Source organism: Spinacia oleracea, chromosome 3, assembly GCF_020520425.1.
Source record: "Spinacia oleracea cultivar Varoflay chromosome 3, BTI_SOV_V1, whole genome shotgun sequence".
Classification (NCBI taxonomy): domain Eukaryota; kingdom Viridiplantae; phylum Streptophyta; class Magnoliopsida; order Caryophyllales; family Amaranthaceae; genus Spinacia; species Spinacia oleracea.
Window position 1 is genome coordinate 13,981,724 of NC_079489.1, and position 108,538 is coordinate 14,090,261.

General features: G+C 35.8%; 6 protein-coding genes, 1 long non-coding RNA gene and 1 other non-coding gene across 8 annotated transcripts; 7 read left to right on the forward strand and 1 right to left on the reverse strand.

Annotated features, from left to right (window-relative positions):
- Positions 1-44,075: 44,075 nt before the first annotated feature.
- Positions 44,076-47,932, forward strand: LOC110801474 (1-aminocyclopropane-1-carboxylate oxidase homolog 1-like). Its single transcript, XM_056841197.1, has 3 exons — positions 44,076-44,652; positions 45,473-45,794; positions 47,491-47,932. The coding sequence occupies exons 1-3, from the start codon at positions 44,123-44,125 to the stop codon at positions 47,740-47,742; spliced, it is 1,104 nt and encodes a 367-aa protein (XP_056697175.1). The 5' UTR covers positions 44,076-44,122; the 3' UTR covers positions 47,743-47,932.
- Positions 47,933-49,742: 1,810 nt separating this feature from the next.
- LOC110801479 (GDSL esterase/lipase At4g16230-like) lies at positions 49,743-57,026 on the forward strand. The gene is made up of 5 exons (XM_022006847.2): positions 49,743-50,122; positions 53,596-53,729; positions 53,910-54,155; positions 55,511-55,775; positions 56,597-57,026. The coding sequence occupies exons 1-5, from the start codon at positions 49,864-49,866 to the stop codon at positions 56,839-56,841; spliced, it is 1,149 nt and encodes a 382-aa protein (XP_021862539.2). The 5' UTR covers positions 49,743-49,863; the 3' UTR covers positions 56,842-57,026.
- A 2,461-nt stretch (positions 57,027-59,487) lies between these two features.
- Positions 59,488-62,758, forward strand: LOC110801488 (1-aminocyclopropane-1-carboxylate oxidase homolog 1). The gene is made up of 3 exons (XM_022006855.2): positions 59,488-60,091; positions 60,596-60,917; positions 62,253-62,758. Exons 1-3 carry the CDS (start codon positions 59,562-59,564, stop codon positions 62,502-62,504), a joined length of 1,104 nt encoding a protein of 367 aa, XP_021862547.1. The 5' UTR covers positions 59,488-59,561; the 3' UTR covers positions 62,505-62,758.
- A 2,617-nt stretch (positions 62,759-65,375) lies between these two features.
- On the forward strand, positions 65,376-66,317 carry LOC110799277 (uncharacterized). Its single transcript, XR_002536359.2, has 2 exons — positions 65,376-65,739; positions 66,086-66,317. It is a non-coding gene; the product is annotated as an uncharacterized lncRNA (long non-coding RNA).
- Positions 66,318-68,639: 2,322 nt separating this feature from the next.
- On the forward strand, positions 68,640-68,712 carry TRNAK-CUU (transfer RNA lysine (anticodon CUU)). The gene has a single exon. It is a non-coding gene; the product is annotated as a tRNA-Lys (tRNA).
- Positions 68,713-78,758: 10,046 nt separating this feature from the next.
- Positions 78,759-81,498, forward strand: LOC110801468 (putative ubiquitin-conjugating enzyme E2 39). Its single transcript, XM_022006834.2, has 2 exons — positions 78,759-79,318; positions 80,643-81,498. The coding sequence occupies exons 1-2, from the start codon at positions 78,866-78,868 to the stop codon at positions 81,228-81,230; spliced, it is 1,041 nt and encodes a 346-aa protein (XP_021862526.1). The 5' UTR covers positions 78,759-78,865; the 3' UTR covers positions 81,231-81,498.
- A 1,470-nt stretch (positions 81,499-82,968) lies between these two features.
- LOC110801478 (probable ubiquitin-conjugating enzyme E2 24) lies at positions 82,969-85,883 on the forward strand. The gene is made up of 2 exons (XM_022006846.2): positions 82,969-83,578; positions 85,052-85,883. Exons 1-2 carry the CDS (start codon positions 83,090-83,092, stop codon positions 85,625-85,627), a joined length of 1,065 nt encoding a protein of 354 aa, XP_021862538.2. The 5' UTR covers positions 82,969-83,089; the 3' UTR covers positions 85,628-85,883.
- A 687-nt stretch (positions 85,884-86,570) lies between these two features.
- Positions 86,571-93,305, reverse strand: LOC130469492 (uncharacterized). Its single transcript, XM_056838833.1, has 10 exons — positions 93,073-93,305; positions 89,210-89,445; positions 89,041-89,093; positions 88,610-88,922; positions 88,375-88,517; positions 87,964-88,239; positions 87,804-87,880; positions 87,308-87,640; positions 87,070-87,207; positions 86,571-86,973 (listed from the first exon to the last, which is right to left on the reverse strand). The coding sequence occupies exons 1-10, from the start codon at positions 93,303-93,305 to the stop codon at positions 86,571-86,573; spliced, it is 2,205 nt and encodes a 734-aa protein (XP_056694811.1).
- Positions 93,306-108,538: the final 15,233 nt, after the last annotated feature.

The following is a 108,538-nucleotide window of genomic DNA, read 5'->3' on the forward strand; positions in this document are numbered from 1 at the left end:
TATAATTTCTTGGATTATTTTGATGTAATATTCTTTTTCAAAATAAGATAATTAGTTTACTTGCCGAGCTTTTTAAACTATACTCACGATTGTTTATCTAAGGAATGTCAGGAACAGGTCACTATAAGTCCACAGTGCTCGTGGTAAGAAAAGCATATGAATAAGTCAGCTGAGAAGCTATGAAGAAAACAAGTCCAAAGCTTATGGAAAGATTAAATCAAGAACCAAGACGTGTGAAGTCTAGCAAGTCTTATAAGTCTCGAAAGGTATAAGATCAGTGTAGTTCAAATATAACTTAGTATGGGAACAGAGTATTTCGTAGAGTCCAAGTCATATCTTAAAACAAAAGTAATTTGGTTTTGTTTTACAAAGGATAAACGTCGAAGTTTGAAACTGAATTTACTATCCTACTTGAGGTTATACTCTTAAGAATTTAAGTTGCTCTGCAACTCTCAAATCCGTAAAGATTGATTTTATCAAAACGCGTTTTAAAGAGTTATTTGTGAAAATCTATCTTTTGAAAAAAGTCATAATTAGTGTCGAATTAGAATCTAGGGTAAACACTTAGATTCTTATAAATAGACCTCAAGTTCTTCAAGAAAGTTTTTATCAGACTTATTAACATTAAACCGGAAGCTTTCAGGTATCACCCTTAAAGTCTTAATTTTTAAAGAGTCTGTTCCTGTTCCCATATAGAGAAGTATTTGTTACACGGTTTTATATCTTGTGTTAAGCATTAGTACATTTAATATCTATTCGTTTCAATTAAAGTGTTGAGTTATTGTATGATAAGCCTGAGTCAGGCTTACTTGAGCAAGAGTGAAGATCTCACAAGATATCTGTGAGGTGAAGCAGTTGAGGGACTGTTTCCATAAGGGAAGGAACAACGAGGGGTTGTTCCTAGTCATTTGTAATCAGATGCGATTAACAGATTGTGGCCCGACTAGATTAGGTTTGTAAAAACTGAGTTGTTTTGCCTAATTAGTGAAAGTGTTTAAGTCCCCAAAGGGGCCGTGGTTTTTTCCTCTCTATTGGGCCTAGAGAGTTTTCCACGCTAAATCTTGCTTGCATATTTTACTGTTTCTGTTCCTAGTAGTTTAATTTTTATAAAACCGTAAAATATCAATTCACCCTCCCCCCCCCCCCTCTTGAGGAACTCTGTGAAACTAACAATTGGTATCAGAGCCAGAACCCTTTAACTGCAGGTAACTCTGGCGGGAAAAACGATTCTGAAGCTATGAACACTACAGAGAAACTGGAAGAGGGATACTCAACACAACGACCTCCAATGTTTAGTGGCAAGTACTACTCTTATTGGAGAAACAGGATTGAGATTTTCATCAAGGCTGAAAACTATCAAGTGTGGAAAATTATTGAAGTGGGAGACTTGCAAGTCACTAAGCTATATACCTCTGGGGAAACTGTTCCCAAGCCGATTGCTGAATTTGACAAAGCCGACTATGAAAAGCATGAACTTAATGCCATGGCTGTCAAAATTCTACAATGTGGACTAGGTCCAAATGAGCACAATAGAGTAATGGACTGCAAGAATGCGAAACAGATTTGGGATCTGCTCCAAGTCACTCATGAAGGAACAAACGAAGTAGAGATCAAAGATCGATCTCTTAATGCACCAGTATGAGTTGTTCACCATGAAATCCTCTGAAACAATTCAAGACATGATTACTCGCTTCATAAACATCATCAATGAATTGAACTCTCTTGGGAAAATCATAACTCCCAAAGAACAAGTTAGAAAGGTTCTAAGGAGTCTTCCACAGGATCCTTGGATGGCCAAGGTCACTGCAATTCAAGAAACTAAAGACTTCACCGAGTTTAACCTGGAACAACTGGCTGGATCTCTCTTAACCCATGAGTTACAATTGAATGCAAGACCCTCAGAGAATACAAAAAATAGAGCCCTTGCTCTAAAAACTGAAAATGATGAAAACTCTGAAGAAGACGAGGAGACAGCCCTATTTGCTAGAAGATTCAGAAGAATGTTTAGAAACTACAAAGAAGGAGATCATAGAAGCAAACCAAATCGAAAATTCTCCAAAACTGACACTGGATGCCATAAGTGTGGAAACGTGGAACATCGCATTAGGGAATGTCCCCTCTGGGAACAAGAACGAGGAAAGGGAAAGGAAACAGCCAAAGACAGATTCAAAGACAACAAGAACTCCTTCTCTAAAACTGAGGTAAGGAAAGCCATGATTGCTGCATGGGGAGACTCTTCTTCAGATGAGGACCAGGAACAACCTAACGAAGAAACTGCTCACCTATGCCTTGTAGCTGAACACGAAGAAGATGGATCATGACTCAAAATCTGAAAAATTCCAGGCAAGTCTTGTTCAAATTAAAAGTAGACTTGAATCTCTGTCTAAATTAGAACTGTTTGACCTGCTTTCCTGTCTCACTAGTGACTATGAGGAACTCCTAAAAGAAAAATTAGATTTTGATAAGAAACACCAAACCACTGTCAAGGAACTCACTGAGGAGTTAGAATGGACTAAAAATACAAACATAGATATCGACAATCGTTTCTTTAGTCTCTTTGATCAGAACCTTCACATAAAAGACATCTGTGAAGCCTTGCGTAATGAGAACTCCTGGCTAAAACAAGAAATGATTGACCTAGAAATAGCCAAGACTAAAACCCTTTATAAAAATGAACTAGAAAGAACTCAACTTGAACTAGTCAAGATTCACCAAGAAAAGACCAACCTAGAAGGAGAATTGGCTAGAAAGACTAGACACGGAATAGAAGGAACACCTAAATGGATAGAAGAAGCTAGGACCAAACGCACAGAAGGATTAGGTTTCAATTACAAGAAACATCACCCTAGAAAGACCAGAGTAGATCTCTACAGTGACATAGTATGCACCTTCTGTGGTCTAATTGGTCATTATAGAATCTCCTGTCCTAAAAACCAAAGAGGCTTGGAAAAGAACATTGATCTCACCAAGACTAAATGGGTAAAGAAGAGCGATTTGATTCCAAGCAAGGAACCCAAGCTATGCTGGGTTCCTAAAAACTCTAACTAAATTTATCATGCAGGTCGAAGTGAGGGGGAACAACACATGGTACCTAGACAGTGGTTGTTCCAAGCACATGACAGGAGATAAGAACAGATTTCTCTCACTCATGACTTATGAAGGTGGAACTGTGACTTTTGGCGATAATAAGAAAGGTAACATCATCGGTATTGGCAAGGTCGGTAAGTCAAAGTCTCACTCCATTGATAATGTATTTTTAGTTGAAGGTCTAGGACTGAAGGAAATAATGCCCTTGGTCCAAGTATGCATTCTATGTTAAGTCTAATAAATGCGGTTCAGTATTAATTAACAAGTTAATAATTCAGTGAGATCAAGTGAGCTGAATGCCTAGCTAGAGGCCGCTTCAGTTCAAGTGGAATTAATGATATTAATCCACAGCTTACTCTTGACTGAACCCGTAGGGTCACACAAATAGTACGTAAACGGATCAAGTATTTAATGGCATTAAATACTCCATCTATGAATATTCGGAACCGACGGATCTTGGTTTCAGTGGGAGCTAAGATCGTCACAGGCAAGAAATGAATACTCCGGAAACGATGATATTGCCGGAAACGGAAATATGGATCGTATCGGAAATATGAATATTATCCAAGTCGTAGATGTTACCGGAAACGGAAACATGGTACGTATCGGAAAATATTATTGGAAATGGAAATATTACCAGAATCGGAAATATTGCCGGAAACGGAAATATTGTCAGAATCGGAAATATTGCCGGAATCGGAAAATAATTCCGGAAACGGAAATATTAAATATTTGTTCGAAACGGAAATTAATTCCGGAATCGGAAATGTTAAATATTGTTCGTATCGGAAATAGATTCCGGAAATGGAAATTTAATCGGAAGCGTATCGTACGAATTAGCATCGGACGAGGCCTGCCGGACGAAGGCCCAGCACGAAGCCAGGCCGTCGCCCAGCAAGCACGCACAAGCCCAGCGCGCGCCAAGGCCACAGATGCGTGGGCCTTGCTGCGTGGGCTGCAGCTCGCACGCATGGGCAGTCCTTGTGGCTGCCGTGTGTGTGTGAGTTTGTGCTCATGCGTGATTCCTGAATCAGCAAGAGTCAGTGTATGATTAAATGTCTATTCCTAATTGGATAAATTAATTAAATAGAATTCATGTAGGATTCTAATTCCAATTAATTCGCATCCTACTAGGATTACGATTCCTTTTCCATAACTCTATAAATAAAGGCCTAGGGGTCATAATTTATATACAAGTTTCAAAGTATTCAAAAGTGAGTTTTTTTTGAGAGAAAATTAAAACACATCTTGCTCATAAAAGTGCCGAATTTTCTAGTACCTTAAGGGCGATTCTAGTTGGTCAATCTTAAGGCGGATCCGGACGTGCTGTGGACTATCTACGGAGGGACGACACTTGGAGTCCTAAAAGACTTGTTCTTGTTCGGTTCGGGCGCAGCTAGGGAGGGCACGCAACAAAGAGTATGCATCTAATTATGCTATATGATTATGTGTAAATAATATGTTTCCTGGGTTAATGGTTGTTTCCGCATGATCTATGTAAATGTCATATGTATCATAACCTAACAGTGGTATCACGAGCCCCTTATTATTTTCATAATCTAAATTGCATGAACATGGTTAAATATTACAAATTTGCAAGAATAAAAAGGGGTGATTAATTTTCGTAATTGTTAATTAATTGCAAATTGCGTTTATTTAATTATATGTACGCAGTTTTTCGGCAGTTTCTTCATTACTCATCCGAATTGAGTGATTTTTGTGTCAATTCCGCATGTAAAAGGCATTCTAAAATTTTGACAAAAATAGTATTTTTCTGCCGAACCCAGAATTCTCAAATTCGAAGCCAAACTATGACTTTTCGAAGGTTTTAGTTTTTCGGATGCAAAATTTCGTAAATTTAAGATGTTAAATTAAATATTTGCGATTCCTGTTGATAAATCTTGAATTTTTGATTGACCTACTGCATATGTTTAACAAGTTTGAATGCCTAGTCTTGTTAATTATGCAATCTAATTTGTAATTATGATTAATTTGTTGAAAATTAGAATAATTTAGAATTAATTTGATTTTCATAATTAATTGTAATTTAATTAGAAACCTATGATTAAAAACCACCATAAAAATTGTAAATTTATGATAAATTTTAAATTTTTATGACCTAGACTTGAATCCATAACAATCGGAAATCAATTGGATAATAAATTTTCGATTTTTTCGCCCTAAAATTATGAAATTAATAATATTTATTAATTTGTCATTAATTTTAAATATAAATTTTAAATTTTTATGCGATTCGTTCAAATAACTTGCACGCACGAAGCAATGGACGCTTCGTGTTACCCTTAAGGGGTGTTGTATAATGCGGGCATGCGACGACGAGCAAGGGAGCTCGTCGCCCGTGCGGCACGAATGCAATGAGCAAGGGCGTAGTGCACGAGCGCAAGGCAGCAGCCCTGCCTTGTGTCGTGTGCCACGAGCAATGAACGTATGGGCATGGGCGAGGGGCGAGCCAAGGCAGTCGCGTGTGGGCAGCAAGCGAGCTGCGCCACAACGCGCGCTGCCTCGCACAAGTGCGCGCAGCCTCGCGCGCAGCGAGCGCAAGCTCGCGTGCCACGAGCGCTGCGCACAGCATCACTCGCGCGCACAGCGCGCGACGTCGCCCGCCCAGCGAGCGATGTCGCGCACCAGCGAGCGATGGCTCGCGCGCGCGCAGCGAGCGATCTCGCGCGCCAGCGAGCGATGGCTCGCGCGCACCAGCGAGCGATCTCGCGCGCCAGCGAGCGATCTCGCGCGCCAGCGAGCGAGCCAGCGCGCCCAGCGAGCGATCTCGCGCGCGCACTGCGAGCGATAGCTCGCGTGCGATGGGGCGCTGTGCGGAGGCTTGCGTTGGGACAGCAGCAGCTATGCTACGAGCGCATGGGCTGCGCGCACATGGCCAGCAATGGCTGTGTGCATACGGCCCATGGGCGTGCAACGCGTAGGGTGTTTGCGTTTCGATTAGATCGTTTTGAATGTTTAATTTGAAAATTTCAGTTCACGTAATTTTAATTAATTTTAAAATTAATAATTTGAATTAATTTCTTGGATTTTAATTTTGAATATTATAATTATAATAAATGGAATTTATTCTAATTATTTTACTAAAATTAAAATCATGAATTAATTTAAATGCGACTGAAATTAAATTAAATTTTTGGATTCAATTATAAATTTATATGAGCTTTAAATTTTAATTAAATTTGTATGTTTCCGGTTAGACTAGAAATACAATTTTATGTTTAAAATTAGTAAAGCATATGAATTTATTGGTTTGAGTGGGAGCGCTTTTTAGTCATAAACTCTTGATTAGGTCTACAAATCCTTAAGGTTAAAACAACTCGATTAGAATTAATAAGGACTGAATAATTGGTAGATTATTGGTGACCTTGATTAATTGCTGCAAATGTTTACGTGATGCATAATGTGTTTTACTAACCAGCTATGTGGGCCATTCATGATAATGAATGGGTGAATGGTATATATTGTATATGTACTGTTTTGCAGGTTATGAAGTGACTAGTATGGCCCAAATAGGATAGAAAATATGGTCTGCGTACCATTAATTTGAATGTAATTGGTCTAAAGCACCAAAGTTATTTTTCAATTCAAATATGGTCTGCGTACCATCAAATAGTTGTAATTAGTTATAGCTTATCCTATTTGAAGAAAATGGTGCCTCCCACGGAGATTTTCAAGACGGACTTTGAAGTCAAAGCTTCAAGATGAAGTCGGGCCATACTAGATCACAAATATCTTATGCATGTTTTAAGTTATTTATTGCTTTAAATATGTCTTAAAATGCATGAGATCAAAAGCTTGATTATGTTGCATGATTAAGGATTTTAGTTCACTTAAAATCTAACCAACATAGTAAGAGCCTTAAGTTCCAAACTTAAAAAATTGAGTTAAAAGGTGCCATGCCAAAATATACACTTGCTTGGATATCCTTTACATCAATCTAGTAATAGTTTTCGCTCAGCGAGGTGTTACTTATTGGTCCTAAAGGGGCAAGGTACACAAATAATTGTGAGTACATGTTAGTTTTGGTGAAACTCAACGATATAAGTAAGGAGTCCTTTTATGTCGTGGCAAATTCGATAGGTTTACCTAATAAGTTCTTAGACGTACCTATCAACCAAGAATAGTTTCTAGACTATTAGCAAAAGGCTTTTGCTTACCTAAGATGTTCTAGGATTAAGTCAACAAACTGTGCTTAGTTCTTCAATGATTTTAGGATCTTGGAATCATTTTATTCACACCTGCCGGAACACATAACTTGAATAAAATGCTTAATAAACATTGAATTATGCATGTATGCTAGAATTTAAGTTTATTAAGAGAAACTGTGAATGGTTATTTATTTGTTTATTCTTTTCAATTGTAGTTTTAATATGGCAAACAACAATCAAAACATCATCATGGGTTCTGAGCTTATGGTCAAGCTGAACCTGACAAATTTTCTTGAATGGGAAGCTAAGCTAGTTGAAATAGTCAAACTCAATGGACTTGAGTATGTACTATCACATCCCATGCCAAGCTACTATGCCAGAGACATGACCCCTGAGAGATTTTACGCCTGGGATGCGGATCTCAAAAAGGTTATGAGTCTCATGCTGAACAATATCCCTGATGATTGGGCTAGAAGGTTTGTAGCCTATGAACCTTTTACGCTCATCAAGAATCTGAGGGATATCTGTCGTGGAAGTACGGAGGACAGGGACCTGAACGTCCATGAGTTGATTGAATCAATGTCTGGGCTAAAGGTTAGTTCTCCCAACAGGTGTTATAGGATGGAGGTCCAAGAAACACATGTTCAGCTCCTTCGCACTAAACAGAGGGTAGGCGTCCCACTGAGGTTCCATGTGGATCTTATGTGTTCATATTTTGATCGCCTAAGTCTACTAGGAACACCAATAAGCGAAAGGATGGCAGTCTCTGTCTTGCTCAATTCACTACACAGTGGGTTTGGTCGCTTCAAGCAACAATACCTAAGTGAACCAAGAGAAGAAACAGTTGCAGAATTTATTCACCTTGTCAGAAAGGCTGAAATAGTACTGGACTGTGAAGCCAAAGATTTACTCAAGGCTAGAAAGAGACCATTCAAGAAAGGTGGAAAGTCCAAGGGCAATGCTAAATCAAAGCAGGACAAGTCCACATCAAGCTGTCTTTATTGTGATGGAATAGGCCATTACAAAAGAGAATGTCCAAAGCTAAAGGAAGATCAGAAGAACGGAACAGTCGTTCCATCTTCAGGTATTTTCGTTATAGACTGTATACTTGCTAATTCAACTTCTTGGGTATTAGATACAGGTTGTGGCTCACACTTATGTTCCAATCCACAGGGACTAAGAAGAAGTAGAAAGTTAAGCAAGGGTGAAGTCGACCTACGAGTGGGAAATGGAGCACGGATTGCTGCATTAGCTGTAGGAACTTACTATTTGTCGTTGCCCTCCGGGCTAGTTTTGGAACTGGAAGAATGTTTCCATGTTCCAAGTCTTACTAAAAACATCATTTCGGTTTCTTGCTTAGATGCTAAGGGATTTTCCTTTATAATAAAAGACAATAGTTGTTCGTTTTATTTTAAAGAGATGTTTTATGGATCTGCTAGATTAGTCAATGGACTTTATTTATTAGATCACGACAAACAAGTATATAACATAAATACCAAAAGGGCCAAAAAGGATGATTCAGATCTCACCTATCTGTGGCATTGTCGATTAGGCCATATAAACTTGAAACGCTTAGAAAGACTTCAAAGAGAAGGAATTCTAGAACCATTTGACTTAGAGGATTATGGTAAATGCGAATCATGTTTACTTGGCAAAATGACAAAGCAACCTTTCTCTAAAGTTGGAGAAAGAGCAAATGAACTATTGGGTTTAATCCATACAGATGTATGTGGACCAATGAGTACAAATGCTAGAGGTGGTTTCAGCTACTTTATCACTTTCACTGATGACTTCAGTAGGTATGGTTATGTCTACCTAATGAAGCATAAGTCTGAATCCTTTGACAAATTCAAGGAATTTCAGAGTGAAGTAGAGAATCAATTAGGCAAGAAGATCAAGGCACTGCGGTCTGATAGAGGCGGTGAATATCTGAGCTATGAATTTGATGACCATCTGAAAGAATGTGGAATTCTATCAGAATTGACTCCTCCTGGAACACCACAATGGAACGGTGTGTCAGAACGGAGGAACAGAACCTTGCTAGACATGGTCAGGTCAATGATGGGTCAGGCCGAACTTCCATTAGAATTTTGGGGACATGCACTAAATACAGCTGCACTCACTATAAACAGAGCTCCGTCTAAAGCTGTCGAAAAGACTCCATACGAATTATGGTTTGGAAAACCTCCAAATGTGTCTTTTCTTAAGATTTGGGGATGTGAAGTATACGTCAAACGATTAATTTCAGACAAACTTCATCCAAAATCTGACAAATGTATCCTTGTGGGCTATCCAAAGGAAACAAAGGGGTATTACTTCTACAATACATCTGAGAACAAAGTGTTTGTTGCTCGAGATGGTGTCTTTTTGGAGAAAGATCACATTTCCAAAATGACAAGTGGGAGAAAAGTAGACCTCGAAGAAATTCGAGTCGAACAACAAACTCTAGAGAATGCTCAAGATGACATTCAGGATGAAACTCAGAGATCTTTAGAAGAATCTGGTGAGAATCATGGTCAATCTAGAAATGTTACCCCGCGTAGATCGCAAAGATATAGATCTCAACCGGAAAGGTACTTAGGTATTTTGACGAACGAGAGCTATGACGTTCTATTACTTGAAAGTGATGAACCTGCGACTTACAAGCAAGCTATGACGAGCCCTAGCTCCAAGCAATGGCAAGAAGCCATGCAATCTGAATTAGACTCCATGTCTGAAAACCAAGTATGGGATTTGGTCGATTTGCCAGATGGCTACCAAGCCATTGGAAGCAAATGGGTTTTCAAACTGAAAAAGGACAAGGATGGGAAACTTGAAGTTTTCAAAGCTAGATTGGTTGCAAAAGGTTACAGGCAAGTCCACGGTGTGGATTACGATGAAACCTTTTCACCAGTTGCAATGCTAAAGTCTATTCGAATAATGTTAGCAATCGCTGCATATTACGATTACGAAATATGGCAGATGGATGTCAAAACTGCTTTCTTAAACGGCGTTTTAACAGAAACTGTGTTTATGACACAGCCTGAAGGTTTTGAGGATCCAAAGAATGCTAAAAAGGTATGCAAGCTAAAGAAATCAATCTACGGATTGAAGCAGGCATCCAGGAGCTGGAATATACGTTTTGATGAAGCGGTCAGTGACTTTGGTTTCATCAAGAACGCAGACGAATCTTGTGTATACAAGAAGGTCAGTGGGAGCAAAATTGCTTTCCTAGTATTATATGTCGACGACATATTGCTTATCGGAAATGACATTCCTATGTTGAACTCTGTCAAGATTTGGCTTGGGAAATGTTTTTCGATGAAGGATCTAGGAGAAGCACAGTACATATTGGGCATCAAGATTTACAGAGATAGATCTAAAAGGATGATTGGACTTAGTCAAAGCACTTATATCAATAAGGTGCTTGATAGGTTCAAGATGGCGGACTCCAAGCGAGGCTACCTACCCATGTCTCATGGAATGACTCTAAGCAAGACTCAGTGCCCAAAAACACTTGATGAGCGTAGACGAATGAATGGGATTCCATATGCATCATTGATTGGTTCAATAATGTATGCTATGATATGTACACGCCCGGATGTTGCGTACGCACTCAGTGCTACGAGCAGATACCAGTCAGACCCAGGAGAGGCGCATTGGACTGCTGCCAAGAACATTCTGAAGTACCTGAAAAGGCACAAAGATGACTTCCTGGTCTATGGTGGAGATGATGAATTAATTGTTAAAGGCTATACGGACGCAAGTTTCCAAACCGACAAAGATGATTTCAGATCACAGTCTGGGTTTGTCTTCTGCCTCAACGGAGGAGCAGTAAGCTGGAAAAGTGCTAAGCAAAGCACCATTGCGGATTCTACAACTGAAGCGGAGTACATTGCTGCACATGAAGCAGCAAAGGAAGCTATATGGCTAAGGAAGTTCATAGGAGAACTTGGTGTAGTCCCCTCCATTAAAGGACCAATAGCCCTGTATTGTGATAATAACGGAGCTATTGCACAGGCAAAAGAGCCTAGACACCACCAGAGAGTCAAGCATGTACTTCGTAGATTTCACCTTCTACGAGAGTTCGTTGAAAGAAAAGAAGTCGAGATAAGCAAAATTGGAACTGATGACAACATATCAGATCCATTAACTAAACCTCTGCCGCAAGCGAAGCACAACTCGCACACTGCAGCTATGGGAATCAAGCATATTGGAGAATGGCTTTGATGTCTCTGTTTAATGTTTTAAAGTTTTAGAGTTTAAATCTTTGTAAAACATTATTGGTTAATCATTCACAATAAATGAAAGAAATTCATTTTTCCATTTAATTTGTGGTTTATTAAATGATGAGTCCCTTCAACTTGACGATATATTCAAGATAGACTGTCAGGACCAGTCCTGTGACTAAGAAATGTCTATCAAGTGAACTTGAATGTCAAAGGTTGAAAATGGTCCCTAATTGGAGTTTTCTATAAAATTGGACGCATAGAAAACGTTAGACGATTAGAGTGCAAGATGACTAGTAGTTCTGTTTCTTGAACTATGTGGACATGGCAATGTCATAATCATTTGCATAGATACTTACTTTGGGAAGACTAGTATCGGACAAGACCTATGAAACTTTACTGTAAGAGATGAAAATCTGTCATAAGTAAATTTCATTAAATTATTAGACACTAAATCCTCAATACCTGAGTGATTTGAGATTACTTGTTTGAGAACTGGTTGCTTTGACGTTGACCAACCGTCGCACCGTAAAAGGAGGCTATAAAGGCAACGCTCAGGTAATCACCTATCAAACGAAGTCTAATCTCAAGATCGCAAGATTGGGATTGTCCTCCCATAAATCGGGATGAGATGCTTAAAAGTTGTACAAGGCCACTCGGAGAGCTAGAAACTGTGAAATGCATGGCCGTGCTCGGATGAATCATAGGCTATGATTATCTGTTTATTTGATCAGTTGAACTCTGAAACCGAGGAACACCTCTGGACATAATAAGGATGACAACTCTTACCTTATGTTCAAGAGCAAGCATCGAGCGACAAAGGAATTAGGAAATGCACACTTGTCCCTAAGGACAAGTGGGAGACTGAAGGAAATAATGCCCTTGGTCCAAGTATGCATTCTATGTTAAGTCTAATAAATGCGGTTCAGTATTAATTAACAAGTTAATAATTCAGTGAGATCAAGTGAGCTGAATGCCTAGCTAGAGGCCGCTTCAGTTCAAGTGGAATTAATGATATTAATCCACAGCTTACTCTTGACTGAACCCGTAGGGTCACACAAATAGTACGTAAACGGATCAAGTATTTAATGGCATTAAATACTCCATCTATGAATATTCGGAACCGACGGATCTTGGTTTCAGTGGGAGCTAAGATCGTCACAGGCAAGAAATGAATACTCCGGAAACGATGATATTGCCGGAAACGGAAATATGGATCGTATCGGAAATATGAATATTATCCAAGTCGTAGATGTTACCGGAAACGGAAACATGGTACGTATCGGAAAATATTATTGGAAATGGAAATATTACCAGAATCGGAAATATTGCCGGAAACGGAAATATTGTCAGAATCGGAAATATTGCCGGAATCGGAAAATAATTCCGGAAACGGAAATATTAAATATTTGTTCGAAACGGAAATTAATTCCGGAATCGGAAATATTAAATATTGTTCGTATCGGAAATAGATTCCGGAAATGGAAATTTAATCGGAAGCGTATCGTACGAATTAGCATCGGACGAGGCCTGCCGGACGAAGGCCCAGCACGAAGCCAGGCCGTCGCCCAGCAAGCACGCACAAGCCCAGCGCGCGCCAAGGCCACAGATGCGTGGGCCTTGCTGCGTGGGCTGCAGCTCGCACGCATGGGCAGTCCTTGTGGCTGCCGTGTGTGTGTGAGTTTGTGCTCATGCGTGATTCCTGAATCAGCAAGAGTCAGTGTATGATTAAATGTCTATTCCTAATTGGATAAATTAATTAAATAGAATTCATGTAGGATTCTAATTCCAATTAATTCGCATCCTACTAGGATTACGATTCCTTTTCCATAACTCTATAAATAAAGGCCTAGGGGTCATAATTTATATACAAGTTTCAAAGTATTCAAAAGTGAGTTTTTTTTGAGAGAAAATTAAAACACATCTTGCTCATAAAAGTGCCGAATTTTCTAGTACCTTAAGGGCGATTCTAGTTGGTCAATCTTAAGGCGGATCCGGACGTGCTGTGGACTATCTACGGAGGGACGACACTTGGAGTCCTAAAAGACTTGTTCTTGTTCGGTTCGGGCGCAGCTAGGGAGGGCACGCAACAAAGAGTATGCATCTAATTATGCTATATGATTATGTGTAAATAATATGTTTCCTGGGTTAATGGTTGTTTCCGCATGATCTATGTAAATGTCATATGTATCATAACCTAACAAGGACATAGTCTATTAATTATTTCTCAATTCTGTGACAAAGGAAATTATGCAAAATTCTTCTCGAGTAAATGTCTGATTATCAACAGTAACATTGAAACAATGATTTTAGAGGAACAGAGGAAAGGGAACACATATGTGGTCAATCATAACTATGTTCCTCACTCCAATCTGACCTGTCTCGGCGTTATTGAAGATGATCCATTATTATGGCACAAAAGATTTGGTCATGCTAGTCTTTCTCTAATAAACAAGTTAAATTCAAAAAATCTAGTCACAGGTCTTCCAAATACAAAGTTTGCAAAATTACCAGTCTGTGATGCCTGCATCAAAGGTAAACAAGTGAGAACATCCTTTAAATCAAAGGGAGTAATCAGTACAACAAGACCACTGGAACTGATCCATATGGATTTATGTGGACCAATGAAAACTCAGAGCAGGAGTGGAAAGAAGTACGTACTTGTAATAGTGGATGACTTCTCAAGATACACATGGGTAATTTTCCTAGCTAGCAAGGAAGAAACATTTGAAGAATCCTTAGCATTCGCCTCTAGGGTTCAACGTCAAGGCAATCACAAACTGGTCCACATCAGGTCAGACCATGGTACAAAATTTCAAAACAAGAAGTTCGATGATCTATGTAAAAATTCAGGAATAAATCACAACTTCTCAGCTCCAAGAACACCTCAACAGAATGGGGTAGTAGAAAGGAAGAACCGAACTCTTGAAGACATGACAAGGACAATGCTGATTGCTAGTGGACTCCCCAAAAGTTTATGGGCCGAAGCTCTGAATACTGCATGCTACATACTTAATCGAGTACTAATCAGAGCTATCAAGAACAAAACTCCATATGAACTGTACAAGGGAAGAAAACCCTCAATAACACATCTCAGAACCTTTGGTTGCAAATATTTCGTCCACAACAATGGGAAGGATCAACTGGGAAAATTTGATGCACGAAGTGATGAAGCCATATTCTTAGGATATGCCTCAAACAGCAAAGCATATTGAGTATTCAACAAAAGGACCATGTGCATGGAAGAAAGCATTCATATTATATTTGATGAAACTGACTCCCAAAACTTTGTTACATGCATAACCACTGATGGAAACTTCGAACTAGGACTTACAAGAGAAATAGAAGATGAAGAGATAAAGAAAAATTCCCAGACAGAAGAACAAGTTCAAAATGAAGAAACACCTGAAGATGGCACAACTGAAGAGGAACCAATACAGACCGAAGATCATACAGAGACAAACGAACAAGTGGAACAACCTGAGGAAGAAACAACTACACCATTCCAACCCAGACCTTGGAAGCATCAAAGTTCACATCCACTTGACCAAATAATTAGTGATCTTGGACGAGGAACAACAACAAGATCCCAACTCAAAAAAATTTGTGCTTTCTATGCTTACTTATCCATGATTGAACCTAAAAACTATAAAGAGGCACTAACTGACTCTGATTGGATCATTGCCATGCAGGAGGAGCTGAATGAATTCGAAAGAAATAAAGTATGGCACCTTGAGCCTACACCATTGAACAATCGAGTAATAGGTCTCAAGTGGGTCTTCCGAAGAAAACAAGACGAACATGCAACGATCACCAGGAACAAAGATAGATTGGTTGTCAAGGGGTACAATCAACAAGAAGGAATAGATCTTGAAGAGACTTTTGCTCCAGTTGCCAGGATGGAAGCAATACGCATACTTATAGCATTTGCATCATACATGGGGTTCAAACTCTATCAAATGGATGTAAAATATGCCTTCCTAAACGGAATTCTTAAGGAAGAGGTTTATGTGGAACAACCACCGGGATTTGAAGATCCAGAATATCCCTCACATGTTTATAAGTTGGACAAAGCACTATATGGACTAAAACAAGCCCCAAGAGCCTGGTATGAACGTCTCTCTCATTTTCTACTAGACAATAAATTCAATCGAGGTAAGGTTGACAGGACCCTGTTCCTTAAATCAAGAAATACATACATACTAATTGTTCAAATCTATGTTGATGATATCATATTTGGTGCTACTAATGAAGATCTTTGCAAGGAATTTTCCGACTTAATGCAGCATGAATTTCAAATGAGCATGATGGGAGAACTAAACTTCTTCCTAGGTCTCCAAATTAAGCAAACGAAACAAGGCATCATGATCCACCAACAGAAATACATCAAGGCTCTTATCAAGAAATATGGAATGGAGTCTGCCAAAAGCAATCATACCCCAATGGGTACAACCACGAGACTAGATGAGGATCAAGAAGGTAATAGTGTAGACCAAACACGGTACAGAGGTATGATTGGCTCTTTACTCTATCTCACAGCTAGCAGACCAGAAATTGCCTTTAGTGTAGGGGTCTGTGCCCGTTTTCAATCTAACTCTAAAGAATCTCATCTTACAGCAGTCAAAAGAATTCTAAGATACCTAAAAGGAATAGATGATTTATGATTATGGTACCCTAACTATGATCACTTTGACCTCAAAGGATATACAGATGCTGACTATGCAGGTGATTTAGTAAACAGAAAAAGCATATCGGGGATGGTTCAGTTCCTAGGAGCATGTGTCGTTTCATGGGCATCAAAGAAACAAAACACTGTGGCACTATCCACAACAGAAGCTGAATAAGTAGTTGCTGTTAGGTTATGATACATATGATATTACATAAATCATGCGGAAACAACCATTAACCCAGGAATACATATTATTTACACATAATCATATAGCATAATTTAGATGCATACTCTTTGTTGCGTGCCCTCCCTAGCTGCGCCCGAACCGAACAAGAACAAGTCTTTAGGACTCCAAGTGTCGTCCCTCCGTAGATAGTCCACAGCACGTCCGGATCCGCCTTAAGATTGACCAACTAGAATCGCCCTTAAGGTACTAGAAAATTTCGGCACTTTTATGAGCAAGATGTGTGTTTTAATTTTCTCTCAAAAAAAAACTCACTTTTTGAATACTTTGAAACTCATTATAAATTGTGAGCCCTAGCCTCATATTTATAGGGGTATGGAAAGGGAATCGAAATCCTATTCAGATACAAATTAATTAAACCTAGAATCCTACAAGAACTCTAATTTAATTAATTTATCAAATAGAATTAGGAATTTAATCATTAACCGAACTCTGCATGTTTTAGGAAACGTGCACGAACACAAACACTCGCACACACACGCACGGCTGCCACGATGGGCCCCATGCGTGCGCGCGAGCAGCAGCCCACGCAGCGCCCGCGCGCGCTGCGCGCTGCGCGTGCTGTGCGCGCTGTGCGCGCTGCGCAACCTGCTGGGCCTGGCCTTGCGCTGGGCCTGGCGTGGCTGTTTGTGCGGCGCGCTTGGCTTGCTGGGCGATGGCCTGGCTTCGTGCTGGGCCTCGTCCGGCAGGCCTCGTCCGATGCTTATTCGTACGATGCGCTTCCGATTAAATTTTCCGATTCCGGAATTCATTTCCGATACGAACAATATTTAATATTTCCGATTCCGGAATTAATTTCCGTTTCGAACAAATATTTAATATTTCCGTTTCCGGAATTATTTTCCGATTCCGGTAATATTTCCGATTCTGACAATATTTCCGTTTCCGGCAATATTTCCGATTCTGGCAATATTTCCATTTCCGATAATATTTTCCGATACGTACCATGTTTCCGTTTCCGGCAACATCTACGACTTGGATAATATTTATATTTCCGATACGATCCATATTTCCGTTTCCGGCAATATCATCGTTTCCGGAGTATTCATTTCTTGCCTGTGACGATCTTAGCTCCCACTGAAACCAAGATCCGTCGGTTCCGAATATTCATAGATGGAGTATTTAATGCCATTAAATACTTGATCCGTTTACGTACTATTTGTGTGACCCTACGGGTTCAGTCAAGAGTAAGCTGTGGATTAATATCATTAATTCCACTTGAACTGAAGCGGCCTCTAGCTAGGCATTCAGCTCACTTGATCTCACTGAATTATTAACTTGTTAATTAATACTGAACCGCATTTATTAGACTTAACATAGAATGCATACTTGGACCAAGGGAATTATTTCCTTCAGTCTCCCACTTGTCCTTAGGGACAAGTGTGCATTTCCTAATTCCTTTGTCGCTCGATGCTTGCTCTTGAACATAAGGTAAGAGTTGTCATCCTTATTATGTCCAGAGGTGATCCTCGGTTTCAGAGTTCAACTGATCAAATAAACAGATAATCATAGCCTATGATTCATCCGAGCACGGCCATGCATTTCACAGTTTCTAGCTCTCCGAGTGGCCTTGTACAACTTTTAAGCATCTCATCCCGATTTATGGGAGGACAATCCCAATCTTGCGATCTTGAGATTAGACTTCGTTTGATAGGTGATTACCTGAGCGTTGCCTTTATAGCCTCCTTTTACGGTGCGACGGTTGGTCAACGTCAAAGCAACCAGTTCTCAAACAAGTAATCTCAAATCACTCAGGTATTGAGGATTTAGTGTCTAATAATTTAATGAAATTTACTCATGACAGATTTTCATCTCTTACAGTAAAGTTTCATAGGTCTTGTCCGATACTAGTCTTCCCAAAGTAAGTATCTATGCAAATGATTATGACATTGCCATGTCCACATAGTTCAAGAAACAGAACTACTAGTCATCTTGCATTCTAGTCGTCTAACGTTTTCTATGCGTCCAATTTTATAGAAAACTCCGACTAGGGACCATTTTCAACTTTTGACATTCAAGTTCACTTGATAGACATTTCTTAGTCACAGGACTGGTCCTGACAGTCTATCTTGAATATATTGTCAAATTGAAGGGACTCATCATTTAATACTAAACCAAGATTAAATGGAATATGAAAACACATTTCATATATGATAAATGTTCAACCCCAATGTTTTACAACCATGGGCCTCTAACCCATCTTTAAAAACATTTCATGGAATTCAAAGCTATGTTTGATTTCCAGTGCTACAACGTGAGTGTTGCTTCTCACTTGTTGCATAGGTTTAGTTATCATGCTTTGCCAATCTTAATATCCTTTTCATCGAATGTTCTTCGAGATATGATGATAAGATCTTTTGAGTTTGTTTATTATGTGATCTAGTCTTTCTTACTTCGATAGTGGTTCTACGCATTTTGCAATGAAGAAACATCAAGTTAGCAGACATGTGATCCACCCAAGTTCAATGAAGAACTCATTAATATAAACAACTCTGTTTTATTGCTTCTTAGGCAATAAGTACTTTTACTTCAACTGTTTAGGTTGCTAGTGATGCTTTGTTTGGATTTGCTTATCCAAGCAGTTCACAGATATGTGGAAGACTTTCCAGCTATATCTTAGAACATATTTAATTTCCCACGCAACAACTCATGGTCTTCAATCCATGTTGCCATTTCAAAACACGATGCTCTTTAGCTCGTCCTTGTCAATGGTTAACTCCAAAGGGTCTTGCTTGATCCTTTGCCAGTGTTTATGCGTGTAGCATCAATATTTAGCATATCTTTATTTCCTTGAATCAAGAAGTAATCCTATGTACCTTTTCAGGTACCATAAGTTTTTCTTGATCTCAATCTAATTGGTCTTCACTTAGATCAATAGAGATTGGTATATGTTCGTCATGCCTAAAGTCATACGATACGTTTTTGGCGATCCTCATATTATATCATACATGATAAATTCTTTTGTAGAATAATTCCCAATTGAATTCTATTCATGTAACTTTAGCTCATTCAATTTCAGTAGATACTGAATCCAGCTAAATTCTTTGACATATAATATAGGTGAAGAATCTCATTAGATTCTTTGATGTTAACTTAGTAAATGCTTATACATAGTTCAAACATCCTTTACTTAGATTTATTCACATGGGTCGAATATCTCCAATGGAGACTTTCGTGTTTGATTTAGTAAATGCCATTACTTAATCCAAAATAATATCATAAGATCTTTGTAAATAGATCTTAATACCCAGTATGTACTAAGTTTCGCCATGGTCCATTATTGATGAATAATTTCAAATCTAAGTCATTAGCATTTGAATGTTATTTCACAATAGAGAGATATGTGTGTGATACACATAGGACCAATTAAGTTTTAAGTACTCCCACTAAACTTCTTATATATCTATAAGAATCATGTATATTTTATGAAACTAAAATACTTATTAGTTTCACTAAAATACAGTTCCAATTCCCAATTGCTTGCTTAAATCTGTACTTAGATTTTATAAGCTAGCTTTCCTTTTCAAGCATTTATTTGGATCCACAAACTCTATGACATACCATGTACATATTGTATTCCATCATTTGATTGAGGAATACGTTTTGTCATCCAATTGCCATATGTACCAATATGCAATCATTGCTTGAATTATAGACTTAAGCATTACGATTTTGCATGAGGTTTCAACACAATCCATGCCATGAATTTGCTTGTAACCTTTAGCAACTAATCTAGCTTTGTGTGTGAACACAATTCCATGTTTGATGGTTTTTATCCTTAAAACAAACTTGCAACCAATAGGTGTGAAACTATTCTTGCAAATCAACAAAATTTCAATTTTGTCATCAAAACATTGAGTATGTTTTATGGCCTCTAACCATTTAAAACATTTGAGTCTATATATGGCCTCTAACCATTTTAGGGAATCTGGGTTTCGTCATAGCTTTCTTACAAGTCACAAACTCATTAATCTACATGATAATAGTTTGACTGCAAGTTGTAGGTTTCTTCACTATTTAATAGAAGAATCTCATAGTTTCATTGACCTGATCTCTATGTTTCTTCACTATCTAATAGAAGAATCTCATAGTTTCAGTGACTTGAATTCTATGCCTACTTGGGTATAGAACATCAAACAATAGAATATCAATAGCCACTTGAAAGTCCTTTGAATATTCTGTTCTCCTTGAAGCACTTGTAAAGTCTTCTAAGAGATATCTATTCTTTAAAGCCACTTCTAAAGTCCTTAAAGAATAAGTTCGGATTTTCTGAAGCACTTCGAAAAGCCTCCGGAATGTCCGTTTATGTTTGTTGTTCGCCTCGAAAACTTTCGAGGTCTATTTTCTCCCACTTGTCATTTTGGAAACGAATCTCCAAAAGGACATTATTTCGAGCAAACAAACATTATGTTCTCAAAAATTCGTGGTAGAAATAATACCCTTGTGTCTCATTTGAATAAATCACAATGAAACATATATCTATACTTGGGCCTTAGTTTGTCGAATGACAAACACTAAGCTCCCACTGAGTTTTGCAACTCTCTAGATATATTTTATGAAAAGTTATTCTAAAATTACTTTTCAATAGCTTTGACGAATTTGGTTTAGTTTGGTGGTAGTTGAGCATTTGGTTTTAGAAATTATAGGAAAAGTCTTTATGATTCATCATTAATCGAATCAAGTATTAATTGACTTCGATTATCCCAACTAAGATATGCCATATCTTATGGACCTAGATTGTGAACTTACAACACACAATCATTGATGATCATATTTGGTCTCAAGTAATCATCAACATGATCTAACCTAGATCTTTATGATTTCTTGCCAAGTGGATTTTATACTTCTGAATCTTTGAACTTGCCAAACAGATTCAACTTATATCACATTTGAGTAAACAAACCTATATTCACTCAAATCCATGTGAAATAATAAAGTCATAAAATCTTTCTTTAGCTTTGAACTCTATTGTCTAGGCGTTCTAACAATAGTTCATATCTTTTGTTACTTTCAACAAGTAAGACTAGTCGTCTTAAATTGATCTAGAAATCAATGAACTTTCAAAAGTCCATCAAAATAGAGCTTTTGAATGTTAACTTGCTGATATGGTCTAAGCAACAATGCCAAAGATTAGTGGAACTCAAATCAAGGGGTTGATTTGAACCTAGTAAAGTTCTTTAAAGAGTTGTTTGTTTTAATCAAGCATATTGACTCAATCTGTAAATGACCATTTCATTCAAATGAACAAACAATCAAGCATTGTTTTTGTTCTTCTGAATGTGAGTCTTTCTGTGTTTGAAGCAGAAATTTAGGTATGCTGATTATGGAACAAAATAGCCATTAAGTTCCAGCCTTTGAAAGGACTTAAAACAAACTAGATGACCCTACAACTAATGTAGCATTGCCATGCTTCATTTCCCACTTGTAGGTCATTAGTGTATCCTAGCTTCCATTGTTTGAGTTATTATCGAAGTAAGAACCTCAAGCGGTATATGATACCAAGGAAGTTTGATTGCTAGGTTACTTCTCTTTAAACATAAACTTATAGGTAGAAACGGAATCGTAAATTCCTTTTATGTGTTCCTTTGTTTTCCTATTTCTTGTACCCTTTCTTATAGTCTTAAGAATTGAATTCTTTAGTGTTGACTTTTATAATTTGTTAGACATGTCCAATGTCACCAACAAGGTTCTTTACCATTTTAATTTATGTTGAATATTTTGTTTCAACTAGATGATCTTACCAGAAGCTTCTAAAGTTCTCTAAGCATCGATCTATTCGAATGTCTAGGGACTAGACTCATTCGAGAATTAAATGGACAAAGATATTAGGTTGTTAACCATTGGTAAAGCTGAGCGTATTAAACTCAATGCTTTATGATCTCAAAACTACATTGCATTTTGAATTCACAATCACCAATCGGTTTGCCATTCGATTTTGATTCTCGAAAACAACCATAAAAGTCGATATAAGAAACGTACATTTTAAATTGCTCATTTTCTCTCATTTCCGTGAATCGTTCTTGGATTCACTACCAATCGAGGAAATTTACTGTTACCTTTCTAAAAGGATTTATTGCAGTGCAAGATATTTAATTATAAACAATAATTAAAACATACATTGAAGCATGCAAAGTCTAAACATTTATCATGAATAATAACTTGAAATTAAAGCAACCATGCAATTCAAACAAGTTATTAGCATTTTATTCGATTTTATTGTTCCGCCAGGTGTGAATAAAATTATTCCAAGACCCTAAAATCATTGAAGAACTAAGCACAGTTTGTCGACTTAATCCTAAAACATCTTAGGTAAGCAAAAGCCTTTTGCTAATAGTCTAGAAACTACTCTTGGTTGATAGGTACGTCTAAGAACTTGTTAGGTAAACCTATCGATTTTGCCACGACATAAAAGGACTCTTTACTTATATCGTTGAGTTTCACCAAAACTAACATGTACTCACAATTATTTGTGTACCTTGCCCCTTTAGGACCAATAAGTAACACCTCGCTGAGCGAAAACTATTACTAGATTGATGTAAAGGATATCCAAGCAAGTGTATATTTTGGCATGGCACCTTTTAACTCAATTTTTAAGTTTGGAACTTAAGGCTCTTACTATGTTGGTTAGATTTTAAGTGAACTAAAATCCTTAATCATGCAACATAATCAAGCTTTTGATCTCATGCATTTTAAGACATATTTAAAAGCAATAAATAACTTAAAACATGCATAAGATATTTGTGATCTAGTATGGCCCGACTTCATCTTGAAGCTTTAACTTCAAAGTCCGTCTTGAAAATCTCCGTGGGAGGCACCATTTTCTTCAAATAGGATAAGCTATAACTAATTACAACTATTTGATGGTACGCAGACCATATTTGAATTTAAAAATAACTTTGGTACTTTAGACCAATTACATTCAAATTAATGGTACGCAGACCATATTTTCTATCCTATTTGGGCCATACTAGTCACTTCATAACCTGCAAAACAGTACATATACAATATATACCATTCACCCATTCATTGTCATGAATGGCCCACTTAGCTGGTTAGTAAAACACATTATGCATCACGTAAATATTTGCAGCAATTAATCAAGGGCACCAATAATCTACCAATTATTCAGTCCTTATTAATTCTAATCAAGTTGTTTTAACCTTAAGGATTTGTAGACCTAATCAAGAGTTTATGACTAAAAAGCGCTCCCACTTAAACCAATAAATTCATATGCTTTACTAATTTTAAACATAAAAATGTATTTCTAGTCTAACCGGAAACATACAAATTTAATTAAAATTTAAAGCTCATATAAATTTAAAATTGAATCCAAAAAGTTTAATTTAATTTCAGTCGTATTTAAATTAATTCATGATTTTAATTTTAGTAAAATAATTAGAATAAATAACATTTATTATAATTACAATATTCAAAATTAAAATCCAAGAAAATAATTTAAATTATTAATTTTAAAATTAATTAAAATTACGTGAACTGAAATTTTCAAATTAAACATTCAAAACGATCTAATCGTAACGCAAACACCCTACGCATTGCACGCCCATGGGCCGCACGCACACAGCCATCGCTGGCCATGTGCGCGCAGCCCATGCGCTCGTCGCATAGCTGCTGCATCTCCATCGCAAGCCATCGCACGCTGTGGTGCTTGCTGCGCGCGCGCCAGCGCTCGTCGCACGCGAGCCATCGCTCGCAGTGCGCGCGAGCCATCGCTCGCTGGGCGCGCGACATCGCTCGCTGTGCGCGCGACATCGCTCGTTGTGCGCGCGACATCGCTCGCTGGGCGCGCGACATCGCTCGCTATGCGCGCGAGCCATCGCTCGCTGGGCGCGCGACATCGCTCGCTGTGCGCGCGAGCCATCGCTCGCTGTGCGCGCGAGCAACACTGGGCGCAGCGCTCGTGGCACGCGAGCTTGCGCTCGCTGCGCGCTCGCTGCGCGCTCTTGTGCGAGGCAGCGCGCGTTGTGGCGCAGCTCGCTTGCTGCCCACACGCGACTGCCTTGGCTCGCTCTTCGCCCATGCCCATTCGTTCATTGCTCGTGGCACACGACACAAGGCAGGGTTGCTTCCTTGTGCTCGTGCACTACGCCCTTGCTCATTGCATTCGTGCCGCACGGGCGACGAGCTCCCTTGCTCGTCGTCGCATGCCCGCATTATACAACACCCCTTAAGGGTAACACGAAGCGTCCATTGCTTCGTGCGTGCAAGTTTTATGAACGAATCGCATAAAAAATTTAAAATTTATATTTAAAATTTATATTTAAAATTAATGACAAATTAATAAATAATATTAATTTCATAATTTTAGGGCGAAAAATCGAAAATTTATTATCCAATTGATTTTCGATTGTTATGGATTCAAGTCTAGGTCATAAAAATTTAAAATTTATCATAAATTTACAATTTTTATGGTGGTTTTTAATCATAGGTTTCTAATTAAATTACAATTAATTATGAAAATCAAATTAATTCTAAATTATTCTAATTTTCAACAAATTAATCATAATTACAAATTAGATTGCATAATTAACAAGACTAGGCATTCAAACTTGTTAAACATATGCAGTAGGTCAAAAAAATTCAAGATTTATCAACAAGAATCGCAAATATTTAATTTAACATCTTAAATTTACGAAATTTTGCATTCGAAAAACTAAAACCTTCGAAAAATTTTAGAATGCCTTTTACATGCGGAATTGACACAAAAATCACTCAATTCGGATGAGTAACGAAGAAACTGCCGAAAAACTGCGTACGTATAATTAAATAAACGCAATTTGCAATTAATTAACAATTATGAAAATTAATCACCCCTTTTAATTCTTGCAAATTTGTAATATTTAACCATGTTCATGCAATTTAGATTATGAAAATAATAAGGGGCTCGTGATACCACTGTTAGGTTATGATACATATGATATTACATAAATCATGCGGAAACAACCATTAACCCAGGAATACATATTATTTACACATAATCATATAGCATAATTTAGATGCATACTCTTTGTTGCGTGCCCTCCCTAGCTGCGCCCGAACCGAACAAGAACAAGTCTTTAGGACTCCAAGTGTCGTCCCTCCGTAGATAGTCCACAGCACGTCCGGATCCGCCTTAAGATTGACCAACTAGAATCGCCCTTAAGGTACTAGAAAATTTCGGCACTTTTATGAGCAAGATGTGTGTTTTAATTTTCTCTCAAAAAAAAACTCACTTTTTGAATACTTTGAAACTCATTATAAATTGTGAGCCCTAGCCTCATATTTATAGGGGTATGGAAAGGGAATCGAAATCCTATTCAGATACAAATTAATTAAACCTAGAATCCTACAAGAACTCTAATTTAATTAATTTATCAAATAGAATTAGGAATTTAATCATTAACCGAACTCTGCATGTTTTAGGAAACGTGCACGAACACAAACACTCGCACACACACGCACGGCTGCCACGATGGGCCCCATGCGTGCGCGCGAGCAGCAGCCCACGCAGCGCCCGCGCGCGCTGCGCGCTGCGCGTGCTGTGCGCGCTGTGCGCGCTGCGCAACCTGCTGGGCCTGGCCTTGCGCTGGGCCTGGCGTGGCTGTTTGTGCGGCGCGCTTGGCTTGCTGGGCGATGGCCTGGCTTCGTGCTGGGCCTCGTCCGGCAGGCCTCGTCCGATGCTTATTCGTACGATGCGCTTCGATTAAATTTTCCGATTCCGGAATTCATTTCCGATACGAACAATATTTAATATTTCCGATTCCGGAATTAATTTCCGTTTCGAACAAATATTTAATATTTCCGTTTCCGGAATTATTTTCCGATTCCGGTAATATTTCCGATTCTGACAATATTTCCGTTTCCGGCAATATTTCCGATTCTGGCAATATTTCCATTTCCGATAATATTTTCCGATACGTACCATGTTTCCGTTTCCGGCAACATCTACGACTTGGATAATATTTATATTTCCGATACGATCCATATTTCCGTTTCCGGCAATATCATCGTTTCCGGAGTATTCATTTCTTGCCTGTGACGATCTTAGCTCCCACTGAAACCAAGATCCGTCGGTTCCTAATATTCATAGATGGAGTATTTAATGCCATTAAATACTTGATCCGTTTACGTACTATTTGTGTGACCCTACGGGTTCAGTCAAGAGTAAGCTGTGGATTAATATCATTAATTCCACTTGAACTGAAGCGGCCTCTAGCTAGGCATTCAGCTCACTTGATCTCACTGAATTATTAACTTGTTAATTAATACTGAACCGCATTTATTAGACTTAACATAGAATGCATACTTGGACCAAGGGCATTATTTCCTTCAGTTGCCGCTTCCTGCTGTTCCCAAATGTTATGGATCAAAAAACAACTTAGAGACTTTGGTATGAAATTAAAATGTGTTCCTATACTATGTGACAACACTAGTGCTATCTGCATATCAAAGGATCCAGCTCATCACTCAAGAGTCAAACACATTCACATTCGTCATCATTTTCTAAAAGATTATGTGGAAAAGGAACTAGTCAAGCTCGAATTCTGTCCCACAGAAGATCAAGTTGCTGACATCTTAACCAAATCACTAAACAGGGACAGACACGACAAGCTAAGGTTAGAACTTGGTATGATACGAATAAAATGATACTTGTTTCCCTTACCTATTTTCTAACCTTACAGGAATATTCAAAATAAATAAATATGTTATTCTTTTTGTAATATTTTTCTTCTTAATTGTTTGTGAATGGACTAACGATCATACTCAGATTGCAAAAATCAGTTGTGCATTACCACAGTCACGTCTGCACATTTCTAAGGTAATGGCACTTGTTTACTAAGCTTGCATTAATTCTAAGTCTAAGTGGGAATGCTAAAAATGAATGGAAAGCATTTAATTTGATTCATCGAATCTTACAAAACCCGGTGCATGCATTACTATTCATATTTATTCACTCAGACACGCTTCCCACACTCCGATTTCCAAAACACAACTCTTCCCATTCCAATCATTCCGCCTATAAAATCGCGGAACATCCCCTCTATCTCCTCAAATCCCCTAATTTTAAATTTCAAAATCCATCTTATCTCTCCTGTTAAAACGCAACTGCCACCCCTATATAATCATGACACTCTTTAAACTACAATTCCCAAACCCTACAAACCCCTCTTCTCCCTCTGAACCTATAATCACCGTCGTACCTCTTCAAACAATTCATCCAGAAACCATGCCTCTCTAGCAACAAACACCAAAACCACCAGCTGCAAAATCCACCGCCAAGCTCGCCACGAAGCGAAAACTGGTTCTGAAGAAGGAGGTAGTTGCATCAACTCAAGGGAAACCTCACCTTCCAACGGAGAAAAAGGTAAAACTCGAATCCGCAAAATTTCATTATTTTCCCCCTGATCGCATGCTCCCTGGGTTGAGTATTGATTTTGGTTGGTGTCGAGAGGTCGGGTTTGTCGAGTTAATGGAGTCTATAGAATCTCAGGGTTGGACTTACCTTTTTGAAGTCTTTTCTAAAGCGTGCATGTATCCTGAGGCAATGGGGGAATTTTGCTCTAATTTCATCAATAAAAAGGGGGTTTGTCAATCTGAAGTCAATGGAAAGCAATTTAGTTTCGATGCTGAGAAATTAGGTTCCTGGTTCAAAGTCCCGGAGTTAGGAGAGGAGGTCTATCACACGGGGAAGGGTCAAATCGAGCTGGGTGGTGCAACAATGAAGGACGTGTACTCCTATTTTGGTGGTCAAGGGAAGCACCCAAAATCTCTCAACTAGTATGTTTTAACTCCCTTTCAGAAGGTGCTTTTCAATGTGGTCCGTCGGGGTCTTGTTCCGCGTCACGACAAGAGGGCCCTAGCTAGCAGGTTGGATCTCATCTATATTTTCCTCTTAGAATCCCAACGCCAAATAAATTTTCCTGTTGTTTTCATCTCCCACCTCACTCACTGTATCTCCCAAAATAATATGATTGGGTATGGTTCTCTTCTTACTTACATCATGAGGAAGGTCGGAGTTGACCTTACTCAATACACCGCAGAACCTCTTACCCCTGCCCATATCCTTAACAAAGCGTGCTTAAATGGAATCAGTCTGAGTGTGGTTGATGGGGTGGTCTGTGTTGGTAAGCTGCTGGTTGGAGAAACCACCCCACAGGAGGAAGAAGTTGGGGAGGAGATGGAGTATATAAAAGAGGGTATAGATGAGGAAGAGGAGATTTCAGATGAGGAGGAGGCGGTGCCATTTCCATGTGAAGAGAAAGAAGGTCAGACAGAGGGTGTTCCTGTTGACCAGTTCCCAAAGGATATAATCCCTGCCAAACCCACCTCATCTCTCAAGATAATTCCCACCTCACCAGTTTCTCATCAGCCCATTCGTCGAAGCAACCGTCTAGCCAGTTCTTCAAAGGGTGCACCTCTCGTCTATAGGGTAGAAGACTCTGACTCTGACAGGGAAGGTGAAACTCAATCAGCTGCTCCCTCACAGGACGGTTCAGTTCAACTCCTGATGACCAAAGTGGATCAACTGCAGCTGGACAATGTTGTTCTATTATCCGATGTTACATCTTTGTAGGAGTTGATACACAAGATGCAGCAAGATCAGGCTGAGTTCTTCAACGATATGACGGAGCGCCTTGCTGACATGGTCATAGAGGAGGTGGCCAATGATGAGGAAGCTGCACCTGGATCCCCCCCAGCCTGACCCTGCCAAATTATCTGATTACCCCACCCCATATATTTTGCTATCTCTTGAACAATTTAATCTTTTCTTGCTCTTTGAACAATTTATTTTTGGATGTTTTGGATGCGCCAGGTTTATGACTAATGCTCATTAGTGCGCTTTTCCTACGTTCTGATAGTTGCCCCACACTGCCTTATAGAATTATTGCTTGTTTTGTATTCTATGTTGCTTTTCCCTTGTTTTGCTTGCAGGGGTGCGGTCAAACTCGTTGATCGACTTGAGCTGCAAAATGATTCTCCGATTGATGGGGTAACATAATTCACATTTGTATCTCTTCTTCTGTTTTGGGAAAATCGTTTTTCACATGCACCCTTTTTTATAATTCCAAAGGGGAAGATATTGGGTGCAACTTGTTTTCATAATGTTTGTATCTATGCGTGGGTTCGAAACCTCAGTAATTGACATTTCTGTTCTTGGTTGAGGTTTGGAGTATGAATGTCTGTTGCTCCATGTTTCATTCCTTAGTCAATTATTCATATTTTATTCTTGTCAAGTTGTAAGGTTGTCATCATCAAAAAGGGGGAAATTGTTGATTCCTGGGTTTTGATGGTGACAAGCTTAAACTATACTCACGATTGTTTATCTAAGGAATGTCAGGAACAGGTCACCATAAGTCCACAGTGCTCGTGGTAAGAAAAGCATATGAAGAAGTTGAAGGAAATAATGCCCTTGGTCCAAGTATGCATTCTATGTTAAGTCTAATAAATGCGGTTCAGTATTAATTAACAAGTTAATAATTCAGTGAGATCAAGTGAGCTGAATGCCTAGCTAGAGGCCGCTTCAGTTCAAGTGGAATTAATAATATTAATCCACAGCTTACTCTTGACTGAACCCGTAGGGTCACACAAATAGTACGTAAACGGATCAAGTATTTAATGGCATTAGATACTCCATCTATGGATATTCGGAATCGACGGATCTTGGTTTCAGTGGGAGCTGAGATCGTCACAGGCAAGAAATGAATACTCCGGAAACGATGATATTGCCGGAAACGGAAATATGGATCGTATCGGAAATATAAATATTATCCAAGTCGTAGATGTTGCCGGAAACGGAAACATGGTACGTATCGGAAAATATTATCGGAAATGGAAATATTACCAGAATCGGAAATATTGCCGGAAACGGAAATATTGTCAGAATCGGAAATATTATCGGAATCGGAAAATAATTCCGGAAACGGAAATATTAAATATTTGTTCGAAACGGAAATTGATTCGGGAATCGGAAATATTAAATATTGTTCGTATCGGAAATGAATCCCGGAACCGGGAATTTAATCGGAAGCGTATCGTACGAATTAGCATCGGACGAGGCCTGCCGGACGAAGGCCCAGCACGAAGTCGGGCCATCGCCCAGCAAGCCAAGCGCGCCACACGAACAGCCAAGGCCACGCCAGGCCCAGCGCAAGGCCAGGCCCAGCAGGCCGAGGCAGCGCGCACAGCGCGCGCAGCGCGCGCAGGAGCTACGTGGGCTGCTGCTCGCACGCACGCGCATGGGCGGCCCATCGTGGCTGCCGTGTGTGTGTGCGTGAGTGTTTGTGTTCATGCACGATTCCTAAAACATGCAGAGTTCGGTTGATGATTAAATTCCTAATTCTATTAGATAAATTAATTAATTAGAGTTCTTGTAGGATTCTAGGTTTAATTAATTTGTATCTGAATAGGATTCCAATTCCCTTTCCATACCCCTATAAATATGTGGCCTGGGTTCACAATTTATAACGAGTTTAAAAGTATTCAAAGTGAGTTTTTGAGAGAAAAATTCAATCACACATCTTGCTCAAAAGTGCCGAAAATTCTAGTACCTTAAGGGCGATTCTAGTTGGTCAATCTTAAGGCGAATCCGGACGTGCTGTGGACTATCTACGGAGGGACGACACTTGGAGTCCTAAAGACTTGTTCTTGTTCGGTTCGGGCGCAGCTAGGGAAGGCACGCAACAAAGAGTATGCATCTAAATTATGCTATATGATTATGTGTAAATAATATGTATTCCTGGGTTAATGGTTGTTTCCGCATGATTTATGTAATATCATATGTATCATAACATAACAGTGGTATCACGAGCCCCTTATTATTTTCATAATCTAAATTGCATGAACATGGTTAAATATTACAAATTTGCAAGAATTAAAAGGGGTGATTAATTTTCGTAATTGTTAATTAATTGCAAATTGCGTTTATTTAATTATACGTACGCAGTTTTTCGGCAGTTTCTTCGTTACTCATCCAAATCGAGTGATTTTTGTGTCAATTCCGCATGTAAAAGGCATTCTAAAATTTTGACAAAAATAGTTTTTTTCTGCCGAACCCAGAATTCTCAAATTCGAATCCTAACTATGACTTTTCGAAGGTTTTAGTTTTTCGAATGCAAAATTTCGTAAATTTAAGATGTTAAATTAAATATTTGCGATTCTTGTTGATAAATCTTGAATTTTTGATTGACCTAGTGTATATGTTTAACAAGTTTGAATGCCTAGCCTTGTTAATTATGCAATCTAATTTGTAATTATGATTAATTTGTTGAAAATTAGAATAATTTAGAATTAATTTGATTTTCATAATTAATTATAATTTAATTAGAAACCTATGATTAAAAACCACCATAAAAATTGTAAATTTATGATAAATTTTAAATTTTTATGACCTAGACTTGAATCCATAACAATCGGAAATCAATTGAATAATAAATTTTCGATTTTTCGCCTTAAAATTATGAAATTAATATTATTTATTAATTTGTCATTAATTTTAAATATAAATTTTAAATTTTTTATGCGATTCGTTCATATAACTTGCACGCACAAAGCAATGGACGCTTCGTGTTACCCTTAAGGGGTGTTGTATAGTTCGGGCATGCGACGACGAGCAAGGGAGCTCGTCGCCCGTGCGGCACGAATGCAATGAGCAAGGGCGTAGTGCACGAGCACAAGGCAGCAGCCCTGCCTTGTGTCGTGGGCCACGAGCTATGAACAAATGGGCATGGGCGAAAGGCAAGCCAAGGCAGTCGCATGTGGGCAGCAAGCGAGCTGCGCCACAAGGCGCACTGCCTCGCGCAAGAGCGCGCAGCCTCGCGCGCAGCGAGCGCAAGCTCGCGTGCCACGAGCGCTGCGCCCAGCGTTGCTCGCGTGCACAGCGAGCGATGTCGCGCGCCCAGCGAGCGATGTCGCGCGCCCAGCGAGCGATGTCGCGCGCCCAGCGAGCGATGGCTCGCGCGCACAGCGAGCGCTGGCGAGCGCGCACTGCGAGCGATGGCTCGCGTGCGACGAGCGCTGGCGCGCGCACAGCAATCACCACAGCGTGCGATGGCTTGCGATGGGAGATGCAGCAGCTATGCGACGAGCGCATGGGCTGCGCGCACATGGCCAGCGATGGCTGTGTGCGTGCGGCCCATGGGAGTGCAATGCGTAGGGTGTTTGCGTTACGATTAGATCGTTTTGAATGTTTAATTTGAAATTTTCAGTTCACGTAATTTTAATTAATTTTAAAATTAATAATTTAAATTATTTTCTTGGATTTTAATTTTGAATATTGTAATTATAATAAATGTTATTTATTCTAATTATTTTACTAAAATTAAAATCATGAATTAATTTAAATAACGACCGAAATTAAATTAAACTTTTTGGATTCAATTATAAATTTATATGAGCTTTAAATTTTAATTAAAATTGTATGTTTCCGGTTAGACTAGAAATACATTTTTATGTTTAAAATTAGTAAAGAATATGAATTTATTGGTTTAAGTGGGAGCGCTTTTTAGTCATAAACTCTTGATTAGGTCTACAAATCCTTAAGGTTAAAACAACTTGATTAGAATTAATAAGGACTGAATAATTGGTAGATTATTGGTGCCCTTGATTAATTGCTGCAAATGTTTACGTGATGCATAATGTGTTTTACTAACCAGCTATGTGGGCCATTCATGATAATGAATGGGTGAATGGTATATATTGTATATGTACTGTTTTGCAGGTTATGAAGTGACTAGTATGGCCCAAATAGGATAGAAAATATGGTCTGCGTACCATTAATTTGAATGTAATTGGTCTAAAGTACCAAAGTTATTTTTCAATTCAAATATGGTCTGCGTACCATCAAATAGTTGTAATTAGTTTTAATTATAGCTTATCCTATTTGAAGAAAATGGTGCCTCCCACGGAGATTTTCAAGACGGACTTTGAAGTCAAAGCTTCAAGATGAAGTCGGGCCATACTAGATCACATTTATCTTATGCATGCTTTAAGTTATTTATTGCTTTAAATATGTCTTAATTATGCATAAGATTGTGGCTTGATTATGTTGCATGATTAAGGATTTTAGTTCACTTAAAATCTAACCAACATAGTAAGAGCCTTAAGTTCCAAACTTAAAAATTGAGTTAAAAGGTGCCATGCCAAAATATATACACTTGCTTGGATATCCTTTACATCAATCTAGTAATAGTTTTCGCTCAGCGAGGTGTTACTTATTGGTCCTAAAGGGGCAAGGTACACAAATAATTGTGAGTACATGTTAGTTTTGGTGAAACTCAACGATATAAGTAAGGAGTCCTTTTATGTCGTGGCAAAATCGATAGGTTTACCTAATAAGTTCTTAGACGTACCTATCAACCAAGAGTAGTTTCTAGACTATTAGCAAAAGGCTTTTGCTTACCTAAGATGTTTTAGGATTAAGTCGACAAACTGTGCTTAGTTCTTCAATGATTTTAGGATCTTGGAATCATTTTATTCACACCTGCCGGAACAATAAAATCGAATAAAATGCTAATAACTTGTTTGAATTGCATGGTTGCTTTAATTTCAAGTTATTATTCATGATAAATGTTTAGACTTTGCATGCTTCAATGTATGTTTTAATTATTGTTTATAATTAAATATCTTGCACTGCAATAAATCCTTTTAGAAAGGTAACAGTAAATTTCCTCGATTGGTAGTGAATCCAAGAACGATTCACGGAAAAGAGAGAAAGTGAGCAATTTAAAATGTACGTTTCTTATATCGACTTTTATGGTTGTTTTCGAATATCAAAATCGAATGGCAAACCAATTGGTGCTTGTGAATTCAAAATACAATGTAGTTTTGAGATCATAAAGCATTGAGTTTAAACGCTCAACCTTACCAATGGTTAACAACCTAATATCTTTGTCCATTTAATTCTCGAATGAGTCTAATCCCTAGACATTCGAATAGATCGATGCTTAGAGAACTTTAGAAGCTTCTAGTAAGATCATCTAGTTGAAACAAAATATTCAACATAAATTAAAATGGTAAAGAATCTTGTTGGTGACATTGGACATGTCTAACAAAGTATAAAAGTCAACACTAAAGAATTCAATTCTTAAGACTATAAGAAAGGGTACAAGAAATAGGAAAACGAGGAACAAATGAAAGGAATTTACGATTCCGTTTCTACCTATAAGTTTATGTTTAAAGAGAAGTGACCTAGCAATCAAACTTCCTTGGTATCATATACCGCTTGAGGTTCTTACTTCGGTAATAACTCAAACAATGGAAGCTAGGCTACACCAATGACCTACAAGTGGGAAATGAAGCATGGCAATGCTACATTAGTTGTAGGGTCATCTAGTTTGTTTTAAGTCCTTTCAAAGGCTGGAACTTAATGGCTATTTTGTTCCATAATCGACATACCTAAATTTCTGTTTTCAAACACAGAAAGACTCACATTCAAGAAAAACAAAAACAATGTTTGTTTGTTTATTTGAATGAAATGGTCAATTACGGGATGAGTCAATATGCTTGATTAAAACAAACAACTCTTTATAGAACTTTACTAGGTTCAAATCAACCCCTTGATTTGAGTTCCACTAAATCTTTGGCATTGTTGCTTAGACCATGTCAACAAGTTAACCTTCAAAAGATCTATTTTGATGGACTTTTGAAAGTTCATTGATTTCTAGATCAATTTAAGACGACTAGTCTTACTTGTTGAAAGTAACAAAAGATATGAACTATTGTTAGAACGCCTAGACAATAGAGTTCAAAGCTAAAGAAAGATTTTATGACTTTATTATTTCACATGGATTTGAGTGAATATAGGTTTATTAACTCAAATATGATATAAGTTGAATCTGTTTGGCTAGTTCAAAGATTCAGAAGTATAAAATCCACTTGGCAAGAAATCATAAAGATCTAGGTTAGATCATGATTGATGATTACTTGAGACCAAATATGATCATCAATGATTGTGTGTTGTAATTTCACAATCTAGGTCCATAAGATATGGCATATCGTAGTTGGAATAATCGAAGTCAATTAGTACTTGATTCGATCAATGATGAATCATAAAGACTTTTCCTATAATTTCTAAAACAAAATGCTCAACTACCACCAAACTAAACCAAATTCGTCAAAGCTATTGAAAAGTAATTTCAGGATATCTTTTCAATTATATATATCTAAAGAGTTGCTAAACTCAGTGGGAGCTTAGTGTTTGTTATTCAACAAACTAAGGCCCAAGTCTAGATATATGTTTCATTGTGATTTATTCAAAATGAGACACAAGGGTATTGTTTCTACCACGAATTTTTGAGAACATAATGTTTGTTTGCTCGAAATAATGTCCTTTTTGGAGATTCGTTTCCAAAATGACAAGTGGGAGAAAATAGACCTCGAAAGTCTTCAAGGCGAACAACAAACATAAACGGACATTCCGGAGGCTTTTCGAAGTGCTTCAGAAAAACCGAACTTATTCTTTAAGGACTTTAGAAGTGGCTTTAAAGAATAGACATCTCTTAGAAGACTTTACAAGTGCTTCAAGGAGAATAGAATATTCAAAGGACTCTCAAAGTGGCTATTGACATTCTATTGTTTGATGTTCTATACCCAAGTAGGCATAGAGTTCAAGTAACTGAAACTATGAGATTCTTCTATTAAATAGTGAAGAAACATGGAGTTCAGGTCACTGAAACTATTCAATTCTTCTATTAGATAGTGAAGAAACCTACAACTTGCAGTCAAACTATTATCATGTAGATTAATGAGTTTGTGACTTGTAAGAAAGCTATGACGAAACCCAGATTCCCTAAAATGGTTAGAGGCCATATATAGACTCAAATGTTTTAAATGGTTAGAGGCCATAAAACATACTCAATGTTTTGATGACAAAATTGAAATTTGTTGATTTGCAAGAATAGTTTCACACCTATTGGTTGCAAGTTTGTTTTAAGGATAAAAACCATCAAACATGAAATTGTGTTCACAACACAAAGCTAGATTAGTTGCTAAAGGTTACAAGCAAATTCATGGCATGGATTGTGTTGAAACCTCATGCAAAATCGTAATGCTTAAGTCTATAATTCAAGCAATGATTGCATATTGGTACATATGGCAATTGGATGACAAAACATCTTCCTCAGTCAAATGTTGGAAGAAACTATGTACATGCTATGTCATAGGATTTGTAGATCCAAATAAATGCTTGAAAAGAAAAGCTAGTTTATAAAATCTAAGTACAGATTTAAGCAAGCAATTGGGAATTGGAACTGTATTTTAGTGAAGCTAATAAGCATTTTAGTTTCATAAAATGTACATGATTCTTATAGATATATAAGAAGTTTAGTGGGAGTACGTAAAACTTAATTGGTCCTATGTGTATCACACACATATCTCTCTATTGTAAAATAACATTCAAATGCTAATGACTTAGATTTGAGATTATTCATCAATGATGGACCATGGCGAAACTTAGTACATACTGGGTATTAAGATCTATTTACAAAGATCTTATGATATTGTTTTGGATTAAGTAATGGCATTTACTAAATCAAACACGAAAGTCTCCATTGGAGATATTCGACCCATGTGAATAAATCTAAGTAAAGGATGTTTGAACTATGTATAAGCATTTACTAAGTTAAACATCAAAGAGTTTAAATGAGATTCTTAACCTATATTATATGTCAAAGAATTTAGCTGAATTTAGTATCTACTGAAACTAGATAAGCTAAAGTTACATGAATAGAATTCAATTGGGAATTATTCTGCAAAAGAATTTATCATGTATGATATAATATGAGGATCGCCAAAAACGTATCGTATGACTTTAGCCATGACGAACATATACCAATCTCTATTGATCTAAGTAAAGATCAACTAGATTGAGATCAAGAATACTTATGGTACTTGAAAAGGTACATAGGAATAGTTCTTGATTCAAGGAAATAAAGATATGCTAAATATTGATGCTACACGCATAAACACTGGCAAAGGATCAAGCAAGACCCTTTGGAGTTAACCATTGATAGGGACGAGCTATAGAGCATCGTGTTTTGAAAATGGCAACATGGGTTGGAGACCATGAGTTGTTGCGTGGGAAATTAAAATAATAATTTCTATGTTCTAAGATATAGTTGGAGAATCTTCCACATATCTATTAACTGCCTGGATAGGTAAATCCAAACAAAGCATCACTAGCAACCTATACAGTTGAAGTAAAAGTAATTATTGCCTAAGAAGCAATAAAACAGGGTTGTTTAAAGTTCTTCACTGAACTTGGGTAGATCACCTATCTGCTGGCTTGATGGTTCTTCATTGAAAAATGCGTAGAACCACTCTTGAAGCAAGAAAAACGTCTGCTAACTTGATGGTTCTTCATTGCAAAATGAGTCAAACCACCATCGAAGTAAAAAAGACTAGATCACATAATAAACAAACTCGAAAAGATCTTATCATCATATCTCGAAGAACATTCGATGAAAAGGATATTAAGATTGGCAAAGCATGATAACTAAACCTATGCAACAAGTGAGATGCAACACTCACGTTGTAGCACTGGAAATCAAGCATAGCTTTGAATTCCATGAATTGTTTTAGAAGATGGGTTTGAGGCCCATGGTTATAAAACATTGGGGTTGAACATTTATCATATATGAAATGTATTTTCATATTCCATTTAATCTTGGTTTAGTATTAAATGATGAGTCCCTTCAATTTGACGATATATTCAAGATACACTGTCAGGACCAGTCCTGTGACTAAGAAATGTCTATCAAGTGAACTTGAATGTCAAAGGTTGAAAATGGTCCCTAGTCGGAGTTTTCTATAAAATTGGACGCATAGAAAACGTTAGACGATTAGAATGCAAGATGACTAGTAGTTCTGTTTCTTGAACTATGTGGACATGGCAATGTCATAATCATTTGCATAGATACTTACTTTGGGAAGACTAGTATCGGACAAGACCTATGAAACTTTACTGTAAGAGATGAAAGTCTGTCATAAGTAAATTTCATTAAATTATTAGACACTAAATCCTCAATACCTGAGTGATTTGAGATTACTTGTTTGAGAACTGGTTGCTTTGACGTTGACCAACCGTCGCACCGTAAAAAGAGGCTATAAAGGCAACGCTCAGGTAATCACCTATCAAACGAAGTCTAATCTCAAGATCGCAAGATTGGGATTGTCCTCCCATAAATCGGGATGAGATGCTTAAAAGTTGTACAAGGCCACTCGGGGAGCTAGAAACTGTGAAATGCATGGCCGTGCTCGGATGAATCATAGGCTATGATTATCTGTTTATTTGATCAGTTGAACTCTGAAACCGAGGAACACCTCTGGACATAATAAGGATGACAACTCTTACCTTATGTTCAAGAGCAAGCATCGAGCGACAAAGGAATTAGGAAATGCACACTTGTCCCTAAGGACAAGTGGGAGACTGAAGGAAATAATGCCCTTGGTCCAAGTATGCATTCTATGTTAAGTCTAATAAATGCGGTTCAGTATTAATTAACAAGTTAATAATTCAGTGAGATCAAGTGAGCTGAATGCCTAGCTAGAGGCCGCTTCAGTTCAAGTGGAATTAATAATATTAATCCACAGCTTACTCTTGACTGAACCCGTAGGGTCACACAAATAGTACGTAAACGGATCAAGTATTTAATGGCATTAGATACTCCATCTATGGATATTCGGAATCGACGGATCTTGGTTTCAGTGGGAGCTGAGATCGTCACAGGCAAGAAATGAATACTCCGGAAACGATGATATTGCCGGAAACGGAAATATGGATCGTATCGGAAATATAAATATTATCCAAGTCGTAGATGTTGCCGGAAACGGAAACATGGTACGTATCGGAAAATATTATCGGAAATGGAAATATTACCAGAATCGGAAATATTGCCGGAAACGGAAATATTGTCAGAATCGGAAATATTATCGGAATCGGAAAATAATTCCGGAAACGGAAATATTAAATATTTGTTCGAAATGGAAATTGATTCCGGAATCGGAAATATTAAATATTGTTCGTATCGGAAATGAATCCCGGAACCGGGAATTTAATCGGAAGCGTATCGTACGAATTAGCATCGGACGAGGCCTGCCGGACGAAGGCCCAGCACGAAGTCGGGCCATCGCCCAGCAAGCCAAGCGCGCCACACGAACAGCCAAGGCCACGCCAGGCCCAGCGCAAGGCCAGGCCCAACAGGCCGAGGCAGCGCGCACAGCGCGCGCAGCGCGCGCAGGAGCTACGTGGGCTTGTAGCTCGCGTAGGCCTCGCTGCGTGGGCTGCTGCTCGCACGCACGCGCATGGGCGGCCCATCGTGGCTGCCGTGTGTGTGTGCGTGAGTGTTTGTGTTCATGCACGATTCCTAAAACATGCAGAGTTCGGTTGATGATTAAATTCCTAATTCTATTAGATAAATTAATTAATTAGAGTTCTTGTAGGATTCTAGGTTTAATTAATTTGTATCTGAATAGGATTCCAATTCCCTTTCCATACCCCTATAAATATGTGGCATGGGTTCACAATTTATAACGAGTTTAAAAGTATTCAAAGTGAGTTTTTGAGAGAAAAATTCAATCACACATCTTGCTCAAAAGTGCCGAAAATTCTAGTACCTTAAGGGCGATTCTAGTTGGTCAATCTTAAGGCGGATCCGGACGTGCTGTGGACTATCTACGGAGGGACGACACTTGGAGTCCTAAAGACTTGTTCTTGTTCGGTTCGGGCGCAGCTAGGGAAGGCACGCAACAAAGAGTATGCATCTAAATTATGCTATATGATTATGTGTAAATAATATCTATTCCTGGGTTAATGGTTGTTTCCGCATGATTTATGTAATATCATATGTATCATAACCTAACAGAAGTCAGCTGAGAAGCTATGAAGAAAACAAGTCCAAAGCTTATGGAAAGATTAAATCAAGAACCAAGACGTGTGAAGTCTAGCAAGTCTTATAAGTCTCGAAAGGTATAAGATCAGTGTAGTTCAAATATAGCTTAGTATGGGAACAGAGTATTTCGTAGAGTACAAGTCATATCTTAAAACAAAAGTAATTTGGTTTTGTTTTACAAAGGATAAACGTCGAAGTTTGAAACTGAATTTACTATCCTACTTGAGGTTATACTTTTAAGAATTTAAGTTGCTCTGCAACTCTCAAATCCTTAAAGATTGATTTTATCAAAACGCGTTTTAAAGAGTTATTTGTGAAAATCTATCTTTTGAAAAGAGTCCTAATTAGTGTCGAATTAGAATCTAGGGTAAACACTTAGATTCTTATAAATAAACCTCAAGTTCTTCAAGAAAGTTTTTATCAGACTTATTAAATTAAACCGGAAGCTTTCAGGTATCACCCTTAAAGTCTTAATTTTTAAAGAGTCTGTTCCTGTTCCCATATAGAGCAGTATTTGTTCCATGGTTTTATATCTTGTGTTAAGCATTAGTTTAATATCTATTCGTTTCAATTAAAGTGTTGAGTTATTGTATGATAAGCCTGAGTCAGGCTTACTTGAGCAAGAGTGAAGATCTCACGAGAGATCTGTGAGGTGAAGCAGTTGAGGGACTGTTTCCATAAGGGAAGGAACAACGAGGGGTTGTTCCTAGTCATCTGTAATCAGAGGCGATTAACAGATTGTGGCCCGAGTAGATTAGGTTTGTAAAAACTGAGTTGTTTTGCCTAATTAGTGAAAGTGTTTAAGTCCCCAAAGGGGCCGTGGTTTTTTCCTCTGTATTGGGCCTAGAGAGTTTTCCACGCTAAATCTTGCTTGCATATTTTACTGTTTCTGTTCCTAGTAGTTTAATTTTTATAAAACCGTAAAATATCAATTCACCCTCCCCCCCCCCCCCCCTCTTGAGGAACTCTGTGAAACTAACAAAAAAATTCATTAAAATAAAGTCATACGGCATCTACAATCAAATTTTTCCCTAAACAAGAACAAGAACAAATCTAAAATACAATAACAAATTCTTTTTTTCCAAATAACTAAATGAGCAAATACTGAAGAACGGCTCCGGAATCATGATATATGTGTAGCCATGAAATAACTTCGATGTCAAAGCATCTTTTCGTTGTATGGAGGACCTCGTTATAAACGTTATAGTCATCTTGAAAATTGAATCTGCTCCATATCCCGGATTGATCTTGATCTTCAAAGTGCATACATCATAGAAACAACACAATTTCCACCATGAAATACACAAACAACACCCCTCGACTCGATTCCTACACAAAAGCAGAAAACCTTTCGAAAAGAAAGGAGAAAAAACTCTGTCTTTCAAGGGAGAATCGTTCCTCTCTGGAGGAGGACGCATTATTAGACCTACAAAAACAAAAACTAAAGGAAAGAACACAAGAAAACAAAGCAATTGGGGCTTTCCACCGGCAAAACCGATGGAAGCCCCTCAAAAATTACCAATGGAGGCTAGGGTTTGGAGAAGAGAGAGGAGAGTCGTGGAGAGGAGTCGGATGTATCATTATACTTATTCTAAAAAGAAAAAAAATTACATATTGAAACAATGTAATACACGTATTACACGTAATTGTTTTTTTTAATATTATATTTGATCTTAGTAATTACTGCGATCGTGTTGTGAATTTGAGGTTTAATATATCTATGATAATTTAATTCCTCCATTTCATAAATATCGCCCAATCTTATTTTTTACCCTATTCACGCTACATTGGCCATCTTTTGTAATTCATACACTAATAAAATTATAGTTACGTGATCTTGTTAGATTCGTATCACATTTTCTAATTAAATATCAACTTTTTATATTTTTTAATGTGAGAAACTTTTAGGTAGGTGAAAGCATCTTTTAGTGAAAAAAAAAATTAAAATATTCAATTTCCTTTTTAAACAAATTTCTTTCCTTTTCAAAAAAATTTATTTCCTTTTTAAACCAACATGAAAAATCAATAATGTTAAAATTATACCATTAGATGTAATATTCGCCTTTAATATCAACAACTAGATTTTAGCCCGTGCGATGCACGGATTTTATTAAATTGTTATGTTTAAATAAAAATCCTATGTATGTACCACTTTTATATATTATATTAGATTAGTTTTTGATTTTGCATTGAATTCCATTTTAGATTATTTTTTTAATTATGAGAGTGTTTGTTTTTGGATGAAATTGTATATGCGTAATATTGATAATTAATTAATAAAAAATATCTACGTGACACTTAATCATTTCTTTACCTGACACTCGAATTTTTTAATTCAAAATTAATTTTGAAATCTTATTTTTCATTGGCCGAAACCATTAGATTTTTCTACGTGGCGCTCTAATATTGGATTAATGTTTGATTTTAAATTGAATTTTATTTAGTTTATTTTAGATTATTATTGATTTTGGATGCATTTTATTTTAGATTTATTTTTTAATTATTAGAGTGTTTGATTTTAGATGGAATTGTATATATATATATATGTAATTAATTAATTAATTAAAATATCTACGTGGCACCTAATTAATTATCTACGTGGAAATATATTATTTTTTATTATTAGAGTGTTTGATTTTCGATTGAGTTGTATATATTAGTAATTAATTAATTAAAATATCTACGTGACACCTAATTAATTATCTACGTGTCCCTTGATTTTTTTAATTCAAAAAGAAATTAGAAGTCTTATTTTTCATTGGCCGAAACTATTAGTAATCCTAGGTGGCGCTCTAATATTTCAGCAAATATTCCTCCATTGGCCTAATCCATTAGATTTTCTACGTGGCGGTCTAATATTGGATTAATGTTTGATTTTAAATTGAATTTTATTTATTTTATTTTAGATTATTGTTTGATTTTGGATGAATTTTATTTTAGATTTATTTTTTAATTATTAGAGTGTTTGATTTTAGATGGAGTTGTATATATTAGTAATTAATTAATTAATTAAAATATCTATGTGGCACCTAATTAATTATCTACGTGGCATTTGATTTTTTTAATTCAAAAAGAAATTAGAAATCTTATTTTTCATTGGCTGAAACCATTAGTAATCCTAGGTGGCGCTCTAATATTTCAGCAAATATGCCTCCTTTATATATGTATATTAGATGTAGTTATTGTTTCCCATATCAACTAAAGAATCTCCAAACACGAAATTTTCTACTATTTTCTTTCTACAAGGGTTAAGCATATTAAACTACTATAAATGAATGTTTTTCGTTTATGTTATAAAATAAATTTACAAAAGTTTCCCCGCTTTTCCGTTTCTCGGTTTTTGTATCCATGTCTTTCCGCTTTTGTTTCATGTTTTTGTGCAACCTATACATACATTTCATGTTTTCTCTTCTCTCTATCTCCCCACCACCCACCTACTACGAGGAAGTACAAATACATATCAGATATGTATTGGGAAATACATATCAGAACATAAGACAAAATAGGAAAAAAGACAAAAAAAATAATTAAATGGTACTTTTCTAAACACAAATGGTACTTTTTTTTTTTACAGAATGGTACTTTTTTTTTACAAAATAGTACTTTTTTTACATGAATGGTACTTCCTTTTTGTCTTTTAGCTATTTGTCTTTTAGTTGATATGTGTGTTTCCACACATATCAGATATGCGAAAAAACGAGCCCCGCCTACTACTCTCTCCCATAAAACGTTTCTTAGCATGCAAAACAATTCTTACTTTGCATATAAACCTTTCATTATTCAGTTTCTCATACACAAAATTAAATCATAATTTCTCTGGATCAATTATTTCTCAACAATTCTCGTCCAAAATAACAACAACAATGTCTACGTACAATAGTGATCGAGAAGCAGAAATTAAAGCATTTGATGAAACAAAATTAGGAGTTAAAGGAATTGTTGATGCTGGTGTTACAACCATTCCCTCTATCTTCATTAACCCGTATGCTAAACTAAAACAACCCCCATCACCAAAAACCAACACAATTGATGGTGATGGTCGATTTAATTTCCCAATCATTGATCTTCGTGATAGCAAAAAAGATTTAACCCATTGGAAGAAGATAGTTGAGGAGATTCGAGAAGCGTCAGAGACATGGGGCTTTTTCCAAGTGATGAACCATGGAATTCCAGACGTGATTTTGGAAGAGACATTGAAAGGAGTGAGAGAATTTTTTGAGCTAGATAATGAGGTGAAGAAAGGTTACTATTCAAGAGACTTTGTGAACGATAAGTTCGTTTATCATAGCAATTCCGATCTCTATAGTTCAGTTGCAGTTAATTGGAGAGATAGTTTTGTTTGTTATATGTCTCCTAATCCTCCTAGTCCCGAAGATTTGCCTCTGCCATGCAGGTTTGTCTCTCTTTTTCGATACTCTTTAATGATTCTTATCTTGAAAGGAATCAGGGTATGTTTAGTTCAATTTATCTCTCATGTCCTGATCTAATCTATACTTATTTTTTTCTAATTTGATTTACAATAATTAGTAAAATATGTTTTCTTATTTGATCTAGACTTAGGCTGCGTTCTATTCACCTGATTTCCACTTATTTTTTGTTATAACGGATGCAAAAAAAGATTAAATTAACGTAATTAAAGAACGCGGAGATTTAACATGGTTCACTAACAATGTGTTAGCTACGTCCACATGCAGAGGGGAGGAAAGTTTTATTAATCTTGAGGAGTACAGATTACAGTAATACGACTAGGTTATGAACTAAAGAGTTTGTATAGTACATTAGTACTCTCTAGACAGATGCGTAAAAGCCCAGAAAATAGGCTCAAAACAGATCGTGCTGGGGCGTTGCAGTAAGGGGCTTGACCGATACAAGGCATTATCTAACATTTTTCCTGAACTTATCGGAACTTATCAAAACTTATTTTAGTTATAACTTGTACTTGGTCAACCCTTATTTTTCCTGAACTTATCTTATCTGAACTTATTCAAACTTAGCTGAACTTATTTTTTCTGAAATAAGTGGCAATAAGGTGAATAGACCAGGGCCTAATACTTTTTTATGTCACATTAGTTCTTAATGCAATAACTAATAAGGTCCTAGAATAAGGTTAGCTAAGCATGGCCTTACACTTGGTTGTTAGTTTTTCACATTGTTCTTATCTATTAATTCCTCTAAGCATGAAATTACAATTATATTATATAATTTAATTGTAGGGAGATACTAATAGAATACTCAAAGCAAATTATGAAGGTGGGGAACATATTGTTCGAGATACTATCAGAGGCACTAGGATTGGAAAAATCCCACCTACATGAAATGGGTTGTCTTGATGGGTTAAGTCTTTTAGGCCACTATTATCCAGCTTGTCCACAACCGGAATTGGCAATTGGTATCCCAAAACATGCTGATGGTTCCTTCATAACGATTTTGTTGCAAGACAAAATTGGTGGTCTCCAAGTTCTTCACCAAAATTATTGGGTTGATGTTCCTTGTACTCATGGGGCTTTAGTCGTTAATATTGGGAATGCTATACAGGTATGTAATTATTTTATATATATTCCTTCCATTTCAATTTAATTGTCTTAATTTTCATCTACTTCCATCTTAATTTAATTGTCACATTTCTTATTATAGCATGAACCCACTAATATTCTATTATTTTTGTATTCTCACTATTAAAAGTACGTTATAGATCTATATTCTCTTTAATTCAATTAAAAAATTCATCAACTATCCCGTATCACATCTAATTTTTTAATTAAAATATACTTTGGGAAAACTTTAATAACCCTACAACAAATTATCATATAGCTTAAAACTTCATAAAAATTTAAAAAGATTAAATTGGGATGGAAGGAGGATATGTAGCGATAGATATTTTATTACTCCTCGGGTGATTCTGAAGTAGCTTCTCGACAATAATGTTTAACTTTTTATGCTTCCTCTGTTCCGAAAAAATCGCACCACGATTGGCTTTTACTCTTCTAATCATTACTTTGACTCTTAATATCTCAAATCGTGTGCAAGTAAAATTATAAATAAATAATATTTAGAAAATATATATCGATAAGAATTTAACATGACCCTACATGACTAAAATTTTCTTACGTACGAATCACAAAAAATAGTCAAAATCGTAGTTTGAATAGTGTAAAAATAAATGGTGCCATATTTTCGGAACGAAGGAAATATAAACTTTAGTTAGATATTTTATTATTCAATAAAAAGTTAAATAAAATATTTCGAGAAAGTTTACGGCTTCTTATTGAACCGGTTGTTGACTTATTGTGCTCACTCTTCTCCACTCATGAAAGTTTGAGGTCGTGTTCAAATAGTAGTATTAACGACGCATGTTGGCTTATTAACATTCCTAGGTTAGGCCGCTAGGGTGGTGCTCAGTTAGACCATGTGCATCCTTGATCTTCTTGACCTTCGATCAAGTGAAAAATAATTTATCTATCATCATTTTCCTTCTTCCACCTCATCTTCCACTAACTTGACATACCACCTACTTAAATCTCTCATTTTTCTTCTACAATCTTGACTCAAAGTCATTCATTTCTTTTACTCACTTTTTACTTTTACATATATACTCCACTTTAAATTTACATTCAAACACAATTATTAAATTTAACAAACAAATAAATATGAAATTAAATTAACATTACATACAAATAAATTTTTTGATTAAGTCCCCCTTGTTTGAAAATTTTGCCATATATGTTCAATCAAATCATTTTTCAATGATTTATGAACATCTCTATCCCGTATTTCATTCCGTAGGAGCCTTTTAAATTGAAATATTCATTGCATGCATACAGTAAATATGCACACAGTAAAAAAAAATGCATTAATATTTACATGCATATAAAAAGTATTAGCCTCAAATTCTGTATGCAAATGGGTAAAAGAAGCAAGTTGCAGCTTCAGTAGGTCCCACATCCAATTTTAATGAACTTGACCCTGGTTCAAATTTACGATCCGGGTCAAGTTAATAATATTTTGACCCTTGTACAATATAAACATTGTAGTCATTTTGTCCTGTCAATTATCACTTGACTCAAGCTATATGTCAAGGTTGAGTGTGCTCTTAGAGGGGCAAATAGCATTACAATTTTGTTAATTATATGCAATTTGCTAATTATTTAGTTTATTTTTACCGTACCTCATACAGAGTATGATTTAAATTTATACTATCACTTTAAATTTTATTTTATGTCTAATTTTTCAGTTGGCTACAAACGATAAATTCAAAAGTGTGGAACACAGAGTACTTTCTAAGTATGTAGGACCAAGAATATCAATTGGATCTTTTTTCAGCACATTTTATCAAGAGACATCTAAAAAGTTCGGACCTATTAAGGAATTACTATCTGATAAAAATCCTCCAAAGTATCGAGAGATCACAATGAAAGAGTATTATGTGTACGCCAACAAAAAAGGATTTGATGGAACCTCTAACCTCCAACATTTCAAGATTTGATCATTTGCATTGAAGTTCATGTATTTTTTTTTCTGGTGCAAGCATTGAAGTTCATATATGTCTTATAAGGAGGTCTATAATTATTGTCAAGTATTCAGGGTAAATAAGGGGCTATTAGGTTCCAAACTGCTTTAAGTTTGTTTTAGACAATTTATTTAACTTGTCGCGGCGTGATTTTAAGAAAAGTAATGTGGTGTTATGTGTCCATTTTCAAAGTATTTTCTGTAGTGTTTGATAACTTGGATTTGATTTGAAGTTACTGAATTCAAAATTGCAACATTGCAAAATTGAAATGATGAAATTGAATTCCTATTCAATTGTTTGTGAAACACTAATTATTTAACTTTCGTAATTTTAGTTCTACACTAAATTTATGAAAATTATTAGCCATAAGGGTGAACCGGGTGCTAAACACGGGAAAAGCCCAAACAAAGAACAATTTTTTAATTTATGTAAAACAAGTGTTAAAAAGTGGGTCCAACAAAATTACTTATAAACTTAGAAGCCTGTTATATATACCCAATCTAGAAAATAGGGTATTATAACTAATATGGTTATCAAATCAATACCATATCCATAAATTTGGATAGATTGAGGGTACGGGTATGATTACGGTTACAGATATTATTCAATTCCAAAAGAAAATCATATCTACTAATTGTCTGATAAGTTTTTTTCTTATATCTCCAAAAATCGCACTGGTCACTTTACAATCCAAATAAATGATAATTTTCTCTGATTTTCCCAACAACCGTTGATAAAAATTGATTTTATTTTATTAAAAACTTTATTTAAGTAAATTATTCAGAACAGAAAAAAAAAAAATTAGTCTCATTCGTGCATTGCACGGGACATAACCTAGTTACCATATACATACAAGACCTTTTGACCAATTGATTTTAGGAAATCGTGTAAGGCATGCGCGCATGTCACACTCTCCTCCAACCCTTACCCTACTAAAATTTAGCAAATTCAAATATAAGCGAAGAAAAATAACTTTAATATCCTAAATAAAAACCTAATTATAGAAATTACAGAAGGCTAAGAAGAACATAACAAAAGTAGTAATAATAAACACTAAGGGCGTGTTTGGTACGACCACAGGAAAGAAAACGGAATGGAGTCAGTTATGAGAGAGGAAAGGTAACAATAAGCGTTACCGTTAAAAGTTGTTTGGTTTTATAAAGGAATGGAATCACAGTATATTTGGAAAAAACAAAATAAACATAAAATCTCCTCCCCAACATCACCTACCTGTTCCCTTCTTCACCAAAACTAGAAGAACCTACTCCCTGTCTTATCAGCAAGATAATCACAAGCATTCAAAGCCAAATCTTAACACAAAATAATGGAAGACAAAAAATTGGAAATCATAAATAATTAAAGAATTTGAAAGCATGGGGTTATCAGATTGGAAAACTCTACCAGTTTTGCAAATTCCAATTTCTTTTGCCCAGATTCAGATTCAAGAATCTTAAAACCAAAATTTCAGAAGATGTTATTGGAATTCTCGAATAACTTAAATCAGATAATGAGAACAAATATACTGAAGAAATTATGTCCAATTTGACTGAGAGACTGGGAAAGATTGAAGAGGAGAGAGACATAGAGGGAGAGAGAGATGAAAGTTCTAGTACGATTTTTAGAAAATTGGAGAGGTATTTGTTACTGCTGGGTTATGAGTGGTAACAGATGGGTGGAGTAGATTACACCTAAGAAACGGTAAGGGATATCCAAGCCCATAAACCAAACAATGCCAAACGGTATGGCTTAACTGAATCCGTTTCTGGGCCTTTAGAAAAGCATACCAAACATGCTCTAATTGTTCAAAGTCTTAGTTTATCCTAGAAGACTCCAACTTCTGAATACAACGAATATTAACTAATACAATGATATAATTATCGTTAATCATCTGTTAATCCCCAATTTCATTGTTGATTTTGCAAGGGTGGCATTTTTATTTATTTTTAGTCATATATATCCGCTTTGTTCTACACATTTTCTTATCCTGGATCATCATTTATTTCATCTGAGGAAAATTAGACGGAAAATAAAAAATTACGTCTAGTTTTTTTCTCAGTTCTATTCAATTTTACTTTATTCGTTTAGACATACGAAATAATGGGTTATTTCCAAAATAAACGAAGAACATTAATTTGGTTGATGATCATTACTTTTAGTTTAAATATGGTTAGAAATTGTAGAAGTCACGGGGCAGACGGGAGAATAGCAAATTTCGTGTTTGGAGATTCATTAGCGGATGTAGGAAACAACAACTACATTGATACGTATTTGAGGGCGAATATGACACCTAATGGTATCGATTATGGAAAGCCGACAGGAAGATATACGAATGGATATACCATTCTTGATATGATAGGTTAGTTCTACATTGTACTATTTCCTCCGTCTATATTTTTTTTTTTGTTAAAATGAGTTACTTCATTAATATCTAAACATCAAAAGGTTGTAGAGTATTTGTTCACACCGCCCCACTCCTTGTGGAGGCAAAAATACAGCCACTTATGGCATAATTACGAAGCAAGCATGCTTCCAAAAAATAGGTTTCATTGTCACTAGAGATATCATTAGCTAAACCGGGGGAGGGAGATAAATCAACGCCTTGATCCAACAGAATCAACCGGGTCTTGGCCTTCTTTGTCACGTAGTCCACCTCCAAAAGTTGCTCTCTTCTTCGGAATTTCACACAAAGGCTCCCGTGGCTTCTTTGCAATGCTCTGCATTTTCCATACAAGTTAGTGAGGTTCGAAGCTGGAACTTGGGCATCATTTAATCCTTCTACTGCAGCTTTACAATCTGAATAGATTGTTGTGTTCTGCCAGTTGTTGTTAGTAACCCATGAAACTGCCAGTAGGATTGTTTGTGTTTCCGCAGTTTTTGCTGAGTTTGTTGAGAAAGTACCAGCAACACCAGCTATGAACATGTGGTTTGGGTCCCTGCAGACAATAGCATAGGAAGCAAAGAGAGTGGAAGTGCAAAAAGTATCATCACATTTTACAAAAAACTGAGAATGGGGGTTGGGTTCTATATGCATTGGTTTTTGTTGTTGGTTGTGGGTGCTCTGGAGCTGTTCAAATTCATTTGAAAGCCACAAGGTATGCTGACACCAGGGAGTAATATTTCTGTTTTCCTTTTGAAAAGTCTACATGTTTCTTCTGATCCATATCCTCCACAAGCAAAAAGCAAAAATAGATTGGGGGAGGGGTGTGTTAGGATTAGGATCAGAATCAGTTTTTTGTAAGTTTGCAAGTAACCAATTTTCAAAATCAGAGTTGACATGGCTAATTTTTGGTTCAAAATCAACTTCATTCCAAAATTCCTGAGCTCTAGGACATATCATCCCTAACCCCCACTGCATCTTTTTCCCCACTGCTCCGTTCTCTATATACATTCCTATCTTCATCGGTTTTAAAGAAGACTTCTCGATCAACTCTCGTACTACTACGTACGAATGAACCTATATCATATGACTACACATTGACGTACTAATGACTTGTATGTAGAATCGTACAAATTGGTGGTTAAATAACCAACACAAGTTGGTGGCGAACTCATCTTATGATTTGGAGGTCACAGGTAGGAAGGTGCACCGAGACCTGGACCCTATCTGGAAGCGGGCCTGAATTCAGGACCGGTCTCCGGACATAAAAAAACAGAGTCCGGATTCGTTCCATTCGGGTTCTGGTCCGGACCGGGCCGGATTTGGACCGGTGAACAGTCCTAATCACATGGTGGAGCTACATCAGCTGCGAAATGTTTGAAAGCGACTCAAGCATATACCTGCGTATTGGCCTAGTTAACATGTGATAGGTGTTGATTGACTAGGTTCTCTTCTCTTACCTAACAATAATAAAAATAATAGAAACGTACAAGTAATATGTTACAAGAAACATCAAAAATTCAAATCTAGCTAGCATTTACAACTTATATATGCCTCGTGTGCAGTTAATTGATAAAGAAACATATCTTATACTCCGTACAGAGGCCCTGTTTGGCAATTGGCTGTTGGCTGTTGGCTGTCGGCTGTTTTACTTGGCTGGTTTGACTGGCTGTTCAAGTTGGCTGCTTTTGTTGGCTGTTTGACTATGGATTGGTTACAAATATGTTTGGTAAAATCAGTTGTTGGCTGTAGCTATGTAAAATGACATTTAAGGACATTTAATGTCTTTTATTCATTTTTCAATACATACTGTGTATTGTGTACGGATTAAAACGTAATTACAAATAAATAAAATATAAATTAAACATAAATTACTTTATGCAATATTATTAATAAATTATTATTTTAATTAATAATTACGGAGTAATAATTAATAACTAATAATAAATAATCAATGATTAATGATTAATAATTAATAATTAATAATTAATAATAATTAAATTAATAATAATTATTAATTATTAATTATTAATTAATCATTAATAATAAATGATTAATTATTAATTAATTATTCACTTTTAGTTAATATTCATTAATTAATACTCCCTCCATTTCTTTTTGATGTATCCATTTGGAATCTGTGGTGGTTTTTAAGAAAATTGGAATCTTGATTTGTATGGGTATAAGTGTAATGATTAAGTGTAAGAGAAATGATTGGTTGTAAGAGATTATAATAAATAAAGGAGTAAGAAAATAATAAAGAAATAAGATAAGAGAGATGAGTGATAATGATGGATGATAAAGGAGGTGAGAGAGTGGGTATATGGGGAAGGGAAAAGAATTAAATATTATGGGTGGGGAAAATTAGGTGAGAATATGGGTAGAATCTTTAGGTATTTTGGTAATTAGATAGAAATGTAAGGGTATTTTAGGATAAAATGTATGTCCAAAAATAGAATAGATTCTAAATGGATACAACAATATGAAACGCTTAAAATGAAAACGGATACAACAATAAGAAACGGAGGGAGTACTCCGTAATTATTAACTTTTAATTATTAATTATTAATTATTAATTATTAATTATTAATTATTAACTTTTAATTATTAATTATTAATTATTAATTATTAATTATTAATTATTAATTATTAATTATTAATTATTAATTATTAATTATTAATTATTAATTATTAATTATTAATTATTAATTATTAATTATTAATTATTAATTATTAATTATTAATTATTAATTATTAATTATTAATTATTAATTATTAATTATTAATTATTAATTATTAATTATTAATTATTAATTATTAATTATTAATTATTAATTATTAATTATTAATTATTAATTATTAATTATTAATTATTAATTATTAATTATTAATTATTAATTAAATTATTAATTATTAATTATTAATTATTAATTATTAATTATTAATTATTAATTATTAATTATTAATTAATTATTAATATTAATTATTAATTATTAATTATTAATTATTAATTATTAATTATTAATTATTAATTATTAATTATTAATTATTGATTATTAATTATTGATTATTAATTATTAATTATTGATTATTGATTATTAATTATTAATTATTAATTATTAGTTAATTAATAAAAAACAAGGACAAAAAAGTAATTTAGATAGTGAAAAGCCAAAAGCCAACTCCAAAAAGCTAGTGTTACTAGCTTTTTATTTTTGGCGGAAAAGCTGGCTTTTCAGCAAGCTAAAAAGCCAGTTACCAAACATATTTTTTGGCTGTTTGACCAGATTAAAAAGCCAACAGCCAAAAGCCAACCAAAAGCCAGCAAAAAGCCATTTGCCAAACAAGGCCAGAGTAAAAAACTTACAGGCAATGATATATGTATCCCTTGGCTTCTTATGATAGCGTGTTTATGCATGTATGACTGTAATTTTTGTTGATGTTGCTTTTAGCCCATCAATTTGGATCAAAGATATCATGTAGCCCACCTTACTTGGACCCAAGCACAAAAGGGAGTGTGATTTTGCAAGGGGTCAATTATGCTTCTGGTGGTTCAGGAATTCTCAATGAGACTGGCCGAATTCAGGTAATCTTATTGATTTTTGACACTATTCACATTGCTCCTCAAACCATCTTTACTTACTACGAAATGATAATCCGTATAACTATGGTTCCTTATACTTCCTCTGTTCTTTTTTAAATGACACAATTATTTAAGCACGTTTGCCAATGCATACTAACGTAATAATGTGACACGTATAAATAGAAAGCGAGGATTCCGATAGACGCGCAACTGGATAACTTTGCGAATACAATCCAACAAATCAAATCGTTGATAGGAGAAGCAGCAACAAAGGAGCTTCTCAACAAAGCCTTTTATCCAGTAGTAGTTGGGTCCAATGATTTCTTGATGAATTTCTTACTTCCAAGATTTCTCACAATAGATGAACCCTATTTGTCTGCTGAAGAATTCGTTGGTACCATGATAACAAAGCTCAGAATGCAACTTACGGTAACATACAGAATCGTCAATTCAATTAGTGGTTTTATGTTAACCAACACCAATTGGATTCGTGATTTTGTTGGAAAAATTATTTTTAGCAACTATATACTTGAAAGTAGTAGTGAAAATATGTTACATGCAATGACAGGGTTGTTGTGTTTAAGGGTGTCGTGTATTTGTTGGGTTGACGTGGACGGTAGATGAAAAAAAAGGTGAATTTTGGAAATTTTAATGTTTTCTAACATTTTAACTAGAAAAACATTCTTAAAAAAGAGACCCTAACCACCAAGTCTTAAATGTATTTGGATCACGCTAAATTTATTGTGGACTATACCCAAAAAAAAAGTAAATAACTTGTTTAGTTTCAAATTTATTTTGGCATGTTTATTACTCCCTCCGTCCCGAAATACTCGCAACGGTTTGACTAGACACGCTTGTACATACACAACTTTGACCATCAATATCTTCAATTATGTTTTATAAAAACTTATAAAATATTAATATTTTGAAAATATATATTAAGATGAAGCCACTAATATTACTACTTTCGTTTCAGAAAGATCTTTGCAGTTACTATTTGCACAAATATTAAAATAAAAGTAGGAAAGTTGGTTGAATATAATAAAATATGGATAAAGTAAGAGATATGTGTAAAAATGTGGGTGGGTGTAAGAAAAAAATGAATAAAGTAAGAGAAAGTGGTAAATATTGTGGGGTAAGAATGGTAAGGTAGTAAATTTAATGTCCAAAAATAGAATAAAGCAAAGTGTAAAGAACATTATGAAACAGATTAAAACGGAAAACGTAAAGATCTTTTTGAAACGGAGGTAGTATATGTTAACACTTACTTTCATATACTATAAATAACATAGGGTCAAAGTTAATTATGTGAATAGTGCAAAAAGTCAAACCGTTGCGAGTATTCCGGGACGGAGAGAGTAGGTTATTATGATAAAAAAAAAAAAAAAAAAAATATAATCAAACGAGTGTCGTTAGAACAAGTTGTGTTTGAATAATTTGATTTTAAGTCAAGATTCACTTTAAAAAATAGGGTTACTTTGATTCAAAAAATGGTTACAATATTTAAGAAAATTGATATTTAATATATTATAGTCGATTGCTATGTGAAGAATAAAGGTGTAACTCCCTATGTATGTTAAACTAATTGTTAGAGAAAATTCTTTGTTTTGAGTCCACACTAATATAATTTTGAACAAAAAGTTATCGTGAAGGTTACCAATTGACTTTATGATAAATATGAATATATGATGGGCTCGTTGTATGCGGGTTAGACTATCCGGCTGGTATTTGTGTCATTCTAACGGAATAAGCTAATGTTGATTGGTTGGTGTGGATTTGAACAGAGGCTTTACAATATGGGTGCGAGGACGATAGCAGTGGTAAATGTGGGACCAATTGGTTGTATGCCTTTTGAGAGAACAGTAGGAGTGAGTCTATTTGGAGGAGAAAAGAATTGTTCTGAAACCGCTAATCAAGCAGCTCTATTATATGATGCCCGTTTAAGGAGCCTAATCACAGAGCTAAGCAACAATCTCAAGGGATCTTTTTTCCTTCACGCAGATGTTTACCGCATTTTCAACGATATCGTCCTCAATTATCGATCTTATGGTACTTTTTTTCTCTTCTTCCATTAACTCATCCGTCATATGATTTTTTTTAAATTGAAAATAATAACTTAATTAAGGGTGCTATAATCGGGTGGTATGTCCAACACCCGCCCCAAATAGGCAGAGATGGAGGAGGTTTGATGGGTAATGGGTATAACTCACCATGAATTATGGGCGCCTGGACGGGTGTGTTTTTTATATATGTTAAGTTTGACGGATTTCATCTTAAAATCAATTGGTGATAGACTAATAGGTAGAGTAGCCCACCAGTCTTATATGTTATCAATCTCTCTCTATTTCATCTATGTGGGACAATTAGTCACAAGTTACATGTGGGTTAATTTTCTTAACATAGCATGAGTATGTTTTTGTTTTCATATATAGAAAATTAAACTATATACCAAGTATATATTTTTATAGGTGGAAAATTCTAGATTATTAAAAATTTAAACAAGTACAAAGTAGTATTTAAAGAATTTAGTACGAATTATATGCTACGTATATAATCAGGGCGGACCCCTATGAAATATTTAAATATTAAATATGCACAGTAATAACACATGTTTCATATATCTCAAGTGGTTATTTTACCTTGAAAATTGAGGTAGTTGGAGGTTCAAGATTCAAATCTTGACTCCCTCTAAATTTTGGCCCCCTATATATAATTTATGATTCTGCCCTTATATAGGTAAATGTAGACATCTCAAAAAGGTTGTGAAATTGCACTAATGATGTTGAACGTATAATTTTCCATCATATAATTATGTTATGGCGCACGACTTTGATTTACTAATCGATGGTATGTAATTGAAATTTTGACAGGTTTTGAGAATGGAAGTGCAGCATGTTGCTCATTGGCTGGGCCTTTTCATAGTGTAGCTCCTTGTGGCCCGAAATCTAAAGTTTGTAGTGATAGATCAAAGTATGTGTTTTGGGATTCATATCATCCATCTCAAGCTGCTAATGTATTAATTGCCAAACGTTTAGTTGATGGGGATATCAAAGATATTTCACCCATCAATATTCGTCAATTGTTTACCTCTCAAACCAACATTCGTCCATCATAAAATAATTAAATATCATATGTTCTTTGCAGGGCCGTCTCCGGCAATTTGGAGGCCCTGTGCTAAAATACAGATATTGGGTCCATATAATTTTTTACGGGCAATTATTTAATGTAAAACATATAATTATTATATTAATATTTTTTTATTTATAAAAAATATTAAGTCAAATTAATAATATGGTTTAACGTTTTGTGTGTGATGGTTTGAGAAAATTGATGTAAAGGTTTAATGGACATGAAAAAAGCAAATAAAAAAAGGGGCCATGATAAGAATCGAACCTTGGTCTTGGCTACCACACTTATAATTCTTTACCAACTAGGACAAAGATTACTTAATGCATAACAAAGCAGCTGTTAAATATATAATATTTGTTCTTGGGGGGTTTAACCAATATAATTTCTTTTTGGGGTCCCAAAATTTTGTGGCCTGGTGCTGGAGGTCCGCCTGGACCTCCCTTTAGCCGGCCCTGGTTCTTTGTTACTATATAACATTAGGCCCTTATTTCTCTTTTGTAACTTGGTAATGTATACTCTTTTTGTAAATGACTCACAATAGCAATAGAAATTATAAATGATGGACGGATACTCGAAAATGTGACATATCATACATGCAGTCAAGCTTAATTAATAAGCTAAGACATCTTTGGTTTATGTTCTCTTTGCAAACTAATGAAATGAGTAGGATTTATAAGGTATGTAGTATTATGATATTCAGTGGCATGCAGGCCCTCGGAAAAAAAATGCTTAATTGTAGTTGATTTTTCATTAATTTTAATTCATTTTAAAGGAAGATTTTGCAATAGCTACAATAAAATGGTAGCCACCATAATAAAATGAATCTCATCCTTTTATTTTTGTTGACTCATCAGAACCGTTGATTATGCTGACTTTTTTAGTTATTATTTTTTAATTAAAATTAGTTTTACAATAAAATAAAATTATTAAAACCCCACTTTCATACTCCAAACATCCACGTTTCGGGAAAGCAGTTTTTGTATGTGACAAAAAAAAATGAACAAAATTTCTAAAACTACAATTCAAAATTGATGTTCTTGACTTCTTGTTGATCTTCATAGCGGGGGATTTGATAAAAAGTTCCGAAACTTCAATTCAATCGGTCGCTAATTTAAAGTAGTAACGGTTTTGATAAGAAACTCAATTAATTTCATCATTTCCTTTCTTATTAACGATGAATGTGGGTATGATTTTTATTACTTTTTTTACATTACTCTGTATCATTTATTAACAAGGAATAACTTACATGATATGTTGGAATTGAACGTTTAGGAAAATAAAATTTAAAACGGTTATCAATTGGGTACCCGATTAATCGATCAAAAATAATACTTCGTATACATCTTTTATAAAGATTTTGAAGCCAATTCCAACAGAAGAATGATATGTGAAGGATGAGCAGAAAGAGTAGGCGATTATCAGGAAGGATTTTCTCAAGGAATAAGAAAATACAGAAAACTAAAATAAGAGTGAACGTGTTAAGATAATGGGGGGGGGGGGGAGGAATCCTATTTTTTGTTTAAAAAATATTTATTTATTAATAAAAAAGTCAATATAATCAACGGTTCAGAAGAGTCAACAAAGATGAAAGGTTGAGATTCATTTTATTATGGTGGCTACCATTTTATGGTAGCCATTGAAAAGTCCCATTTTAAATAGTGGTCCTGCCATATATAATTTTCAAGTTTACCGGTTTGCCACTAATAAGAAGAATGAATGTGGCGAGAGTAACCGTAAGTTTATTCGTGACAACAGCTTAAGTTACTATATTCGTATAACTTTACGCCCATCATATCACTACAAGAAATTGTACTATTAACGACGGGATTTCCCGTCGCGAAAGGTCAATAATCGTTGATTAACGACAGGATTTCCTGTCGTGAACCCGTCATAAAAGGGGGCCGTCGTTAATAGAAAATCTCATCGTAAACCCTTCGTAAAAGACATTTGCGACGGTTATTCCTGTCATTGTTTGGTTGTTAGCCCCGTCGCAAAGGCTTTTGCGACGGGATTTTTGCCCCGTCGTAATTAGGTTGTCGTTAAAGATACAAATTCTTATATGTAATGATAGTAAAATCTGATACGATATGACAACACGATACAAATCAGGTACGAAAATTTTATTCTTAAAGGCTTAGGACATATTTAATCAAACGGGTTAACACAACTCTTTAATTAAACAGGTTGAGGTAGTATTGAGATTCCCAATACGATACTAACATGAGTTAATTGGCCCGACGTAGAAAAATAACTAAATTAATGTAGTTGGTGATAAAACTTTAGTAAGACTTTACTTAATGAAAGCAACTTTATTGGAAAAAAAACACGATAACACAACACGAATCAACTCGCAGCTGGCTTGTAGACTAAAAAAGCGGGTTTCTGTCAATCAAGGGTTCTCCACATGATCAATAATTCACTTGTCAAACATTGTTTTATTTTTTCTGTATCTCTTGGTGTCCAAGAAAAGAAAGCAGAAGAAAACAAGCGAGTCAAACAAAAACGGTGGACTTTTCCTTCATTTCTTTATTTAACTTCTTCCTTGGAGCCCAAGAAAAAAAAGATACTCCGTAGTGGAAAAGAAGCACTTTACTACTCCATAGTTGCTTCTATATATTTACAACTTCTATGCTACTTTTATTTCAGTCCATAAACAAAACTTGAGAGAATACATTCAAAGTGTGTAAGCAAATTAAAAAAAAGAAAATGATGTCCACTAATAGTAGTGATCGACAGGCAAAATTAATAGCATTTGATGAAACAAAGTTAGGAGTTAAGGGAATCATTGATGCTGGTGTTACAACTATTCCCTCCATCTTCATTCATCCAATTTCTAATCGATCTCTACCTCAAAAATCCAACACTACTGATGATGATAATGCTAGGTTACGTTTCCCAATCATTGATCTTCGTGAGAGCGGAAATGATTTGAATCTTAGGAAGAAGGCAGTTGAGGAGATTCGAGAAGCATCAGAGACATGGGGATTCTTCCAAGTGATGAATCATGGGATATCAAACATGGTTTTGGAGGAGACACTTAAAGGAGTGAAAGATTTTTTTGAGCTAGATAATGAAGTGAAAAAATGTTACTATTCAAGGGATTATGCTAATAAAAGGTTCACTTATCATAGCAACGCTGATCTCTTTACTGGACCTGCAACTAATTGGAGAGACACTTTTGGTTGTACGATGGTTCCTAATCCTCCTCATCCTAATGAGTTGCCTCCCCCTTGCAGGTTTTTCAATCTCTTTAGTCTTCCCACATCTCCTTTTAACTCCTTTTATACATATGGGATAACTTTTTACATTGTTTCTTTTACTCATTACTATAGGAGTAGACTGTAGATATAGCATTATACTCGTAAAAAATATCCTTTAATAATATGTGTTTTTAAAGCATACTCCCCCATCCCTTAATACTCGCACCGTTTTGACTGCACACGCTTGCCAATTCACAATTTTGACCACCAATTTCTTTAACTATATATTATAAAAACTTAAAAAATATTAATTTTTGAAAATATATATTAAGATGAAGCCAACAATATATTATATACTAACATTTGTTTCATATACTAGAAATAAAATAAGGTCAAAGTGAATTATGTGAATAGTGCAAAAAGTCAAAACAGTGCGTGTATTAAGGGACAGAGGGAGTAGTATTAGTTTTTTTTTTTTTTTTTTTTGTTAATTAGTATTTTACGAGAGACAATTGATACAAGACTATTATGAAATTATAGGGAGGTACTGATAGAGTATTCAAGTCAAGTAATGAAGCTTGGTAAAAGGTTGTTTGAGCTATTATCAGAGGCACTTGGATTACAACAAAGCCATTTAAACGACATGGGTTGTATTGAAGGGCTAAACGTTTCAGGTCATTATTATCCAGCTTGTCCACAACCTGAATTGACAATGGGTACCTCAAAACATGCCGATAGCGTCTTCTTGACTATTTTGTTGCAAGACCAAATTGGTGGTCTCCAAGTTCTTCATAAGAATCAATGGGTTGATGTTCCTCCTACTCCTGGGGCTTTAGTGATTAATATAGGTGACCATTTACAGGTAATTAAATAAATACTTTTTTTATTATTATTTTGAGAGAATCTCTATACTATATATTAAAAAGTGTTTCTAAAGAAGTTTATGTGCCACGTGGCGCTATGTAATTTGTGAGTATTTCATTTCACATAAACTTCATATATTTAAAAATTTAGAAATGAAGCATGTATAAGAATTGAACCCGCCACCTCACGTTTAAACATTAAATTATTTACTATTGAGCTATAACACATTACATGTTATCATTGTAAAAAAAAAATGTACTAATAAATGTAATAAAAAGAATTGATTGATAACATTTTCAAATAAGAGTAACTTAAATGTTACTAATGCAGTAACCCGGGACGTCGTCCGGGCCTAAAAACTAGTTATCTTTGTAAATGTTGCACTATTTATACTTCGAACCATTTGGAGCGGAGGGACTATTAATTTTTTTTTTTTTGAAAGGGAAGATACAAGAAAGTTAGGAAAGTCTTCTCTCAAGACTGTAACCTAACTTATCTAAAGAAATAAAATAAGAAAACTTGTTGTCTATGTAAGGGTCAATATCTTGGTGTGTCTGAACTTGGTGACCTAAGGAGGCAACATAATCAGCCGCGCGATTGGCTTCCCGATACACATGACGAGAATCAACATGTTCGAAGTGAGACCTCATTTTCTTTATATCATCCATTAACAATCGAATCTTCCACGGACAACTAGATTTTTCCTGCAAAAGATTAATAATTAATAAGTTATCACCTTCAATGAAAATATGACGGAAATTAAAATCCATAGCTAGCAACAGGCTGTTGCGGAGAGCAATTGCTTCTGCAAGTATCGGAGATGATTTTCCCAGATTGTACGTACGACTAATGATATTATTACGCTGACTATCTCTAATTACAACCCCGACTGATCCTGAATTGTTACGAACAGAACCGTCAAAATTGATTTTAACAACACCAGGGGTCGGGGGTGCCCAAGAAACACTGATAGTTTTGGGATCACGGGGGGTATAAGTAATAGGAGAACAATTATCCAAAGAATCTAAACAAGTACGAATTTCCCATTCTGTAAACATTTTTAGAGCTCTGGTATAAGTAGTCTTATAAGAAACAGGGGTTTGCCTAAAAATGAGGTTATTTCGGGATTTACATATACTCCAAAGAGAAGTAATAACTTTTTTAGCTGGATGTGTGAACTTATGACGCAGGTTGCGGAAAAGATCAAGCATAGTCGAGGCTTGAACACGATTTCCCATGGAGGGACTATTAATATGTGCAAGCATCCCAAGCGTAAAACTCTACACATGCATCATATAATTTGACACAATCTTACATCATTTTTGTTTTTCAGCTAGCAACCAATGACAAATTCAAAAGTGTGGAGCACAGAGTACTAGCTAACTACAGAGGACCAAGAATTTCAGTGGCATCTTTTTTCAGCACGTTTTTTCAAGAGTCATCTACAAGGTTCGGTCCCATCAAAGAATTACTATCCGATGAAAATCCTCAAAAATATCGTGAGATCACAGTAAAAGAGTATGCTGCTTACTCCATTAAAAAAGGGCTCGATGGCACCTCTGCCCTCTCACATTTCAGGATTTGATTTAAAGTCAAGTACATTTTAAGTCAACCCCTTGACATGGATTTGAGTTCAATTGGTTTTAACACGATATTATTTGCTACATACTGGTGTTTTGTTATGTTTATTTAATGTAATTACACGATGATCGATTTTACCATGGCTCGCCTTAAGCATGGGTGAATAAGGAGTCTTTGTACTTCCGACTTGTTTTAAGTTTGTTTCTCTTATAAGTAAGTGATAATAAATATAAGTGTTTATGTGTGGTTTTATGTAAACAGATTTGTAGTGGAGTTTGTTTTCATGGATTTAAGATTCAGTGTAACAAGTAACGGATATTCTAAACACACATCCACTACGTCGTATATATAAGATCATTCCTGATCTTAGATATTGAAATACTAATCCTAAATAACCACTTAACTTTAGAATGTAAAAACATGAAACCAGTATCTCCGTTACATGAAGACGATGCATCTTTCTGACCACCGACGGTCAGTAAATTCCCTAAATATCGACCAGGTGTACGCTGACCACTATTTTCCGACCACGGACGGTTGGTAAATGATTTACCGACTAATTTTAGCCTTTTGCCGACCTTTTTGGCGGTCGAAAATTAGGCGTTTTCTTCTGGTGATTTTTCGTGTATCCATTTGCATATTACGTTATCTCTATATTTGCATATTACGTTATCTCTAATACATATAGACATTTGACTAATGACATCTATAATATATACTAGATTTAAAGCCCGTGCGATACACGGGTTAAATTCATTTTTTTATGAGATTTTTTTTTTCACCTTTAAATGAAAGTTGGAATATTGATTTTTTTTTTAATTTTTTATAATCAATTAGTATGACAGTTTTAACGGGTCTTTGTTTATCTATTAAAAAATTTCAAAATTTATCTCTTATTATCTTTTATCAAGTCTTTAATTATCTCTTTTTATTTTTCTTGAAACACGTACTTTTATTTTTCAATCGTTTCTGCTTGAATTAATGGCTCGAATCAATGAAATATTTCTGAAACTTAATCAAAATTTATCTCTTATTATCTTTTATCAAGTCTTTAATTATCTCTTTTTATTTTTCTTGAAACACGTACTTTTATTTTTCAATCGTTTCTGCTTGAATTAATGGCTCGAATCAACGAAATATTTCTGAAACTTAATCAAAATTTATCTCTTATTATCTTTTATCAAGTCTTTAATTATCTCTTTTTATTTTTCTTGAAACACGTACTTTTATTTTTCAATCGTTTCTGCTTGAATTAATGGCTCGAATCAACGAAATATTTCTGAAACATAAACGTACGGAGTAATCAAATCATAATAACTATGGGTGAAAGGAAAAACAAATATAATATAGCACTTATTTATAAAAGAGGAGCATAGTTTTATAATACTCTCGTATATTTATAACCAGAAAAAATATAGGTTTAATGCAAGTAGAATTTTATTATGATATGAATTAATCCAAATATCATAGGTTTAAAGAAAATAAAACTCTATTATAAACCGAAAAAGATTTCTTTATCTAAAATTCTATAACGTGGTATTCATTGCTAATACTCTTCAAACTACGATAGTGATCATTACTTTAAAATAGCTAGTCTTGTGAATTACTTTGTTTTTCTTTACTTTCTTTTTTCCTATTTTTGGTACGGAGTAAGGTTTTTTAGACTTTATTTCAATTTCAAGTAGTACATTAAGTTTAGTTTAATTCAACCAAATAAAATGTGGGCTTGCAACCCCGATTGTGTTAACGTTTATCGTTTATATTCTATGTTAGGTTTAATTTTGACATCTAAATTGTAGTTCGTTGTGCCGTATAAGAAGAATAAATTATGCCCGAGATAACACTTAATTTATTTTATTAATCACTATTTAGCTCTAAATTAAACTGTGTTGATGAGGTATGATTTGGAATACAAAGATATATATATATATATATATATATATATATATATATATATATATATATATATATATATATATATCAATATCCAGTAGGTATACGAAGTAGTATTAAATGAACACACATAAACCGATAGAACAAAAACAATTATGCTTGTACAAAATTAACATAAACAATGAATAACCAATGAACCACGTAAAAATTATTTTCTATGCAACATAAACAATTATGCGGTACACCGTGAGTCCGTGACCATCGGGTGTCCCGTATTTCTGGAACGAAATAAAGAATAAATGTACGGAGTAATTGACGACAAATAAACAATAAAAATCAAAGTAAAATTATGACAACGAAATAAAAAAATTTGGAATTCAACTGTAAAGAAAAGGATGAAGAGTGATCATCATCCTCATCCTCACCCAACGCCATGCAACATCATATTCTTGCACATACAATGAAGCCTCCGTACAATTTGGTGAGGGTTGAGATTTTTAATATGTATATATATACACAAAGATAAAAAAAATTTGTGAAATTTATCTTTATCGTATTAAGTAGTCAATCATGGTAAGACTCCCATATTATTTATTAATCTATCTTTATCGTATTAAGTAATCAATCATGGCAAGACTCTCATATTATTTATTTAATTAGTTAATAATTTAATAATATGTGATGACGTGGCAATCCTATGTGGACGCTCTCATTACTCTTGAAAAAACTCCCCTTTATATATATATATATTAGATTAAAATAAAAGTATAAAAAGTTGATATTACGGAAATTCATATTAAAAACGGATCTTATAAACAACACATGATTAAAATAAATCTAGTTAAGCTATCAAAATCTAACTTTGACGGCGTAAATCTATACCATCTATACCTAGTATTTAAAAACTATAACCAATTAAGCCAAATGGCAATCTATGCTTATCAATTAAACCAAATGGCAATCTATGCTTACTTCCCTCTCTTCTAGCCACGTGTAACATCTTAATTTTTTATAAATTCCTTTTCAAAACTCTGAAATGGTTCTACAACAATGAATGATGATGATGTCGATTCATTACCATCACGACATCACCCTTCAACATTCAAAGTCAATAACTCATTGAATTAATTTTCCTCATTCGTTTGAGCTGCCAATTTAATTGATTTTATTTTATTAACTCCTTAATCTTCTCTTCTCCCCCATTTAATCTTTGAACGGTTCTCAACCAAATTACTATGTAATTGATTCATTAATTAATGACTCATTAAGTGGATGAACTTGAAAAGGTAGAATTTTATGGGGATATTTAAGTGGATGAACTCTTTCATGCGAACATCCGGTTGCAGGTACTTTCTTTATTTTTTTAATTTTTTGGATAAATATTGAAATTAGGCACAATTTCAATCTAATAGTTGGACATTCCAATTATATTCTTGCAATTTTTTCTTTAGTTTAAATTTTTGGATGATTACTATTGTTCTATTTTTAGTTTCAAATTCAAATTAAATAAGATAATTATTGATTTAATGGAATATTTTGACATCATTTTGCCTATTTTGTTGTTCTATGTATTTAGTTTGATTATATTACCAGCTTTCGAAGCAAAAATTAATAGTTGAATTTGATATCATGTTGTTTATTGGGATATTTATTAACTTAGATTCAACTTTTGTGTGTTTTCTCTGTTTACAGGGGCTGCTGTCAAACTACCAAAAAACTGTGTCTTTGTTATTGTGGGTGTGAATTGTGATTGCTCATCATTTAAATAGTCTTTTTCATTTTAAAGTTGAATTTTCTTCTAACTTTAATTGTTTGGTTTCTTGAGGTATCAGTTTCTGTGTAGGATTGTAAATCAGAATAAATGACCATTTACGTATTGCACAATTAATTTCATATGGTTGTTTAATTAAGTTTCTTCCAATAAGGTCTAAGATTCCTATAAGTTAAAGAAGGTATATATGTAATGGTGGTAACAGTGGCCCATGGAACTTTAACTTCATCATTAACTTCATACAATATGTAATGAAGAATGGGCACGGGGTTGGAATCGTATACAAAGGACGAGAGACATATATGGTGGCAGATTCATTGGCTAAGCGAGTGCTCACAAAATAAATTCATATATACTCCCTCCGTCCCGGAATACTTGACCTGTTTTTCTTATCGGGCCGTCCCTTAATACTTGACTTGTTTCTAAAAATGGAAATATTCTAAACAATATTATATTATTTCTCCCTCTACCCCTATTAACCCACCTACCCCCTACTCCATATAAAAAATAATTAAAAATTCAACCCCTACTCTCCCCCAACCCCACCTCTTAACCCACCTCCCACTAACTACATTAAAATAATACCCCACTATCAACTACTACCTATTAAATTAAATAAGTCAATTCAAATTCCTTAAACTCTGTGCCGGTCAAACCGAGTCGAGTATTCCGAGACGGAGGGAGTAGCAATTAGCATGTCTGTAAAAACCTCCCTGATCCTAATAGCCTGATAATTAGTTATCATGCAATAATAGTTGAGCAATGCCTCTGAATGTAAACATGTACTCCGCAATAATAAAGCAACAAAAGTACCGTAACTTATCAAAAAAAAGAAAAAGCAGTTAAAGAAAGTATAATATTCAATTCGTATATAAGCTTCAGTAAAGTCTATTAAGTTATCTTCGGAATCTAAGCTTGCATTGCATGTTCTTTATCTAAAGATAACATATCTATTTTGTGATACATTTTCGGGGCTGGACTTTGCATGTATATCGGTGGGTATTTTTATGCATAATGATGTCGATTCATTACCATCACGACATCACCCTTCAACATTCAAAGTCAATAACTCATTGAATTAATTTTCCTCATTCGTTTGAGCTGCCAATTTAATTGATTTTATTTTATTAACTCCTTAATCCTCTCTTCTCAGATACGATTACCCTAGCTAACGTATGTTCGGAGTTTTGTTGTAATTAGAAAATTTTATGTTACAAAAAAAAAAAAAAAAAACCATTTACCCAATTAAATACAATATGTACAATATCGATCATCAGCCTGTGCCTCGCACGGGTCAGAAAACTAGTTTATTTAAAAACTGAAACCATAAGTTAGAATGTGACATGTAATCATATGTTATAATGTGACATGTGTCTTCACATCACAATCTTCTCTTTTTTTATAAAAAAAAGACAAAAATCAAATACATCATTATTAATGTACATGTCTTCTATACCTCTATATATATATATATATATATATATATTATTTAAAAACTGAAACCATAAGTTAGAATGTGACATGTAATCATATGTTATAATGTGACATGTGTCTTCACATCACAGTCTTCTCTTTTTTTATAAAAAAAGACAAAAATCAAATACATCATTATTAATGTACATGTCTTTGTGTTTAAAGAGGAAAAACTCAAAAGACTTCCCCTCCAAAAAAAAAAAAAAACCTGAAAAAACTAAAAGACATTCATACAAATAAATAATCATAATTTAATGAGCTAAGTTAAATTGTTATTAATATTTCGTAACAATAACATTAATAAACATTTGTTCTTACTAAATAAAAGGCATAAGAAGCTAAACATCTTGCCAGGATGAACCATCAACTTCTCATCTTCAATGCATTCCTTATAAATAAATTGACTAACCACGTACGTACCATTTTCGTTACATCACTTGCACAATCAACTATATATAATCACACATTTTCTGAGCTAATGTGTGTTTTACTTTATGTGTCTGTTCTTTTTCTTTTTTTTTCTATGGCTAAATATCAATTTTTCGTCAATTTATTATGATTATTTTAATAACCGTTTGTTTTTAAAGACATTATATTATATGTTACATTTCCATCACCTTTGATTGATCGTTCTCACTAAATGTTGTTAAATTAACTTAGTAATAACTTTAATATTATATGTTGTTAAATGGTACGTACGAATACACATAAATAATCTAAAATTTCATAATATCTAAGTTATTGTATGTAGAGCAATGTAACTATGTAAGTTCTTATAAAACTTTACAAAATGCTCTCGTACATTGCACGGGTCAAAATGCTGGTTTATTATATAGTAAACGGGTATATATCTTCAAGGAACAAACGTGGTAGTTAACTCACAACTCACAAGGACTGTATACGTAAAAATAGATCTCATAATTGATTTTCATTTGGAAATAAAGCAGTAGGTCCAGCTGAATTCATGCACAAATTTACAAAATCATTTTGGCATATTAACAAGCCCGTCTAGCTCAGTTGGTAGAGCGCAAGGCTCTTAACCTTGTGGTCGTGGGTTCGAGCCCCACGGTGGGCGTTACCTATAATTTAATTTTTTCACCAGAAAAATATATACTTCGTCGTTCATGGCAAAGTGCCATCCTGAATCCTTTCTACACAAAACCCTTTTTTAGATTAATGACGAGAATTCTTGTCGTGAACCCGTCATAAAAGGGGACCGTCATTAATGAAAAATTTCGTCGTTAACCCGTTGTAAAAGACATTTGCGACGGTTGTTACCGTCTTTGTTTGTTTGTTAGCCCCGTCGCAAAAGGGTTTTGCGACGGGCAGAGACGAAACCAGGAACCCATCTTGACGGGAGCCGAACAATTTAATTCGTTTTTGTAAATCGTAAATAATATAAGTAAAAATAATAAATAAATAAATAAAAATAGATACTCCGTAAATTTTATAAGTTTCCTAAAAAGAAAAGTTTATTTTTCCTCAATAATTCCACAAAGAATACTTGTAAAAAGTTATAGAAAAGCAAAAATGCATGACTTAGAGCTCGAACCCCTGACCTTCTGCAAAAAAAAAAAGGTGAGGATAAAAGTCCATAATTGATGAACACATGTCAAGGAGAGGAGTAAGGATAAAAATGGATGCACACTATTATTAAAAATAAGACAAAAAACGAAAATACACTAAAATTGGGGGCATATATGTAATATCACTATTATGTGAATAGTAATGCAAGTATGAACCTTTATAAGTGTTAGGATTGGCTCAGATTGGTATAACAGTTGCATGAAATTTGCAAAAGCATATGGCATCTTGTTTCGTAAGGAACTATTGATGCACGAGTTTGGACCTCCGAATTGATATGTTGGCAGTTGTAGACTACGGTCCAGTCCAAGATTTGATCCCCACTGGCAACGTTCGGGCTGGGCTAGCCAATAGTATAGGTATTCCAAGCCGGAAGGCAGGGCTGTGGGCTGGGTTGGGTGTCACGGGCCATGCTGCACGGTGCTTTTAGCCTCTAATTAGCTCCACATGGTTCTATTTGTCTTTGATCCATATTTTTAAGAATACTCCCTCTGTCCTTTAACACTCGCACCGATTAGACCGGTGCAAAGTTTAAAACAATTGAATTGACTTATTAATTTAATAGGTGTTAGTTGATAGTGGAGTATTTTTGTTTTAATATAGTTAGTGAAATGTGTAAGGGGTGGGAAGTGGTGTGTGGGGATGTGAATTTTTAAATGATTTTTTTGTAGGGAGTAGGGGTGTAGGTGGGTTAGGAGGTAAGTGTGAGAAATAATATAATATTGGTAAAATTTCATTTTATAGAAGCAGTGCAAATATTAAGGAACGTCCCGAAAAAAAAAGCGGTACGAGTATTAAGGGACAGAAGGAGTAATACTTACGTTATCCGTAATCAGATTATCTTAATCTCACGTGACGGCCAAAAGGGTTATAGTATTGATTCCGGATTGAGATAGTATAGATTCAATTCAATAAATTAATGATGTACATTTCAAAAAGAGAAGAAATGATTATGTGATACGAGTAATACGAGTATAGTACTCGTCAAAACACCATTTGTAAAGTTTATAAGTGTTTGACAAATTAGCAGTTTAGGTAGTGGTTAGCAATTTAGCGATAGAGATAACAGTTAGGTACCTTTTATCAAACGTTAAATTAGTAGCGTTTGACAAATTTATAGTACAGGTTTAAACAATATTCTAGCTTTTATTTTATTTTACAATATTCTGACTTATATTAGTTACTCACTACTTTGACAGCTAACCATTGCCCGCTACTAGGCCTGGTTATTGGACAGGGTAGCCCAACGGACAACAGGTTCGGGCTCAATTTAAAAGGGTCTTGACCCTAAAATTTTTATTGGACAGGGTCACTTATAGGGTCATAACATATAGGCCTTTTATAGGGTTCTGATAAAAGCCCAAAATGAGGAGGAAGGAATGATGGAATTGGGGTTGAGGATGAAATTGAATTGGGGGAAAATGAGGAGTGAGAAATTAAGGTGAGATTTTAGATCAGTGGGAGACTGTGAGGTGACAAAATGTTGATGTTCATGGATTGTTAATTTGTTATTAGTGTCTCTCTTTCTTCTTAGAGTTTGCATTTAGCATTTTCCATGAATGTTACATTTGACTTTAACGCATTTACCAAAAAGAAGCTTAAGAAAAAAGCCCGTTAATTACCCTATTGTAATTTAGTGTTGACCCTGACCCGACCCTGACCCTCTCGGCCCTGGCCCTGACCCTATCCATTAACACATTCAATTGACCCGCTATTGACCCGCCCCTCTATTGACCCGCCCTGACCCGACCCTACCCGCCCAATAACCAGGCCTACCCGCTACTCTAATCGATGTCCACTACTCAATTGTTGCCGCTAACTTTGCCGAACAGTGCCTTAGTATATTGCTTCCTCCACTGGATTTCCCTCCCTTTTTCCATAAATAAAAAAGAGAAAGTGCAAAGATTGCGAAATGGAATACCCAATTTCTTATTCACTTTATTCATCTTCAATTATATGTTTGGCCAAAACTTCATCTTCAACCATTCACTCACATTGCATGGTATTCACAAATAGCCCCATAACTTAAAGAAAATAAAAGTTGATGGTAGACATACTCCCTCAATTAACTGAAAGCGAGAGCAAAAAATAGGAACCACGAAGCAAAAGATAAAACAAATCCTTTTTCAAAATATGAAAGTAATACTCCGTAACAAAAAGTATTTTACCAGACCGTCTATACATTTTTGTTTTAACCGTATGTTAGCCCGTGTCTAGTAGTGTATAAGGTGCGTAGAATCGTAGAAGATAGGTGACATGCGATTAACGGTTAACTAATCTTTTTCAAATATTTTGTAAAAAACTCTCTCCTTCCGTGAAAATTAACTCAAAACATATTTTCACTTTAGTAAGGGAGAAGGCAAAAGAAAAGCAAGTGAATTAGTATTTTTATCTTTTTACTAAATTAAATAATACGGAGTAGTATGTAAAGGGAGATATATGAAGACTGTATGCATATCATTAATTATACGAGGCAAGCAAATGAGGACAACCTAAAAATGATCACCCTATAATAATATTTAGGGGCAGAAAGAGTAATAAAAAAAAACAAATGAAAAAAAATGCTCGCCTAAAATTATTATATACGTAGTATTAATTAATTCTGAATTATGCAACAAATTTATGTAACTTTCGTGCACATTACTTACTAGTGTAGTAGTGTGAGTTAGGTGAGAAATTTCTACAAATATCACATGCTCTACTTGTTTACGTTTATCCCAAAATAGGTTATTTTTTTGCCTTTCTTTCTAAATTCTTGTCTGAAAACATTCCAATCATCGTCCACTTAACTCCCAATCAACATCAATCATTAATACCTATTTAATGGCTAAATCATCATTAGTACTCCTATTGTCCTATACTAGATTTTTTTTTCCCCTCAAGTACGAGAACTAAATTTGACGGAGTACTAGACCTCCAGCAAGAAAACAGGCCAGTCATCTTAAGCAGTGTTAACTCTTGCATGTGAAAGATGAGGAATTGCTAAATTATTGGGAAAATATTATTTTATTGTCTCATATTCTCTGGGGCATATGCGTCTATCTATATTACAAACTACATATTATATACTTTGTAGGTTAGGCCCTGTTCTTTTTGGCTTAATTTCAGCTTCAGGACTTATTTGGCAGTTCAGTTCAGTTCAGTTCAGTTCAGTTCAGGAGCATTCAGTTCAGTTCAGTTCAGTTCAGTTCAGGAGCATTAAATTCAGTTCAGTTTAATTCAGTTTAATTCAATTCAATTCAATTTAATTTAATTTAATTTATTTTAATAATAATAATTATTATTATAATATATTATTATTATTATTATTATTAATATTAATTATATTATTATTATTATTATTAATTTATTATATTACTTATTACTTATTATTTATACTTATATTATTATATTACTTATTATTATTATTATTATTATTATTTATAACTAAATATTTATTAATAATTAATATAATTTATTATTATTTTTATTAATTAGTACTCCCTCCATTCCTTTTTGTTGTTCCCATAAGGAATGTTGGGGGGTTTTTAAGAAAACTGGAATCTTGGGTTGTATTGGGATATGAGTAATGATTGGGTGTAAGAGATTATATATTTAAAATAAAGTGAGGAGAGAGAAAATATTAAATAAATAAGATAAATGGGGGAAATCAAAAAATAAAAAAACAAACAGATTTGATATCAAAAAATCACCCAGTTTTGAAATCAAAAATCAACAAACAAAAAAAATCACCCAGATTTAGATTAAACTCCGATTTAAAATCAACAACAAAATTCAACAATAACAAAAAAAAAATCAACAAACAAACACTACTCATTAAACTCCGATTTGAAATCAAACAAACAAACAATAATTCGAACAAAAACCACCCAAATCACACCATTTAACTCCCTTGATTTCGACAAGCAATCAAAATTCGAACAAACAAGAAATCAGCAATCTGGGTGAATTAAACCCAAATAACAACAAAAATTCGAACTAAAAATCAAGAAAAATCAAACCAGAATATTCGACCAACAATCAAGAATTCGACCAAATCAAGAAAAAGAAATCAACAATCAAGAAATCGACAAACAAACAATCAAGAAAATTCGTCCAAAAAACCCAGGATATTCGACAAAATGAACCCAAAAAATCGAGAAAATTCGAGAAAAACAACTAGATCTTCATTTCTTAAGAAAGATCCGTCCAAAATGAACCCAGAAATTCGAGAAAATTCAACCCAAAATTAAACCCAAAAATTCGAGGAAAAAAACCCAAAATTAAACCCAGAAAATCGAGAAAATCAACCCATAATTAACCCAAAATCAAACCTAGAAAATTGAGAAAATTAAACCCAAAAATTCGACCAAAATCAACCAAAAAATTCGACATAAATCTACCTGAAAAACTCGACCGAAATTAACCAAAAAATTCAACATAAATCTACCCAAAAAATTCGACAAAATTCGACCCAAAAAATTTGAAACATGAACACAAAAATAAATTCATACCCGATTAATCTCAATATCACGATTTTGAGGATTTCGAGGTCAAATTCGACCATGAAAACTCTAGATCTAGAGTTTTCATGGTCGAATGTCACCATCTAAAGCCATAATCTGTATTCCGGAGGGTGGTGGCGGTGGCGGAGGACCGGAGGTGTGGTGGTGGCGAGAGAGATAGAGAGAGAAAAGGGTTCTTGAGAGATTTAGAGAGAGACAAGTGAGAGAGGAAGGAGGAGAGAGAGAAAAGTGAGAGGAGGAAGATAGAAAATGAAGAACATGATGTTCTCCTCAAGAGAAACAGAGAAAGAAACAGAGAGAGGAAGGAGGAGAGAGAGAAAAAGTGGGAGATCGGTTGAAAAAGAAGAGAGAGAAAGAGATAGGGATGGGTGAAAGTGGGAATAAAGGATGAATAAAATAATGAAAGTGGTGAAATTTAGGTTGGAAAAAGGGTAGAATCTTAGGGTTTTTTGGTAAATAGTGGGGAATCTTAGGGTAAATTGGTAAAAAAACTATGGCCAAAAATAGTAAAGATTCAGTAGGGGAACAACAAAAAGAAATACCAGAAAAGGAAATGGGAACAACAAAAAGGAATGGAGGGAGTATTATTTATTATTTATTATTTATTATTATTATTATTATTATTATTATTATTATTTATTATTTATTATTTATTATTTATTACTTATTATTTATTACTTATTACTTATTATTTATTATTTATTATTTATTATTATTATTTATTATTATTATTTATTATTTATTATTTATTATTTATTATTTATTATTTATTATTTATTATTTATTATTTATTATTTATTATTTATTATTTATTATTATTATTTATTATTTATTATTTATTATTTATTATTTATTATTATTATTATTATTTATTATTTATTATTTATTATTTATTATTTATTATTTATTATTTATTATTTATTATTTATTATTTATTATTTATTATTTATTATTTATTATTTATTATTTATTATTTATTATTTATTATTTATTATTTATTATTTATTATTTATTATTTATTATTTATTATTTATTATTTATTATTTATTATTTATTATTTATTATTTATTATTTATTATTTATTATTTATTATTTATTATTTATTATTTATTATTTATTATTTATTATTTATTATTTATTATTTATTATTTATTATTTATTATTTATTATTATTATTTATTATTTATTATTTATTATTTATTATTTATTATTTATTATTTATTATTTATTATTTATTATTATTATTTATTATTTATTATTATTATTATTTACTTATTATTATTTATTATTTATTATTATTATTTATTATTATTATTATTATTATTATTATTATTATTTATTATTTATTATTTATTATTTATTATTTATTATTTATTATTTATTATTTATTATTTATTATTTATTATTTATTATTTATTATTTATTATTTATTATTTATTATTTATTATTTATTATTTATTATTTATTATTTATTTCGGTAATATATTCTTTTAAGTAAAGTTCAGTTCAGTTCTGTTAAGTTAAGTTAAGTTCAGGAGCATTCAGTTCAGTTCAGTTCAGTTCAGTTCAGTTCAGTTCAACTCTAAAGAACAGGGCCTTAGTCATATATTCCGAATATCTTATATGATTATTAGATGACGTAATTCTATCTCATATGATATTCTGTTATCTCCAATAGGAACGCTTCAACTCAAGAACCCACGACATATAAGGATCAAACTCATAATCTTATGGTCATGAGTCATGACAGGGTGAAACCTCTACCATCAATCAAATATTACGAAATGGTGCATCATTTTCTTTAAAGTTTCAAAACAAAGGTCTTTCTCCATTTCATTTACCAAGTACTACCTCTTTTTCAAAACAATCTTTACCCTTTCTATTTTAATTGTTTCATAATACTCCTTCCGTCCCTTAATACTCGATCCGTTTTGACTTTTTGCACTATTCACATAATTCACTTTAACCCTATTTTATATCTAGTATATGAAAACACATGTTAGTATATAATATATTTTTGGCTTCATCTTAATATATATTTTCAAAATATTAATATTTTTATAAGTTTTTTATATTATGTAGTTAAAGAAATTGGTGGTCAAAGTTATCCATTGGCAAGCGTATCCGGTCAAAACATGTCGAGTATTAAGAGACATAAGGAGTACTATTTACATTGATAAATATACTACGGAGTACGAAGTTTTATTTGACATAAAAATCTAAAATCTTACCCTCTTACCCCCTAACATTCAAACTTCTCACTCATTTTTTCTTATTTTATTCATTTCTTTTTCTTATACCTAACCATTTTTTATATATTTATCTTACTTTATTAATATTTATTAAATTCTCCCATATTTTTCCACACTATTCTTTTTCTCCGTCTGTATAAAACACGAACATCTATTAAAATTATTTTCTCACCCAAATACTTCATCTATATATAGCCGGACATTTATTACGATTATTCTCTCCTCAAATTTCTCCTTTTTTAAACCTTAAGTGTGCTTATCTTTTCTTTTACTTTCTCTATTCTCTCTTAATTGCAACCATTTGACTCTTACCATTACTTCACACTTTTTTAAACCATTATAAAGAGGTCGTTTTTTCAGACATCAGATATGTGTGGAAATATACATATCAGCTAAAAGACAAATTTTTTTTGATAAAATAAAATCAGCTAAAAGACAAATATCTAAAAGATAAAAAAGAAATTACAATTCATATTAGAACATCAACAACCTTGACAAGAGCATGCTATCAAGTTGTTGTTGCCCCTTCTTTGTTTGTACAATGTTGACAAATAGCAAGGTCAAGTTGTTCTAATTTTTGACTTGGGTCAGATTCTTGACCCCTTGTCAAGCAAAAAATTGGTAACCTTCTTGGATGGGTTTCATGGGTTTTCCTATTAACTTTGTTGCAACTTTTACAAATTGCTTTATTTTTTTCTTTAATAATTATTATTTATAATAAATATATATTTTTTATTATAATTAATAGAAATAATATTAGTTTTTTTTTTTAAAGTTACCAACAAAAACCAATTAATATTGAAAATACGGTTTTTTCATGAAATGCCCCTGAGGTTTCACGAAATGCACCAAATACACCCGCGCGTTTCAAAATACATAATATACCCCTATTTCTTAAAAAAATGCACCAAATGCCCTTGAATACCTTTAATGACTAACGGCCGTTAACTCCGTTAGTATTAACCTCTAATTGCCTCTAATTAACTCTAGCTAACAAATACAATTGAATTTGAAGCCCAAAATTGAAGAAAAATAAATCTGAAAATTCAAGAACAAAACCCAAAAAATTGAAGAAGAGAATATGAAAATTTGAGAGTTTAATACCTAAAATCGAAAATCTAAACTATAAATTGGAATTCTAGTGGCTCTAATCTCTCTCTAATTTACCCAAATTCTGCTGTTTTTCGCCCTTTGTTGTTGTTGTTGTTGTTGCTGCTATTATATACTCACGAACAACCCAGCTGCAAAATCTAAAATAGGAAAACCAACAAAAATTAAAATCTGAAAAACATAAAACAATTCCTGCTGCGCTATTCTCTATCTCCTCTAATCGCAGCTGCTCCCTCGAACCAAAAAGAAGAACATAAATGCTGAAGAACAAATTCTAGAACGAAGTTCAAATTTGTATTGGGCGAGGTAGAATAACAGCTAGGAAAGAGAATAGCGCAGGGTAGTTAGAATTAGATTAGAGAATCAGAAACAATTCGTAGATTAGAATGAATTTCGTCTTTAAATTTTAATTTCTTTTTCGATTTTGTTTTCTTATTTTCGTTCTTGGGGTTGAGTTCTTCTGCAGGAAGAGATATATAGCAGCAGTAGCAGCAAATAGGAGAGTAGAATAGCAGCGATTGGAATCAAGGGCAGCCAAATCAATGTCTGTCAACTTGACTTTCCATTCACGAGAGCAGCAAGCACAAATACAACCACCACCACCAATGGAGGTCCAATCACCCATCAACACCACCTCCGCTTTCAACACTGTCTCTCCTCTTCCGCCACCCTCAAAGCCTGAAACCACCCCTCCGCCCTTAAAGCCTGAAACCACCCCTCAGCCGCCAGATCCTAAAAAATCCGCTCCTGAACCTCCCGATTTCGTCACCGTCCCAAGCTACTCAAGTAACCAACATATATCATGAAGTACATATCTACATGAGTTAGCAATTGATGTTTGATGAAGATGGTTTGAAGAAGGAAATATTGTGGTTGGGTTCACCATTTTGATACCCAGAAAAAGGCGTGAGAGGAGAGTGAGAGGAGAGAGGGGAGTTAGAGTTAATTAAGGTTCATTAGGTGTTAATTATGATTAATTAGACTAATCGGTATTTAATTATGGTTAAATTAGGATTAGTTAGATTAATTAAGAGTTAATGTTAACGGAGTTAGACTTCCGTTAATTCTAGGGGCATTTGGTGCAAATAAGTTTAAATAGGGGTATATTATGTATTTTGAAACGCGCGGGTGTATTTGATGCATTTCGTGAAACCTCAGGGGCATTTCATGAAAAAACCGTTGAAAATAATATACTCCGTACTTTTAAAGTCTATCAAATGTAATATATGGAGTAATTAAAAATTAATTAATTGTTAAAAATATTAATTTTGTAGTAGAAAATATAATTTAAGGTGGGAATATATAAAAAATTGGTGAGAGAAAGTGGTGACCTTGAGTCAAGATTGTGGATGAAAATAGAAGGGTTAAAGTAAAGCATGGGTTAAGTTAGTGGAAAGTGAGGTGGAAGAAGGAGAAGGATGAGAGAGAAATTATTTTACACTTGATCAAGGGTCAAGGATGCACATGGTCTTAAAAAAAAAGTATCATTCTAGAATTAAAAAAAAAGTACAATTTTTATATTAAAAAAATACTTTTTTTTTTCGATTTTATCTTTTACTATGATATGCATTTGCATGCCCATATCAAATTTCCAAAAATACTTCGGACGTAATTATTCTACGATAAACTTTTCCCTTTAAATTTTCTCTCTCTGCCTTCTTTTTAACCATTTACTTTGAGTCTTTGACCATTTCCGTGAAAACTCAACACCCCCACAACAAACCCCAAAAACACACTCCCTGTCCCACTCCACTTCCTTTCTCTTAAACAACAAACCATGACATCACTTTCCGGCGACACACCTCCAATCTCCGACCTCCAAATTCCCCAATTCGACCTCGTTTCTGATATCTCCGACCACCATTTCGCCGGAAAACACCCGAAAACACCACCTTCATCAGTACAGAAAAAGATAATGCAAGAATGGAAGCTCCTTTCAAAAGACCTACCCGAAACAATCTTTGTTCGCGTCTATGAAAACCGGGTGAACATTCTTCGGGCCGCGATTGTGGGTGCCCGTGGAACACCGTATCATGATGGGTTGTTCTTTTTTGATGTTGCTTTTCCGTCGGATTACCCGGCACGGCCGCCTTTCGTTTATTATTGGTCATTTGGGTATCGGCTCAACCCGAATTTATACAGTAATGGGCGGGTTTGTCTTAGCTTGTTGAATACTTGGGTTGGTAAAAAATGTGAAAAGTGGGATCCTAACAATTCTTCGATTCTTCAGGTTTAATCCCTTTTCTTTTTCTATTTTCTAATTTTATTTAAATTTAAAATTACTTGTTTAATCTGTTGTAAATTTTTTATTAATGAAACATGCATAATTTTAATGTTTTGGCTTTTTTTTGATGGAAATTTTTTGTCATTTTGGAGGATTCTTTTTGGACATTTTTTGAACAGGGTGCTTTTATTTGATCTCTGTGTGATTTCAAAATTTATCAAATTGATTGACTTAACAATTGACTTGGAAGACTCAGTAGTCAATAATCAGTAAAATCGATTAATACTCCCTCTGTCCCTTAATACTCGTACTGTTTTGACTTTTTGCACTATTCATATAATTCACTTTGACCCTATTTTATTTCTAGTATATGAAAACAAATGTTAGTATATAATATATTGTTGGCTTCATCTTTATATATATTTTCAAAATATTAATATTTTTATAAATTTTTATAATATGTAGTTAAAGATATTGTTGGTCAAAGTTGTGCATTGACAAGCGTGTCTAGTCAAGACGGTACAAGTATTAAGGAATAAAGGGAGTAGAAGGTTTAACCGTTTAAGTGTTAAAAGTAACATTTTGACCCGACCCAAAATCAACTAGAAAGATAATTTTCCAAGTATATATAGCAGCGTACCACGGTATAGTACTCGTATTACTTGTAAGTTGTAACGTTGTAAGTATGAACATTGAAAATTGACTTATTTCTGAGTCTATTTGTGAGTAGCCGTGGATCTCCCTCGAAGTGGTGGTGATTCTGTTTGAGTCATGTTATTGGAGTGATAGTCGTTCGGTTTAATTTTTGGTTTGAGTAAGTTGGTCATGTCAATTTCATTTAACTAGCCAATGTTCATATGTTGTTGTTACCTTTGAATATGTACTGTAATTTATCGTTGATACAGTACTATCCACTTACTAGTCAAAAGTCAAAATGTTGTTTATAACTTTATACTTCCTCCGTCCCAGATTAGTTGTTACACTTTCCTTTTTCGTCCGTCTCAGATTAGTTGTTACACTTCTAAATTAGGAATGACCACACAATTATTATATTGTCTCTCTTCCCACTAAATTTTTTTGTCCCCACACCCTCTATCATTCAATTAAAAAAAAAACCACTAGCTTCTATCACATCTACTTTTTAAATAAAATAACAATTAATAACCAAAACAACCACTTATTACCTAAAACTTTGTGCAAAGATAAGTGTAACAACTAATCTGGTGGAGGGAGTATGATAAAGTATTTTGTTCTGGACTGTTAACTCTAGTTTAAAAGAAAAGGTTTGGTATGCAAACATTAACACCAAATCGTTGTAAAAATCATACAGCTACTGTTATCAATCCAAGCATTAGTACTGAATGAAAAGCCATACTTCAACGAGCCAGGTTACTCGGGATGGTCAGGGCGAACTTACGGGGAGAAGAAATCCTTGGCGTACAGTGAAGACGTGTTTGTTTTAAGCTGTAAAACAATGCTACGGGTGCTTAGAAAGCCACCACAAAGCTTCGAACTAGTGGTTGCTCAACACTTCAAGGATAATGCAGAGTTTATACTGAGTGCTTGTGATGCATACAGAAAAGGGTTCGCGAGAGTTGGGTGTTTTAATGGGGCTGTGAAGGGAACTAAAGGGGAAGTTTCTGTCAAGTTTAAGGTTGCAATTGATCTGTTGTATGAGGATTTAGTGATGGCAATGTTGAAAACAGGTGCTTCTGTTGAGCATTTCGCCCAACAGGCTAGGGAAGAGAGAGAAAAGAAGGCGAAAGAGAAAGCTGAAGTTGCGGCTGCTTCTAAGAACAAAAGGGGGGTTACAGTTGGTGAAATTGGGAGAAGTTTTGTTCAGAAGTTGAAGAAGATTGTGTCTCTGGGATCAATTATGAAGAACAAGAGTCAGAAATCCAAGACTATTCCTGTCTAAGAAGATTGAGCTATGTAGTGATCGAGATTCTGAAATGGCATATCCGTACATACATATAGTTGTTCAAAGTAGGAATTTGGGATTAGTAAATAGTACGAAGTATTAGTATGATCACTGATCAGTATTGACGGAGAAGGTATTGACTTGGTTAAGCTATGGTGGGAGGTACTAGTAGGTAGATAAAGTTAAAATTGGTATGAAAATTGAAGTATATTTTGTGTTCAACTTTAGACAGATTATTTGGAAAATAATTCTTGTCCCAAAGGAATCGATTCATCTCAGATATAGTTGTTAGGTGTTGACCGGTCTAAACTCAGACCGGACTTGAGACCAGATTTCTGATAATTTAAGATTCGAAGAACGGACTGATAATGCTTAGACTGGACCAATTTGAATCGATTTTAGATTTATTTATATACGGAATATAATTTAATTTTTTTCCATAAAATAAAGTACTCCCTCCGTATTTTTTTTAAGAGATACACTTGGTCGGGCACGGGTATTAAGAAGAATAATTGAATGAAATAAAATAATAAAGCAAGTGGGGTTGGATAGATATTTTAATAATTAAATATGTGGGGACCATGTCATATTTTGGTGGGTGGAGGGTGGGGTGGATTAATGAAAATATTTGTTTAATAGGATGGTGGGTGATAGAGTATATTAGATGTATTATTTAATTAGATGGTCGGGTTGATAAGTTACTAAAAATGGCAAGTGTATCTCTTAAATAAATACGGCCGGAAAAGGCAAGTGTATCTCTTAAAAAAATATGGAGGGAGTAAAAAACAAAAAATAAAAATCGAAAAATAGTTGTTGGATGCTTTATTTGTGAAATCCCAATACGGGAGTAACTTTTTAGTAGTTTGTATACTTGTTTTTTTTCAAGGAAAAGTCGGTCTGATTCAAAACTGGCTTTTGAAAGATTTTGGACCGGACCTGACTAAAGACTAGAAAATTATATTTTTCAACCCGGAGACGGGATCAATTGTGTTCGGTCGATGAGCATGTTGCATGTATTGTCTACTAGTACTAGTACTAACAATACAAATGTAATCAAAGTTGTCAAACACATCGTAGAACATGATGATTCCAATTTACAACAACACGATTAACACCGGCCAGAATTCAATTCCGAGTTGGTAAAATGTCGTGGACTTTGTGGGTTGTACGCAAACTTTGGATATTTTTTCCCATGGACCATGGTTGCATATTTTCACATTGAGATTAATGGCCAAAACAAATGATTGGGGTCTAAATGATGTATCATGTATCCCTTATCACAAATTCTTATTTACAAACACCGGAGTAAAAGTTAACTCAAAGTGTTTAAAAGTTAAGCTTATGTATGTAAAAGTTATCTATTTTTAGTGATAAATTTTTTTCATTTCAGTAAAAACATATTTGTTCAAAACCACTAAAAATGTATAAAATTAATCATTTTAACGCTCATCTACTTAGATAGGTACCAGATTTTCTTTGATATTCCTTTAGGAGTACTCTTTCTTATCTTAACTTTTTTTTAACTAATATAAAAGTTAATCAAAACTAGGTTAAAGTTACAAGAAAATGGGTAAAAGTTATCTTGGTGTACAATAAATTTATTGTACACCTTATGCGCGCAAAACCTTTTAATCCCTTATAAGTTATAACGAGAACAACTACGGCACGTACAGTGGAACGGTACAACCTCTCGCATTCTCCTACGCTGCTCGTTAAGTGTCCTGCCCTGCATAGAAAACTACAATATTTGCATATCCTAATACGGAGTACTAGTGTAACTCATCTTCTAATAATATGTGTATCCTAATACTAGTCTGACACTTATTCATAATAATTATAAATACTTTACTTAACGAATGCATGGAAACATCAATCGATCACCGTTCCTAACCATGACATCACTTTCCGGCAAAGCACCCCCAGACTCCGACCACCAAATCCCTCAATTTGGTGTCGTTTACGACACCTCCGACCACCACTTTGTCAGAAACAACACAAATGTACCACGTTCATCAGTACAGAAAAAAATAATGCAAGAGTGGAAACTCCTTCAAAAGGACCTACCTGAAACAATATTTGTTCGGGTCTACGAAACCCGGGTTGACCTTCTTCGGGCCGCAATTGTGGGTGCCCGTGGAACGCCGTATCATGACGGGTTGTTCTTTTTTGATGTTGCTTTTCCGGCGGATTATCCAGCACACCCGCCTTTGGTGCATTATCGGTCATTCGGGTTTCGGATTAACCCGAATTTGTATTGTAATGGGACGGTTTGCCTGAGCTTGTTGAATACTTGGTCCGGTGCAAAGTGTGAAAGGTGGGACCCTAACAATTCTACTATCCTTCAGGTTTGATTTTATCTTTTATTTTTGTGATTAATTTAAATTTACTATGGAGTGTATTTTTTGTGTGTAAAAATTAATGGTTTATTAGAGTATTGTAATTCCTGTAAATTTGTAATTAATTTACTTTTGTAAATTCATGATTAGTTTTATTTTGTATATTCCTAAATAGGAATTTGTAGGTTATAAACAACATATTTTTGGCAGTTTGGAGGAACTTTTTTGGACTTTTACCTGAGATCTTGAGGTCTTTATATTAATGTGAAGGGAAGTTTTTATTTGATTTATGTTTGTTTTTAGAGTAATTGAATTGTTATAGCCGATTAAAATATCGACTTTGGAATTTTGGATTCTTAAGATCGATTCAATAGGAAGGGTAATGGAACGAACTGATATTTCCAGATTTATAATAATATGAATGGAAAAAAAAAAAACTTATTGACATTATTTATTATTTATAATTTAAGAGAATTTTCTGAATTTTTTTCTAATACATATTTCAAGACATATTCATGTGAGAACTTGTTTTGTTCGTCTCAATATATAGTTTAACAATTTCAATTTTATACTTTTTTAACATATATATGTGGAGATACTTTAAATATCGAGTTAATTAAACGGCTTGAAATAAAAAATCAAAAGGAAGTAATATTTAAAAACGGGGAGAGTAATGAGTGAGCACGATGCGCAGTAACATGATGAGTTTAATTACCTAACGAACAACATGAGATATAAATCGTTTTCTTTCATTTGTTTTATTAAAGCTATTCTTAGGTGCATTCCGTGCATATGCTCATGGTTCTACATTGAGGCTCCGTTTGGTAAAGCGTAAAACATTTTTATTGTAAAATGATTTTTCACGGAAAACATATTTCAAGGGAAAACACACTTTCAAATGATTTTAAAAGGGAAAACATATTGTAAACTGATTTTTCATAAAAGATGGTGAAAATTGAGGGGAAGAAAGGAGCTGAGAGGGAGGTAAGGAGGAAAGAATGAAAAGTGGTTTCCCTCCCTTTCGAATAGAAAAGAGTTTTTCGCCTTTGAGAGAGTCATTGAAAATTATTTTCCATCCTTTACCCAACCAAACAACGCAAAAGGGAAAAATCGTTTTCTATGAAACGTTTTACGGCCTATCAAACGGCCTAAGCTATTTTGAATTTTCGTGAATCCCCGTTGAAGTGGTGTTATGGTCTTTTGGCTTTGGACCTTTGGTCATGTTCACTATTACCTTATTCGTTAGTATGAGACTGAGTACGTGTACGCAATTCACTATCTTTTGTTAAATTAGACAAAAATTGAATCACATATGGTAATGTAATTCGCCTTTCCGATTCACGTTTCGTGGGGGTGATTAGATTATTAGGTAACACTAGTCCTGTTATTATGGTCATTTGGTTTAATTTCAATAATATAATAGCCAACGTTTCTTGTTAGTACTATTACTCACCTGTTAATTAACTCCAAATCATTCTGCAGCTACTGTTATCAATCCAAGCATTAATACTGAATGAAAAGCCATACTTCAATGAGCCAGCTTGGGTAGGGCGGCTGGACAGGGAGAGGGAATCGTTGGCATACAGCGAACAATCGTTTATTCTAACCTGCAAATCAACGCTATGCTTACTTCGAAACCCACCAAAAAACTTCAAACCAATTGTAACTCAACACTTCAAGGATCGTGCAGAGTTTATACTGAATGCTTGTTATGCATACAGAAACGGGTTCGCTAGAGTTGGGTATTTTAATGGGGTTGTTGAGGGTACTAAAGGGAGGGTTTCAGGCAAGTTAAAGGGGTCAATTGATGGGTTGTACTCGGATTTATTGACGGAAATGTCGAAAACAGGTGCTTCTGTTAAGCATCTGACCCAACAAGCTAGAACAGAGGAAGAAAACAAGGCGAGAAAGGAAGCTGCTACGGCGGCTGCTGGTGGTGGCAGCGAGTGTATGAGCAGCTTCAAGGAAATTGGGAGGAGTTTTGTTTATTTATTGAAAAAGATTGGATTTCTGAGATCAAATCAGAAGAAGAACAAGAGTCACAAGTCTAAAGGATAATTAATTCCTGTCTAAGCTCATCTTCGAAGGCCGATTGGATATCATCTTGAGCTAATTAATTGTTCAAAACTTTTGTTTTTTTTGTTAAGATTTTTTTATAGTAGGTGGAATCGAGGGAAATGAATAGGTGAAGCCACGTTGGATGGAAAAATAGACAGAAAGTGTTAAGGGTTGGCAGTGAAAGGTAAAAAGTTACTCTGTAATAGAGCTAAGGTGGTAAAATAAATAAATAGATAAATAAGTAGTTATTCTTAAAGTCGGTAAAATATAAGGTGTTTAATATCAAAATGGTGATGATAAAGGTCGCAAGTTGCGATAATATTTATTGGTCACAATATACGTATCGGATTCTAAATGGTACATATAGGCACCACGTAGTTTATGCGTCATCAAAATATTTTTTCTATCAGTGCAATATTTTTACTATGAAAGTATGTAAACAAGGTAATCGATATAAAAAAAGAAACAAGTATTTATTATATTTTATAATAAATTAGAATATTAAGACTTTCCTACTTTTTTTTTTGTAACATGTATAATAGGTTATATAAGTTAAATATTTTAGTTTCCAATTACGTTCATGACACATAAGCATATCATTTTATCATTGTGGCATGACTTAAAGGTCGCAAGTTGCTACATTTATCATTTTCGTATCAAAAATTCTATTTTTTTTGCTAGAGTTTATAATTGAATTAATCAAATAAGCGCAAAATTAGATTATGTCTACGAGGCCAAGCCCAAATAGACACAATCTGAAAAACTTTTTACAACCAAGCAGGAAACGCCAAAACTCTAGAAGACTATTTTCCAAAGCTTCAAACCATATTACATCAGTAATGCTCATATACTTAGGCATAGTAGAGCGAATTCGCCCTTTAAGATCAGCTTGAATCTTCAAGATAGAGTTGCTAACTGTTTACACTCGCTTTTCCTATAAAGCTTAATTTCGCACCATCCAAACTTGATATAAACAAGCACAAAGGCTGACATACATGGTTGCTTTATTGAATTTAGAGTTTCTAGATCGAGCAATCCACCTGTAAAGATGATTAAACTGCAAACTAGAGCATGAGATACCCAACCAAGTCTTGATCAAACCAATAATGTTCCTGCTATAAGGACACTCAAAAAAGAGATGAGTGTGGGTCTCAGGAAGTTGAGCGCAGATGGTGCACTTATCATCATCACTGACCCCAATGGTGAACAGGTTAGTAGTTGTACGCAACCTTCCTAGAACAGCTAACCAGCATATGAAACTATGACGAGGCACATTCAACCTATTCCAAACCCATCTATCCCAATTTACCTTTGAATAGGGATCTTGCAACCATTTGTAACCGGAGCTAACAAAGTAGAGCCAACTTAGGTGTTGAACCCAAGTGTTACCTCCATACTCTATAGCCATAATATTTCAGACAGAGCAAATGGATCTCCAATACCAACTTGTTGATTTTGGTGGAGAATAGCTCCACCAATCAACACCTTGCATATAAACATGATCCAACCACTTGACCCACAAACAATTAGCTTTTGAGGCAACATTCCACACATATTTAGCAACATAGGCAGTGTTCCAACTAAAAATGTTGTGAACCAAGACCACCAGATGTCTTAGGTCTGCAAACAAAATCCCAGGCAACAAGGGGAACCCTAGCCCCAACAGCTTTACCTTCTCACAGAAATTGTCTACACACGTCCACTACTTTCCTCAAAATGGCTTTAGGCAAGATAAAGATACTAGCCCAATAAGAATGCATTGAAAGAAGCACAAGTTGAACCCTGCCAGCATATGAGAGAGTTTTGGAACCCCAAGATCTCACTCTTAAGGTGAATTTATCAACCAAAATTTCACAATCCTTCACATTTAGCTTTTTAGATGAAATAGGAACACCAAGGTAATTGAAGGGCGATTTACCAAGCTTGAATATGGACAGATAAACCAAATCATCTAACACATCAGGTTTTACATTCACAACATAAATAGAAGACTTGACCTCATTAGCATGTAAACTAGAAGAGGAAGAGATAGAGAAAGCTAGCACTAAGCAACAATTTAACTAATTGGACATCCCCTTTGCAGAAAAGAAGCAAATCATCAGCAAAACAAATATGATTCAACATCATTCTTTTGCAACTTTGGTGAAAGGAAAACTCGGGTTTTTCACCCACAAACATGAGTAATCTAGACAAATACTCCATACAGATAACAAACAACAAGGGAGAGAGAGTATCCCCTTGCCTAAGACCCCACTTTCCAGGAAAAAAACATTCAAGGAACCATTAAGAGAAATGGAAAACATGGGGGAGGAGGCAATGGACATGATCCAAAGAACCATTTTCTTAGGGAAATTACGAGCAAGGAACATTTCCTCAACAAAAGGCCAAAGTATTGACTCATAAGCTTTCCTGAGATCGATTTTAATCATACACTTAGGGGACCCAATATTCCTTGTGTACCTTTTAACAATATCTTGGCACACTAAAATATTGTAAACAATTTGCCTGCCAGCAACAAAGGCCCCTTGAGCAGGAGAAATAACATCATATAAAAATAACTTTAATCTAGAGCACATAAGCTTTGAAATGCACTTGAGCAACAAGATATAAGCCTAAAATCCATCACAAAGGAAGGGTGAGAACTTTTAGGAACCAAAGTAATGCTGGTGGCATTGATCTATTTCAAAAGTTTCCCACTGAGAAAGAAATCCTTCACAGCATTACAAACACCATGACCAATAACAGACCAATAGTCCTTGAAAAATTGACTTGTAGAAACCATCAGGATCAGGAGCTTTATTCCCATCAATGGAGAACATATCTTTCTGGATCTCCACATCAGAGAAAGAGGCACATAGAACATCATGCATAGAATCAGGAACAACAAAGCCTAACTTAACCATGGAAACACTCGCAGGTTCTCTATGATCAGGGTGGCCCCCAACAGAGATTTGTAATACATGACAAAAGCATTGGTAATACCATCAGGGGACTGAATACATATTCCATTTTCATCCTGGATGGAATGGATGCTATTAAATTTCCTTCTCATCCTAATGCTTTGATGAAAAAAGCTAGTGTTAGCATCACCATCTTTTAACCAGTGGAGTTTACTCTTTTTCCTCAAGAAACTAAGGAAAGCAGTATGGGAAACTCTATAGCTCCCAGCAGCAGTAGACTCAAGAGAAGATAGAGAAGGATCCCCAGAAGAAGCATGAAGCTTCTCTTGGAATTCCCTTAGATGAAACAAAGCCTCATTATCAACCCTCTGAATATCACTGAAGTTGTCCCTATACTATTTAACAATTTCAGAATAGGCTTTAACCTTTTGAGTCTATAAACCAATTGATACACGTGGACACCATACAAAGGAACATCTCAATTTTCCTTAACTCTTTCTAAGAAAGAAGGACCAAGACCCCACATGCTGAAGTACCTAAAAGTCTTCTTACACGAGGGGAAGTTTCTGAGTACAAAAAATAGCAAGATAATGATCAAAAAGACCATCAGGAAGAAAGTGATCAAGAGAATCTGGAAAAGAAGACACTTAATTATCATTTCCCAAAACTCTATCAATTTTACTAAAGACCCTATCACCACCACTTTGCTTATTATTCCAAGTAAAAAAATAGCCATCATATTTGATATCAGAAAGACCACAAATGGCAGCATAATTCTTGAAACCCTCAATTCCAGTAGAAGAAATGGGAGCCCCCAATTTATCCCTAAGATTCAAAGGATTATTGAAATCCCCACACACAAGCCAAGGAAAATAGATTATATCCCTGATTCTAATCAAATCATCCCACAATTTGTATCTATCATTCAGGTAATTTGAAGCATAAATGAAGGTACATAAGAAGTTGACAGAAGAAGAGAGACATGAGACCAAGCAATGAATAAACTGACTGGAACTTTCAACAACGTTGACATAAAATTCTATTCTTTACTAACGATTTTATGTCACGTTGTCAAACATACTAGCTACATTTGTTCCTCACTATTTGCACGAACTTTAATGCAATATTTGATCATTAATATATCTAATTCTGTATGAGATTAAGTTATTAAAATTTCATATTCTAAATATATATATTGAGAATAATCTAATTAACAAGTTCTCGCAGAGGGATAATATTTTGATGTACTTTCACCGTTTCAAAATAGTTGCAGTACTTTGTTTTTTGCACTATACGCATAATATATTTTGTTTATTTTTTATGATCTATGTTTTAGGAAAAACATATTCATGTCGGATCTTATTAGATTTGTTTTATGTATTTTTGCGAAAATCAAATTTTTATAATTATTACTTATCGATGATTAGATATATTAATTGTTCAAGTTATGCATTGGCAAGCGTGAAAATCAAATAATTAGAGGGGTTCACGCACTGTGACATTCGTAAGGTTGATCGAGAACATGTCAGTAATGCACATGTGTTGGCACAAATAACTACCAACGGATGCTTTTGGTACGCCACCTTTGCACTAGAACCCGACTAGTTTTTTTTCATGTATTTAATTTTGTACTTTTACTGTATGTAAAAAAAAATTCTTTAAATTTGCATCCTTGATTTCAGAAGAAGGGAGAAATAAGAAAATACTAAAAAAAGGAATACGAGGGTGATTATACATGGTCAAAGATGGGCAGCTTATTTAGGCGCGCAATTGGAGATTTTCTTTGACTAGGAATATCTAATTATCTTTCGAACTTTCAGTCATGTCCTGTTTCATTCTACTCACTTCTTTCCTTGTTCCTTCTAATTTTGCTGAATTATAAATTCGAACCAAATGTTGAGATGACATTAAGTATTTCAATCCTATCGGGAACATCTTGCGTTCCTTGTAGAGCTGTCAAAACAGGTCATCGGGTCGGGTTTGGGTCGGGTCATCTCGGGTCTCGGTTCATGATCAGGTCGGGTCGTGTCGGGTCAATATTTCATTCGGGTTGAGTTCGGGTTTGGTCGGGTCGATTTCAGGTCGGGTCATATCGGGTTTTTTCCTATCCCGGGTTCAGGTCGGGTTCGGGTCGGGTCACATTTCGGTCAAGTTGGATTTCGGGTTCGGGTCTTATCGGGTCGGGTTTAAGTCGGTTTGTAGCAGATAATTTCGGGTTCGGGTCTTATCGAGTCGGGTTAAAGTCGGTTTGCAACACAGTTATTTTCGGGTTCGGGTCTTAGTTTGGATCGGATAATAATCAGATCAAATAGAATTCAGATCGGGTCACTCTCAGGGACGGGTCAAACTCGGGTCTGATAATTAACCTATACATTTAATTTATTTTATATTCTAAAAAATTTTGTTTAACTTATTTTAGAGTTAAAATTTTCAATATCTAGCAATAAATAATTAAAATAGATTTATCAATGAAGTTAATATTTGGTCGTGTCATTGATAACTCGGGTAAATCGGGTAGCGGGTTGTTACAAGTCGGGTCAATAGCAGGTTTCGTCGAGTTATAATCGGTTTCGGGTTGATATCGGGTCGGGTATCAAATCGGGTTCGGGTCATTGTTCGGTCGGGTCAGTTCAGTTATCGGTCATTTTCGGGTCGGGTGTCGGGTGTTACAACACCGGGTTAAAATCGGTTATCGGTTTTTTCGGGTCGGGTACAGGTCGGGTTTCGGGTTACCTGTTTTACCGTAATTTCGGGTCATGGTCGGTTACGGGTTCGATCGGTTCAGGTCGGGTTTTCAGGTCGGGTCAGTTTTTGACAGCTCTAGTTCCTTGTTGAAGTGTTTACTTGAAAGTTGAAACATCTATGTGCTCTATTTTGTATTAACTCGCGGTGTGAAACAATATGCCAAATTATGTTGCTTTAATATATGCAAGTGTTCAACTTTGTTTGCTTTCAGCATGTCCTTGGTATGTATCCAGTGAGCCATTTTTCTTGAGCAAATCACCCTCTCGGTCCTGGATGCCTTGCTTTCTTCCATGGCTAGAGTGTGTAATGCTACCACCTAGGTGCACAAACAATATACCATGGTTCGGATTTTTACCCGTTGCACATACAAATTCATGCTGACTGTTCAACTAATATCTTCTCATAGAGCCATACGTACCAAAGCTTTTAAAGGAACACCAAAATTTGAAATTCTAGTTATCGAGAAAAAGGAATTTTTGTATTTACTGTAGGAACTATGACTAATAAGAACAATAATTAGAACAAGCTTATCTGTAACAATGTCGTGGCGTGACACCAATCACTGCCCTAAAGTCGAATTTGCCCCGCTAAGCACACGCAGACTCGTAGCAACCGACCCCCAGGGATACACGACTCCAATCCTTCGGTGTACGACGAAGAACTAGATTGAGAACACCCTTAAGCAATGCCCAGAACAATGGAGGTTTTGTGTTTTTATTTCGGAGAAGAAGAAAAGAACAATTTTTCTGTGTGTTTTCTGTGGAAAAAGATGATCAATTTATAGAGAGGTTTTTGGGAAACTGTAACAGCCATAAACGGCTAGTGGAGCAGTTACCGGAGTAATGGGGAACTCCAACAGTCATAAAACGGCTAGTGGGGTTAATGGAGCAGTTTCCAGAGTTAGTGGGTTGATTAAGTCTCCTGACTTAATCAAACTGCCCTTGACCAAAAAGAATAACCCGGTCCACAAAACCCACCCACGCCCGCGAACCGCATTCGCCAAGTACCAAGGCCCAAGGCCCAAGGCCCAAGGCCCAAGGCCCAAGGCCCTCGCCCGAGCCCGGCCCGACGCGCGCCCGCGCATGTGTGTGTTGTGACCACCCATGCCACTCTCAAGCACTCTTAAACAAATGATTAAAGGGTAGTGCAATATATAAAGAAGGTAGTATGTGGGTTTTTTATCAATGTGGGACAATTGGTTTTTCATTCTTTTGAAGCATTCCTTTTTTGGAGGAACAAACTCCAACATTCCCCCACATGATTCAAAAGAAGGACGGCTTTGGTAATGAAAGATGTTCTGGGCAAGGGATACTTAGTTTTGCAAGTATCAATGTCTTGTGGACTTGAATTGATACCTAGTGCATACTAGTATGTCATACAGCCATATAAGGTGGATTTATCCTTGAACCCTGCATGGGGATTGTAGTAACACAACAGCGCACCAAACTTTTCTCAAAACAAGTAGTGTTCTCGCGAACTTTAATAGTCAGTGCCCCACAAGTTCCTGGTATTTCATGAACGCTCTAGAGGTCCTAAGCCAAGGGACCTCATAGGGGGTTGGGCGTAGCCCCCACATTCACATAGGTAAGTTCATCAGGTTTATACTGTCATAAACCACCTCAATAGGCTATGAACTTATTAAGAGCTTTGGCTCATCCTTACTTATTTGACAGTAAGACAAAATACTACATCACTTTATTAATAGGAATGGCAGTAGTATACAAAACGCGAGTTCTTTTGTGACTTAGTTTGACCCATTGAACTTAGATTTCTCCAAGATGGGTATCCATCACAATTTACTCCTGAATAGGCTTTAAACCCATTCCTTGTGCTGACTCATACACCATTTTCTTACAAAGGCCTTTGGTGAGAGGATCTGCAATATTCCTCTCCGACTTTACATACTCAAGTGATATCACATTATTTCTGATCAGATCTCTAACAATTGCATGCCTCACGCGAATGTGCCTCCTTTTTCCATTATAGGATTGATTGTTCGCTACCCCAATTGCAGCTTGTGAGTCACAATGCATGGACACTGATGGAGTTGGCTTCCCCCACAATGGTATGTCAGCTAGCAGGCTCCTTAGCCACTCGGCTTCTTGACCTGCCAATTCTAAAGCAATAAACTCAGATTCCATTGTAGATTTAGCAATACAAGTTTGTTTAGATGATTTCCATGAAATAGCACCACTAGCAAGAGTGAAAACATAGCCACTAGTAGAATGAATCTCATCATTATCTGACACCCAATTAGCATCGCAATATCCTTCTAAAACACATGGTGTCCTATGATAGTGCAAACCCCAATTGATAGTGCCTTTCAAGTACCTCAATAGTCTTATTAAAGCATTCCAATGATCACGATTAGGACTATGAGTATACCTACTCAATCTACTAACAGCATATGCAATATCTGGTCTAGTATAATTCATTAAAAACATCACACTTCCAATGATCTTGGCATATTGTTCCTGAGACACACTATCACCTTTATTTTTCTTCAAAGTAATATTAGAATCATATGGGGTTTTCGCAGGTGTACAATCAAATTGATTAAATTTCTTTAAAATTTTCTCAACATAATGAGATTGGTTTAAAGACAGCCCATATGAAGTTCTAATAATTTTTATGCCAAGAATAACATCCGCCTCTCCCAAATCCTTCATTTCAAAACAAGAATTTAAGAAGGCCTTAGTTGCATTAACAACATCTATATTGGTTCCAAAAATTAACATATCATCCACATATAGACATATGATCACACAACCAAACTTGTCAAGTTTAGAATACACACAAGCATCAGAATCATTAACACAAAAACCATAAGAAATAATAGTTTGATGAAACTTGTCATACCATTGCTTAGGTGCTTGTTTTAGACCGTATAACGATCTAATGAGTTTACATACCTTGTTTTCCTGTCCAGGAGCAATACATCCCTCTGGTTGCTTCATGTAAATCTCCTCTTTCAAATCACCATTCAAAAAAGCAGTTTTCACATCCATTTGATGCACAATAAGATCATGAATAGATGCAAGTGCAATTAAAGCTCTAATGGTAGCAACCTTTGTCACAGGAGAATAGGTATCAAAGAAATCTAGACCTTTCTTTTGATGATGACCACCAACTACTAATCTAGCTTTAAACTTGATCAAATTTCCATTAGTATCCTCTTTCTTTGTAAAAATCCACTTACTTCCTAAAGCTTTACAACCCCTAGGAAGTTCAGTCAAAACCCAAGTATTGTTACTCATGATAGACTCTATCTCACTATTTATGGCCTCTAACCAAAAACTAGAGTCAACAGACCTCATAGCCTCCCCATATGTCCTAGGATTTTCTTCTAAAATAAATGCATCTATCTCATGCTCATTCAGAAACTCATTTTCAATAAGAAATGCAGTTATGAAATCAGGACCAAAACTAGACTCAGTTCTAGTTCTCTTACTCCTTCTAGGTTCTACATTAGATGATGCAATGTCATGATGCACAACAGAAGAAGATGGAGATGGAACAGGTAAACTTGCTTGCACATTCAATTTCATAGGAAAAATATGCTCAAAAAATTCAACATCCCTTGACTCACGAATTGGACCAAAACCAGATGCATCCTTAAGAATGAGTCTATATGCAGCACTGTTAGAAGCATAACCAATAAAAATCCCATCAACAGTCTTAGGCCCAATCTTACTCCTTTGGAAATCAGGAAGTCCTATTTTTCCTAGACACCCCCACACTTTAAGGTAACTCAGGTTTGGTTTAAAACCTCTCCATAGCTCAAAAGGGGTTTTATCTAGTTTTTTATGGGGAACACGATTAAGCACATAGCAAGCAGAAAGAATGGCCTCACCCCACATGTTAGTAGGCATACCCGAACTAATAAGCATAGCATTCATCATATCCTTAAGGGTTCTATTTTTCCGCTCAGCTATTCCATTTTGTTCGGGGGTATAAGGAGCTGTAGTCTCATGAATAATACCATTAGTTTCACAAAATTTCTTAAGGGGATTGCTATCATACTCTCCACCTCTATCTGATCTCAGCCTTTTAATCTTAAGGTTTAATTGGTTTTCAACTTCAGCCTTATAGATAAGAAACTTTTCTTCAGCCTCATCTTTAGTACTCAACAAATAAACCTTAGTAAATCGGGAAAAATCATCAACAAAAGTAATATAGTAATGCTTACCTCCTCTACTCATTGAATTCTTAAAGTCACCTAAGTCACTATGAACTAACTCAAGTAAAGAAGAAGTACGAGATACACTTTTGTTAAACGCTTTCTCAGGGTGTTTAGCCTCCACACATACTTCACACTTATCGAAAAAAGTATTGCTAAAGTCAGGAATTAAACTAAGTTGTTTAAGTCGTTTAACAGATGCAACATTCACATGACCTAGTCTAGAATGCCATAAAGAAACAGACTCAGCAATATAAACAGAAGCAGTAGGAGTTTTATTATCAGAAACAACATCAAGCACAAACAAACCCCCATTACAAAATCCCTTTCCCACAAAATCCCCATTTCTGGTGAGTACAAGTTTATCAGATTCAAAAGTTAATTTGATGCCATCTTTGTTCAATAATGCACCAGAAATGAGGTTTCTGCGAATATCAGGTACATGTAAGACATTTTGCAAAGCAATGGCTTTTCCGGAAGTTAATTTCACAAAAACCTTTCCTTTGCCAAGAACACTCACAGTGCTTGAGTTGCCCATGAAGACACATTCTCCTTCAGAAACTTTTTCGTACTCCTTGAACATCTCCTTGCTAGAACAAATATGACGAGTTGCACCGGTATCAAGCACCCATTCTGTTACGTTGCTCACCAAGTTTACTTCCGACACCACAGCAGCAATGATTTCATCCTCAACAAGATTGGCTTGAGCTTTATTCTCCTTTGCTTTGTTGTTCGGTCCATGCCCTTGTCTGCAATCTTTTGCAATATGCCCGAACTTACCACAAGTGAAGCAGTTTCCCTTGAATTGCCTATTTCCCTTGAAGTTGTTGTTGGCTTGTCTGGTCCCATGAAGTTGATTAGAACCTTTGCCTTTCGAACCTTTATTACAACCTGCATTTTTAGATTCAACAAGGTTAGCAGTAGAAGAGGAATGATCCTGAGATTTCCCTTTGGTTTGGATGCGATTCTGCTCTTCTATCTTGATCCCAGAAACCAACTCTTGGAGGGTGAAATCCTTCTGTTTATGCTTCATGGAGTGAACATAATTCTGCCAGGAAGGAGGTAGTTTTTCAAGAAGACAATTGGCTTGAAACTGATCACAAAAATTCATTCCTTCAGCAATAATATCAGCACATAGATTCTCATACTCATGTACTTGATCTAAAACAGGCTTATCATCAGTCATACGAAAATTTAACCAACGAGAACAAGCATACTTCTTAGTCCCAAAATCATCAGTACCATACTTAGATTTCAAAGCATCCCAAATATCCTTTGCATTCTTTGACTTACTATGAATCATGTAAAGGGAAGTAGTCATATAATGCAACAACATACCACGACAGGTCTTATTTTCCTTTTCGAAATCCCTAATAGAATCAACAGGGGCTACATCAATAAGGAGAGTATAATCTACCCCAATTTGACCCAAGAAAAATTCCATTTTATCAGACCACATCCTATAGTTTTTCCCATCAAAATGTTGCATTTTCGACATATCAGGAATGAAAGCATGGGAAAGCATGGATGAGGAAAGGGGTACAGCAGTAGGAATATTACCAGCCATAATTCACAAAAGGAAAAAAAAATCGACTTTAGATTGTAGGAACTATGACTAATAAGAACAATAATTAGAACAAGCTTATCTGTAACAATGTCGTGGCGTGACACCAATCACTTCCCTAAAGTCGAATTTGCCCCGCTAAGCACACGCGGACTTGTAGCAACCGACCCCCAGGGATACACGACTCCAATCCTTCGGTGTACGACGAAGAACTAGATTGAGAACACCCTTAAGCAATGCCCAGAACAATGGAGGTTTTGTGTTTTTATTTCGGAGAAGAAGAAAAGAACAATTTTTCTGTGTGTTTTCTGTGGAAAAAGATGATCAATTTATAGAGAGGTTTTTGGGAAACTGTAACAGCCATAAACGGCTAGTGGAGCAGTTACCGGAGTAATGGGGAACTCCAACAGTCATAAAACGGCTAGTGGGGTTAATGGAGCAGTTTCCAGAGTTACCAAGTACCAAGTACCAAGTACCAAGTACCAAGTACCAAGGCCCAAGTACCAAGGCCCTCGCCCGAGCCCGGCCCGGCGCGCGCGCGCGCGTGTGTGTGTTGTGACCACCCATGCCACTCTCAAGCACTCTTAAACAAATGATTAAAGGGTAGTGCAATATATAAAGAAGGTAGTATGTGGGTTTTTTATCAATGTGGGACAATTGGTTTTTCATTCTTTTGAAGCATTCCTTTTTTGGAGGAACAAACTCCAACATTTACTACCTTAAAAATACACCACTATTTTTTTAACTAACTTATGAAAGTTGTTTTTGTAATTTACTACGTTAGAGTATATTTTTGTTTTGGAACTATTATCTCTTTACGATTATCTCGTTTTACAACTAACATATGCTTGTCGTTTCTTAATTGTTTTAGGTCATTCAAAGTTCACTCTTTTCCTTTTTTCTGTAAGGATTTCATAGAAAAATGATATTTCAAAACATCTCGTTTGATACTTTAAAAATATTTTAAAAGTTCACAATTCTTTTTAATTCGTTTCATATTTTACAAAGTTTCAAAAGCACGGTGTTTATTGAATCCTTGCACATAAAGGAGGAGAATAGACTTTGAATCATTTAAAACGATTAAGAAACGAAAGAGAGATCTTAATTTTAAAATGACAAAATTGTAAAGTGGTAGTGGTTCCAACACAAAAACATATTTTAAAATAGTATTACATAACAATAAATTTTTCATAAGGTAGTTAATATAAAAGTGATATATTTTTAAGGTAGTAAATACCAAAAACTCCTTAAGAAAATAGTGATCTGGTATGAAAAAGTTAAAGTTTCTTTTGCATCATGGCAGATTATCATTCCGAGTGTAGGAATATGTTCTTATATTATGTTTTCTTGGTTAATATAATTAGAATACCAACAAAATTTCTATTTGCTCCCGTGTTTGGAATTAGTTATCACATTATTAATCCTGGATTGTCATAAACTTTATTGTGCGATTTGTGAGTTTGGGATACCCTCTCCACATCATTTTATTGAAGTAACGACATATTTGTAATTCAGAATAAACCCCGTAATTTAGCATAATTATTTTATAAGATTAGTATAAGTATTCCAGTATCTAATTTGTCACCTAGATAACTACAGTTTGTTCTTTTGACTCTTCATCGTAGATTATTGAGTCTTAATTAAGTGTCAATCATTCAAGATCTAATGAGGTATAGCGAAAGGAATAAGAGGAGACTTGAAATTGAATTCCTTGATTATTTAGTTAGCAAAAGATGGCTAATTAAAAAATAGTTATGTTGAACGAATGTTGAAATTTAGATCGGACTAGAAAATACCTCTTCATCAAGCAATACTCGTCGAACATGGATTTTCAAGTCACCATGCGCGAGCTGGAAGTTCTCTTCCAAAAGAAAAATGAGGGTTTCACAACCTACTTTGCTAGATGGAGGGATCAGGCGGCCCAACTAATCAATAGGCCTCCCGAAACAGAATTGGTCCAAAAATTCATTGACAACCTGGACCCGGCTTACAGACAACACCTTAGGTACCTGGGACTTGACACTTTCAAAAGAGCTTATGATGTGGGAATAAAGATCGAGGATGATCTCGCAAAAACAATACAAAGTAAACCCGCATACAAAGGCAACACCTACAACAGGGGCAACACATCCCAAGCCTAAGAAGTCCATGCCGTAGAGGAGACTCCCGCCCGAAGAAGCCCTGGAAGATGGGTCCGAGACCGAAAGTTTGCCCCACTCGGGTCGACTTTGGTACAAGCCTTCGAAAGACTAACCAATCAAGGAAAATTAAGACCTATTGGCCCCACCCGTGACCCTCCTGTCAAGAGAAAATATTGGGTCGAAGGTACTTATTGCAAATTCCATCAAGGAAATGGACATGACACTGAAAACTGCTGGAACCTAAAAAATACAATCCAGGACATGATAGAGGATGAAGTGATACCTCTCCCTAACGTTGGCAAACCCAACAACAACAAGAGCCCACTCGGCTCTTGTCACATCTCTCTCGACCAACCAGAAAATGAGAACTTCGACCCTACGGTGTACATTACACCTCAAGGTGCACCACTCGCTGTGGTCCCTATGGATCGAATCGAGAAAGAAGTGTGCGGTGTGTGGGATGATGATGCTGAATATATTTACTTATCTCAAGTGTCGGGCCATGACCTCTTTACTGAAACTTGGCCCGGGTATGCTCTCATTGACACCACCCCTCAGGAGCCCGAGGTCGACAACCTCACCCGATCCGGAAGGATATACCAACCGGATATTCGCCCACCTCCTATGGACGATATCCCAGTTAGGCAAACTCCTGAGAATGGACGGCACACCACCGTCGCGGAAGTCATTGAAAATCCTCTCTTGAAACAACTAAAAAGAACCAAAGCCGAAATTACCATCTGGGATGTCATGTGTACTTCAAAGGAACATCGCGAAAAGCTTATTCGCTCACTCGACCTCATCTCAGTACCTACAGATATCACACCTGACTCATTGGTTAACCACGTCACGAGGGATGCTGGAGAAAAGGCCATAGTTTTCACTGACAAAGACTTGCCCAAAGAGGGGGGTGCTCGCAATAAAGCCCTCTATCTAGTAGTTGGATGCAACGGACAAAACATCCCCCTAGCGCTCGTAGATAATGGTTCGGCGGTTAATGTTTGCCCATTGCGAACCGCCCATTGCTTAGGGCTAGGAAACGATGACTTCCAAACCTCCACGCAAGGGGTACGAGCTTATGATAACTCCCGAAGGCCTGTGTTGGGAAAAATCAACCTTACCATACAAACCGGGCATGTGGCACGCACCACGGAGTTTCAAATAATCGACATCAAGCCCACTTTCAACCTCCTCTTGGGGCGACCTTGGCTCCATGACTTAGGAGGCGTGGCTTCTACCTTGCACCAAATGGTTAAACTTAACCATAACGGGGTAATACTAGAAATCCGCGCCCCTCCTCTCGACGTCAGTTGTACTATGGTTGGAACGGCCAAAACTGCAGACGACCTTTACGGGTTTCAAATGGAAGAAGCAATCCAGTTCATCGAAGACTATGATCCAGCATTCCTAGACCCGCACGCATCCCGAGTCATCCCTAGAATGCTGTTAGCTCAAGGTTATTTCCCTGGAACCCCATTGGGTATAAGGAAGAAGGAATGCACATTCCATCCTTTACCCAACAAATCTACTCCCTTTGGCTTAGGCTATAAACCAACGGAGGAAGATATTGCTGACCGCCTGTCTGGACTACGCCTTAACAAGGCCAAACAAACCACCCTCCTTCCCCCGTATCAAAGAACCCTTAACGGGATGTTCGTTCGGGAAGGAGAAGGACACCCATGCTGTGATTTCCCTGAACCCTTCGTTCAGAATGGCTTGCTAAAACCAGGATTTGAAATCTTCCATGACTGCCACACCTTGGACGAGGCACCCCACCTCACCAAGACTAAAACAGCAGAAATATTGGACAACCAGGCTCTATGGACATTGTTTAAACGAATCGAGGCCTATGGAGGACGAGACTGTGATGACTACCCTAGCTTTACAAGATGAAGGTTTCGATCCAACCCGGTTAATCGCTCCTGCATCAACACTAGAAGAGATCGAGAACGGATGGGTGAAGACATATCAGTGGGTCAATGCAAAAGGAATAGAATTCAAGATGAGTACCGGTGAAGGACCAAAGTTTTACGAGACTAAACCCAAGGCTTGAGCCACATAGAGCACCTTAGTAAAAAGCGCCTAGTAGTTCTTTAGATTGGTAGAAAAATAATAATAATAAAGACTTTAGATGGTCCTAAGACCCCTTAGAATATAGGTCTATTTCAGTGTGTTTTCCTTACTTTCCAAATTAATAAAGGTGTAATATTTCTCCTAAAAATTTCATTCTAACACTAAGTAAACACCAAATGTACTTGCAAAATACAAAAATAAAGAGGCGGCCCACTCTAGGCCCAACAAACGAGGCCCACTCGGTCTTGAAATAGTGTCATGGGAACCAATTCCCGAAACCCACAAAATAAACCGCACCATCCCCTTCATATCCCCAAAACATAAAGGTCAACCAGTGTCATCATAAAAGTCAATCCATGCAACCCAAAGAAATCAAAGGAAATCAAAATCCAAAACAAATGCAAATGTTTCTTAAAAAGGGAATTAATAAGATGTAACCCCACCATACCCTTCAAAAACGACACGCACCTCAACCCACCTCAAAAGCCTACACAAAGATCTTCATAACTCCCGCACCCTAACCCCATTTTCAAAACCGTTTCGAGTCACGAATAGAAAAAATTAATCCGGACTAAAATGCGTCTCACGCTAACAGTCAAAAAAGCCTCCGAAATAGCCTCAAAATCAATTTTTATACAAGTAAAAAGCAAAGCACTAAAACGAAGAAAAAGAAATAAATGCAAGAACACGTGAAGAAAAGCGTCAAAAAAACGACCGCCAGAAATCAATTTCAGCGCCCAGGGCTGGGCGCCGAAATCTTTGACGCCCCAGCCTAGGCGTTGAAACTCTCTGCCTGCCTAAATTTTTTTAGAAGTGCTCGTCATTTTATCCGCACATAACGGAAAAATAACGAACACTTGGGGGGTACAACACGTATCCAAATAGGCTCACCAAAAAATATAGCCATACAAGACTTACGGCAAAGAAAAAACGGCAGACGAAAATAATGATAATATTTCACTCATTTGACCGGTTAAGTAATATGCTTCCACCTCAGGGCATATCTATTAAAATTTGGCATCTTAGAATTTATTCTAGCTAGAACTACGCGCGACCTGATTCTGACAAGATACGTAGGCAATCCTTACCAAGGATTCGGTCCAATAAAAAAATACATATATAAATTGTGCAAAAAGTGTTAGACATATAAAAATATAAAAAAGAGGAGAAACAAAAAATGAAAATGAAAAATAAAATACGCCTTTATTGAAAAATAATAAGAAGGAAAACAAAGTGCTAAGAAATGAAAAAACAAACACAACTGAAATAAACAAAGGGCACCTACACCCTAGCAAGAACTACACTACTCTAGTTCTTCTGGATCATCAAATAAAGTCTTGTAGAGGGCAATGTTCGCAGGATCCACCCCCACAGTCTTCTGCGCTGCCCCTATATCAATCTCCATATGAACCGGCTCCTGGACACTAACTTCCAAAGATGCCAAGGCTTCAGAAACATTCTCGGTTATAGCCCGCTCAGCCTCAAGGGCACAGACAATGGTGGGAGAAGAATTATTATCATCAACTAGACTAGCCACTGTTTCTACAGGCGGCTGAGCCTTCCTAACCCATACATTGTTCCGGCGACGATCTCCGCGAGAGCCTGCACTTCTTTTAACAACAGCAGGCCCTTTCATGTTAGGCACCTTTTTAGGCCTAGAACCAGAACGGGGAGGAACTTCCTTTCGCTTTCGATCAGGACGAGCTTTCACAGTCTTAATACCATGGGTGCGAAGATTGGCAGAATCACGACCCTCATATCTGACCCGAATGCGAGGTATCAAAAGCTCAGCCGGCTCCCCATTTCGAGCCTCGGTCCTCACAGCCTTATCATTGGAGCTCATCCACAACTTGTAGTTTTCAGAAAGACCCACAAAGCCATTTGTAGCTACGGCCCAACGCGGGAGACCATTATAATACTTAGCCCACGCTTGAACCCGTGCTTGTGAAAAGGCCGCTACTTTAGGTGGTACCGTATCAGAAAAGGGGATAGTCTGCCTTAAACCGTATTGACGCATGACTAGTTAAGGGAAAATATAAGTGGGCCGAGATAGCCCCAACAAGGAAACATAAACCGATACATCAGAACCCCCCGTCATAGTAGTCAAACCCCACCACGGTACCACCCACTTAATAGTACAGATACCATGAGTAAAAAAGGAGGCCCACTCGGCCTCGTCCTGGCCGCGGTGCAAATTTTTCGGCTACCTAAGGCTATAGGGCGATAATGTTTAGGATCGGCAGGAGTTTCCAAGAGCCTAAGCCGTTCCACGAGCCAAATCTGCAAAAAACGGGTACGATCAAAAAATAATAAAAAGAAAACGGTTCCTGGGGCGCAGTTTCAACGCCCAGGACCAGGCGCCAATAATTCTAGCGCCCAGCCCTGGGCGCTGAAACTCAGCCCCAAGGCAGGACGAATAAAAAATATATATGCACAAAAAAAAAACGTATACGTGCGCAAAGAGAAAAAATCGATTACCTGCAGTAATAGGGGGCTTCCCTTAAAATATTCAGATTTGGCATCCTTCTTCAGCTCATCCGCACTCAGCAAAGTCTCGGCAACAACCAACGGCATAATAGAATAACAACTTTCCATCTGGCTAATCAAGGGGATCAACCTTATGTCACCGAACTCACCATTGTTATTCGACAGCAAATAATGATTCAACAAGCAAAATACAAGGGCTCGAATATTCAATTTCTGTTCGGTCATATTCTTACTAGGCCTAAAGTGGTGTTTTACAAGTTTTACCAAATTAACCTCATCACCTACAACAATTTCAGCAAGCTGTTAGCATCTAGTCCTAGGAAAGCCCCTATGGTTGTTTTACCCTCTTCAATAGTGCCAGGAGTGGCAGGGGTAGCATTAGTAGGATAACCAAGGATCGCAGCAAATTCATCTAGCAAAGGACATATTTTGTTGCCCCGAAAGACAAAAACATGATGATCGGAATCCCAAAAGCTTAGGGCTGCGCGCAGAAAATTATAGTCAATGTTAATTTGTTGTAAGCCTAAAAGTGCCTCTAAGTGGTATTCCTTCAACAAAGCCTTTTCTGTAGGAGTAAGAGCCCGTAGCCAACGCCTAACATCCCGTTGGAGTGAGAAAGTAGTAATCGACATGACGAAAGCAAGGAGTAACTAAAACGCAGCAAAGGAAAAAAAAGGAAATTGAGAGTGATGGAAAATAGGGACGTATCTAGCCCCTATATATAGCTGAATGCATCAAGTGACACCCTGATCCCATTCGGAAACGCGTTAAGAAATCCGAAAGTCAAAATTCGCCAGGAAAGGACTTTCAGCGCCCGAAGCTGGGCGCCGAAATAACTAACGCCCAGCCTTGGGCGCCGAAAATGCAGCCCAAGGCCCAGATTTCACAAAACGCGGAACAGGAAAAGACTTAAAACCTTGTTGCTAGACACGAGGCCCTATTGCAATTAAGATCAAGCCCAAAAGCACCTTTAAGCTCCCAAATAGCAAAAATAAATGGTAAAACTTGGTCGAAACTTAGACTTGTCTCAAGGAACATATATGTACACTTTTCAAAACAAATATGAAATATCAAGGTCATTCTTCGAAACACCAAAAAATGTTGTTAAGTCGTTGGTTTCTCAAATAAAAATGTTTGTCTGTCAAAAGATTAATCCAGGCCAGGCTAAACCGGATGATATTAAACCTTGTCGCCCCAAGACTGAAGTCGCACCCCATGACTTCGCCAAAGTAGCACACCACTATGAAAGGTCGCTCGCACATACGAGCACGACCCCAAACATGATTAAAAGACGTTATGAAATATGCGAATAATGACCAACAAAGCCCAAGTGCTTGGGGGCTCGCGAAAAGTATACTCCAGCAAAGAGTGCGCAATCGAAATCACATGCCCGGACTACGCTATACGCCGTCCCATGTTTGGATGATCTAGAAAGAACAGGTTCGACCTTAGAAAAGGGTCGTCATTGACACTTGTACATGGTCCTCTGATCAAAGACCAAGTGGTGGCAAAAATCGAGCCATAGAGACTAACTCAAAACCACGAAAGCAGACGGTCGCAAGACAAAGGTCCGTCTAAACCCGTTGTCAACCCACGTTCAGGGTACAACTAAATTCGAGCATCCCTCGAAAGAATTCGCTCTTGCAAGAATGAACAAAAAAAATTCTCAAAAAAAAAGAAAAAAAGAAATCACGATGAAAAAATAGGAAACTTGCCCATCTTAGTTGGCAAGATCACGTCACGAACCACACGAGTTCCAAAACGAAAAACGAATTCAGGGACGTCCACCCTCAGCGGACAGGGTTCGCCCACCCTCAGCGGGCGGGGTCTGCGTCACTAGCCGCGCAGATCCTTAGTTTTCGAAAAATAGAGTCTTCAAAAAACAAAAACAAAATGAAACAGGCTCGCCATCTTCAGCCGGCGGGGTCTACGGCGCAAACCACGTAGGTCCTTATTTTCAAAAAAAATAAACACAAAACAAATTTCAAAACAGATTCGTCCACTTCTATCGGACGGGGTGTCCACCCTTAGCGGACAGGCTCGCCATCTTTAGCCGGCGGGGTCTGCGTCACTAACCGCGCAGGTCCTTAATCGCTGCAGCGATAACTTTTTCTGGTTTTCCGTTTTTTCCAAAAAAGAACGATGTGAGTAACTTCCCTTTTTTCCAAAGATTGGTTTTCCGTTTTTCCAAAAAAGAACGATGTGAGTAGCTTCCCTTTTTTCCAAAGATTGGTTTTCCGTTTTTTCCGAAAAAGAACGATGTGAGTAGCTTTCCCTTTTTCCAAAATTTAAAAGAATGGTTTTCCGTTTTTTTTCCAAAAAAGAACGATGTGCTGGATTTTCCTTCGTTTTACGTCCCATAAAAACAAGGGGGTTTTCTCGTTTAGCTAACCCTGAAAATGAGAATCTTTAAAACATTTTTACCTCGTGATTGGGCTTGGCCAGGCCCAATTACACTTTATAGCTTTGATTTCGAAAACATCTGTAGCTACTGCCAATGACAAAGTGAGGGAGTTTCTGCGCACCTTTAGATCCTTCCGATGACAAAGTGAGGAAGTTTCTATACTATCCGTTGACAAATCCCAATGACACGTGAGGGATATGTCGACACTTCAAGTGATGACCCTTAAGTCAAATGTTATCACTCGGAGGCTCGTGAGACCCTCGCAAAAACAGGTCACCATGGCTTGTGCGACGCACTCCGTCTAATACTTTGACCATCCTCTTACTCCAAGACTCAGTCAAAGTGGGGGCTAACTGTAGACACCTACTTTTGTCCCCATTCCCGAAAGGGAAGGTTCGATGATGAGAACATAAATCTCCACTTGACAACGCATCTCCTATAAAATAACGAATCTCGATCACCCCTTTTCATTTCACCCGAAACCTGCTATTTATAGAAACCTGCTAAAAATAGTAACTGTCGTAATGGGTAGTTGTTAAAAGTGGCAAGTCATAAAAGATAGAAACCTGTCAGAATTAGGTGTTGCACTCCAACATAAATCCTAAATGAGATAGAGATTATGAGAGAATCCTATTCCTAATATAATTCGAAAATCAGAGTCACGTATTAATTAAAATCCTAACGAGCCTAGAGTTCGTAACGGGCCCAGACGCATTCCGTCACAAGGTTAATACGCACTAAAAAACTCGATTAAGTCTCAAACACTCCGGATTCTAGGAATCCGAATCTGACTAAGAAAACAGCCCATATCCTATTTTCAACGCCTGGCTCTGGGCGCCGAAATCTTCGGCGCCCAGGCCTGGGCGCTGAAAATACCTGGGACGTGTTCTTTCCTAATTCTTCGTGGATTAGAGTTCTACAATTCTATCTTTCCACGAACTCTTTTCTATAAATAGGGCCTTAAGTTCGACGTGAAAAGGGACAACACACAATTATTATTCTGAGTATTGACTCTAAACCCCTAAGCCTAAGCCTCACGCTGCAAAACTGATCACGCGTTCTGTCGCAATCGATCCATAAATCGAATGGAACGTATCCTGTCCCATAACTTGAGATTCGTTAAATAAAAGGAGAAATAAAAAAGTCAAAGTGGTTAGTTTTCTGAGAACCGTGACGCACCTCTCAAGGGTGCGTCGTAATGTGTCCCTTTTCCATGATTTAATTGCTTTCCTCGCCCTTTTATGAACTGTTAAACTAACTAAATCTGATTGTTCTATCACGCCTAATAAATATAATATTTTTGGGAAATTGGATTATCATGCTAGGTCTCTTAATACAATCTAAATCAGATAATCGCGTTAGATCTAGTACTATATGTTGCATATTGTTAAAATCAACTCAGATTAGTTTAATAGTTAACGCATGTCCCTTCAATTATTTATGCTGAGCTAGTAAGGATATCCTGCCTCTGGAGTTATCGAAGAGCGAGTACTCCTCTCGGTAGTTACAGTCCCCCGAACCCTCAATCTCTACCTTGCGGGTGTATGTTGAGAGATCCCCACACCAGGGATCACAAGGGAACCTACGGCCGTCGTGGTCAAACATAATTGCACTCCCTTTATGTCACGATAACCGGGTTTTGTCAGTTTTTCTCATTGTCGTTAAAAACTGAATGGCGACTCCTATATTACTAGTCAATTGGGTGTAAACTCACAGGAAATCCAATTACACTTGATTTGACAAAAAGAAACGTCACACCCACGAGGGACAAGGTCACGCATTAGCCTCGTGCTTTTTCGACCCCCTCACAAATATATAAAAGTAATTAGAATATAGCGTGAATTCGTATATTATTGGAGTATATAACATAGTATAGAACATTAGCTTGTAATTAGTTTTGTTCCTTAGTATAAATACTCTAGATTTGTAATATCTCAATTAGTTACACAATTAATAAAAATGTAGTATCTTGTTCTTTACTCTCAGCCACGAGCTCCTCAAGCTCTTCAATGGCTTCCTTAGTTTTCCTTCCTTCTTTCTTCTTCTTAATTTCCTCCTTCACTCACAAATTCAACATGGTATCAGAGCGGGAACGATCCCGGCTCTTCAATTCCGCATTAAACTTCTGTTCGAATCAAATTACCAATTCGTCAAAATTTCCCCAAATTTTCTGCTTCGAAATTTTTGCTCGAATTGGGTCAAAATTCGACGAATTAGGGTTTTAATTCGCCCTAATATCTTCTAAATTCGCACACAAATCTTCTCTAGAACCTTGAATTAAACAATTTTTTGATTCTTGAGTTTTCCCCAAATTCTAGGGTTCTTGAAATTTTTTGAAATATTTGCAAGAATCTGATATTGTTGGTAGATTCTTGAAGCAATTTGTGATTCTACGTTCTTCGGTGTTTTTAATCGCA

Coding starts and splice junctions, on each gene's coding strand:
- LOC110801478 (XM_022006846.2), top strand. CDS start 83,090: ATGCATGGAAACATCAATCGATCACCGTTCCTAACCATGACATCACTT. Junction 83,579..85,051: donor ACAATTCTACTATCCTTCAG/GTTTGATTTTAT, acceptor ATCATTCTGCAG/CTACTGTTATCAATCCAAGC.
- LOC110801474 (XM_056841197.1), top strand. CDS start 44,123: ATGTCTACGTACAATAGTGATCGAGAAGCAGAAATTAAAGCATTTGAT. Junction 44,653..45,472: donor GATTTGCCTCTGCCATGCAG/GTTTGTCTCTCT, acceptor ATTTAATTGTAG/GGAGATACTAATAGAATACT. Junction 45,795..47,490: donor ATATTGGGAATGCTATACAG/GTATGTAATTAT, acceptor CTAATTTTTCAG/TTGGCTACAAACGATAAATT.
- LOC130469492 (XM_056838833.1), bottom strand. CDS start 93,305: ATGCATTGTGACTCACAAGCTGCAATTGGGGTAGCGAACAATCAATCC. Junction 87,208..87,307: donor GACGTGTGTAGACAATTTCT/GTGAGAAGGTAA, acceptor CAACATTTTTAG/TTGGAACACTGCCTATGTTG. Junction 86,974..87,069: donor CCACCAAAATCAACAAGTTG/GTATTGGAGATC, acceptor CTACTTTGTTAG/CTCCGGTTACAAATGGTTGC.
- LOC110801479 (XM_022006847.2), top strand. CDS start 49,864: ATGGGTTATTTCCAAAATAAACGAAGAACATTAATTTGGTTGATGATC. Junction 50,123..53,595: donor TACCATTCTTGATATGATAG/GTTAGTTCTACA, acceptor TGTTGCTTTTAG/CCCATCAATTTGGATCAAAG. Junction 53,730..53,909: donor ATGAGACTGGCCGAATTCAG/GTAATCTTATTG, acceptor ACGTATAAATAG/AAAGCGAGGATTCCGATAGA.
- LOC110801488 (XM_022006855.2), top strand. CDS start 59,562: ATGATGTCCACTAATAGTAGTGATCGACAGGCAAAATTAATAGCATTT. Junction 60,092..60,595: donor GAGTTGCCTCCCCCTTGCAG/GTTTTTCAATCT, acceptor ATGAAATTATAG/GGAGGTACTGATAGAGTATT. Junction 60,918..62,252: donor ATATAGGTGACCATTTACAG/GTAATTAAATAA, acceptor TTTGTTTTTCAG/CTAGCAACCAATGACAAATT.
- LOC110801468 (XM_022006834.2), top strand. CDS start 78,866: ATGACATCACTTTCCGGCGACACACCTCCAATCTCCGACCTCCAAATT. Junction 79,319..80,642: donor ACAATTCTTCGATTCTTCAG/GTTTAATCCCTT, acceptor AAAATCATACAG/CTACTGTTATCAATCCAAGC.